This window comes from Haplochromis burtoni, unplaced genomic scaffold (genome assembly GCF_018398535.1).
Source record: "Haplochromis burtoni strain Fernald_Lab_line unplaced genomic scaffold, NCSU_Asbu1 Contig_124, whole genome shotgun sequence".
Lineage (NCBI taxonomy): Eukaryota > Metazoa > Chordata > Actinopteri > Cichliformes > Cichlidae > Haplochromis > Haplochromis burtoni.
Window position 1 is genome coordinate 997,079 of NW_024582485.1, and position 121,590 is coordinate 1,118,668.

The 121,590-nt window shown below is 37.3% G+C and overlaps 5 protein-coding genes across 7 annotated transcripts in view; 3 read left to right on the forward strand and 2 right to left on the reverse strand.

Moving 5' to 3' along the window:
- Nucleotides 1-6,275: 6,275 nt before the first annotated feature.
- ctss2.1 (cathepsin S, ortholog2, tandem duplicate 1) lies at nucleotides 6,276-16,043 on the reverse strand. The gene is made up of 8 exons (XM_005929468.2): nucleotides 15,916-16,043; nucleotides 14,220-14,335; nucleotides 13,969-14,091; nucleotides 12,060-12,212; nucleotides 10,381-10,605; nucleotides 8,748-8,913; nucleotides 8,459-8,561; nucleotides 6,276-7,794 (listed from the first exon to the last, which is right to left on the reverse strand). Exons 1-8 carry the CDS (start codon nucleotides 15,932-15,934, stop codon nucleotides 7,695-7,697), a joined length of 1,005 nt encoding a protein of 334 aa, XP_005929530.1. The 5' UTR covers nucleotides 15,935-16,043; the 3' UTR covers nucleotides 6,276-7,694.
- A 3,200-nt stretch (nucleotides 16,044-19,243) lies between these two features.
- Nucleotides 19,244-30,416, reverse strand: LOC102291643 (cathepsin K). The gene is given in 9 exon segments (XM_014335887.2): nucleotides 19,244-20,000; nucleotides 20,191-20,299; nucleotides 20,612-20,777; nucleotides 21,741-21,878; nucleotides 21,881-21,961; nucleotides 24,665-24,817; nucleotides 26,188-26,310; nucleotides 28,576-28,699; nucleotides 30,239-30,416. Coding segments are annotated over 8 exon segments (993 nt in total). The 5' UTR covers nucleotide 28,699; nucleotides 30,239-30,416; the 3' UTR covers nucleotides 19,244-19,900.
- A 13,943-nt stretch (nucleotides 30,417-44,359) lies between these two features.
- On the forward strand, nucleotides 44,360-62,128 carry lingo4b (leucine rich repeat and Ig domain containing 4b). 3 transcript variants are annotated; one of them, XM_005929484.2, is made up of 3 exons: nucleotides 44,360-44,761; nucleotides 59,134-59,239; nucleotides 59,387-62,128. In XM_005929484.2, exon 3 carries the CDS (start codon nucleotides 59,399-59,401, stop codon nucleotides 61,211-61,213), a length of 1,815 nt encoding a protein of 604 aa, XP_005929546.1. In that variant the 5' UTR covers nucleotides 44,360-44,761; nucleotides 59,134-59,239; nucleotides 59,387-59,398; the 3' UTR covers nucleotides 61,214-62,128. The 3 variants fall into 3 exon arrangements, with proteins under 3 accessions (XP_005929546.1, XP_005929547.1, XP_005929548.1); XM_005929485.2 differs by lacking the exon at nucleotides 44,360-44,761 and adding an exon at nucleotides 57,642-57,954; XM_005929486.3 differs by lacking the exon at nucleotides 44,360-44,761 and adding an exon at nucleotides 57,970-58,127.
- Nucleotides 62,129-68,021: 5,893 nt separating this feature from the next.
- si:ch211-113g11.6 (uncharacterized protein LOC559008 homolog) lies at nucleotides 68,022-110,920 on the forward strand. Its single transcript, XM_005929482.2, has 14 exons — nucleotides 68,022-68,457; nucleotides 79,553-79,692; nucleotides 82,356-82,418; nucleotides 85,826-85,921; nucleotides 86,266-86,371; nucleotides 90,342-90,449; nucleotides 90,707-90,846; nucleotides 91,596-91,774; nucleotides 95,207-95,315; nucleotides 95,497-95,707; nucleotides 102,551-102,666; nucleotides 104,336-104,508; nucleotides 104,940-104,995; nucleotides 106,361-110,920. Exons 1-14 carry the CDS (start codon nucleotides 68,379-68,381, stop codon nucleotides 106,705-106,707), a joined length of 1,923 nt encoding a protein of 640 aa, XP_005929544.1. The 5' UTR covers nucleotides 68,022-68,378; the 3' UTR covers nucleotides 106,708-110,920.
- A 4,545-nt stretch (nucleotides 110,921-115,465) lies between these two features.
- tlr18 (toll-like receptor 18) overlaps nucleotides 115,466-121,590 on the forward strand; it is a 25,833-nt gene continuing 19,708 nt past the window's right edge. The window contains exon 1 of the mRNA XM_005929488.2: nucleotides 115,466-115,607. Within this exon, the coding sequence (XP_005929550.1) occupies nucleotides 115,564-115,607 (44 nt within the window). The 5' untranslated portion in view covers nucleotides 115,466-115,563. The remainder of the gene's footprint in view (nucleotides 115,608-121,590) is intronic.

A 121,590-nucleotide genomic window follows, 5' to 3' on the forward strand; every position in this document is an offset into this window, starting at 1 on the left:
TTGAAAATGATTCAAATGCAGTAAGTATACACGTTTTTCATATAAATATAGTCTATAACTTAATTATTGTCTGTAGCCCACATAATTACACACTTTAGTTACATAAAACATGTGAGTTTTGATGTTATGTACTGTATAGCCTGTATAATAAATAAATATGTAGCCCAATAAGTATAAAATCCAGAAAGCTACACAACATGGGGCGGTTCATTTACAAACACAAGTCTAACTTAAGTTTACACTGTTTTTTGTTAGAAAACAATCACATTGTTACAGCTTAAATTACACAAAATGTCAGAAATCTGCACTGTCATGAACAAAAATTTAAACCTAATTTTTCATGATTTGTTGGATTAACCCACTGAGGTCTGAAATACAACCGGCCATTTTTGACTCCTTTTGAGTTTACGTTTGTTTCATTTTATTTTTTCCCCTTGCCTTGTTTGGTATCATTCTTTTCAGCTCAACTGAATTTAGTTGTTTTTTTCACTGACATACTGCATTAGTACTACTATTACTATTAATAGTACTATTACTGATCTGAAATCACACAAAGAACTTAAAATCCTAGTAGTATTTTTTACTGTAAAAAAAACAGACATGTTGAGTAAATTTTTATAACTTGAAATGCAAATATAAATGTACATTTTGTAAACATATACAACTATTTATCTAAAAATGCAGCCAATACACCTGCTGTTTTTTTTTTCATTTTCTACAACCATTTAAAAATATTACTAAAACTAAAATGAGAGAACAATCAGGTGTTGCAATAAGATGCCCCACAAATGATGTGTGCCAGTAAAAAAAAAGTTTGTCCACCAAAAGACAGAGAGAACGCACAGGGATAAACCTGCAGGCCTGACAACAGGAGGTGTATCACTCCGCTGGTTTTCTACTTAGTGACAGTGTTTACGTTGCAAATGTGCCTTTGTGACATTCATTAGTGCCCTCACTGACACACAAAACAAAACGACTACACAACAGAACAACTACACAAGCAACACAACACACTAAGTATACACTCCACACTAAACGTCACAAATCTCCCACATCTAAAAACTCTCTCTCTCGCTGGTGCAATTGGTGAATATATTTGTATGAATGTATTTCAACAGTGGCTACATTGTAGCTGTGGCTACAATGTAGCTTGCCATCACCAGTGTGTGAATGTGTGTGTGAATGGGTGGATGACTGAATGTGTAAAGCGCTTTGGGGTCCTTAGGAACTAGCAAAGCGCTATACAAATACAGGCCATTTACAGGCCAGATAACATAAATTAGTAAAACATAAGTTCTTTGAGGGATTGTGTGTTACGTTGTCTCCCCCTGGCGGATGTATTTGAACACACAGCCATAAACAGGATTTTTTTTTTTTTTTTAGCTCTTGCTTTGGTTCCTTTGGTTCATGAATTATGCAGCAGACTGGTTGCAGTCTCTGCATACTAACAGCTCTGCTGCTTCATCCTGAGCTCCTTTTATGATGACTGAATTGTGTTTCTGATGTTTTCTTCATTTCAGGCAAATTTCTGTTATCGCTTAGCTCAAAGCCACAAACAACCTTCAGCGATCTGATTTCAGATTTACAAAGTTTTTAATTGGGGCATCTCTAAGCAGCAGACTGACGTGGAGCATTAGAGGTGTGAAGACTCAGACATTTCAAAATGAAAGCCAAAAAAAGAAAATAATAAGCTAATAAATGTTCGTCTGATTAGGGAATGAGACGCACTTTAAAACCAAATGTATGTGGACATGTAAGTGTTTCAGAGCTATAAGCATTAATCTAGTTTATTACATCATGCACTCATTCAGGGAGGTTGTTCATAACATACGGGGAAGGGATTAGTTACACCCAACAAGAATTAACAAGAATAACCTTTTCATTTAAATTCAACATAAACGTTCATCTATATTACAGCAAGTCCCTATTTCCTGGGTGAAAGCCAAACACGATGGCGGTGTCAGTGATTCATTAGCGCTGGATGTGTCAGTCCAGACCTGTAAAAAAGACCATTTCTCACTGTTTGTCATTAACACTGTTTCAACATTACTGAACACCACAAACTGCCCAGCAGCTGATTCTATTTACAACCCAAATTCACAGCAGTTACAGAATTTTGATCAGCAAACAGAAATGGCTTTCTTTCTTTGTCAATGCGGTCACAGTCTGCCTCCCAGTGGACAGACAGGAGAAGACACAGCATTTTCTGTGATGTTGATATAATCTGTTTAAATGATTCTCTTTAATATGATCTTAATTTTATGGAAAAAAACAGGCTCTCTGCAAATGGTTTGCTTAACAAATAATACCTATCAGAACAGCTGGGTATTTATTTCCTTACAATGTGCACATTTATTCCTGTTTCCTACCAACTCTGGTCTGGTCTGGGTTTCTTACATTTCTGCTGATTATAGCTTCCATGTCGGCTTAGTTTCCTCTTACTGTTGTCAGCAACAGTCCAGTCACAGTGGTCTGTACATATCAAACTAAACCTTTTACTCACCAGTCTTTCTTTGACCCCTGACAGGGCTCCTGTGGCTCCTGCTGGGCCTTTAGCTCTGCCGGGGCCCTTGAGGGGCAGTTGGCCAAGCAGACCGGGCAGCTCGTTGTGACCTCAGTCCTCAGAACCTGGTGGACTGTGTTACAGAGAATGACGGCTGTGGAGGAGGCTACATGACCAATGCCTTCCAGTATGTGAATGAAAATGGAGGTATTGACTCTGAAGTGGCCTACCCATATGTTGGACAGGTGAGCAACCCACTCTGCCAAACACACAACTAAACTTGAAGTAGCTTATTAATCTGAGCCTTTCACTTCAGTTCATTTCATGTAGTGAGTGCCACATTCTCTATAAACTAAGCAGTTATATTTTAATATCGCTGGGTGCTTGAACACATAAAGGCAAGATGGTCCAAAGCAGTCAAGCGGGGGTTTTTAAAGTAATAAACAAGTATAATTTAGTTGGTGTTTGTTCTTTTTTAAATTATCTTCCAGTACTTCCAGTACTTAAGATAAGCTAGAAGTGTGTTCTGTGAAGGCACTCTTACAAAGAAGCTTTGCAGACTTTTCACAAAAACCTAGTTGTTATAAATAATACCCAGTAATCAGTGGTACCTTGTGACTCTTGTGACAGAAGAGTCACAAGGTACCAAAACTTGCATAGCAAGTATTTTGATTATTAATTTATACACAATTATTTATTGTTTTTTTCGGTTATCATATAACCATTGATTAATATCAGTGTTGGGCAAGTTACTTTGAAAAAGAATTAATTATAGTTACTAGTTACTTCTTCAAAAAAGTAACTGAGTTAGTAACTGAGTTACAAATTCTAAAAGTAATTAATTACTTGAAAAGTAACTATTGCGTTACTTTAAAAAAAGTTTAACCCTCTGGGGTCCAGGGTATAATTGGCCATTTTTAACTACTTTTGATGTTTCCCTCCTACATTTCACCTTTAAAAACTATTTACTTTGCCTTGTTTGGTATCATTCTTTTCAGCACAACCTCACGTGTCTGAATTTACAGTTATGTTTTCATTTTGACACTTAAACAATTGATCTAAATCAGACAAAAAACATAAAATCCGAGTAGAAAAAGTTATATTTTCTGTAACAACCAAACATGTTTATGAATCATATTTCATAACTTTAATGCAAATATAAATTGTCAATTTTAAAATCATATGCACAAGTTTTGCAAACAACAAAGTTATTTGCAGCTCATTTACCATTTTACCCTCTTTTTTATAACAATTTCAAACTATTTATATAACAATCAGGTGTTCTGCATTCAATATGTATGTACTCACTCTCTCTCGTTTTTCTGCTGTCTTTCCTCTCTCTCTCCTCTCCTCGCTCTCTAAAACTTCCTCTCCTAAACAACCAAATGTCATGTTGCCATATCATTTTTGATTGGTCGACATGGTACATTTTTCCACCAACACAAAAGGGCGTTTTTGTTTTTGTTTTGTTTTTTAATTTTTTGCTCAGAAGCATGTCCCGGCTGGAAAACAGATTACAAATAATTGAATATTAAACTGGGGAAAACTAAATATAAGGTGCACCAGGAAACACAAGGAGAACCACACACAGCATGAGGGAGATCGCAACACTAACACAGCGAAACACAGGGCTTAAATACACTGGGAAATAACGAGGGGAATGAGACACAGAAGGGGAGCACAGCTGAGAGAAATTGGACATATGGAGACCCAAAGGAAGCGAAACTCAGTACATTCACGTAGGACACAGACCTTCAAAGTAAAACAGGAAATGTAACAGACACAGACTTGACTAGGGGAGACAGCACTAAGAAACACAGAGAACAACAACAAGGAGACATGGAGGGCAGCTACTAAATACTTAGAAAACTAAAGAGAATACAAGAAAGCCAAACTAAGACACTAGACTAAAGAATAAACTGGGGCAACAAAGAGAACTAAGATAAAAATACAAAAATTTAGAGACACAAGAAACTCAAAACACTGGGTCACCGACCCAGCACCGTGACAAACAGGGGAACTGTTGTGTCCCTCCCACCTGTTCTTTTCAAAATGTTTAGTGTAGCTGAAATACTGTTCAATCCCACTGTTGTAAGTAGAAATTAATAAGATCCATACAAAAATCTTTAAACAGGTAAGAGCTGAGGGAAATATCTGACTGAGTCTAACTTTCCCCAGCTTGACTCGACCCACCATGCTTTATTGTGCCATTCTTGTCCATGTGTTAGACTTACTACAGTCCAGCTCTGAGGTCTTTACACTGCCTGCCTGTCCGTCAGAGGATAGACTTTAAAGTTCTGATGCTGGTCTATAAAGCTCTGAATGGTTTAGGACCAAAATACATCAGTGACCTCCTGACCCACTATAAACCTTCCAGATCCCTCAGGTCATCTGGATCGTTTTTTTTTATATCAGTTCCCAGAGTCAGAACCAGCCACGGAGAAGCTGCATTCAGCTTTTATGCTCCATATATCTGGAACAAACTCCCAGAAAGCCTCAGATCAGCTGAAACACTCAGTTTACTTAAATCCAGGTTGAAGACTCACCTGTTCTCAGCTGCATTTGAGTAAAAAACCAAATCCACACTTTTAAGCTTAAATTTCAAAACTTTCATTTTAACTACTGATTTCATCTGCTGTTCTGATTTTATCTACTGTTTTTTGTAAATCAATTTTAAATAATGCTTTTTAATTGTTTTTGTTTTTTAATGTCTCTGTAAACCACTTTGAATTACCTTGTTGTTGAATTGTGCTATATAAATAAACTTGCCTTGCTAATGAATGTGGCTAACCAACCAAAGGCTTTAAAAAAAGATATACAAAACTTTAAACGTCAATCATGGTGGGACATTTTGTATCAACAACCAAAGAAAATCCCTTTGAATACCTCATGTGAAAATTGTTTGTTGTGATTTTGCACTAAAAAAATTAAAAATGACTCATTTGTAACCCAACACTGCAGTCTGTTGACTTTATCCTGACCTTGTTCAAGATGTTAGCAGGACAGATATGTGGGTTTTAAGGACCAACTCCAGCACCAGTAGCTGCTCTGAAATCTGATTTATTTTTTATTTGATCCAAAAACAAGAAAACACCCTCACGAAACCAACTCTTCTTTTTAAACGTCCTTTTTGTTTAACAAAAATGCTGTATAACATGCACAATTCAGTTCTTGACCAGTTAAAACCCTCAACATCCCAGGCATATTTACATAAATACATATCCCCCCTTTTGTCAGGTCTGTGATGGCAGACTGTGTGGAGAGTGGACAGAGTGTGGACCCAAATGCAGACTAAAGACACAGTACTGGACTGCAGTCAAAAATGAAAGTGAGCTTTTTATTTTTGACTGCACAAAATACAACCAAAGCAAAAGGGAGACTAAGATTAAACCAACGAAAACTAAACTGCAAAAACTAAACACAAGGTACCTGGAACAAGGAAACCTGAGACCTGAAACATGACGGATGATGAACATGACAAGGATCTGACGAGGGACAAAGGGAGACTCACATAATAAAGATACACAAAGGCAAACGAGAGGGAACAAAAGGGAACTAACTCGAAGTAATTAAGAACCAGAAATCTAAATGATTAAACCAGGAAACTAAATAATACCAGAAAAGGACAAAGAAACATAAACCGCTACCATCGTAAGAAAACAAGGCCAGAAGTCCAAAAACATAAATGCTCAGTAACAGACCCATCACCGTAACATCTATAAATTTACATATTATAATTCCGTGTCCTTTATTTTGTGAATAAGGAACCAGATTTTTGAACAATGTTTTATTTTTATATTGAGTCAGGTTACATAATATCAGTATCAACAACAAAGCAGCAGTCAAAAAATATACAATTGTCCAGCGCTAAACATCCGGTAAAGTCACAGCTTTTTACAATAGATATAAACATATTTTTAATTAAACCTTGTAGCCTTGGGCAGACGTCTGTACTTCTGGTTACCCCCTGATTTAGTAGTTAATGATAACCACAGTATTGGAGTGTAATGGAATACATGTACCGCCGTTACGTATTTAAAATACAAAATACGAGTAACTGTATTCCGTTACAGTTACCGTTTAAAAAGGTAGTATTCAGAATACAGTTACTTTGTTGAAATGAATGGATTACACGGCGGTATTTTTCTGTTTCATATGTTAGGCTATGCCATCTCTATTTTTGGGAATTCCAAGCCGGTGGAATGTGTCTGTGAGCGCGAGGAGGGAGAAAAAGAGTTGAAAAGTACGAGATTCACCGACCAGAAAAGGGAGCTGGAAATATAATAACAACCATTGCAGCCAAAAAAAATGCCTGAGGAGCCCATTTGTAAGTACGCTATTAAGACTCGACTGTACACTGTGTTTGCGTTTTCCTCCGAAACAGTAAGTTCCATTGGAGCAGCCTTTCAACGCCTCTCTCTGTCTCTCGCTAGCAAAGTTGACCCAGACAACAAAGTAAAGCTAGTTTTCAGCTATGAGCCCGACACGGAACCCACCGTATTAGCCAGAGGACCCTTTTTTACGGTTCGGAGCCACGGACCTGTTTTATATACGCGCAGAATTGTTTTCTATACGACATACATAATGTCCATCCTACTGATACTCATTTTATATTAAAATGTAAAAATCCTGTTGGTTTTGGTATGGTGAATAACCTTCAGTAATAGTAATAAATCACTAGCAATAGTACATTCATGTAACGTATTTTGAATACGTTACAAAATACATTTTCATGTATTCTGTAATTCGTAGTGGAATACATTTTAAAAGTAACCTTCCCAACACTGGATAACCACAGTAAACATTGGGAATAAATATTTCTCACTAACTTATAAAAATGAAATCTTTTAATGAAATTGCTGAATCTTGACTTTTAAGGAGACTTTTTCGGAAAGCAGCTTGAGCTTTGAGAAGAGGGTCAGAAGAAAAAAAACATACAAAAAAGACTCTTAAACAAGCACTCACACACAGAGATAGAAACATTAGCATTTCCACAATGTCACAAGCCAAAGAAAATATAATGCTTCCTCCTTAAGATATCATTTTTCAAGAGAAGCACCAAAAGGCATTAGTTTGAAGCTGTAGTTTTTGAAGATAAAAAACTACAGCTTCGAGGTGATCATGTAAAAAAGGGTCATCATATATGATTTTTTTTTTTTTTGCAAGAATTTAATTTCAGTGCACACTGTAGTTACATGACGGGGTAGCAGGGATACAAAGCGATGCCACACTGGTTGCCTGTGTTGCGTGCCATCCGGATGTATCCCTGATCTCCGAAGGTTGTTCCCCAGCTGGAGAGTAAAATTAAAAAAAAAAAAATCATTAATGAAATAATAGCTCATCGATGAAATTTAACTGTTTTTAAAACTCCACATGTCATTCAGCAGCTGGTTGCTTTGTTTTAATCTATGAATAAACATTAACAAAGCTGTCTTTCTTCTTCTTCTTCTTCTTCTTCTTCTTCTTCTTTACATTTAACTAGGTGCAGTGCATGGTTAATTATTAATACGGATAGGAAACTTATATACATGGGTATGTTCAAACTTTTGATTGGCTGTATTCTTTTGAAGTCTTGATGTTTCCATGGAATAACTAATGTTTGATTAAACTTTAATTTAATGATGGAGGCCAACTGGTATATCACAGCCCAACAGTCTGGAGAGTTATTGCTTAAGTTTAAAAATATATATAATTTAAAGAAATCCACTTTAGTCCTGTCAGCAAAAACTGAAAGTCTGAACAGAATGTAACAATCAGTCTTTGCATGTTAATGATATGTACTTTCCTAAAAAGCGCTGACTTCTCTCTTTCATTTCCTGTTTGTCTTGTAGAGTCCTCCCAGAATGCACCACATAAGTGAACAGATCGTGGAAGACAATAGAAGCCCTGTCTATAAAATCACTTTGTATATATAACCCAGATTCCAAAGAAATCAGTGGAGTGAAAATGTCTCACCTGTTCTTTACGAGCCAGTAGTCTTGTCCATTCAGAGTACCGTAGCCCACTGCCAACACACCGTGATTCACCTCTTGTGTGCATGATGGGTCATTATACACTCCTGAAATGATAAGAAGAATTACCAATCTCATTGTAACATTCCAAAAAGCAAAAAACAATAATTTCCAATAAAGTTTTATTAATTCAAGCTTTTCCCGAAACATCTTAATTCCTCCAAACTTCTCAAAACTATTTTTCCATATTAATAGACAAGAGTACACTTGACACCTGACGAAGTGTATCTTACCACTTCTATAGAAACTAAATCTGGGCCGCCTAGCATCAATTGCCACTGAAATGGGTCCAATGGTAGCAAGACCCTGCTTCAGAGCGTTCTCGTCCCCTTCAGGCAGAAACTGGTAACTGGAGCAGTTGGCAGCACGGGTTGCTGGGTTGTAGTGGCACTGATCATCCTGAAGTTAAAGGACAAAATGTTAAAGGATCTGATGCAGTCAGGAAAAAAAAGAAAAAAAAGAAAAATCTTAAATTATTCTTGTTTATTAAAAACATACAAGGCAGGCCTTAGACAGAACTGAACAAACTGGGAGATGGGACCTCATACCACTAGAAGTGACACCAACCAGCAGAGCAGTCCTTGAGCTTGCTCTACTTGCCCATTCTAATGTGACATTTTACATATGAATGATACTTTGGCAAAGTTGTGGATTATTTTGGATTATGAGCTGCAGTTTTTTTTTAAAACCACCCCTTTAGTCACCAGACACTGGAAAACAGGCTCTCCCTTGACTGAACTGCACCTCACTCATAAAAGAGAAAGTCAGTGGTTTCATAATTTTTACTTCAGGACAAAACTAAACCTAAAGATTTTTTCAAAATACACACATATTGTCATGTCCATATTGAATATTTTTGGTCACTATGCTTATAGAATATTTAACATCAAAAAGTTGCTTTTTCAAATATCTTTTTCTAAAATTAAAAACATCGCCACCCCCGCGAGGCTGGAACAGTCTGTTGAATCGTCTCAGAACTGGCCTCCTCCACACAAACAACAGCGAACTACATAAAGCCTGGAGGACAAACATGTTGTCCGCTCCGATTAATTTATTGTTGCTCCAAAGAGACGTTAACAGCTGACCACAGTGTGAGTGTTGCTGTCTACAGCCTGAAGGATCAGACTCAACTTCTTGCTGGTTTTTATACACCCACCTAGGTGTCTCATACAGGGTTTTGTAAAGCTTGTGTTAGAGTCCTGTGTTTATTATTTTTTTGCAAAACTTTGTTCACATTGGTCAAAGGAGCTTGCAAAGAAAAGCGTCTGGACTTCTTTAAGTTGCTTGAAGACGTTTCACCTCTCATCCGAGAAGCTTCTTCAGTTCTAAGGTCAAATGGTGGAGAGTCCCAGATATAAACCTAGTGGGAGTAACCCCCCACAGAGGGACAAAAGGACCCCCTGATGATCCTCTACGGATGAGAGGTGAAACGTCTTCAAGCAACTTAAAGAAGTCCAGACGCTTTTCTTTCCAAGCTCCTTTGACTACGATGACCTGGATGACTGAGAACCTTCACAGACATTTGTTCACATTGTATGAACAACAAAAATAAAACAGAATATGATGACTGAAAATCATTTAAACACAATATTTAATTGAAAATTAGACAAAGACAACATAAACTAACATTATATAAACATATTAAAAAATAGTAACATTCCTTAGATTAAATAAAAAATAAAGTAGCTTTGCTCCTGTCTACTCAATTTTTACTGTAAATAATGAAGTCAGATGTTTTGGTTTTACCTTATGAACATTCACCTATCACTAATATTATAGCTGAAAACATCAGTTAAGTACGTAGGTATGTTCTTTTAGCACAAAAGTGTGCTTATAGGGCCACATAAAAGTTGTGTGTTTACTTACACGTCCTGTATATGGGTATGAAGCATCAGAGTCGATTCCGTGGTTGTCGATGACATACTGGAAAGCTCGGGTCATGAAGCCTCCGTTGCAGCCGTGGTTGCCATATTTGCCGGAACAATCCACCAGGTTTTGAGGACTGAGATCCACCAGCTTTCCTGTACTCTTGGCTAACTGGCCTTCCAGGGCCCCTGCAGCACTGAAGGCCCAGCAAGACCCACAAGCACCCTAAGATAAAAACAAACAAACCCATAGGATCTAAAATACAAATATGCTTATATTCTCAGTATTCCTCTAAATGTCCATCTTAATAGCACTGATGCACTTTTTTACAATACCAACTACAAAAAAAAGTCATGCAGTGATTTGCAAATCCCATATTTCGTTCAACATGTCAAATGTTGAAACTGAGACATTTTACAATTTCATGACAAATATGAATTCAATTTTGAATTTCATGGCAGCAAAAGATGTCTCAAAAATGTTGGGATGGAGGCAACGAAAGTTTTGAAAATAATTAGACTAACTAGCAAAAGGTATTTTACACAGCATCCCAACACCTTTGGAATTACGGTTGTAAAACTTTGACCCCAAATTACACATCTGACTGCACTTGTAGCTGTGACAAAATAAACAAGCTGAAACACACTGGTCTGGCAACAAAGGTGTTCTTTATATTAGTTCTGTTGCTTGAGTTTTCCTTTCTGGTCTCTTTCCACACTTCTTAGAAATCCATAAAGAAATCCATCTTGATTTTGATTTAATATATACAATTCATTGATATAATAATAAATAAAGACAGAGTGAAAAATCCCCCTTCAACAATGTTCCTGTAGCTTGTCACTACATCAGACAGAAATAGAATAAATTCCTTGTGCATCATTTCACACATTTCTGTGTTTGGCAGCTCAACAGGCGTTTGTAGAGGTGTTGGTGAAGCAAGGGTTCAGCAGGGTGTAGGAGGTTAAAGAACTCAAGTGACTATATGAGAATGTTTTTTGGTCAGTTACATTTACCGCGTTGCACAGAACAGAAGCAATGCCAAAATCAATATGTGTGTGTCTCTGGTTAAATGATATTCATCTGCACAACACAAGTTAATAATAAATTGGGCATCAAAATCTGTTTCTTTCTTTTAAAATTATTATTTTTATCTTTATGATTTTTCCCCTTAGACTCCACGCAAAGCAATTTCAGCACAGAAAGTCATATGGATTTAAAATACCCTAAAGTAATGCATATTTTAGCACTAAAAGTTTCTAGAGACAAATAAAGTGAAGCTTTGGAATGGACTATTTACATACAGAAAGAAAAGGCAGAACATTAAGACATATATTTCCTTATTTCACCTTAATTTTTGTATATTAATCATCCAAAAACTAAGATAACGAGACAGTTTTGAAAGTATCTAGGTTAAAAAAAAACCCCTGTAAGACCGTGCTACCCACCTTCTTTGCACCAAGACAAATGGATGTGACCAAATAATTGCTAAACTAGCAACTGTGGTAATGACATCCTGTGTAAACATGAACCTTTTCAAAGAATAAGGAACAGGATGAATGGGGGATATGTTGACACTACTGCCTGTGTGGCTATGAGACATCAAATGTTTTTGCTCTTCTCAGCAGCACTAATACATATACATTGATTTAAATGCCCTCTTCTTCTTTTTTTTTTTTTACCTGCATCTTGACTTTGGTGACACAACCCTTCTCTCTCCAGTCCATGGTGTCTGGTATGCCAGAACCTGATGCCCCTGCAAAGGGAGACGGCGCCCTCTGGATGTCAGTGGGAGGAGTGAGACTGGCAAAAAACTGCATGATCTCTTCTTCTGTCTATGAGAAAGAAAATGGCAATGATGAAATAAGAAACAAAAGCCAGTCACAGCTGGCAGACAGTTATCAAAGTTTTCAACTTCAATGTGCTTTATAAACTTTCTAAAAGCTTTAATTTTTCATATAAATCTCCCCTATGTAATATTTATATGTTATAATCTCCCTGACTTCATTAGAGCCATTTTAATGTTTAATTTCATAATCAAACTTTGCATCTAATCCAACTACTAACCAAGCTGCAGGCAGCTGAAGCTGTAAAAACATTGTGGTGCATCAAGTGCCGCTCCAAGCACTAACAGGATGTGTCAACAGGAAGACCAAACATGTTGCAAGACAACAAAAGGCCATGGTGGCTGTCTTTTTGATTTAAGCTACACTGTAAGAACAAGTCCTAATATAAAAGTATTTTACTTGTATTTTACAGTTTTGTTCTGTTCTTCTAGAATATCATTAAATTTACATAAAACGACTGTGATTTCACATTTCAAATGTAAATTAACGTAAAATCACTGTAATGTAATAAAACATAACTTTCTTGTTTTTTGTCTGTACAATCTAAATATGATTGTTAAAATACATTCACAAATGTATCATGATTGCACAGATATTTGTCCGTTATTTGAAGGATTGAACTGTTGAATTCAAATGTAATGCTATGGCAAAATATATAACATGATTCCTATAAATGTTGTTTACATAAAATAATTATTACTATTATTGCTACTTAGGGCCATCGTGGCTCAAGCGTTGGCAGTTCGCCTTGTAATCACAAAGTTGCTGGTTCAAGCCCCTGCTCGGACACTCTCGGTCATTGTGTCCTTGGTCAAGACTCTTCACCTACTGGTGATGGCCAGATGGTGCGATATGGCAGCCTTGCCTCTCTCAGTCTGTCCCAGGGTATGCAATCCATTATTATTTAAACCAACTGTTAACAGTATGTTTCTGTACATTTAAGTATTATTATTCATATTGCCACATTCATTGACCTTGTTTATAGGTAATTTCATTGTTTGATCACATTAAAATGTTCCTAATTTAATGTTTAAAAGCACTTGAGAAAGGCAAAATCCCATGTAAAATTAGGGCAACAAACTGTATTATCATTACTGAAAATAACTGTATTTTTATGAGAAAGTTACTTTCTCTTATTGTATGTTATTACTTTGGCGCCCCAGCTGCAGGAATATTACTGTTTTTCTTAGGATTTTTTTTTTAACAGTGTAGACTTTTCACCTCAAGAATAATTTTCCAGAGCTCCATCTCACCAGACTTAATTTTTGGGTCATAAAGCTCGAGATATTTCTTGATGTAAACTTCTAGTTTCTCATTCATTAGCTTAAACATGAGAGAAGGCAACAAGGGAAGAAAGGGTGCTTCTACAGAAGCTAAAAATGTGAGCTGCAGAAGTGTAGATGTAAACGCAGGAAGTGAAAAAAAGTATTTTGAGGGGCAGGTGGAAACTGATCATATAACTGTGGCATGAGGTTTTGAGCCAGCATCACTGTGGAGGTTTTATGTGGAAAATGATGGTCAAGTGTTTTGACATAACTCTGTTGGGCCTGAACACAAAGACTTTTGAGCCACTTGTAGCCTCAGTTTTCTGCCAGTAATCTATCATCCATCACACACCCAGCTACTCTTCAATATGGATCAGCTTTGATCCTGTTGACCTTTTCAACATCATTAATACAATCACCATTAATGAATAAAAAATATCATAAGTCAAAAACATTAATGAAGCAAGAGAGTGTCTCACCAGGTCTCCCATGTGATTCATGCCCAGTTCATAGGTGTGAAGTCCCATTGAGGCCTCCAGGTTGTGCACGGTAATCATCTTCAGGTTATTCTCCCACAGCTTGCGGCGGTGAGCATCCTCCACCTCACATAAAGAAAGAGCAGATGAGGTGAAAATGCTGTATAAGTTAATTATAAGCCTTGTGCAGAGTTTGGCCATACAAATATAACACTTTAAAAAAATATTTATTACTACTACTTTTTGTCACATACATCATTTTTGTAGCTCTTCCCATGTGTCTTCTTCCACAGCTCCCAGTGTGCATCCAGTGTGGATTCAAACATGGCTGCTGCCCCGGCACACAGGGAGATGAGCAGCAACAGCAGGCCTGCAAACACACAAACATAGACGATGACACGAGAAGACAGGATGTCACCTGACCTTTGATGAGACTGATGCTCACTAACACACTGAGAAAACAACCTGCCTGGCAAAGAGCTCAAGTTTCCAGTCAGAAACAGACCTTAGTTTCATAAAAAACCACACATAGAGACTCTGGCACGACACAGGCCAAAATATTTTCAGAGTTGTGTTACATGTTGACAAAAAGAAAACAACAAAAAGATGGAAATCAAAACAAAGAATAGGCGTTTAGTGAAATATGAGCACAACTGAACTTGTTTATGAGAGCCCCTGATATTTAATTCTTCTTATTAAAATCCAACATTTACTCTAAAAGGTTAACAGAAGCCACAACTATTTTCCTAGATTCATACATGGTAATTTTTCCCAAATTAAAAGGCCTTTTTTTTCACAATTTCACTGTCTTGATCTGCTTCTCAGTCAGAACAGGGAGAAACATGATTGTAAATATTGGTTTACGTCACTTGTTATCAGAAGGGCTGGCAACAAGCTGAAAAAGGCATACACCAATCAACAAACAGGCCTCAAAATACAAAAAGGGAGAGTGTTTGCTCAGTTTTCTTACAATGACTAAGAGCAAATATAAAAAACTAAAGACAGTGAAGTGATTCCACTGAACACTTCTGTTTGAACTGAGTGTTCAAGCATGTTACCAGATTATAATTGGTGCTGATGTTGTCTCCAGGGGTTTTATACTGAGATGGCTCAAGTCACTTTTTAAAAAACAACTTTTTGCACTGATCACTGTGTCTTTAGTGTCAGAGTCTTAAGAGAAGTCTCAAGTATAACTTCCACATATTTAAGGCTGTGCAAAATTTTCAAAATGACGCCACAGTCACAAGGCCTGAAGTGAAACTTATGAACAAGCAAGAAGTACATCCATGAATATGAAGCTCCACCTGGTACAGTTCCCAGCTGGGGAAAGGACCCTCTTCACACACAATACCCTCAGTGTAGAACCTAAATGTAATATGATATATATAATATTTTTTAACCAGAATTTATAACTCATCAGGCTTCTCATACTAATGTATGCGATTTAAGTAAGCCATCTTTTCAATTTTTACTTGGACTTTTACCCCAAAAGCACTTTGACTGGCTCTTTTTTCCACTTCGTTTTGTTGTCAGTTTCATAAATACAAATACAAAAACGAAGAATTCCGGTTTTATATTACTTTCAAATTGTTTTACTAAACAAATGCTACAGCGTAGCACAGCCTTCCTGTCAATGGTGTAATTACATAAGGATATACTAAACATATACCGAGTGTGTTTGGACGATTTCTTTTTCTGCAATTATTTAACATTATAGAAACACTTTACTTCACTGTGATGACATTATAACAAGGTTACAATATATTTCTATCGTTGAACACATCTGCAGCCTGAACAAAGAAAAGTCTTTGATTTTGACAACAAAAACGAAAGTAAAAGCAAACTGAAACATCAAGCGTTTTATGGGGCGATGTCCGCCTTTTTTGTTTTACCAGCCATTAATATTTCTACTAAAGCTATTAAAGTATTACTGGAAAGTGTTTCACTTGCCTTGATTAGTCGGACTCATCTTTGCTGCGCGGAAACTCAGTCTGACTGCGTTTCCTTGTTGCTATTATTTAAGAACAAAGTGTCACATGTTCTCTCGCAGTTCTTCCTCTTTCGAAAGTAAAAGCTACACCATTTTCCTCACAGTGCAGGAAAGGAATAGTTGAACGCACAAGACATAAAATAGAAGGTAAACAAAAACCACTTATTCAGAGGTTTTCTCAAAAACTTGAACCACAGAATTGCACATTTTCGGAAAGTATGACAAGTACACACACTCAGCATTTTATTGCACATTAAAAGTGTCTTACTTCCCACATTTAGCATTTTCATTACACTTTATGAGCAATCAAGTTTTTTAGTTTTAATTTATTAAGTTATTTATCTTTAGTTCAGTGTAGTTGGGTTTATTTCCAGATTGAGGTTTCCTCGTTATTATTTTATGTTTTAGTTTAGCTTCTTATTAGACTGAGAGTTGTGTTTCTGTTTTATATTAGTATGGCAGAGGCAAGATTAAAGTTCAGAATAAACACAACAGAAGCACATCGCTTTGTCAAAGAAGGTATCTCACAGTCATGTTTCATATGCCAGAATTCCTTTCTTGAAATTACAAATTCGACCAAGCTGACAAAGTTATTTCCTACAATATTTCCTTTGAGTTTTCATTTGATCTCAGTGACTAATATTCTAATATTCCATTATATTCTATTGCCTCAGAATGGCATAAAATCATAATTTTAGCTGTAGCTACCCATATTAACCTTGCTATAAGACTATCCTGTGTGCAAATGACAGTTTTCTCTGAGGGTTAGAAATATGGAAATGGAAACTTGGAGAATGGAAAATGATATTATGGCAATCCACTTATTAGAATTTTATATTTAATTCATTGAAACTAATCAGAAAGGTCAGGAAGGTCATTAAAAATCTTGGAAGTTAATTCTGCAGTTACAGGAATAAGTGGTTCTGGAAAGAAGTGAAGGTCAAAATAAATATTTGACCTGTCAGCTGTAAATGAAAGATCATGAGGTCAGTACGTTGTCTGCTGTTGGATGAACACAGAAAACTGAAAGAGGAACAAACCAAATCATGCATTTCAGTCATGAACATATAAGTTCAAGCAATGGTTTCATGGCACTACATGCTTTTATAGAGTAATTCAGCACCATATAAATAATAATCATTAATGCAAACTCCTTGTGGTGCCAACTATGGCCAAAAAAATACAAACGTCACTCATTTTCCTACATGAAAATAGTCATGGAGTTAGTGTTGGAGTGATGGTGTTTCTTACTTCAAAAAATATAGAAATATTGCACATTTAGTAGAATAATTAAATTATAAATATAAACACAACAGCCACTTTATATACCTGTTAAACCACTCATTAAAACAATGACTGATTGTCAACCAGTGCCATGGCAGCCACTCACTGCATTTAGGCACATAGACAGGTCAAGATAACCTGCTGTTCAAAATTTGAAAATATCCATTGATATTATAGGAAGGAAAAGTAATTCAAAAAAATCAGCAATTATAACCAAGGTGTGTGGAAAAGTCTTCCAAATCTTTGAATGCACAACATGTCAAACCTTGACGCAGCTGTTATGGCCTGTCTAGAGGTGGCCAGACCACAACGTAAGGGTGAGCCATCTTCATCAGAGCCAAGCAGCCACATCACGCAATTGGTAAAGTTTGATAATGATTTATTTACAATATATTTTCACTTACTGAATACGGGACAGACTTGACTGGGGGAAAGAAGGGGAGAAAGAAAGAGGGAAAGAGAAACAGCTGAGAAGAGGGACGGGGGAGAAGGGCAAAAGACAAAAACCAACAGAGTGAGCAGAAAAAGAAAAGAAAAAAAATGCATATATCAGTCACCTGGGTCACCTGCTGAGAAAGAAAAAAGAAAGCAAGCAGAAGAGAACAAGAGTAATAGAATAAACAACATCACAATGATATATGGGAATATGACAGTAAATACTAAATGTTAAACATTATTGTGCAGCACATAAGATCAACAGAACACAGTGTGCTTTGAGGTAGGAGCCAAAAAGGGTGTAGTTTGTGGGTGTGACCACCCGTGTGTACACCTGTGAGCATGGACGCGCTTGTTTTTTGTTTTTTAAAAGGTTCCTTCATGTAATAATCTGCTAGAGGGTGTGGGGGGGCCACAGCCCCGTCCTCCAGGGCATGAAGCAGGTATGGAGGAGATCAAGACTCCAGACATCCAGAGGCCCCCAGAACACAAGAGACCATGGAAGACCAACAGAGGGGCAGCCGCGCCACTGTCCCGGAAAGAGCTGACGAGAGTCCCAGATGAGGGCTCACTCAGCAGCCGCGGAGCAGAAGCCAGGGGGAGTTGCAGTGAGTTAACTTTAATAATTACTTCCTCCAAACCATCAACGTGTCTTTTAGACCCCATTCCTGCCATTAATTAATGCTTCAATCTTAAATATGATCAACCTATCTCTAATAATCGGCTATTTACCACAAGCCTTCAAGCTGGCTGTAGTTAAACCTTTACTTAAAAAGCCATCCCTAGACCCAGCTGCTGTCTTAGCTAATTATAGGCCAATCTCCAACTTTCCTTTCATATCAAAAATTCTTGAAAGAGTAGTTGTCAAACAGCTAACAGATCATCTGCAGAGGAATGGCTTATTTGAAGAGTTTCAGTCAGATTTCAGAGATCATCACAGCACAGAAACAGCTTTACTGAAGGTTACAAATGATCTTCTTATTAGAATATTAGCGTCAAATCACAACAACAGTTGCCTTAAGGTGCTTTATATTGTAAGGTAGACCCTACAATAATACATACAGAGAAAAAACCAACAATCACATGACCCCCTATGAGCAAGTATGTTTGCGACAGTGGGAAGGAAAAAACTCCCTTTTAACAGGAAGAAACCTCCAGCAGCACCAGGCTCAGGGAGGGGCGGCCATCTGCTTCAACCGGTTGGGGTGATAGAAGCAAAGGACATGATTTCAGTGTAAGCTGCCAGTATTATCCAACATGATCTGACAGCAGCTCATTTACAGTTTTATGGAATGTGAGGCTGTTTAGAAAATCTGTAAATGTAACACACAGGGTTTGAGCATATCATATGATTATAGTTTATGATCTTGTGGTGTATCATTGAATTATTGTACAGTTAAATCCTTTCATCTGACTTACTTAAGTGCCCACATGGAGTAGAACCATTGGAAAGTATTTTTGAGTGCATATCCTGATCCTTACATAACTTATTCCCATATTTGTTTGTGTTTTTGTAAAAATTCCATAAAATGTTTTTTACAAAAACATAAAAAAATTCCAAATGAGGCATTCAAAGTCAAAATGAACCCTTTATTCAATTTCATAGAAAACATCTGTTTACAATGTAATCATTGGAAAAGTGCAGAACAGAACGACAAGTCCTTGTGATCACAAGAGAAAATAGTTATAGGAACTCACACTACCAGCAGGAAAGGAGTAGCTCCCATTGCACAGCAATGTTTCCTGTCTTTTTTCACACAGAAAGCAAGTAAAAGTAGGGACTGAAACTATCACTGACTACCAGTCAAATACTGTAAAAAGAAAAAGTATCTTGTGCCATGTAGATATGTAGATTTAACTTGCGACTTCAGCATAAAACAAGCCTGTGTGCTGGCTTAGGTTTATTCAACAGCATGCGCTGAAGTTACAATAAACTGTATGTGTTTCTTTATTAACCAGAGCACAGCAGAGGTCTGCAGGCATGAGATAACTCCAGGGTTTAAAAGTATTTTTTGGAATCCAAGACTCAGAAACATTTAATGCCTGTTTTCAGTGAACCTGTTCGTTATCTCCAAATTCCATTTCCTGTTAGAAAAGACTGTAAACAAACATATTGTACTGTAGTGGTTGCGGATGTGTTGAAATGAACATTTACTCTGAACATTTCCAAGTGTATATTCGTCTTATAGTAGTCTAAGCAAAGCCCGTTCATTTTCCCTAATCTCTTCACAAGATGGGGTAGCTAGCGAGGTTGGTGATGCCGCAGAGGTTGCCACGGTTACGTGCCATCAGGATGTATCCCTTGTTGCCCCATTCCTCACCCCAGCTGTGAAGAAAAGACAAAAGACGGAGTTAAGATGGAACGATGGAGACAATGAAATATCGCCAGGAGTCAAACAGCATTTCAGCTTATCATTTTGACAGATGACATGAAAACAAATCAACAAACAACCAACACTTAATTTTAGTGGACATTTGAGCCACCTGATGCCATTCAGACAAGTGACATGTCCCACCTGTTCTTGACAATCCAGTACTTCTTCCCCTTGGTGTTCACTCCATAGCCTACTGCCAGTACGGCATGATTGACGTCATCTTTGTTACAGTTGGGATCGTAGTAAACACCTGGGTTCACAACAGAGAGAGAGAGAAAAAAGAGTGAGCTGCATTAGTGAACAGTGCATAAACGATGTACCTCGCACACTTTTTAATGTTGAATATAACCAGGAAGCTGTTGATGTATTATGTTTAATTGTTTTACTAGTTTTACTAGGTGTAAACTCCATGTTTAGTTTATTTAATTCATACTTAATGAAGAAATCCTGACTAAACAGGCCCTTAAAGTCTAGGATTTTATTCCACACACGTTCCTTCCCTTATATGAAGTAGGTGCAGATAATAATTTCATCTGACCAGACATATGAGAAGTTCACTGACCATGCTTGTAGAACTGGAAGCTGCTCTGTTGCGCATCGATGCCCACAGACACTGGACCAACTTTGTAGAGTGCAACAGCCAGCGCGCGCTCATTACCCACTGGGATCTCCTTGTAGCCTTTGCACTGGGCTGCCATGCCTGATGCATTGTAGCGGCAGGTCTGATCCTGCAGGCAAGACAAAGGAGGAGAAAATGCTAAAACTGTTTGTTGCCCATTTTAAAAGTGTCAATTCTTGATATTTAAGATGCTACTTTTCATGTCCTTACCTCACAGTGTAATCATATTTAGGTAGAATATCGAATTTTAATCCAATGGTTATTACTGATTAACCGACAATAAAAGAAAATTAATAATTGCTGTATAAAATCAATAGTCAAAATACTTGCTATGCAAGGTTTTAGTACCTTGTGACTCTTCTGTCACATGTTATATCACATGATGTGTTTGGTGCAATTCCAACTAGCCAAACAATAGAGAGACGGCAGATTTTTATCATTACCGAGCAGATGTACTTCCTTCTCATGTTACCAAATGACTAAAGAGGAAACTATGCTCACTCTGTGGGAGAGTTTCCACTTCATCATTTCTGCCGAATCACCTCCCTCTGGTAAGATGTTTGCAGCTACTTTACTGTCAAAATGAAATATTTTCTTCCTCGTTGCATGTTGTTGGTGAAGCGTGTGAAGGGGACAAACGTGACACCCTCACAGCCAAGTGAGAACCTCTTCACCATCTTAATTTCAATATGCATCTGCAGCTAACAGCTGATTACTGGGTATTATTTATAACAACTAGGTTAAAAGACTTTTTGTGCAAAGTTTGTTTGTAAGAGTGCGTTACCAGAACAACTTCGAGCTTATCTTAAGTACTGGAAGAGGTGGGGCAATCACTCATTTAAAAAACAACAAACACCAACTAAATTATACTTGTTTATTACTTTAAAAACCCCCGCTTGACTGCTTTGGACCATCTTGCCTTTATGTGTTCAAGCACCCAGCGATATTAAAATATAACTGCTTAGTTTATAGAGAATGTGGCACTCACTACATGAAATGAACTGAAGTGAAAGGCTCGGATCAATAAGCTACTTCAAATTTAGTTGTGTGTTTGGCAGAGTGGGTTGCTCACCTGTCCAACATATGGGTAGGCCACTTCAGAGTCAATACCTCCATTTTCATTCACATACTGGAAGGCATTGGTCATGTAGCCTCCTCCACAGCCGTCATTCTCTGTAACACAGTCCACCAGGTTCTGAGGACTGAGGTCACAACGAGCTGCCCGGTCTGCTTGGCCAACTGCCCCTCAAGGGCCCCGGCAGAGCTAAAGGCCCAGCAGGAGCCACAGGAGCCCTGTCAGGGGTCAAAGAAAGACTGGTGAGTAAAAGGTTTAGTTTGATATGTACAGACCACTGTGACTGGACTGTTGCTGACAACAGTAAGAGGAAACTAAGCCGACATGGAAGCTATAATCAGCAGAAATGTAAGAAACCCAGACCAGACCAGAGTTGGTAGGAAACAGGAATAAATGTGCACATTGTAAGGAAATAAATACCCAGCTGTTCTGATAGGTATTATTTGTTAAGCAAACCATTTGCAGAGAGCCTGTTTTTTTCCATAAAATAATCAGTCATCAAGGAATAACAGCATATTTAAACCATGTTAAAGAGAATCATTTAAACAGATTATATCAACATCACAGAAAATGCTGTGTCTTCTCCTGTCTGTCCACTGGGAGGCAGACTGTGACCGCATTGACAAAGAAAGAAAGCCATTTCTGTTTGCTGATCAAAATTCTGTAACTGCTGTGAATTTGGGTTGTAAATAGAATCAGCTGCTGGGCAGTTTGTGGTGTTCAGTAATGTTGAAACAGTGTTAATGACAAACAGTGAGAAATGGTCTTTTTTACAGGTCTGGACTGACACATCCAGCGCTAATGAATCACTGACACCGCCATCGTGTTTGGCTTTCACCCAGGAAATAGGGACTTGCTGTAATATAGATGAACGTTTATGTTGAATTTAAATGAAAAGGTTATTCTTGTTAACATGTGTTGGGTGTAACTAATGCTTCTGTGCCTGAAAAGGAACAGATCCCTTTCCCGCATGTTATGAACAACCTCCCTGGAGGAGTGCATTATGTAATAACACTAGGTTAATGCTTATAGCTCTGAAACGCTTACATGTCCACATACATTTGGCTTTAAAGTGCGTCTAGAAGTAGAACGACCCATTTCAATCTTATTCCCTATTCAGACGAACAAATAATAGCTTAGTATTTTCTTTTTTTGGCCTTCATTTTGAAATATCTGAGTCTTCACACCTCTGATGCTCCACGTCAGTCTGCTGCTTAGAGATGCCCCAATTAAAAACGTTGTAAATCTGAAATCAGATCGCTGAATGTTGTTTGTGGCTTTGAGCTAAGCGATAACAGAAATTTGCCTGAAATGAAGAAAACATCAGAAACACAATTCAGTCATCATAAAAGGAGCTCAGGATGAAGCAGCAGAGCTGTTAGTATGCAGAGACTGCAACCAGTCTGCTGCATAATTCATGAACCAAAAGAACCAAAGCAAGAGCTAAAAAAAAAAAAAAAATCCTGTTTATGGCTGTGTGTTCAAATACATCCGCCAGGGGGAGACAACGTAACACACAAGCCCTCAAATTTATGTTTTACTAATTTATATTATCTATCACAGTTACCTATTTTTGACACTCACATAACAATGATTTCTATCATAATTTGTTATCAGAATAAAGAAACTGTTGAACATTGTAAAAAATTTCCTACAAGTATATTCACCAATTCCACCAGATGAATGTTGTTTACATAAATGGTTATTTAATTTGCTCTTAATGTCCAATTACATCTAATAATGAAGGCCTTTGTTACCAAGTCAATTAACCATGAGAACAGCCTGTTACTTTTAGTGTTGATCTGAGCATTAAGTGGGACTGGTTACGTCTTTAAATGTTTAAATAAACGCTGCAAAGATTCAAGCTTTTTTTCAAGTATTTTTCTGAATCCTTTTTCTTTTTTCGAGGTTACAGTAAAAAAAAAAAAATCTTCACAAATTGTGAATTACATTCAGTCTTTTCAAGGCAACAGGCTGCTGAATGTTTTCATTTAAACTAGAGATGAATATGAAGGTGTTCACCTACACTTACATAAAACTTTTTAAAACTATTCATCTCTGATTTCAGATGGTTTCATAAACATGTATTTTGACTTTGTGTAAAACAATGTCAGATATTGCCGCTGAACACATAAAATGTGTATCTGAAATCCCAGTTGATGTCATTATTCTTGCCTCTGCCTTCAACAGTAACAGTTCCCCACAGAAATCACGGAGGTTTTGAGTTTCACTCTTAACACTTTTCCTGAAAATAGCCCTAGGAACTTTTTCTTAGTTCTCCACAAACTTTTAGACAAACAATCATATGCCAGAGCCCACAGGAATCCTAACTGTAGATTACTCTGCTAAAATCTACAAAAACTTCCTCCAATAAGAAACCTGTTGTTTCAGATTTGATTTCCAAGAACTGTGACAGAGCAGATTGTCTCTGTCCTCTGTCCTGCTTGGTCTGCCCCGTGTTGCGATATGCTACACTGTACTTGATCACGTTAAATGTTTCCATTACACAAGCTGTGCCCTTGTGCTGCTATCAATTGTGTGTTGACTGACACATTTCATTTGAATGCTATCTCTAAAACACTTGCACTGAATCTATTTATTCACACATTTCTGATTCATGCTTTTTTTTGTTAAGTGCCTATTTCTTTCTTTATTAAAAGCAGCCATACATGTTTTTTTATGCTCACTTGGTCAGTGAATTGTGGTTGTGAAAAAAAAAAGTTAAAGCCGCACTTTGACAGTTAAAGAGCTGCTTTCTGAAAACCAACATATAAGATAAGATAAGATAAGATAACCTTTATTAGTCCCACACGTGGGAAATTTGTTTTGTCACAGCAGCTAATGATACCAAACAACAACATTTCAGCTGATGATATTAATCCACACTGACAGAAACTAGTCAAATATTATTCAGTTCTCACCTGGTTCTTAACTGAAGTCACCATGCCCTTCTTGCGGTAGTCAACAGATTTGGGAATTTTGGAGGGCATGTCATCCATAGCCAGTGTGAAACTGCGCTCCTGGTTCACCGGGATTTGCAGGCCAGTTATCTTCTCAGCCACCTCCTCTGAGGTCTGCATGAACAGAAACACAGTTAATGTATTATAAATGGTGTTTCACATCGTAGGGATTTTACTGAATGAACATTTGAACAAAGTTGTAGTCGGGGTCATAGGTCATAACATCCAGGCAATGGGATTTTTGAATAATTGAATGAGAGAAAGTGTTCTTGAAAAAGAACCAGAGTGTCGGGGGGAGCTGGAATACAAAATGATTTTCAAATGTGCATATGACAAACTGCAGACTTCAAGAAACTGCAGGCAAAGGAGTAAAGGAGAGAGGGATATAAAGAGGTCAAAGGGAATTCAAATTTGTGATACATTTGTACTTTTTACTGGCTGCCACAATGGAACTTTTTGCTAAATAAAATAAAAAAAAATCCCCACTTTGTTATTGTCTGGATTCCCTGGGGGCTTTTATTACAGCTGAGTCTAAAAGTAGAAAGATCATTAATGGAAGAAATACAGGCCATCTGTTAATTTCGTTTATTTAATTTAAGTGCTTTCAATCAAAATGGAAAAGCATCCTTCATTTCCCACCACCTGTTATTTCATAAACATGAAATTGGCCATTTGTCAAGAATTCAGATGCGCTTACTTGTTCTATCACTAATAAATGAGCTTGAGCCCTGCCATGTTGTGCTTCATTTCTGGAGCAGCCTTTTAAAGCCTCTCCGTGTTGATGAAAAAAAGCCACCATCAGTCACAACCCACGCTGGCATGTCACTGACACCGGCTGATTTAAGGACACCAAACCCAGTTTCACATCAAGGGGCTGCAGCATGCATTAGTGAATAAAAAAAGCAGAGATGACAAACCGACTGCAGCTGCAAAAAGCCAAAACTGCTGAAGAAAACATGAATGTGACATGCAGGAGCTATTTTTTACTGTGAAAATTACCCAGATCTTACTCAAACAAGCAAAATATTTGCTGTTCCAGTTTCTCAAAAAGGTGGATTTGATTGTGTCTAGTGTCATACATGAAAGATGTACCAGAAGAAACAAAGTATTTAGTACTTGAGTATATTCAAATCTATGTTGGTGTGTTACACACTGCAAGTGACATGTATAAAAAATAGGGACAGATGGTCTTATAGAGATGTAATGTGCTGGGATCACATACATGTCAAAAAACAAGATGTAAAAAAAGTGAACATGGAGTCGTGATTAGGACAGAGATGTGCCAGACTGCATGTCGATCCACAACCAATAAGAGCGTCTGGTTTTTCAGAAACAGGCTTCTGGGACGAACAGTGTGAGCTATGGCATGTCCACTGACTCTTCTTTTTGTCAGGTTTTAGACAAAGTCTAAACCAGTGTCATTAATTATGATGCACTTCATGGAATAAAAAGTTTTATCTGGTATTTGACAAGATTGTACTCACCATGTCTCCCAGATGGTTCATCCCCATCTCAAAGGAGTGAATGCCCAGCGCGGCCTCCTCGTTGTGAGCCTCAATCATGCGCATATTCTTCTCCCAAATGGCCCTGCGGATCCCCTCCTCACCCTGAGGGGAACAAAAGTACACGTCACTGTACTTAAGTTAAAAAAGAGCTCCCTGTCTTACACTTACAAAACAATCCACATTTTTAGAAGCTTTAAAAGTATCACAAATAAATATTATAGCAGATGTTATAAAGAAGTCATTATCATTTCGTTGCTTCCATTATTATTAGAAACAACAGTGACCCTCCTAATATGAACAACAAGAGGACTTTTACTTTCTAGGATGATGATTCAGCCTCACTTTTGAACTGGTGTGAATGGTTTTCTTATAAAAAAATCTTTATAAAAAATAAAAGAAACACTTTTTCCAGTCTTAAAGTTTGCTTTCCTTGTTTCTACACTCATGCACGAACACCTGACAGCTGAAAGAAACTAATCTAGGCAAACAGGACAAATTTGCATTATAATTAGCAGATTAAAAAAAAAGCTTGTCTGTGTTACAGCCCCATTTCATTAATTAGGTCAATTAAACCAGTGCACATTCACACAACAATCTTCCCTACAGATTATACATATGTGGGTTAAAACATTAGTTTGTCCTTCATTCAAATTCCACCACTATGTGTCATCCACGAAAGAGTAATATTATAATATGGAAGTGAGATAGAGCCAAGTGTTTGGAATTGAGAAAATCAAATATGCTCTACTTAGTAGTCTAGGTAATCTCACCAATGATTAGCATAACTATAAGCATCATTTCCATCTTGATATTCATTCCAGTAATGGAAAATGTAAATATGGTAAGGTGACTTTGATTATATTAGATCAGTGAAGCCAATTCAAAGAAGGTTGAAAAGCTCTCCTGTGCATAAATACTGATTAAAATCACCATGAGGGGGAGAGAGAGATGTCTTTTCTGCACACTACAGAAACACATGTTATAAAAACTATATACACACATTCAGTTCATGAATCAAAGCACATGTAACTATACACACTCATGAAAACTAGACATAAACACACACACACATGCCCCAGCTGTGGAGTGCTGACCTCTAGCTTGAGGTGAAGAGCAGAGGGATAACAGATGCTCAGTGAGCATTCATGGAGTAAATCACAGTCCGCTATGGTTTAAGAGCAAACTGCAAACAACCCCTTCTTCACAGCCATGAAGAGAAACAGAGTATAGGGATTTTTTTGCCGCAGAGAAACCGAGAAAGAGGAGTGGAGGACTTTCCTCTGTTAGAAATTTCTGGCTCTGGTGATATGGCACATAAAAAGCTAATGATAAAACTAAATTACAAAATATGCTAGGATTTTTTTTCTCCTCTTGTTTCATAATATCATTAAATAATGATTTAAATACCCATAGTTGTTGAATTAGTCTTTTAAACTGAAAAGTGTTGAATTATACTAAACAAAAAAACAAAAATTTAAAGTTTAAAGGAGGATCCAAACATCTACTGGTTATGGATGAGAAAGTTGGACTGACAGAAAATTGCATGTCCTGCTTCAGGTAAGCTTCTGTCTGTTTAATTTTCAGCCAAAACAAAGAAGAAGATCAACCAGTGCTGCCATCAAGTAAGGAGGTAAAATTACCAACAGTTTAAACATAACTGATTCGATAATATAAAACAAAATGTGACTGGGGAAGAATATTTGTTCCCTGTTAATGTTGCTGATGCTTCCTTCTGTGACTCTCTGGCTTTACCTGATCTGCTGTTAGCGTTTCTGCCAAAATAACTGAAACTGGTGGAGCTTCCTTAAAAAGGGCAGCTTAGCCTGCAGACTTACAGAAGCCTGTCTTGGGCTAAGATGTGGAACATGCTGTGTATAAATAAAATATGAGTCTTTGCCACATGTGTATGCAAATGTATTAAACTATGTAAATTATAAATAACTACATGTTGCTGAGACTGGATGAGTTTTTTTTTTTTAAGTCAAACATAGCATTGTGCAGTCATGTCTATTCCTTTTCAAGGAGCAAGTTGCATCAGATAAGGAAAACCAATGATGTTTTGAAACTGTGATATGCACATTTGATGGGAAAGCACATAATGTGCATATTTTTTTATTTCATTATTTCATTTTAGAATTAATGTATTCACCAAAGGCTTCACCAATACTGCTCTCAGTTTTGTTTTCAGGTTTAGTGTTTTATTTGTAGAAGTCCTCTTTCAGGAAAATCAGATTTAAAAAGAAGCATCTGCTTTTTAAAAACAAAATCTTTATATTTCCTACCTTATATTTAAGTTTTCTTTGTGCTATTTCTATCTCTTAATTTTATCATTATTTTAACTCTAAAACAATAGTAACACACACTCACCAAGCCATTGTATTCTTTCCTATGTGTGCTCTTCCACTCTTCCCACTGGGCATCCAAAGAGTATTCATCAAAACGGCCCAGCGCAGAGGTAGCCAGCAACAGCACACACACAAGTGGCAACATCCTAAAAGAACAAAAAACACCTTCATGTTTTTATTTATACCAAACCCAAAAGTTTTTTTTATGAACAAAGTTTTATTTTTTACAATAGAGTTTTCATATTTCAAAAGTGTCACAACATTATAATTAGGGTATGTGTACGCATATAAAATATCTCAGTGTTATCTTATGGGTGTCCAAGCGAGGAGTTACAGTCAAAATTCCCATTCAGAAACAGAAACAGTTTACCATATGAACTTCCTGGAGAAGCTCAGGTTTGAATCAGGTCACTTCTTCATTTATAACCTTCCTGTCTGCACTCGACTGTCATAAGGATAAAAGCTAATATATATATATATCTATCGATATCTATATATGCTTTCCTATAATCCAGTGAGTTGGTTTCATTATCTCAATCATGCCACAGAGACAAAAACAAAATGCTAAGTTGCACTTCTTGGGAAACAAACCTCTATTCCATGTTTTGGTTTGAGACAGGAAACTCTCAGGATAATTCTTATATGATTTTCAACGAATTTCACTTTCGTTTTCAGGGTCAGACCGGACAATGCTGGATATAGTTTGACAGCAAACGTGAATGACAGCTACAGGATGAAGTCTCAAACACAACTGAACTCCACTGAGAAAATGTTTTCACTCTCGCTCTCATCAGTGATTCAAACATTTTAACTGTGGGTTTTTTAAGTCCAGGCAGTGTGAAATTTTTTCTCTGCCTTTGTTTCTTGGGCTTTCTGAGTCCATCTTGTATTTTAATACATTGTGCTTCTAATCTGCATTTGTGGGCTTTGTTTCCAGTAAAGGTCGCTGACCTTGGAGTTTCTCTTAACTAAGAGCAGAAAACAATATTTCCTTTTGTTTTGTTTTCTTTTTCTTTTTGATTCCTGCTTCCTACACTCATGGATTATACACAGCATGGCTTCACCTTTGGGTGAAAACCTATGTTTTAAATAGAGCAATCCCATGATACATGCCAGTAATTCAGCATATGTGCACAATGCTGTGTATGAGTCACAAGACTTCTCCCTGTGGTAGCTTATGTTTTGAAAATAAATTTATATTTTGCATAAAACATTAGCATTCATGACTTTTTTCACATTCCCAGATGTGTGTTTTTTTTGTTTTTTTTTTGCATTGGTATGTCAAACTTTCCAGAACTCAAACTGGCTGCCAGTAAATGTTACGTCTCCCTGCCTCCCTCTTCCAAGAATGACTCAATTAATGTGCAGTTGGGTCAAAATTGTTCTGTAATCTTTTTTAAGGCTGATCACTTTATTAGCTGCAGAAAAGCTACGCATATATTTGAACCAACATTTATGGAAAAATCTCTTTCAAGGTCTTGAAAATCAGTTCATGTAATTAAGTAAGAGCCATGTCTAAGTTCAGTTCAGCTGAGTTGTTTTTACTTAAATACTAAAATATCAGAAAGCAGCAGTTCTTTCAAACTGATTTAAAGTTTAAAACAATAAAGTTACAACATGCACAAAAGAGCAAAAAAGATTTTGTGTGTTAGGAGTGTTAGGAGATCAGCAGTAAACAAACTTACCTGAAGTCCAAAAGTCAAAAAGCTCAGGGAATTCTTCCGAGTTTGACTTGGTCTTCCTTTGCTGCTGAAGTAGGTCAGTGGGCGAGTTTATATCGGCTGAATTTTGAGGAAGTACAATGGGAGCTCCAGGCCTGGGGAGGAGTTTTCTTCTAACATGGAGGGAAATTACATCTGGTTTCACTGAATAAACCGGATGATGTCAGGTGTCAGGTTACAGAGACATGTCTGAAAACTCCACAGAGGATGTGGCACTGCTGCAGTCTGGGTTAGTGCTTGAAGAACAACAAAGGTGCTTTGAAAAAAAAAAAGACCTGGAACTTGGCCTTTCTTTACAAGTCTAACACTGATTATCTTTTATAGCAGAACATTGATTTATATACATGACCATGCTTTGTATTTTGTTCAAGAATCAAAGTGACCTTTTAGTCTGCTTTCAAGTTTACTCTAAATCATGAAGAAGAAGAAGAATGCTAGGTTAACATAGATGAATGGATGGGTCTCTGAGTGATTAATTATTGAGCAAATATATTTTTATTCCAAAAGGAAGGAAGGAAGGAAGGATGCAGCAAAAAAGGCACATGGAAAAAAACAGTATGGTACAAGTGTGTACAATGTAATAGTTGTCAGCCAATAAACTGGGTTACTCAGTTTGCACTAAAAATAATTTGACGGTGGGCACCAGCAGCGGCTGTTACAAGAAAACATGTCATCTCCTGCACTGCAAATTTAGTACTGCTATTATTTATTTAGCATTTAGTGTGGTCATTATGAGTATCACTGGAACCAAACCAACACGATAAGTCAAAATATTTGCAAAGTTTTTTTTCAGGCCTGTCGGCTGAAGATTTCCAGAGACTCTTCCAGCGCAATTTCTTTTGTTTCTTGTTATGCTGAAATTTTTCTCAGCAGAACATTTTCTCAGAACGTTCTGACACTTGGTGTGGAAAGGCTATTAAGGCTACTATATGTATTTTTTTTATGTTCATTGTGTGTAACTGGAAAACAATTTCTCTACTTGAAGAATAAAAACCAAACGTGCTTATTTTAGATTTTAGATTAATTATACAAGAACACAGCATGTGAAACTTGATCATGAGTGGCAGTTTGCTAAAAAAACATTCCCACGGCAGAATCCAAATAGGTCTTTGCCATATTTGTATTTGCTCCAATTTCTGTCTGTTTGGTGGTACTTCCTCTTGCTGTTAGTCATGTGTGTATATACATGAATGTGTCTTATGACTCCTATACTCATACTGTTGTCTAGCACATCTCTAGACAGTGAATTAAATATAGGAGCATCCCGTGCAGCTGAGATGTCCAGTGATACATGTCCATGTTGCTACAAGTTAATCAGACGTATAATCATGTCTCCATGAACAATAACACATTGTTCAATGGAGAGGCCTTGCTAACACAAGTGCTAGCACTACCATTATCACAACTGCTATTACAAGTGCAGTCTCTTCATACAGAATTATTCATAATACATTAATGATTATTCATGCATATCATTACATATCAGTCTATCATGTGTTTGTGATCTGGACAAATATATATTTATGCCACCTTGAACTTGAAACATACCAAGGTTTTGCAGGCAGCGAAACTTTAAGATGCTAACATGACATTGTGGTGCAGAGCTATGAACAATAAATGACAGGACTACCTTGTCTTGTATTTATGTAAATTTAAATCTTTATTGGCTCCTTAATTCCCTAATCAGTAGTGGCTATTTTATGCATGTCCTTGCTCAATACAAAACATTGATCCAGCACAACATGAAGTTTCAGCAATTTGAAGTAAATCAGACAAGCATGTATTATGCTTTCCTGCAGCACTGCAAGGAAACAAAGGAAATTAAGATACCAGTTTGAGTTGTTTAAATCAGACTCCTGTTGTCTCATGTTAGCTTGAGCTTAATGTGTTGCTGAAAAGAGACAATTTGTATGTAGAACCACGAGTGTGGATTTTGCTCCCCATAATTTATCTTGCCATTGCATTACTGAGGGATATCTTCAGGTGCTAAAAAAACTACGAGTGGCCATGAATCCATTTATAAGATGGACAATGACAATGATTTTTCCATCAATATCTAACTAAAACACCTTTTTAAACTCAATAGTATTAAAATCTAATCTAAACTCATTGAATACTGGAAGTAAATGAAGTTCTCTGTAATTCCGATTGCCACTGAGATGAAAACATCAAACTTGATGGCGAGTTAGGCCTGTAGAACTAATTTTATTGATAGCGGTAGATGAAGCCACAATTAAGCCACTACAAATACACAAAAATATACTAAATGGCAAAACAAGGTGGGACAATTAAAAAAATAGACATGAATTACCTTGTTATTATTATTGTTATTACTCTTGTTAAAGTTACATGTCATTGTTAGATATCTAGCTAAAAGCTGCTGATAGTGGATTGCAAGTCCACAGTGCACATTTTTTTTACATTATTTGGCCTGATTGTGATATACTTTTATATTTTAATCTTTCTTGATAGATTTAAAATATGACTTTTGGTTTAAATAAATGAATTCTCCAAGATTTTTATAAATTTCTGCGATGTTTAGCATATTTTTTCATGAGTAGGTTCAGAGCTGTATTCTGTTTTGTTTGAATTAATTATCAAGTGATATTATTCTAACCACTTATGGAAATAAGTCATTGCAAAAGCAAGTTTTGAATACATGACACCAGCATGTATTAGACAAAAAGCAAATGATCCAGAATCCTGCCTTGTGGGACTCCTAAGGTTTAAAAAAGATATTACATGAATGATTTTACCCACTGGGACAGTTTAGTTAGAGGAAAACCATGAATATCAAAAGGCAAAAATTGAAATGAGCAGAGTTTGTTCAGCAGAATCCGACGATTTACAATTTCAAAGGCTTTATGAAAAAATCAATATGCAATCGGAGACGGTATCATACAGTGCACAAATGCAGCTATTGCTCTCTCCTTTGCTGCTTCAGTTCTCCTCAAGGTCAAGAACAATCTTGGGTGCTGTGCTAAGATTCCTGTTGTGTTAAGATCTCTAGTGTGTTAAGTGCAGTGCAGGCAAGCAGCTCAAGGCAATGGCTTTCATCACTGACAGCTCACTATCTAACTGATCGATATTTTAACTGATGAAACATCTGCTCACTGGATTTCACCAGGCTGGAGAGTGCATCTTAAGCCTTTGTAAGACTCTTCCTTCCTCTTTGGCACTTTAGATAATGAGATTCATGAACGGGCGGTATTTTGATTGATCCACCATGCAGCACTCAACCCCAATCTTAGCATCAGGGAGCATACCATCATGCAGCAGGTCATAACCTGTGTGTAAATGTATGTGTTTGAGCAGCTTGATTTATACAGGTATTCCTTACTAAAATGGTTACCTAGCAGTCCGCATAGCTCTGTTTTTTCTTCTTGAGTGCTAAAACAATCTATTAATATCTCCACATGGGGCTGATGCTGAGAATGCTTTTCTGCATTTATGACTTTTTCTCATGTGACCACTTGGCAGCCATTTTTTGTTCTAGTCTGACTCTTTGTTTCGAACAGTGAAAAGTACTCTGAGGCCCAGCTCAGCAGTAAATTCCTCTTGTCTTCCGTTTTTTCTCCTCCTATTAGGTCACATCTGTTTCCCATCTCAGCACATACTCACAACCCACCACAAAACTGGAAACAGCTTACCTCCCAGAATCCTCTGCAAGTCATATGATCCTGACTCACCCCATCACGGGATAGGGTTGGGTTTTATCATTACAAAAACTGAACTGGCTCTGTAATAGCAAGAAATAGCCTTACATCACAGCGTTTAGGTACTGCAGAGTAAGATGAGTGACATCTCATTTTCTATATGCATGTATATGGCTCTCAGAGGACAGATTATATGCCCCGAATGCTGTTACTTGTTGAAATCCATTGCATTTGAGCACCATAGAAAATCAGGCTTCATTCAGATTCTTTTCCCCTGGCAATCTAGTGAGAAAGCCCAAGAGGCTTTAAATTCTCATCTGAACTGTGTGCACTTTTCATTGACCAGTTCAGAGATTAGTGCCGCAGACACCAAAGAGGTTTTAAAGGCTTGTTTTGATTCCAACAGATTAGACAGTGTTGTCTTTTTTCATTCCAAGCTCAAATTGTTTATAGCAGGGGAAAAAACCCATTACGTGTATACTGAGTTGTTGTTGTCTGAGCCATGCATGTCCTGCTTTCTCTATGAAAACACGAGTGTCTGTGTTTTACATTAAAAATGAAGAGGAGACGTTTGTCATGCCCTAAAAGCTGCCATTCAGTTTTGCTGTATAATTCTGTCTAGAAATAAGAGTAGTGGTCTGAAGCCAGGTGCATCTTTGTGTTACTGATGCTATTCTTGTCAAATTTGTCTAAGGTATTTCTGAAAATTTGTTTCTGATGGACTTTCAGTACCTAGAGTGAAGACAAGACTTCAGGAAGTTACTGCTTCTGGTCACAAAATAAAATCTTTTCATGCTTACGTTTTTAGAATTCCTCAATTAGTAAATTAGTAAATATTAAAGCTGTTTCACTACTTGTGACTGTATGAAAGCTTCCTGCTATAATAATCCCCATTTCTGTTTCTGAATTTGATTCATTTTTTTAATCTAAATAAGGCTGTTTATGTCACCAAGAACAGAGATGAGTGTGATTCTTCTGATCAGAAGAGTCACATACTGGCGACTATAATAATAATAGGAATAATTTTCCAAGAGAGTTAAATCAAATTTCCCGTATTACATGTTGCAAATGAAAGTAGCCAATATGTTTCAGTACAATCTGTATAGCTCATGCAACACACTGAAAGATAATAGCAAAGTAATAGTGGGAACAAATTAGTGCCACCTGGTGGCTTCTTGCGCCTCCTGTCAGAATTTACAGTAAATTTAACATCGTAAAGTGGTCATATAATCATATATACCAAAATGATAAATTTCATATTTTTTCAAGCTCTATTTCTTTTATCATGGCTTATGTCCAATTCAGGCAAAGCTGACACACTGGCACAGCTGATGTGTATCTGAGAGCGTGTCATGAGAGACATTTTCAATTGAATGTCAATTCAGTGTTCAAACAAAGTAAATTCATAAGGTACTTCCAAAAGCAGCACTGAGAGGGATGTGTGCAGCAATGAGCGACACATACAGTATGTGCAATAAAGCAGCCAGGAGCCACTGGGGCTTTGTGCTAATACCATATTACTCCTGAGGATATAATATCCACGATGACCTTCAGTTTCATTTGTACATTTCAGTAACTTGTCTTCATGGGAAAGCAATTATTTTTTACTGTTGAGTAGCTTTTACTATTGTTATTTGTCACTATTTCTTCTAGGATAATCCTTTTTTGTTAGTATCAACATTCAAGATGGATATTTGGCAAATTTAGAAACAAAATGACCAATAAATCAAAAAACAAAAAATCTCACAGTTTATAAAACAGAGCTCACACTCGGCCAGCAGTGATGCTGGTTCACTGATGACTGAGTTTAGCACATTTATCTGATCATTTCTGATCTGAACTCTGTTACGCCCTCTCGTCAGCTCATTTGACTGAGTTCATTTCAGAGTATAAAATAAATATTCTCTTCCATGAAATAAATCAGATCAAATTTCAACTTTTTGATTTCAGCTCAGATCGTATGTCAGAATCATTATTTAATATCTATTCTGGTAGAAAACGTTGCTCTTGTTTGCTGCAGTGTTCTAAGAGACTCTAAAATGGTTTTTGGACCTGTTTTTGTAGCTTCGTAATTATATCAAGATAAACTCAGCACTGTTGTCAGAAGAATCAACATGCAATCAGCATAGAATTTGAATAAAACTACTGCCTCTGCTGTTCAAATACAAATATGTAGTAACAACCTGTATCATCAGCAAGGTTAAAAAGGTCCCCAAAGAACTTGTGTAGAATGCAAAATGAGGTTGAGCTGACCAACATGTATTCAGTAGGTTAATTAGATGAATTGCCCTAGAGGAGCTCTAGGGGTTGTTTTGGCAGCAAAGTCAGTGTGGAAAAGAAAACAGAACAAGCAACAGAAAACAGACAAAAACACACAGCAGAACTACACGATTCACTGAATCACGGTTAGATTCCCCGGGGGTGGTTTCTGGCCATGTCTTAAAAAAATGGTCTTCATAAAACTGTTGTGAAGTTACTGTGGCTGAGGTAGAATTGTATAAACTGATGAAATCCACAACTTTGTTTCATGACAGGTGAATGGATTTAGCCAACTTTGCTCACCTGATATTGGTTAGAAAGTCACTACCACTGTTCACATGGTGCATTTCACACACACAAAAACAAACTAATTCTGCTAATACAAGAGTTTTAGTCACTACCCACTTACTGGATGCACACAAAATACATATTAATAGGTAACTATTGCAGTAAAGATGCAAGAACAAGAGCACTTTAATTGGGTCAGTGATTCCAATTAATGTGACAAGCAGGTAGCTAGCTGCTGTAGCTACCAGTTACTCAAAGCAACCAGGCAAACAGTTTATTGTGTAAGGCTTAATTTGTGCTCTAGAGTTAGGCACTTTGATATTAGAGTCTATGGGGAAGGGCTACATTGCATTCCCATTGCCTTGAAATAAGAAATTGCAGTTTTGACACTTCTAGACTAATTTTTCATGTTAATGGTTGGCATTTTAAAGCATCATCAATAAGCATAACTCAGTAAAGACTGCAAATCATGGGGCAATGTGGTGATAGGTTTGATAAATAATGGCAGCTTTATACCCGTACGGACCATTAACCCAAAAACAAAGAACAAAAGATCATGGATTTATTTCCTAATGCCATCATTTGAGCTTATAAACAACACTAAGTGGTGAAAGAGCCAATTATAATAAGAAATGTCAAGGATAACAGCTAGATTTAAGGAAAGTTACATTTTGCCAAAAGCTTATAATAAAATATAAACAAAAAGATTTCATCTTATGTCAACTTCTAGAAAACTTTGACTGTCTTAATTTATTCATTCCCCTTTTACAAAATTGAAATCCATATAAAATTCAATAAAAAAATAAATAAAATAAATTGCAGAACAGTGTTTGCTTTATTTTTAAAGCATCACCTTGCTTTGAAGCTTTCCTTTCTGCATCTTCATCATATACCCATAAGTAAATTATCAACGAATCTCACCATAAGCTGGCGGAAAAACAAAGTCATTCACGATTCCTGGCATCTAATCTCTTTACATGGCCTGGTTGCTGTGCATCTGTGCACTCCGTTGATGCACACATGTGCTCTGATGTTTAAAGGATTAGTATTTATTCTAAGCAGAGAAACCCCCCCATATCACGCACACGGAATTGAAAGCCCATTTCACAAACAACCTGCCAGCACACATTCATAATTTTTCCAATGGTTGATCTGTCACGTGCCAATCCATCTCCAAGTTCGCTCTTCAGGGATTAGCAGCCCACACGAGGCTTTAAAGTGCTGCAGTGGCTTACACTTCTGTCCTTTAATTTATATTTTTAGGGTAGGGTTAGGCAAAAATTGCTGATGTGCAGAAATTAAATGTGCTCAAAGCTTCTAGCTTAAGTGACACCCTCTTTATAGTAGTGCCAATATGTTAACCCTGAAGAATGTTTGAGCACTCAGCATTAGTCGGACTCTCAGCTGATGCCTCAACATGGATTAAAATACTAAAAGATCAATTTGTGCTTGTTTACTTTGGTCTGTGAAACAGCATAAGTGTCACCTTTGAAATCAGTTGCTAGTTCATCACAGCTTTCATTTAAAGACAGATTTAAATGAAAGGTTTAGAGAGGTTAATGAAAAAAAAAGCATCAAGACTTCAAAAAGATGCATTTTTGAAAAGGTTTCATTGAATATCAGAAAAAGGGGATTTAAAACTCCATTTAAAACCCCACCCTTTGTGAAAGACCGTCTGGAAAAATAAACAGTTTGCTTGTTGAAGGTTTTGAATGTAGATCGTGAACATGTGTAAGGGTAGTGATAAGAAATACGTTGCATTTGCCTTAGCTTTTTTCAAAAAAAGACCCATTTATTATAAAGATGACCCATTAAGGAATAAATAAATGATCCTCACATAGTATCCATGGTTATAAGATGAGACGCAGTCTGTGGATGGCAGCAGGGAGACCAGATGTCGCTGGCAGCCATTATTAAAAGGATAATCACTTGAGAAGCCTTGCTTCCTCTTCAACAACCTGATAGAGGTTCCTGTTGGCTAACTGTGCTGAGGCATTTAATTAAGCATCATATCAGCCAGTCAGCACTGTGGATGAAGCTTTAATAAGCACATGGGTCACCCTCCTAAGGATTTTTAATGTTATTAGTTACTTCATTGATCTTCCAATCCAGTGTGTACCAACAAATCAAACTGAGATGACTGCTCTCATACACAAACAAGCTCGCAACAGAAAGGAAAACAGTTATTCTCCTCACATGCAAATGGACACAATGGACGTCAGCTATTTGTTTTTGTCTGGTAAACCACATGCTGTTGAGAATCTGGTCACGTTTCTGCTTAATCATCCAGAACCTGCTCTTGACAAATTACCCTAATATAGAGGACTAGGGGTGAGAGCAAATTGGGTTTATAGGTACAATTCGGCGCCAAGGAACTGATGTACAATTTTCTGTTGATATTTATAATAACGTGCATTTGGAATTGACTGTCTAAAGAGGAATAGGTGTATCTATTGAACAGTCACATGCCTTTCTTTATCAGTGTTGCTGTTATTTGCAGGATTTCCACAGAAGTTTGCCCCGAGGGGCCAAAGGTCAGGCTTCATGATTCCTCTCTCCTAATTAGCTCTACTTTCCATTGCTCATCTCATCTGATGTCGAGCCTTCTTGGGGGTTTTATTCTAATTAAACCCCGGTGAACAGAATACCACCGCCATTCGAAAACACAGATGGATGTGTCTTCATTTGTAGAATGCGAGTTCACCTTCAAGCAACACTGTCCCTTCAATATACCATTATTGATGAGCTGTCTTCTTGGATTACGGCGTCCAAAACAATCTCTAGAATAATAGTTAGCTGAGCGCTCCGGCAATGATGCTCTCATTGTTTTGTCCACATCCTCTCTAGATTGCTTGCGTCTACAAGCTCCCTTCGATTATTTCAACAGCACATATCAAACATTCCTGTATGCTGAGTGTTGTAAGACTTCTCTTAAACCTACCTGGATATGAACTGCTGACTTGTCCATCAAGAGCAGCCACCTGTCTGGCAGATGGTCTGTCTTCTGCTGTAGGGAACTGAGGAAGGATGCCCTGCTCTAATCACTGAGCCAGAGGCCAATGGATGAGGATTAATTAAAATGGAAAGTGAGGTTAAGCCCCAGTCAGACTCCTTTTGGGAGCTAAAACTGAGATCTTCAAGCTTCCTGAAAATCTGCTTACTGTCTGAAAAAACAATTTTAGTGCTTCGAGGAAACTAAAGCACAGACTTTATTCAAAACTTTGATACAGCTGTTCTATTACTAATAATCTGCTACATAAATTGGTCATATTATTTCTTGATATGTCTTAATCAGTATGATAAAGTGTCTACACGATGACACCAAGTATACCTTAAAAGTTAAAGGCATCTGTTTCTGTATTTTTGTTTTTTTATGCTTACATAAAAGCAACGTTTATGGCACTAAATTAAAAGCCCAAAGACTATTAAATCAAACTTCAGCTGTTTGTCTTGTGTTCTTTACTGTCAACAAATGAAAGTCTACTGTTATAAATAAGAAAAAGTGTAAAATATACAGCTTATAGTGGCCTTTAAATGACTTTATAATGAAAAATCAAATAAAAGTTATATTGAGTTCATAAAGTATATGAGCTAACTGTATTTTTTTAATTTAGGTATACACACACACACACACACACACACACACACACACACACACACACACACACACACACACACACACACACACACGAGTGATTAGTTGCAGAATTACTACATTTACTACATTTCACACAAAAGTTTAACTGCCCAGATGACCTTATGGTTGCATATCATATCAGTGAAAATTAGCTCCCCACTCCCAGTTTCATTCCTGGTCAGTCTTCTCCTGGCAATGTTTACTTTAGAAAAATCGAGTGTTTCAAAGCGAAACTTTTAAAAAATGAAATCTTATATAAATTCTGTCCATTTCTGAAGACAGTCTCAGCTCTCTTGGTCTCTCTTGGATTCCATTTGCTTTTAGTGGGTTTCCTCGTCTGTTTCTATTGCTCACGAAGGGAGCTCTGACAGGCACACATGGTAAAATCCAGAGGGAAGGTCTCTTTGGATGGGTGACTTTCCATTTCAGCCTGGGATGCATTAACTGTGAAAAATTTTCTGCACCTGTTTGCAACAGCTGAATGCTTGAATAGTTTAGCAACGGCCTTTGAGAAATGTTTGCTCCCATTTGATGGGTGCTTTGAGACTGAAAACCACTGCAGCTGCGACAAACACCCAAAGAATCAGTCATGTTTGAAAACACAGTGTACCAAATGAAACTGAAACATTTAAACAGTTTTATTGTAAATTGATTTAAATGTTCAATTATTTTCTTTTTTTTTTCTTTTTTTTTTTCTTGCAAGAGGGCAAACACAAGTGTATCTATTCTGTAGAAACCACTTCAGTCTGTCAAAGTTTATGTCACACTTACAAAATCACTGAAATGTTTCCATATTTGAGCTTGACTTGGAGTTGGTACTTTAGCGTTATGAAAGAATAAAGAATAAAAAGAATTTAAAAAAATGCCTTCTGGCTATGGTTGAGTCAAAGAAATTCTCAAACACAGCATTAGATCTTTCATGTCTATCATCTGACAATGCTGTTATTTGAATAGTAAACTACACTGAGACTATGATGGACTGTAGTCATAGACTAAGAAGTTGAAATAGCCACTGCAATATCACCCACTGCTTTTTATCTCCTTTTTGAAGCCTCAGTGTTAACATTTTGTTTTCTTTCTTTTTTTTTGGAACCAGAGGAGACCGCATCTGTTGACCCGGTCTCATGGCAGTTTGTGATACAGTCATGATCTGAGTTCATGAACTGCCATGAGTCTGGCTTAGAGTTTAGTGTGCACCTGGCACAATTACACAGTGGAATAAAGCACTATGTGAGGGTGTAGCATTAAAGGCCAAAACAGCTTCATGTCACAAACAAAAACTCAGGCGTAAGACTGTTAAACAGAATCTGCAATCCAGTGATGTTCAAGTGCTGTTCACCTGCTATATGATTTTTTTAGGAACTCTTAAAACTGTGCGAAAGGATGCTACAGCTTGAAACCATCAGCCCCTGACTAGGTGCTCATGGTCAGTCTGCAACACAGCGGAGAGGTTGTTCCATGAAATACACATTTAGAATGAATGAATTTTTCATTAACTCTTAAAGAAGTTTAATTAGCTTTTCACTGTTCATTGGTAACTCGATAATAGTTAAACCCAGATCTGTCCTTTTATCTTTAGCATTTCATGTGCTATTCTTCCGTTCATCAATTCTGATCCTGGTAACATCTGGTCACATCTTTATTTAATGCTTTCTTGTTCCTGTTGTATATAGATCCTTGCAAATAAATCCATTTAGAAGAAGCTCTCAGTCCTGCATGTTCCTTTTATGCAAAGTATCACAGATACTGAAGTGACCAAAACCGTACCCCTGAGTACTCACTATAAGGGGGTGGCATATTAAGTTATCATCTAAGATTAGCAAGCTTGATTATAAAGATGTATCCATGAATTGTAGAGATATACTGTATGAGCACTGCACTGTTGCAGATACCTGCTTATGAGTACTGAGTAACATCAAAGTAAAAAACTAGAATTTCGCTGCACATTTTATCATGGCAGTATTTGGAACTGGTTTGTATTTGAAGGTTGGCCACTTGAGAAAATTCTCATCTTCATTTTTCAGCACCAAATTTCTTAATAATTATTAGGTAATTTATAGACGAAACTTAATTGAAGATGTATTTTGATAAGATTTCCAACCTACCACGTTATTATTGTGTGTTTCTCTATATCTTATAATTGAAAAAATAATTCTTGGCTTTTAATTTGACGTCTGTTTCCCAGTGGGAAATTTGTTACACATGGGAAATATGTGTGTATGTGTATGCATATGTGTGCATTTGTGGGGAGTGGGGAATCCATTAACTTTATTTTGTACAGTCCTTTTATGTTGTATCTCTTTATGACAGAAGGCTTCCATTAAGAACAGCTATAAATACTTGCTCCTTGAATTGGTTGCATACCACCAGGTCTCACAGTAAGTATAAGTGTGTGTGAGTGCATGATGTGTGTGTATGTGTTTAGAATGTGAGGTCCCTATTAAACAGGTTTTTAGCCTGCGGTATGGAGCATCTCTGTTCTGAACGGAGAGGGAAGGTCAGTCTGCCTCATGCTAATAAACAAGAACTGCACACAGTCAGTCCACTGACTTCTCTGTGTGAGCTTGAAAAATACATCTGTATAATTATGATAATCTAGGTTTTGAAAGATTATGACCTCACAGGAAAACTGAACTGAAGTGAACTGAAGTGAGAAGTTAAAAGGATGTCATTAAGGCCATTAAAACCTTTTTTTTCTCAGATTACACTTGAAAACATCATTAATAAGTGTTTATGGTGGCTGTCATGTATACTGGTGTTTGTGGGAGAGACAGTAGGGGCTTTCCTTGTCTTTAATATCCAGCTGTTTCTTTAATCTGAAGATTTAGCTGTCCCATACATATCTGCACATTTCTCCCTACAAGCTTTGATAGTAATGTACTGTCCTGGAAGCGTGCCAGGCCTCACTCAGAGTAGAGGATAAAAAAAAAGGGAGAAAAAAAATCACAAATCCCCTCAGAGCTGACAGCTTGGGGATTTTTCCACCCATATTATTATTATTTGCACATCTCTATCACGCTGGATGTGTTCTAACAGTTACTTTTGTGACAGAAAGCTGCTTTTATTCACATCAACCTGTTGTGAGTACAGCTGTGGTCTTAGTAAAGCACTGTATTGTTTTTTTCTTTTTTTAATTTCAATGAAAGTAAGAAGTCTTAAATTGTATTTCCATGTATTTTAACTGGTTAAAAGCAGAAACACCAAATAAATGAATAACTAATACTGTTGAGCTGTCAAGGTCCCAGGTTCTGATGCAAAGAGAGTCAGGCAGGTATTTTAATAGGCTCCACTCCCCACTTGAAACCCTACAGAGGATAAAGTAGGTATAACTAATTGTATGGTGCATAAAAACTTAATACACTGCAACACTGTTAGTGAAGAGCCTGACAGGACTGGAGACAAGAACTGTCAGATGATCAAATAGACCATAAAACTTTCCTTGACCACTTTTTCAAATAACTGAACCTAAACAAATCTCTTTGAAATGAAAAGTGTTTACATTAGCCAAAATTCCAAATCCAATTTGTCCTCCAAGCCAACAATAAATACAGATATAGGTTAAACTGTACAGAGAGAGGTATATGCTTATATAGGTAATGTGCATTAATATCCATGTACCATGGTAGCACTGAAATATAGATATCAGCTTTGCATTGTGTTACACCCAAATTATTTAATTAAGAAAACACTTTGAAGTAGTTCAGTATGCATGCATAGTAACTTCACTCTGCCAGGTCCTCGGGGATATTTTGTTGATTTGTCTGTAATGTTGAGACTAAAAAGGGTCTAAGTATAACCCAGCAGAACACCCTAACTTAATAAAAACATTCTGATAATCAATTTTAACCCATGACACTCTCAGAAGGCTAAAATTTCTCTATTACAGAAATGTGACTGCATTTTCTGTTTTCCTATCTTGTTTTTTATGTTCTTTTTAGCACTTCAGACTCATGACAAAACTTTGACCATGTAGATATGAGCAGGTACAAGTTTAGGGTAAATGTAGTACTCTTGGTTTCAAGACTTAACTTATTTCGTCATTACATTGAGTTTCAATCTGAATCAGATGACCTCATATACAAAATATATCATTATAGTGATATATTAATTTCTATTTATAGATGTATTTTTGAGTCATTGTTATAGACAGGGAGCAGTAGCGCACGTAAAGGTTGAGGACTAATAGACTCATTCTTCGTTACGTGCGGATTTGCAGCTCCGACGCATGGCACCGCTCCAGCCTTAAATCTGTGTGACTTTTGCTCCGTGAGCTGAGCAGAGGGATGGAGATGCGGAGAGCGCAGCATCAGTAGCACCGCGGTTTGAGCGCAGGAGCTTCTCCACAGAATCAACCACTCACAACAACACAGACAGAGACACAGCCGACCTAAATTACTTTAGTAGCGCAATTATTGGAAAACTCCCGGAGGTATTCGGCAGTTGGAAAAGGAAATTAATGAAGAAGGAGGGCGAAGTAAATTGCGCGACTCTAGCGTGACAGATGTTGGAAAAGTCTGGCTGAATGTAGACCAACCGAAAAGGGAGAGGAGGGAGAGGAAAACCGTCCTTAACAGAGATGAGTACGCCTTTCTGTGGGAGATGGGCAGTGAGAGTTTAAGCGCTGAAGGCTTTGATACGATGATTCAGGTGAGTTTCTTTATTTTCCTACAAACTACTTTGTAGGGTTCCATGAACCAGTCATAACAGAAATAGGCCACACTATATTTATTTAAAGCATGAGTTGAGCTTAGGTTTGGTCTTAGGGTAGGTTACTCTAAAACGAGCCAGTGTTTACTTTATATTTTATTTTTATGTGGAATCGCTAAAGTTCGCATTCTTACCACTAGTCGCAGTTCTGTGAGAACTTAAACAAAATTGAAAAAACAAAATGAACCAAACATTTACATTATTTATGTATTTGTAGCCTACTCCGTGTTTCTATAACATTTAGTCCAAACCAAGTCTGTAGAATTGCAAAACAGATAGTAAAAATATCATAACAGTTATAATGTGAAGAACTTTTGTGCCATTTATTGTGAGTTGTCTGGAGATTGCCAGGGCTGAGTTTAAACACTGACCTATATTCATGCTATTATTCCTTATTTTTTATGTATGCGTTTATTTGTTTTATTACTTGAAACCACAAAGATAAACACACCTTTAATGTCACTTTAATGTTCAGCCAAGTTTTTTCTAGAGGTCTGCTTGTTTCTTGTTGTTGTTGTTTGTGTTGTGGAGTTAGAGCGTCCACGGGAACAGTAATCCTCAGGATAGTTTGTTCCATAAACCTAAAAAAGGGCCACAGCAGACTTTGTTTTAACAGCGTTTAGGCAGGATTACTGACAGCTGTAACTGCAGCCTCATTTCCCCTGGGACAGTGCAAGTCCCTCCGTTTGTCTTTATATTCTATACTACTTTGTAGTATACGCCACAGTATTTTCAGTACTGTCGCTGAAAGATATGTTTGTCAGTTTGCTATTATTAAAGATATGATCATCACCTCACCTGTAGTCAGGATCCACATTTCAGTGAAGGTACAGATATGAACTCAGACCAGCAGCCAACTCTTTGTCCCCCCCTCCTGTCATAATGAGGACACACATCATATTGGTTGTGGCTCAGGAGGAGCAGATCACCATCAAGGGAGAACCAAGGATTTGACACTTGGGATTCTGCCAAATGGCAATTTAATCAGAGGGCATTTTATGCACAGGAAGTATGTCAGTCTCCTTGTTAGAAACTGATTTATCTGGACTGTTATATTGGGCAGCCACTCCAGACCTCAGTTGATTGGAGCCTTAGGCAAAGAAGTACAAGACAAGTTTTTAATTGTTTTTCACTTTTATTGCACAGCTTCAGTGGCAGATATATGCAGCTGGGTCTTGCGGTATGTTGGTTAGACAGTGAGTTTGCATGCTAATGTTGTGGTGAGTTTATACATTTATCTGTATTATTGCTTGCATGATATCATAAAGAATGAAATGTTTCTCCTTTGTTTTAATGTTAAAAAAACTTTGATGATGAATATTAAGGGCTTTTTTGTACTGTGGGAAACTCAGAACCTTTGAATTTAAGTTTCAGATCCCACTTTAGGGATTTAGTAGGTAAAATTAAGTGGAGTATAATCAGCTTTGGTCTGCTTTCTATATGCTCCCAGGTAGAATTCAGACATTCATTTTATACCTGCCAAAGAAATGATCTTGAAGAGCTTGGCCAGGTAAATAGTGTAGTTGGCTCTTTGGTGGAAAGAAATATCATCACCCCTTCAGTTATATATATATGACTCACATGAAGACTGAAATTATTATAAATTTAAATTAAAACATACTTTCTCTTCAACTGTCAACACTGTCAACCATCCCACTTGTTTTCTGAGGTAGAGATTTTAGACAAAGTTTTGCTTAATTAGAGTGTGCTGTCTACATTATTAAAAACACATGTTTAGCTGTTATTTGGCAGCTTGAACCTAAAACATTTGTGGAAATAAATATTCTGTAGAAAGAGAAAAAATCTTTACAAAGAAAAAGCAAGCTGTTGTATAATATTAGGTTTGTATTAATCCTAACACACTGTTTGGGTCAAATTTGACACATTTTGACATAGTCAAAAAATAGTCTAATTGTTTACTGTTGTATTGCTCTTATACATTTTTTCTACATTTTCCTTGTTTTTGAGCAGATTTGACCCATATCTTTTTAGATGGATTTTAGATCTATCAGTGTGGGTCAAATCGAATAAATGATGGTTTTAGGGGATCTTTGAAACTGTAACACTGTATATTTTTATGCGACATTGGTGACAGAGGACAAGAGAGACCTTTACACTGTAACAAGAGCATCACATCACCTATAGCCCTTTATTATTTCCTCACATGTCGCACAGAGACAGGCACTGACTGATCATGGGGTAATCTGAAAAACAGTGAAACAGTAAAACAACATATATAGGAACAGAAATCATACAGAGGTCAGAGGGTGAGTTGAGACATGGTGCCTTGACATGAGATCTGGAATAGATAGACAGACAGACAGACTATTTACACATTAAAACTAATCTGTAGTTCAAAAACTCTTTTACGCACGTATTATGAGGGAATCCTTGGCCTTACATACTGTAAAGGCACAGATTAAATCGGGCACTTTTGTAAATTTTGATTTGATTTATTATATAGCACAACTTTTGCTCATGTATTTATAGAACTTGTGTTTTCCTAACTTGTATGGTTAATTACAAGCAAACTTTTTTGTTCAGCATCCGTGAAGACGGCTTAAAAAGAATACTTTACAATACTTCAAAATGACACACATTTCCATATAAACCCATCACACAAGGAAAAAAAGAGACATGTAGGTGGGAGATTACTTCACTGCAGCTTTGACTTCTTTCCAACAGCAGCTTCTTAATACCAGGCTCCGCCAAAGAGCTGTCTGGGAGAAGGTATATTTTAGCCTGGAACAATGCATCCTCATTTCCCCAGCCGCAGTTTCAATCTTAACAGCTATGAGATTAACATCACAGTTCCATTTAGTACTTCTGCCCCCCCTCCTTTTTGTGCAAAAGCTAAATCTCTTAATTTTCCACATAAGGCCATGTGCGGTTTGCCTTTTCATCAGTCTTAACTTATCCTGGTTTTGGAGGGATTGCACATGAAAACGACTCGTGTACTGTATCCAGGGCAGAATCTGCACAGCACATTTGAACTCACAGTACACAACACTCACTATTCAGGCCACATAGTCATTTGAAGTCCTTTTGTAGATGAACAGAAACATCAGATGTTTACTGCCACTGGAGGAATGTAGTCAGGGCTTGAGTAAAGACTTGAAAGCCACTGGCCCATTGCTCGTGTTAGCAGCAGTCTTGTGTTGTTTGGCCATGAAAAAGAAAAAAAAATATGTAATAGAGGATTTCTTTCATGCTACATGTTTTTCTAGGTTGTGTTTCCATTTTCATGATGCATGTGTTCTTTCCGGTTTATTCTATTATTTTATTCATCTGTAAGCCATTAACCCATTTCACATGCGAAGACTAACCCAACGTCCAACAAAGAGTAAAGCATAGGCACTTCCTAAGCTTTTCTATGGTAAGCGTCCCGGATTGTTTCCTTCAGGGTAAGATATTGTGAGGGCAAGGAAAGAGAAAATCAAAAGGGGCATGTTACAGTATGTTACTCTTATTCTGTTTGTGTATTTTTATGACTCTGATGTTTTTTTGATCTACTTAATTCTACTGGTTGTCAGTCAGTGAGTGTGCTTAATTTTATCATCAAGTAGTTGTTGAGTCATACACTGGGGCCATTCAAAGCACCTCACTTCAGAAAAAATAATGTATAGTGTGGTGGTAACACAGTTGCTAGTTTAATTCCAGACAAGGACATAAATCCCCTTTGGGTGTTGCAGCAGGAAGGTCATCCAACCTAAAACTCTGCCAAATCAAACATGCAGAGCTGAAAGTTAGCATGCTTCAAACCATTATTGTGGTTACTGGAAGCTCGATATGTCATAAACAGATTGAAACCACAGTAGGTCTCAAGCTTCTCGATCAAGCTGTTTTGTTGTCATTCACGCAACTACTTTCATCAGTTTTTGTATGTATAACTGCGTGCAATTTCATGAATGTCTACAAGGACATGCTGTTCAAAAGCACTTCCTCATTTGTATTATTCATTGAATCAAGTCTACAAAGGCACACAGAAAACAGTCTGTGAAGAGATAAAGAGAATCCAGTTTGATGCAGTTAGTATAAATAAGGCTGTGACCTCAGGGCTTTTGCTCCTCCTTTTAGTGCAGACATTGTGAACACGTATAAAGGGTTTAGGCTTTAGAATTTGGGCTACATTAAACATGAACTAGTTTTTCTGAAGCAAACTCAACTTCTTAGTAACCTACCCTATCTTTATTCGCTTTATCCGCTATTGAAAATATCACTTCCTGTCCACTAGGAAGATTTTAAAAAGCAAATGTCTTCAGGCCATCAACCGGGTCCTTTTTCTGACCCCATTTAGCCATAGTCATAAAGGCTGGACAATATTTGCTCTAGGTCAAAAAATAAACAAATAGAGAACTAGATGGAGTGGCCGATCAGAAATTTTCAAAGAAATAATTAAAAGTAATTAATACAGTATTGTGAACTGGAGTAGTCAAAAGTTTATGTCCTTCTTGTCACATTCATGGCTACTGCTGGGCCTCACATTGTAGTATTTCTTTCCATCTACATGGTGTAATTGATTGCTTCTCAATGTAAAAATACAAAACTATGTATATTAGACCTAAAATTTCCCTCTTTCAGAAAAAGAAAAAGCCGTATTATTTAATGCTGTTACTCCATCAAGACGTCTTCACTGTGTTTTGGTGGAAGATCTAATGACAGAGCATGTTGTACGCTGTTCAAATCACCAAGCTCTTTAAAAGAATACTGTCTCGAATTTAGCAGTGCAGTTCTTATCAGAACTTTATCAGACAATTTGGGTCATTCTCAAATCTATGTGGGTCTTCTACTCGACCATCTCCAATTTGCATAAAAATGTTATGGTCCAAAGTTTTTTCTTCTCAGTCAATTTGTATTTTTTCTTACTTTTGTTCTCTTTGGACAGATTTAGGACAAAAATTATGCAGAAGCTGGATGGCAAAATTCTACCATGTTCATAAATATTCATTATGTCCAATTCGTCATTGACGATGACGAAGAGTCCCACTCAAGGCACTGACAATAAACCCCCATTTTATGAAATTAATAAGAAAGGGGACTTGACCAAGTTTTTTTTTCTTTCCCTTTTTTCTGGTGAGATGGGACTAAGTCACTTTCTGAATAGCATTGATTTGTTTCCGTTTGCTTTTGTGTTGCTAAGACTGTCTAGGCAGGCTTGTGGTAGTAGCCTTGGCTGCTATCAGATTAGCATTACCTTTGGGTCTTCTAAAAAAGAAAAGCTCAACCTGCATAAAAGGGAAGATTATGGAGTTGGTGGATTTCTGTGAAGTAAAAGTTCATTCTGTCTTTGGTGTTTGTAGTGATTTTATAATTTGGTTTATTTTAGATAAAAAATATTATATCAGGAAATGTGATCAGACATGTATTTTTAAGACATTTTTTAAGAACTTTTAAATTTCATTTGTTTTCTAGTTTTCAGTTCTCAATTTTCTCAATTTAGGCCTTTTAGCTATTTTACCTCTTAATTGTTTTCCTTTCCCAGATTCTTCTTGATCATTCTTTTCTCCTACTGTTACTTATTTCTACTATTTTCTCTTCCCTTGGTTCTTTTCAGTATTTCTTTATTTCATACTTTATATTTCTTCTTTTTACCTCACACATTAGTTTTCTCTTTAATGTGTAGCCTAATGTGTTAAAGCATTTTTTTTATATAATTTTCTTTGCACGTTACTTTTGCTGGTAATCTTTAATTCATTGGAATTGTGTAGGATCCAGGTAGTTCTCCTGTCTTTTGTCTTTCATCACTATAGAAACATAATCTCTCAATAAGCAGTTTAAGACCCATTCTGCTGTTCTGATTGCAGCTATATTCTGCACTCGGTATGTAATTTGTCCTGAATTATTGAGTTTTTTTTATCTATGATCTGTTGCAGGTTAAGAGCCCTCAGCTCCCTATTAATGTGTGACCTCCCATTATCTCTTTGTTGTATAATGATGGATCCAGTGCATCATATCAGTTAGCTGAGATGACCTCATTTGTCACATCACATAGGGTGCTGCGCTGAATCTAATTCCCTTCCCTCATTTATTTGTGCTATTATTAATATTGCAGACGGTGCACTTTGCATGACGTTGCACAGAGTCTTAACTCTCTCCTTGTCGGAATGAGGAATTACAGCAAAGTGCTTTACCCAACACACAGTCTGGAACAAGGCTGATGTGAGTGAATCTGTCACTGTGACCCAGTTCCACCACACATTAAATTGGTAATCACACCAATATTCAATCACACCATACTTAATGTGTCTGTTCTTTGTTCTGTCTTTTTTTCTCTTGGCAAAATCAATGATAGTGACATGCATACACCAAGAGATAATAGAAACAGAAAAAAATACACAACTCTTGAAGACAGAGGCACGGAGACACATGCTAATTATTTATAACCAAGAGCTTTTAAAATTTGGACACTGTTAGGAGTTTGTTCTTGAGAAAAATCTTTACCATGTTAAAATTAGCTTCATAAATCAATCAGTGATCTTTGGCAAACAATTTATACAGTCCTATTTGTCCCAAGCAAAAGCTTATAACCATACTGAGATACATTCTTCTTTATCTCAGTTGGACGTGTCAATTTCAAACATGCAACCAGGCAAGAACAATCCTCCTTTGCTATACTCATATATTCACAGGTCTTTGCTTTCCTCCCAGCATTTTAGAAGGTGATCAAATTAGAAATGTCTTGCATGTGCTCCACACAGTTTGTAAAATGTTGGCAATGAATGCAGAGATTGCGTAATGTAGACATGAATTATGTGAAGATTAGATTCTACCATCACAAACTGGATTACGTAACAACACCTGGCACCTGATATGTAACTGCCCATTATTGTTTCATTCATTAAAATTTGCATAACATATCTTAAGTCCCGCAAATTATGTATATATATATATATATATATATATATAGTATATATATATATTATAAGTATAGCACTGATTATATATATAGTATTTATATATATAATATATATATATATATAATGCATATATATATAGTATATTATTATATATATATATATATATATAGTAGTATATATATAGTATTATATATATAGTATAATATAGATATAGATTATTAAATGGCAGCTACATGATTGTAGTATTAATCGTAATTTTAAACCTAAAGAACTATGAGAAAATGTGAACCATATTTCATTTCGCATCTGTTATGTATATCTTTAACATTTCCGTTGGAGCTGTTTATAAACCCACGTGTTGCTCTTCGACTCTCCGATAGGCTGCTAACTGCAGCCAATAAATAATTGTGTAAGGTTTCTCCTATTTGGACAGTATTCATAAAGTTGTGCGGCCAACAGCAACTTTAGTTCCTTTAGAAGATACACAATGCTGTTGAGTTTATATACAATTTACAAAGCTACTGAGCCAAGCTTGCTAATGTTTAGCTGATGTAAAATACATCCATTGGCATATATTTTATGGCCATTATAAGCTTGTTTACGAGCATCATTATAAATACACAAAGACATTAAACAGGATTTTTTTTATGGAGCACCAAATTTAAGTCTTTTAATATCAAACATCTTTTAAGCCTTTTTATAACTTTTTGTTTTTAAGACCAAGGAGAAAAAAGTAATAAAATGAAACATGTATGTACTTGAATAATACCGTACAAATTCATAGTATAGCGTGGCCTAGATGCAAGAACTCAGAGCGTTATGCTGTGTTAACATTATGCAATTTTGTGATGTACTCGATGAATGATGACAATGTAAAAGAATAGTGTCAATATTGTGTTTGTGGCTCTGTTATACTGTAAGAAAGTTCAGTATTGGATGGCATAACTGTGTTGTACAGTACACAGTGCTTTACTTTAAATTCAGAACAGTAAGACATGCTAATCTGTTTGCCCTATTTTAAAATGCATTGTGTTTTCATGTAACCTTTAGATAAAACACAAAGTTAGTGTACCTCAGGTTGTTTCGCAAAATGTTTCACAACATGAAAAAACATAACTTCACATTATATCAGATCCAATATCAATTTTAAAAAATTAGGGCATTACATGTAAGTCCTTTGCTAAGTGTAACTGCTCTTCTTTCTCCCCATCTTGTCTTTCTTACATTTTTCTCAACGACGTTATCCTGTACTCTTTTCTGTCCTTGGAAAATGCATTAGTGTGCCTTCAGATAGCAGACACATTGTGTGACAAACTGCACACTGCACAAACAGATAGTGACATTTTTTGAGCTTATAAAAATATTGCATTTGAAATTGCCTGCCACTTAAAAAATGTTTCTGCCTTTGTGCTAGCTTCTCTTCTGTAGGTGCTGAAGTATTACAACCACAACTTATAAATATCCAAAAAACAAAATCCAAAACCACAGTTCCAGATCATCCCTCTGCATTTTAACCCCTGAGTACAGCACTATAAATGATGCACAAATTATGTTTTTGCTTCTTTCATCTCTTTGTATACAAGTGATCAATTCATATTGTCTTTTGCCTTTTATGTGTTATATATTTATTTGTTAAAAAATTCTCAGAGATTTCATTGGAGAAGAAAACTGAGTTAAATTTATACAGCACATTTAAAAGTAGAGTTTTTGTATGCTCCAGTCGTATGACAGTATGCAAACAAATAATGGAGGAACTACATTGTGCGCTGCAATTCATTTCTTATCATCCAACAGTTTGTGTGCACTAAGCTTGATGTCTGGGAGTAGTGTATGACGTCTCACAGTGTCCATTTAATTTATAGGATTGCTAAAATCTCAGAGTGTAGGTGTATTTAGAATACTAAAGAATCCTGTCACCCAGCTAAAAACCTTTTTAATTTCCTCCTTCTCACTAAGAAGCATTAAGAAAAGAACATCCGTGTTCCAGAATAGCATCCTGAAACTTTACATCACTGTGAGACACTAAACTCAGTACAGCAGGCTAATCAGCAGGTTTAAACAACTGCACAATAAGGCACACAAAGGACTTCAACAAATGTTAATGCTTTCAAACTAGGCCTTTTTACCAAATTGCCTTTTGTTATATTTTGCAGGATAGATTTTGCAAGTTTATTAATTAAAATTAGCTCATTTCAGAAGTTTAAAAAAAATAAATCTTGAGTTTTTTCACACTTGGGGCCATTTTTTTCCATCAAGTGTGCAACGTGTTTCGGATACAAGATTCTGCATTTTCTACATCTGAACACCAGATCGATAGATCTCTGCAATATTTTTAGTCCATCATACTCTTTGGCAACCTTGGGATCAAGATTTTTTATAAATTCAAATTATTTTGAATCTTTGTTTTTGTTGGTTTCAACAAGATTTCACTTATTAGCATAAGTTAGTGACCAAATGTGTGACCCTACTCTCAATGGGGTAAAACTATAGTCGGTACTTTTGCAACTGTAGCTCCTTTTGTGATTCAGTTTTTCTCTGAGCTTTTACACTTGTATTTCAGATATTTTCTTTATAGATGTGCCTCCTGACATGAGCTTGTTTACAAAGACTTCCTCAGATACACCCAAAGGGGAAAGACCAGGAGACTTGTGTTTTCTTTCTATGCACTGAACAGCTGTTCTGCCAGTAAACCCTTTAATATTTGCTGCTTGCATGCAGGAGGTCTCAGGGGCCGTCACATTGTAGCAGGTGCCAGAAACCCTTAAAAAAAATGGAAACGCACAGCTCCACCATCTCCCCCATCAAACGTGCTTTTAACAACTTGAGTGCACACACCCACACAGAGAAGACACAAATTCATGCTCTGTGATCCCTGCACTGTTGTTCTGTTCCAGTCTTTTTAATTGGGGATTTGAGCCAGGCTCTTGTCTTTCTCACTGTGACAAGCTAAAAATAGCCCTTTGACAAGTGTCAGAAAACTCAACCGGGCTCAGACTGTGCATTCTGTGTCAGATGGGGCTGCTTGGCACAGGGATTCAAGCTTGGGGCATCCAAATTCAGTGGAGTGGATACTGCCAAACTGTCATCCTGTGGCCCATGTGAGCTCATGTTCCTGTTCCATGCACCTGTTGCTAAAAGAACTTTTCTTTTCATCTCAGTAATTGGATTCTGTCTGTCACAATTCTTCACATTTTGCTTGAAGTCCTTTGGTGACAAAGCGATCGAATATTAAAGAACTCAGCTAAGGTGGAACTTTAAAGGGCTGAGTTTCAGAAAGACGTCCCTCAAAGCTAATGAAACCACAGTGCAGGCTACAAGAGAAGTTCAGGTTAATTGAGAGTCATTGCCTCTTTCTTCCTCGTGGCAGTGTTTTAGCAAAGTAATGATGCAAATTGCTTTTCAGTGAGTAAATACATGGATCATGTTAGGTTTGATGAATAAGAGGAACAGCAAAAATGTCTCATTTAAGCTGTGTTTCACATTTCTGGCATCAGCATAAACAAACAACATCCATACTCATGAAGCCATCTCAGTGACTTTAGTAGTCACAGCAATCATTAATGGTATGATACTTTTAATTTAAATCATTATAATCTTAATTCCTGCGGAAGAACACAGCAACTTCGGACAGTGAAGAAATGACTGAACCTGCAGCAACACTAGGGCAAAGAAGAAAGTCCAAATGTTAACATGGGTTGGAAACTAACCACAGACTGCTGTAAGGTGATAAGAGCCCGAGCTGAGAGGCTTGATGAGTTATGTCTGATGAAAGAACAGAGAAAGGGAAAACTGAACAGAGTATGGAAGGTGAATTATGTCGAACAATTATGCGACAGTTGGAGCCCATCCAAAATACTCTGCCAAAGAATTGTCTGATGAGATGTTACATCACTGATATTGTTTGCATTTTGGCAATGTGAGGGGTTATTAGGTAAGAGCTGGCATCTTCTTGGCTTTAGGAGAGTGGATATTTTTGACTCATGCATAAAAAGGTTTATGCAGGGTCATCAAATGGCAGCTTCATATTGGTCAATCAGAGTCTGCAGTATCTTGCCAGACTCTGGCAACATAAGCAAATCCCAGGAACTGGATGGAACAAGTTCTCACAGTGATCAAACAGCATGCTTACTAAACAGAAAACTGAAATGAACCTGAAGTGACTTCTTAGAAATGACTGCAGCGTATTTCTAAGAAAAATATATAATAAAGAAATACAAATATACATATATACGGTAATTGAATTAACCAGAAATAATAAAACACTTAGAAAAACTGAAGAGAAATACAGGAAACGGTTTTATTATTAACAACTCATTGTGATTCAAAAATGAAACAAAATATAATAAAAATAAGTTATTTGCAGAGTGTAATTTTCAATAAATGATTTTTTAAATCTATTAAAATAAGTTGGTAGCTTGTTTTGGAAAAAAATGTATCCATGAAAATAACTACAACTACATTATAGTAGGCGAGACTATTAAACCTGTTTTTGTATTCCCAAAGGTAACCACAGATTTGTATTTATTTATTTTATTAAATGGATTAATTTAACCCATAGTCTCCTCATCTTCAGTCTTCTTTTCTAATTCCCCCTGTAGGAGGTCTTCTGCAGTGTGTTGACCCTCGTTTGCCTGCATAGCTGCAAACAGTACTGTAGTAAAATATGATGATCTGCTAAACTCTTTTCATCTTCATCTCATTCAGTTAGCTGTGTAGCTTTTGGACTGTAATGACCTATTGTTTCTTAGTGGCATACTGTAAAGCCACACATGGATCAAGGTAGATTTGGAACACTACCAGAATATCCCCCCATGCATGCAGCAGCAGCTGTACTGTCAAAGAAGCCCAGTCACTGACAGGGAAAGTCATTTGCACAAAAAACAAAATTGAAAGTTGCAGCACTAAGAAATGCTAAGGTAATATTTAAAAAAAAATAGATACCTCTGTATCTATTCTAATTTTTAAAAACAGTAAAGCTTTTAGTATTTTTATTTTTTGTGTATTTGTGTTTATCTTGACAGCTTAGTGTCTTAAACCAATAAAAACCATGCTGTAGTCAATTACTGTGCATGTGTGAGCAACTACAGAGTAACACATATTTAAATGCAGGAAATACACATAGAAAGACAGATATAATGTCTGATTTATTTTCATTTGTGAAGGTTACAAAATTTAAGGGGGTCCTCAGTTCTCCATTTGTGCCAGTCTTTGACAAATGCACTGACAGCTTTTTGTGTATGTTTTTCATTCTAATGAGAAATTGTATTATTAATAGAAACAACAAGTGTTTCAGTATGATAGAAAATAGTTAAAACAATTAACACTGTAACATGACACTCATGTGACCACAATCCACACAGGGTGAGAAATAACAAATTCATTTATTTCCCACTTTCTAATTTGATGGATGGGTCAGTCCTGGGTATAACTCTGGAGTCGTGACCTTTGGCTGGACTGTATCTTTATGGTGTACAGATAGACACAGGGGAGGTGTGAAACCAATTGCTGATTGGCTGGAAGGTCTCGGCAACTGACAGGGTACAGGCCTGGGATATCTCCCAGCTGTCAGTCTCTGTCTCTCACAACTTAGCTCAAGGGAGGGGGGGTATCAGCATATTTAACTCGTGAACCCCATCAATGGACAAAGTAAACCAATGCAGTTTTGTAAAATACTATATTTACTACTCATGGTCCATTTCTTTAGGTTTTTTTTTTTTTTTTTTTTTTTTTTTTACAGTTTTTAAAGAATATAAATTTAATACCATGTTATGTATTTTTTTGCCATTTTTAATAGTTGAAGAACTTGAGCTTGAGATCACATATACTACATAAAATTAGCATAACAATTAACCTGCAGAAACAAAATAATAATAATAGTAATAATAACAATAATAATAATAGTTCACAAACACCAGAAATAAAACGTAGCATTTTACAGCCGATTTGACTTTAGCTGTGGTCAGTAAAAACTGGGAAATCACCAACTATGCCTGGCTGACGTCCAACATTTATTGGTATCTTTCTTGTGTGACTGCACTCTAATATATTGGTCTAAAAGGAGCCCTGTGAGTCTAAGAGCACAAGTGTTGGGTTTGTGAGTCAGCGCTCCCAGCCTGCCAGTATAAGAGCTGTTTGCATGAAGAACAAGGATGAGACAAAGACTGTAGAGCTCTGGGACTGTTGGCAACTCAGGCACTCAGAGGAGAGGCTGCAGCGAGGGTGGGTCCACACTCTGGAAACTGTTTGATGGTGAAGAGTAAGCTGCAGCTGCTGCAGGTCAGACACAGTTTGGCTTTGGTATTTTGAGGATTATTTTTGTATTGTATCTTTTTTTTTATATGAAAGGAAATATTCTGTGTGAGAGCAGTTCAACTTCTGGACTTGGAGGTTTTCATGCAGCTGTGGAAAAGTGTTAAGAATTAAGATTTGTTTCTTTTAACGTCTGTTAGGTAAGATTTGTTCTTCATATTTTAGCAGGTCTTAGTGGTAGTTGTTGGAGAAGGGATGCATAATTTATATTAGATTCTACATTCATCATTTTCTTAAATTCAACTGGCAAGCCAGACAGCAGCATTATGTAATTTACTGATATTTCACTTTGCAGCATTTTACAGACAGCAGGGCTCTTTTTTGACTCTGTTCCCTAAAGTTTAGAGGTTGCTTTTACTTATCACTCAGTTTTTTCACTGATTATTTTAGAATATGTTCATACAAGATTTATGCTGTTATATTTTCCTACTTAATTTGTACCAACAATGGAGGCTGCTTTATGTTATCATGTCTTCTAAACATCTATATGAAAATATGTTTATCATTATAGTGCTTTACTCTAAAGCAACACCGTAGAGCAAATTAAGGTACAATTTAAACAAAAGATATTTGTGCACAAGTCTTGATGGATTCAATAGCTCTAACACTGACTGCATTAATATTCTGTTCATAGTTGTGAGTAATTAGAACAGATTGGCTATAAAAATAGGCACTTTCTGTTGTTCACTTCCTTATGTAAAAATGCTGTTGCAATACACCTACTGACAAGCAGAATTAATTATGCAATATACTGATTGCAGGACTCAAAATTCACACAATCTTGAATTCTTGATTTCTTTCACTTTGGCAGTGATTGGTTTAACACACTGGTCAAATGGTTGTCTTCCCCTCATGTGAGGTGCACACTGGTGCCTCAGACACTATTCTGTGTGTTGCCAGATGCTACAAAATGAATCATTTAACTCACAGGACTGGGTTGCCTTCTGAGAAAGCTGTGTTTGTGGTGGTTTTTAATCCATTTGGTTTGTCCTGCTAGGAGCACTAAGCTGATTAAATGGATGGGGTTAATAGATCTTACAACTAATAAATGTTGAAACTTACTCAGCCTTACAACTCAGCCTGTTGTGGAGTTGCCATTTTTTCACTTAGTTAACCTTGGTTTTTCTGATTTTCTTTTATCCTCAGGTGACACAAAAGGGCATGTTGTTGACAGAAAATCATCAGTGGACTTAAGCTTGACTCCAACTTGACTGCCACTGGTTATGAAAATCTGCACTTCAAAACTAAAACGGTATGTTTTGATTAAAGCTTGTGAGGGCAGTGAATTCAATACAAATACATTTTGCTTACACTCTGTCTTAGAAACATTAAGCTCCTATAGAGAAAAACATCTTTATAAATGTTTTTAAAAAAGGTAATTATGTGCATCTCTTTTCAGGCCGGGCGTAAGATGTTTGTGGAGTCAGTCGTCCGATGGGGCTTGTGGAGCATTCTGCTCCAGTTTGGACTGGGCGTATCTGCAGGAGGCTGTACTCCAGGCTGTCTGTGTCGACCTGAGCCCAAAGAAGTGATCTGCTCTGGAAAACACTTAAATTCAGTGCCAGGGGCCTTGCCCAGTGATGCCAGACGTTTGGATTTATCCCGCAACAGGATTAAGACTGTGGGACGACGCCAATTTTCTGGCCTTGTGAAACTTCAAGAGTTGGACCTCAGTGATAATATAATCTCCATGATTGAGGTAGAGGCTTTCCTGGGCCTACAGAATCTCAGGACACTTCGGCTTAAGAATAACCGCCTCAAGATCATCCCAGTTGGAGTGTTTTCTGGCCTGTCCAGTCTGAATTTTCTGGATTTGAGCCAAAATGAGATTTTGGTCTTTCTGGACTATACCTTTAAAGAAATGGTAAATCTGCAGACACTGGAAGCTAGTGAAAATGACTTGGTCTTCATCTCCCAGCGTGCTTTCTTTGGTCTGCAGAATCTACAGGAGCTCAACTTAGACCGTAGCAACCTGACCTCAATTCCCACTGAGGCATTGTCCCAGCTCCAGAGCCTGACACGTCTACGAATGCTACGCCTCACCATTTCTACACTTCCCAACAATGCTTTCCGTAAACTGCAACACCTGCGCAGCCTCCTGATCACAAACTGGCCAGCACTGGACACTATAGCTGGCAACAGCCTAATTGGTCTAAATTTGACCTCGCTTGTTATCAGTAGCTGTAACCTAAGTGCAGTTCCTTATTCTGCACTTCGTCACCTGGTGTATCTGCGCTTCCTGGACCTGTCCTATAACCCCATCACTGTTATCCAAGGTAACCTGCTTGGGGATCTCTTGAGACTTCAGGAGTTACACTTAGCAGGTGGCAGCCTACTACGAATAGAGCCGGGAGCCTTCAGGGGACTAGCCTATTTTCGCATGCTTAATGTGACATCCAATCAGCTCACTACTTTGGAAGAGAGCGCCTTCCATTCTGTTGGGAACCTTCAGGTGCTGCGGTTAGATGGGAATCCCCTAGCATGTGACTGCCGGCTTCTCTGGGTGTTTCGTCGCAGAGTGCGCTTGAACTTCGATGGACATCAGCCCACTTGCTCCTCTCCTGATACAGTAAGACAGCGTGAATTCAAAGACTTCTTAGAGAAGGAACTTCCAAGGGTTTTTACCTGCCGCCCTGCTCGCATCATGCACCGTAGGCCGCAAGAGGAAAGAGTAGAGGAGGGCACTACTGTTCTCTTTTCCTGCAAGGCTGATGGGGATCCATCACCATCTATCACCTGGATCTCATCCCATAAAAATGTGATTTCTCCAATAGGAAGAATCAGAGTTTTACCAAATGGAACTTTAGAAGTGCGTTTTGCCCAAGTTCAGGATAGTGGCACGTATCAGTGCCTGGCAAGTAATGCAGCTGGCAATGACAGTCTGACTGTCAGCTTGTATGTGAAGGGGCTCCCACGCAACCGAAACATGTCTTTCATCACAGAGGAGGGCTTGGTAGAACCTTCAAATACCCAAGCTGCAAACTCCTCAGCTCAAATGGCTAAGCCATACCCATTCGATGCAAAGACCTTGATCATTGCAACCACCATGGGCTTCCTGTCATTCCTTAGCTCAGTTGCCATCTGTTTTGTCTTCATGTTTTTCTGGAGCCAGAGCAAAGGTCAAATTAAACACACTGCAACTATTGACTTTGTTCCTCGGTCTTCCATGGGTGGAGGGGGAGGGGATGGAGGTGATGGTGGTAGGTTTACCATGAAACTCATTTAAAGCTGAGTTAGAATTAAAAGGAGCGTTCATATAGAATTTGCGTCCTTCTGTATCACTGGTGATTTCCACTGAGACACTCAAAAACCAACACTACTATTTAAACACCCCCTAAGAAGGCAAATCGAAGCCAGTGTGATGCACTTGTGCCAGTCCTCTTCTAATTTTAGAGTTGAAAGTTCCATCTCAGCACCAACATGGCTGTGTTATCTAACTAATGAATATCTTATGATCCAGGGATGGGATAATGTTAGCAGATTGTAGGTGGAGCTGTCTGCTGGTTGCTGTGCATTTATTTTCAAAGACTTGTACTTGGAAAAAGCAATTCCTTTTTTTCTTTTTTGAAGCATGTATTTACTAAACAGTTATAAATCTCATAGGTTTATGTAGTGACTGAGACCACAGTTAGAATTTCACAACTATCATATTTAAAAAGTACCAGGTGCTTGTTTAATCATCTTTATTGTACTAATGTGCTAACTTTTGTTTTCTTTTGCCAACACAATATAAGCCAAGCTAATTCTGGTTAATTCTGCTTAACAATTGAGGTAAAAGACTGTCAATTCAGCATTGGTTGTAAGACTTTAACATGTACATATATAGCCATAAAGCTTTTGATACATGCAATAAATTATTGGAGTAGAGTAGCCAAGTAATTTCTTATTCTTAATTCAATTGTTACATTTTGGACATTAGAACTTTTTAGAAAGTTTCAAGGTTGCTGCTTTGGGATTGATAGCTAACCCTAATGTACATAGGAATGTATCCTTTCCCTTTTCAAACAACACATTTTTCAGGTCTGTCAGTCTTTTTACAGATGTAGTTAGCATGTGATTGCATTTGATGAATCTTTGTTCAATCAAAAATTGCATTGATTTTGCTTTTTATATAAATATATACAGCAGGAAAAAATTTAGCTTTTTATATATATATATATATATATATATTTCTTTTGTAGCCATCCCACCCCACCCTCACCCCTTAAAGACACACACACACACAAGCTAAAAAAACATGTGCCTCAGTAACATTCTCACCATTGACAGAGAGAATGCTCACCTGATCATTTTCATCTTGTAAATATTTAGGTCAAGGGCGTTTGTGTGTGCACTGTTCATTCTGTCATTTTATCTAGTTCTGCGGATTAGTGTCACTCAAATAATGCACTCTTTTTGTGTGTAAACTGAACCGTGTAGATGCACCACGCACAAAGCTTTATTATGCCATGAGAGAAGGATGTAGGTCTAAGGATGCAGCATCCACATGTTTGTCTATTATTTGATATCTTGTAAAAATGACTTTTCAGTGATATGTCATTAAAAGCCTACATTTAATTCTGGTGTGTATCCATGTACGATGATTTATTTGCAATGTTATTGAATTAGAGTGTTAAAAAAGCATCTTATCTCTGCCAGCAGATCTTTACCTGAAATTATTCTATTGTTGAAAAAATTGGCAGCTTTTAGCTTTTTTTACATAACGAAAGCGGTAAGTCTATTGTGAGAAATGGGTGTTTCAGTTTGATACAAAACGTAGCCTTGTTGCCTCACTGTAAGACCGCAAAGCTACAGCTGGCACTCAGCCACACAGATGTACATTTGTGTTTTTCTTTTCTGTGAAGTTGAAGGATTATGTGTACAGAAGAATGCTGGTATGACTGCCTTTTATTTATTTATTTATTTTACATTTTTTTTCCAGAGCCACGTGTGCCACATACAAAATTACAAATAATCTATTTAGTTAGACATTTACTGTCTTTTTCCTTCCTCCTTACCTGCATACATAATTTTTAATGCTGACTCTCTGTTCACAACACAATATTGTCCCTGAGTTAAATGTTAAATAATGAACCCTCGTTTCACCTTAGCACTCTTCAGAGACTTGCAGTAAATTCACTGGACAGAAAATAATTTTGTTTGTCTAATGCAGTTGCCCAGAATAACCCAGAAAAATGGAGGACAAAAAATGATAATCACGTGTATGAGCAGAGATTTAAACCCTTTTGGATTACCTCTGCATGTCTCAATCTGTTATATAGGTCTGTCTGGCGGGTGCTATCCTCCAGCCCAGCTTGGCCCGTCATATTATCTATTTTAATACAACTATGTGCTCCCATTGGACAGAAAGCCAAAAAGGCAGATTAAAGTGGTGTTTATAAGTCACTCCCCTCATGACTGGCATGCTCACACCACTGAGAACACCGTGGTCTTTGCTCTTAGTTCTTTTCAGACTCCTCTATTTTTAATGTAACTATGGAAACGTTTCTTTACAACATAAGGTGCATTTTAAATTTATGACGTTGGTATTTATTTGACACTACCCTTAGTGACACGGGAACAGGCTTAACACCCAGACCATCTAAACTACAACCAACTAACAAAAGTCTCAAAGCAGAGTACTGTTTTTTTTTTTATTATTGTTCTTTATTTTTATCTTCAAAGAGTGAAAAGTCAAGCTCCATTAATTTAGAAAACACTTTTATCATGATGTTTTGTTGGGGCTGATATTCTTAACTATTTCAGTCTTGATTTAAACTTGGCTTTGTAGCCTTAACTGCTGTAATTTTCTCGTTTTATCAGGTGTGACTCAGTTTCAATTGTCCTAGTGTGGACATAAACGGTCTCTGCAGCCCTTTAGATAAAAGACCCTCAGAAAAGAAAAGAAAGAGAAAGAAAGAAAAGACCTCGCTGGCAGTATTACTCTAACTAAATTGAACATGATGCTACATTTTCAAACAGAAAAAGGTGGCTTAAGACAGATAGCAGGCTTTTTTGATATGAGTGAATTTCTAATATGATTACTCCTTATGATGATTGCATACTAGAAAAAATAGTAAAACTACATTGTATAACAAAATGCTGTTACCACAACCAGATATTTTACTGCAAGATTTGCTATTTCATTAGAAAATGAACAACAAAGCTTTATATGTAATACTGACATGCTCAATATGAATATTTTTTCAGGCTTTCTACACACGTTTCTTTAAAGAACTGTTAAAACATTGAGTGAGTAGCAGTCAAAACGCAGGCATCAGCTCTGTTTATTGATGTTTTGTCCATGTAACTCATAGCTTTTTTATGCTGCTGAAGTAAATTACTGTGCTGACTGTTTAGTCACAATTACTAACTCTGTTTGATCACTAAACTCTTAGATGTTCTTTTATTTTATGTTCTATCCTGGTCTTATCCCAGCGCAACACAGTTGAAAAATGTTGGTGGCACTATGAAAATACAGTCAAGTGAGGGAATCACCAAAGCTTTCAGGCCTAATCCTCTTTAGGGCATCAAGACTTGTACCAAATCTCATCACAATCCATTCAATATTTTAGATTTCTCGCCACACTGGACTGACTGACATTACTGTGCTGTGGTGTGCAGGATTTTTATTTCACCTGCTCAAAGAACTAATGAGCAATGCTATCAGTAATAATACATTACAGAATTTTATGTCACTTTATTACTGTGATATGAAATAACCAAACAAGACTGAAAGTATTCAGTATTGCCTGTTTCCACTGTTATTCTGCAGTTACTCCTACTCCAGAATAGAATAACAAGCATACTGTTATTTACCTCACTAATCTTTAAGTGTTTCGTAACACTCTCTAAATAACCATTTTGCATCATTTAGCTTGAGAACCTTTGAACTAAACGGGAAGAATTAAATTAATTACAAAGAAGACATAGGCACATGCACATACTCACACAAGGTATTTGCTAATTTAATACTAATTTACATGAAACTTTAAGTTTTTAAAATCAAGTTTTAATATGCTTACTTTTAAAGCCCGATCATTATACCTATGTAAACAAGTGCTTAACTAGATTCATTTTAGTTCGTGAGTTTTATTTAATGGTAATAAAATATCTTTCAATAATTTTCATTTTATTTTAATTAAAAAAGATTTTAAATAATTAATAAGTTATTAAAATGTCACAGTCAGAAGTCATTGTTATTTGCCACGACTACAAACTATGTTGTTAACTGGTTGCTTCACACATTAATGGACTGGGACCCTTTGATGCAGATGACAGTGTTTGAAATATCCATGTGACAGTTTTAGGCTTGTTGTCTGTCCAACTATGGAGAAAACAAAATGAGCAAGCAAATTAATCATAATATCTGTTAAAGGTTAATTCATTATCATTAAATATCAGATTTATCTTGCTTCTGTAAATTGTGTTAACTGTAAACTGCAATTTGACAGAAAGACGGTCTTAAAACTGACAGGACAGCCTTGTTGTAATCCTTAGTTTTAAGTAATTCCCAAAAGGTTGATTCTGTTCAGCGTTTTCAATGAGAGAAACGTTTCCTCACTCTTCCAAGTGACTTCTTCAGCATTAGTTTGAATGAATGAAACCAAGACTAAAAACCCTGCTTTTGGCGCCATCTGGAGGTTGAACATTATACACCCAAATAAACGAGTACATGCATTATTTCATTGTTAAGCGAGGAGATTTGTTTAACAAACACATAAGGGTTTATTGTGTTAAATTGCTATTTGATCAATAAGGAGTGAAAGCATAAAGAGTGGGAAACCAGTTAGCTAACTGTAATCTAGATACAGTGCATTACTGATACCAAAGCGGAACGCATACCTCAAACAGACATTTTTTTTTCCCTCCATGTCATACATGAATTGAGCCTCTGGATTTGCAAATATGTCTATATTTGAATTGGTTTGTGGCATTTTCATGCAAAGCAAGATGATGTTGCCTAATTTGTATTATCTAGTTAAAGACTTCTTCCATGAATCCAGATCAAGACTGAGATCTGGATCAATTCCATAAAGTAATCACTTTGAGCTTGGGCCAAGCCCTACCTTTAGTAAATATTTCATGCAAATTTAACCTTAACTATTAACCTTAATCTTACAAAAATTGCTGGTGGATCCATTAAGGATAATAATAAGTAAACATACAGACCAAACACAGTACCGTACAATGCAAAATATGTTGCCATTTGATGGTAAGCTGTTGTGGCCTGAGTGTCCTAAGTTATGTATGTTGTGTACAGTCTATCTGAAATCTCCATATGCTTTTAATAACCATAAACATAAAAATAATAAATAAGTAACTAATCCACATATGGATCAGAATATATCCCCCATGTGCCCCTGTGTGAATTCAATAAAAAAAAAAAAGCCAATTATGAATGAGTGTGTAGTTGATCTTCCATTAACAAGTGAGGGTGACTCTCTGACTAAGCTCAAAGGCCTTGATTATAAGGGGTTACACAAGGAGACAGTAAAGGCCTTTGAAAGAAGTTAAAAATGGTAAATTGCCCCCCTAGTGGGCGGGATTTCAGAGGCTTGTTTCTTCCAGGATCCACCTGTGTGCCTCATAACGTGCTTTCTCAGTGAGGGAAACACAGGAATGCCTCTAATTTGTTTCTCAATGTGCTATCCTGCTGATTTCCCTCCAAGGAGCTCACTGCTCATAGAAATTTCTCACAGAAGCCCAGATGAAGGTTTAGATAGTGCCTACAGAGAACGATTTTATGAAAATGGAAGCATCTGTTCAGTTGCCTACACTAAGAGGCATTCACCATTAAGAGTGGTTCAGTTTTTTAAATTTGAGTCAATTAGCTTCCGTAATGCAAGCGCAGCAGAGTAAACCTGCTGATTCATTCTTATTCAGGCACTCAGGCAATTTATGGAGACATATTGATTAGATATTACAGTGAGGAAGTTGCTGAAATATCATCATTGGTTGATGGTAAAACTTGATATTTTTTCTGTTAAACTTCCAATCCCAGACATTTGGGGTCTCTCTGATGGTTGCTATGGGTTTCTGGGTATCTTGGGTAAAATATATCAATAGTGTCAAGGTTTGAGTTTTTGAGGAGGAGACAAACGACTGCATGGTCCTCAGTAGATGTCAAAATAGTGGTTTTTATTATACACATCTACATGTGGGGAAGATGAGCATCATAAACCTTTCAAAGCTGATCTCCCCCGAACAACCATGTCACAAGGCTTTTATTGCAATGATGACGTCAAATCACATGATAAGTATCGGTCAGTTCTCAGAACTCAAGAAGTTCTCCCTATATGGCCTCCAGATGTTTCCACTCAGTCCAGCACTCAGAGAAAACCAGTGTGTGCGGTGTGTATATCTATTCGTGCCGATTGTGAGTGTGTGTATGTCAAACAGGGAGCATGTCCTGAGACTCCCTCACAGTTCTCCATAAGTGTGTGCGTGTTCTACATGACTATGTAGGTGCGTGTAGTGTGGACTTAAATGTGTGTACTCTGTGTAAGTGTATTCAATTGTTGTCCAAAACCAAATATGGGGTTGTCTTTAGTCGGTCTCAGTTTTGACAGCATTACATTGGATTGTGTGGGGAGTGTGTAGTGCATGTATCTGCAGACCTCTTATTATTGCTCAGTTTAACATAGATATAAATCAAAGATTATTCTGTCAACTGATTCGACAATGCTAAATGATTGATTAATGATAGTTCTGACTATAAACTGTCACCATAAGAATACAAAATAAAATATCTCTTGTCCACACTAGGCTTTTAAAGAAAACTCAATAAGTGAAAATGCTGACTCTTTTGCAGAATTATCAACCTCAAGGAAATCCTCTGCAGACATGTAATGATCATGTTACAATGCCTATAGGTGCATAATAGACTGGAATTAAAATTAGGTTGCTTATGATTAAGGACGTTTGAATAATTTAGTTTGCCATATATTTAATTGGCATTAGAACATTTTCAAGGCTGTACGATGACACAAATGTGCATTATACCTTTAAGAGATACCGTGTACGATTCAAAATATCTATGAAAATCATTTTTTATCAGCAACAGGTATAATGTGTAATGCCTACACGCGCCAGCTGTAAAGCAAAAGCGACGTGTTTGCGCTCGTTTTTGCACTCCGAGTTTTCATTCCAGCGCCCCTGCTGAAAGGCTGCGCTCCCCCCTGTGCCTTTTGTTTCTGAGGTGGAGCCTGATACCCCGACTTTACCAAACTGAATTGCCGGCGAAACAGACGGACAAGACAGGACCGGAACCAGCAGTCGTTCTCACGGCTCTGGGACGTGGCATATCTGGGGGGTCAGGCGGCTGCAAGGAAGAAGAAGGGTTTGGGGGAGCGCTTCGTACGGTTTAGTTAATTTCACAATCGACTTCACGCTACAGAGTGACGGGAAAGATGAATTATTTCGTACTGCTGTCGCTTTTCGCCACGGTTATCGTCGGAAAGTCACCTCGGCTGAAATTTGTTCTGCGTGGTAAGTAACTGCTGTAACCTTCATATATCGTGATGTTCTAATACATGCAGCAAATTATTTTTAGGAGTCAAGAATGTTTTGTGTTCTTATTTTGTGTACGGAATGAATGAGTGAATACTTGCACTGCTGGAGAGATGGACGGATGAGTGGATGGAGGGATGAGCAGATGTGAGTTATGTCATGGGGTAATGCACCCGTTTTTCAGTACTTCCTATTATCTTTTGTTTTCCTTTAATTGGAAAAAAAAAAACCCTGCACACATAAAGCCAATAAAAACAGGGCTACCTCTGGATTAATCTCTGAAAACACCCCCTCCCCCCCGATGTCCAAGTAGTAAATTACGCGCTCCGTCGTTCAGGCCCTGCACACATGTCCCCGGGCTATAATAAGACGAGCACCAAGAAGAAAGCGATTTTTTTTCTGTATAAATCTCAGTTTTAACAACTGTTAATCTAATGTAGGCCTACTGAAATCAGTTTCTTTGTGTTACCATTTTTACAGGTTTCTCCGTGAGCACGGTCTGTCCAATCTGTATAAATTGGATATAATTTGTGCAACTCGTGCCTTTCTATCCGTCTTTTTTGCCAACTTGTGTGTTCCGTTTATCTCAGAGCATTACAAGTTAGCGGTGTGTTCGTGTCTAGTTTGCATAGACTCTTATTGTAGTGGCTGTCCCTCCATATCTTCACATCTTCCGGACGCACAGAGCGGAATAAAACCACAAGTGCTTAAAAGCAATATTTCCTCTGCCAAGAGGGGGAACATGGCGCCTTTCCCCCCCTAACGCACGTCAAGGCTGTACCCTTTAAACACCCGTCTGGCACCGCCGAAAAACATCATTACTGTGAAATATGACTCTTTGGAGGTTGGCACAGTCACTGTGCCTCCCGCGTCCTTGCGGAGCTGCAATGCGGGACACGGCAGCTGCTTCACACTGCAGAGGAAGGGTCCTATTCAGTGAAAAAGAGAACTGCTTTAGTGTAGCAGACAAAATAAATAAATATATCCTATATGTGTACACATGTACAGAAAAGCCAAGATGGGGAAAGGGAGTGTGGAGCAACGAATGGAAAATTCCAACCCGCCTCCTTGTTATCTATTCCACTCACGCCTTTTTACACCTCACACAGTCCTCTAATATATTCAACAATCAATAGAGATGGGTGCTGTGTGTCAAGGTATTGGTATCTCTAACCCTCCCCGCGGATATACAAAACGCACAAGATGACGGCCTGGACGTGCGTGTTATATCAATCAAATTCATTGTTACGCAATTTCAGGGTTAGCAATGAACGCCTATCCTTAGGACACACAAATCCAGAGACACACACAATTACACATGGAACACTGTCAGAGGAAATCCATCAAAGGCGCAGTCTGAAGCTTCAGCACCTCGGACAGCTCCGAGGTGCTCTAATGGTGAAAATGTCCTCATTTTGTAGGCGTTTGCCAAATGAGGACATTAAACAGGGTTTCATACCTTCACAGAGTTGTTTGGAGGTTATAATCTTTCTTTTTCTTTTTTTTTTAGATTAAAATAGTATTTCCTTTAGTGGTTAAGATAGGACCTGGTGCTTTTGATTACGATATTATAGAAGCAAGGGTTGGAATTACTTTGCATTCATTTGGTACAGACTACACCTTTGTCCAAGTCCATTACAATAAGTGCATTCAAGCTAAGCACAGCAAGCTTTCATCCAAACTGTAAATATCTCCCCCCCCAAATGACAAAGAGGATGCAGGTACAATACATTTGAATTTTATGGTGGTCATAATTTTAAGTTGTGGTTTTTAGAGTCTTGACCCTAATTAATTTAATTTGGCTACACATTTTCGATATCCATATCTCAGTATGAATCAAAGCAATGCTACTGCCCAATAAAATACAGCACCCAGAAGGATCTTTAGGCCGAAGAATGGTAAATAAATGGTAAATGGCCTGCATTTGTATAGCGCTTTTCTAGTCCCTAAGGACCCCAAAGCGCTTCACACTACATTCAGTCATTCACCCATTCACACACACATTCACACACTCTTAAGTAAAGTTAAGAAACACCTCTTTAGAACGGTCACTAAAATCAGTCAGTCGATATGTTCTCTTTCTCTTTATGGTGTGGATGTGTGGACTACCAAGAATGATACAGAGAATTAAACGACTAATAAATCATCATATCCAGTGCAATTATAGTATAACTTACATGTTTTTTTGCAGAGTGCTGTAAGACGTTAATATGCCAACTGTGTGAAAAATAATTGGATTGCTTTTTTACTTAAGAGTGGTCTTTCTGACTAGCTGATGATTCTAAATTGAGGAGTCACTCTATGTTTTCCTCTGTTTTTAACAACAACTACTAACAAGTTAAAATGATCAAATTAAAGGCCAGTTTAACCAAAGCAGTTGGCTGAAATATGCCAAAAAACAAAGCAGAGGGAAATTGCAGAGTAGCATGATAATGCTTTGTGAGCTGTACATAAAAACTACAGTTTATTAGGTAGACCTTGCTAGTACAGGGTTGGACACTGTTTTCTCTAAGCATAGATTCAACAAGGTGTTGGAAACATTCCTCACAGATTTAGGTCCATGTTGACATGATAACATTTTACACATGCTGCAAAATTGTCCACTTCACATCCATTATGGTAAATGGACTGATTCTTATATAGCGCTTTTCTACTCTCCTGGATTACTTAAAGCGCTGTAGACAACATGTCACATTCACACCCATTCTCACAAGCACTTTCTCTACACTGAGTGCTTTCTAACTACATTCACACACATTCACACTCTGATGGATACATCGGAGAGCAACTTGGGGTTAGTAGCTTGTCCAAGGATACTTGCCATGCACTCTGGAGTAGCCAGGGATCGAACCAACAACCTTCCGATCAGTAGGTGACCTGCTCTACCTCCTGAGCAGGTCACCTACTGCCACCTCATGCTAACTGGTCATTCCACCACAATTCCAGGTGTTCCACTAAAATGAGATCTGGTTGCTGTGGATGCTATCTGGGTACAGTGAATTCATTGTTGTGTTTAAGAAACCGCTTTTGAGAAGATTTGAGCTTTATGACATCATGTGTCATCCAGCTAGAAGCAGCAATCAAAAGATGGGCACACTGTGGTCATGAAGGGATGGACATGCAAAGGAACAATAGGAAGGCTGTTGCCTTTAAACGATTCTAAATAGATTGTAAGGGGTCCAAGGTGCACCAAGAACATATGCTCAAGAAAGTGACACCACCATCAGCAGCCTCAAATGTTAATATTAGACAGGATGATGGTGGTTGTGGTGTAATGGTACTTTTACGGTTTCATGTTGTTTATGCCAAATTCTGACCCTGTCATGGTCCTGCATCATTGCCTATTATTTTGAAATAATTTACTGTGTCATTTCTGTTTATTAATAAATATGTTCTGTTTCATTCTTAGTTTGCTTATTGTTGAAGTTTCCATCTTGTGTATTTCTTTGTTCTTTTGAGCCTCAAACCCTTATTTCCAAATTATATTAGAGTTTATTTTTTGTCCTCAGTATTTCTTGTAACATCTTGTCATCTCCCCTATGTTTGGTTATGGTTCTCACTTTCTGTTTTATTTTGGTTGTTCCTTTTTTCTAGTGTCTTTTGTTGGGTTAATTCCCCTCATGTCTCATTGTCTTTCATTATTAACACCTGCGTCTTATAACCCAGCTGTGTTCACTTTCCTTAACTGTTCTCTTTTTGCTCATTTTTTGTCTGCACTTAACCTGCACTTGTGTGCTCCCTGTAAACTCTGGATTCTATTTTCCCTTGCAGATTTTGTATTTTTTTTGGACTTTTTCAACTACCTTATCAAATGTCACTATTTGGGTCCCAATTCCACACTTCATGATAGCTGTTAGTTTAACTTCCTGTTACCTTCCTGCATTCTGACCATCCTCCTGTGACATTAAAAAGGAATCTTTGTCCAGAGAACTGCAGCTCACTGGATATTTTCTTTTTTTTTTTGGACCTTTCTCTATAAACCCTAGAGATGGTTGTGTGGGAAAGTCCAGGTAGATCAGAATTTTCTTAGATATTTAGACCAGCACATCTGGGATAAACAAAAATGCCATGTTCTTCCCAATTATGATGCTCAGCTTCAGCAGGCATCGTGGCCATGTGCATTGAATCACTGCCATGTGATTGGCTGATTGGATTATGAGCAGTGAACAGGTGTACCCACTCATTAGTGTGTAATGCACTAGTGAGTGTACAGCACATTACACATAGAGATTTAAGCCAGATATTTATGTAGAATAGTCATAACAGCAGCTTTAATATCATATCAGTAAAGCAGAAACCATCAATATTCACCCACTGTTTATATATGTTTTGTTTGCACTTTTTTGTTTAATTGGGGAAAAACTGTTCTGTTCTCCTCACTTCCTTAAGGGACTGAAACATAATAAGGATTTGGAATAAGGTTAACAATAGTTGTTGTTTTTTTTTTTAAAGCAAGCTTAAGCCATGCTTTCCTTTATATTGTGTGTACATACCTAATGAGTGACAGTCACATTTGGCAATTACATAAAATGCATATATTGGCAAAGTCGGACAAACAGAGAAATCAAGAGAGAGGAAGACAGCCAGCAGCAAAAGAGAGTGAACACAGAAAGATAATTTTAAAGAAACACCCTGAGAGAGAGGAACAGCTCCTCCTCTCAAATATAATTTGACATGTACAGCATCTTAAATATCAAACAATTTCCCAGAAGTTCAGCGATCTTTTGTGTTGACCTTTCTCTTGGAGACTTAAACACATCAATACAAAATACTCTTGAACTATGAGTCTTATGGATATTCTCTTGTCATGTTAATAATGTGAGACGTTGAGATCCACCTTTTAAAAAAAACTGAATTAAAAGCTTTTATGCAAGTAAAAACAAACAAACAAACAAAAAGCAGCAAACAGAAAAGCTTCAAAAGATCCCTTACCTTGACTCTGCTGCTATCTGTCTTGCTAATTTTAAGACGCTGTTAAATAAACAACTGTGTTCTACTCTTCTTTAATGTGCACATTTTAGTGCAAATAGAACTTAGCTTCTTTAAAAGTGACTGTGACATGAAAAAAAAAGTATTACATGCTCCTCCAAGAAGTTAAGTCTTCAGCCGCTGAGTTTAATGAAGCTTTTTTTAAGCAACCAGCTAAAAAGGTTGTTTTTCTTAGTTCCTGGAAAGCTGACCTTTTGAAAATTCACGACTTCCAACCAGTAGTAATGATTAAGTGTCTGAGTAAAGAAAAAGGAAAGATACACACTTACACAGAACAGCAGAGAACATTTAGGAGCTCAGATTACACCCAGATGTGTCTGGCTCTTTGAAAAATTCTGTGGAGACATGGAAAAAGATGCTGTTAATATGAATGCACAATATGTTCCTACGCTCTACTTTTGCTCTCGAGGCAGGCCACAGACACTCATATTCAAAAATGTTTTCTAATAAAGGATAGGTGGGGGAAGAGACTACCTGTAGTATAATTATGTTAACCCCTTAATGTCTAGTGTATCGTGTTTAATACATTAGTTTTGGTGGGCTTTTGAGACGTCTGCATCATTAGTGTAATTAAAAAAATTGTACAATACAATTTTATTCAATAAACAGAAAAAAAGAAGCTAAGTGTAGTGAATATGGTGCAAATTCATGTTCTCAATTATTATATACTTTGCATATTTGCCTTCCAAAGAACTTTTTGTGCGACAATATCTCCATCAAATGTTATAACACAACCCACGAATAAGGTGCAAGTACCCTGTACTTACATGCATTTTCCAGGCAAAAACTCAGGTTTTTGCAGGAAACAGTGAAACAATTACACTGTAAAACCTACAATAAAGGCGCAAATACCCTACTTGCATGCAATTTGCGAGCAACAAGGTGCAAGTAACCTGTACTTATGTGCAATTTGCAGGCCACAAATCAGGTTTTTGCAAGACACAATGAAACAAGTACACTGTAAGTACCCTGTTCTTTCTGGGGTGTGGGACGTGTTCGAGAGCGACTAAGGTGCATGAAATTTGCAGGCAACAAGGCGCTAGTACAACGTACTTATGTGTAATTTGCAGGCAACAATTGAGGTTTTTGCAGGATACAATTACGCTGTAAGTAACGTGCATTTTCTGGGGTTCAGGCCTTATTACAGTGTCACTTAATCTTGTCTAATTTCCAGGTATTTTACAGGGAAAGAGTGTGAGGTTGAGCATTTTTATAAATCTTACTTTATGTGCATTTTTTGTGATTTTGCCTGCAGCTTGGTTGGCACTGATGAAGCCCAAATTGGGCAGGCCGCTGTTACCGTTGCTCTTAGTTTAATTCTGCAAGTACACAGTTAGATTTCACACCTACATCTCTGAGGGCCATGCATCTTTAGACTGTCTAGATTAGGAGAAAAAAAAAGGTGAAGGTCAGATTGAGTGCAGAGATGTAGACACGTAACCAGGGTAAAAGTCATTATACAGAAATAGGAGAGGGATGTTAGTATCCCAGATGCGACCTCGTCTGACCATGGGAAGTGGAATGACAAGAGGTTGTGACCAGCCCGTCCACCAACAAGGGAAGGCCAAGTCTTAACCACGGCCTCTCCCCAAAGTTTTTACCAATTAGATGAACCCACAATTCAATATATAATCCTGTGTAATGATAAGTTAGGTTTTCACTTTCAGGAAGTCGGCTACAGCTAACTGCTTGTAGACTGTGGTTTTCTGCCAGAGGGGGAATCCATGTACATGTTTAAGTATTTATCTGCTTGAGGCAAATAAATACTTAAAGACTGAATTGAGACTACCTCCCACTTTTATCTCAGAAAAAAAAAGAATCCTCAACAAGAGACGCAAATTGTACTTTAAATTATTTTAAATATCATAGCAGCCTAAGTAACTACTGCTTAAGTAATTTTCTGCATAATTTCACTATTCAACTGACTTCATATATTACCTATAAAACAGTAATAATCACTTTTCTCCATTTACTATTGGAAATTATACTTTGTTACGTACAGTCAAACTTTGGAGTGCATAGGCATCATCTGAGCATATAAACAATACTTACACTCAGAACAACCATGGAATTCACAAGTATTTTTCTTTTCAACTTGGAAAATGTCTTTTACTTTGTGACTAAATGTCCAAATCTTTCCTCTGACTGTCAGCATATTTTTGCAGAATCTCCCCAATTAGTAGAAAAGCAGACCAAAACTTTCTCAAGTGATTCCCAACTGTACGGACAAAAACTTAAGATTAAAAATAAATCTTTTTCATTATCATTTGGAGACCCAAAAAGTACAATGTGCAAGGCTAAATCATATATTTTATTTTGGCTTTTACAAACAAGCCATTACTACTACACTTACTGGCCACTTCATTAGGTTTACCTTGCTAGTGACGGGCTGGGCCCCCTTTTTCCTTCAGAACTGCCTTAATGATTCGTAGTATAGTTTTAACATGGAAACATTCCTCAGATATTTGTTCACCATATTGACATGATGGTATTACACAATTGCTGCAGACTTGTCATCTCCACATCCATGATGCAAATATCCAATTCCACTACATCCAAAAGGTGCTTTATTGGATCAAGACTTGGTGGATGTCATTTCATTTCAATTCAATTCAATTTTATTTATACAACACAAATCACAACAACAGTCACCTCAAGGCGCTTTATATTGAAAGATAGACACTACAATAATACATACAGAGAAAAATCCACCTATTATATGACCCCCTATGAGCAAGCACTTTGGCAACAGTGGGAAGGAGAAACTCCCTTTTAACAGGAAGAAGCCTCAGGGAGGGGCGACCATCTGCTGCAACCAGTTGTGAAGAGAGAAGGAAGACAGGATAAAATACAGTGAACTGATTTGAGATAATTTAAGGTTTTAGATTTGCCAGTGTCTTCTCCCACTAGACACATCCACACCAACAATGTATTTTCACACAGAGAACTGCTGCTCATTGGATAGCTTCTCTTTTTTGGGCCATTCTCAGTAAATACTAGAGTAGGCTGTGGTAAAATTCCAGTACATCAGAACAACTGTGCCCTAAGTAATTTAAATGACCTGTCTTACAAGGGATACATGTGCAAGTGATATGAAACTGCAACAATTTTAGAAGCTGTATTACAAAATTCATGTAAAAGACCAGACTTAAATATAACACCAGAATTCTTAGCGCTTCACATAATATGAACCCAATAAGATAGTGTGGATAGTATGTGGTTTAAACTGGGACTTAAGCCTTGTTATTAGATGGAACGTAACATGTAATAATAAATATTGCATATTCTTATGATAATATTTAAAATATATATGTATATTTTTGTACATCAATCCAATACAGCAAAGAGAAGATTAACACATTCAGATCTGTGAGGGTCACTGGATTTGTGACTGGTTAAATCCATAAAACAGATCCAGCCTGTGTAAATATTATTTGTCATATGGTATTAAAAAAAAACACTTCAAAAACCTTAGAAACACTGCTCTGATGTGTTGTAATACATGATTATATATAAGGTCCAATTACTTATTTATTTTTTTAATCAAGCAAAGACATGCCCACAGTTTTAGCACTGTACTATCAGGGGAAACATTTTAGACCATTTGCTAAGGAAAACCACACTTAACTGAAAACTGATAAAGCTACTGTTCTGTTTTATGGTATATTCAGATTATGCCACGTAATAATCAGGAGGAAAACAACTCTGAGAGATTAATTATTGTTTTAGATCTTCTACACTCTTTATTTTTGTGGGGTGCAAAGTGACCTTCAACAACAACGGCTACGCTGCTAATAGGAAATGACATCATCTGACTGGTGGCTTTCATAAAAAACAAAATAAAATAATAAAATTGTTGTGCTGAGTAGAGAAAGCTGGGTTTACTGAAACAGTGTCTCAGATGTGGACCAAAGGTTCCTAATTTTACATTTTTGGAAGTCCCCATATTAGAGAAGAGGATTAGGGCCACTGCATGTGGTAAAGCTGTATTTGGGTGAACACCTTTCAATTTTATTCTGATTATTTTTTTTAAATGTTTGCTGTTGTCCAATCCAAGAAGCTTAACTGTTTTTTCCTCTTTCGAAAAAAGAGTGAAGTAACATAGCCTTAGGAACCCGTTTTGCTTCTGTTAACTGCTAAAGCAAATATTCATACAAATCTATTGTGTTTATTCAAATCTGCATGCTCTTATGTCTGCCTTAAGACTGTCACTGTGAAACTATACTCTAGTTTCTCTATAGCCCACTTCTTTGTATGTTTCTCACTTCCTTGTGAAGTACCAGGCTCATCAAGTAGATTACTGCCAATAAAAGCGGCCGCTGTTTCCATAGAAACTTGCCAGCAACCTGTATTGCTACCACTCACCACTACTGCATCCTGGTTCCTGCTATCAAACTCGATGTCTTTTTCACTTCAGGGATAAAAAGAACATCTAGTCTCTCAGAAGCATTTATGAGGGCATGATAGTTTTTGATGTAAAGCTTTCAGATGTTTTTCTGAAGTATCTTTTAAGCAAATAAAATGTTGAAATATCTCCTGGAGCAAAGACTAATCAAAATGAAAAAGGATGGCTACATGAGATGTTTTATACTCTAATATTTTGGTTCCATAGCATTCACTATCAGACACAGCTTTTAAGAACTCTGGAAAATCATTTGGTGCCATTCTTTATTTAAATTTGTCTTTTAACTAGTGGGTGCGGTTTTAATCTATTTCTAAACACAGGCACAGTTGCAGTGTAGGTAAGTGTGAGTCTGATTGGATCTGTGATTCAGAGATGCCCAAATGTACTTTTGATTCAACCAACAATCTGTGATAGGATTTGCCCACATGATTATTCTGGAGATTTCTGTGCTCCCACCAGATGCCCTTTTCCTCTGACACATAAGCAGGGTTGACTCACTGTTTAATGTAAAACCACAAAGGGCAGTACTACTGGATCAAGTGCTTTGATAAATCAAAGCATTCTTAGACAGTACTTTCTAAACTACTTTCTTGAGCTTTTGTTGCTGTTTTTGACCTTACAATAATACATTTTTCTATTGATTTCTTATGAATTGGAAACAGCTTTTAAAGTATGATTTGAAAAATCTACATCTCCTTACTTCTCTTTTTTATTCTTAATTATTTTGTAGTAGCTGTGGTATTTTAATAGTTCACAGGTAAAAAGACACACATAAGGAGGAAGGTCCAGAATTAAAAGTTGAATGTTTTCACACAAAAATCCAAGAAAAACATGAAATCAACCTTATAAGAGTTCTGCAAAGAAAACAGAAAGGGGAAGAAACTTTGAATGTGGCGTGGGTGTTTGTGCCAGATGGGTTGGTTTGACTTTTTCAGAAACTGCTGATACAGTTGAACCTTATTTCTCTAGGGGTTTACAGAGAATGGTGTGAGGGAGAAAATACCCAGTGAGCAGCAGTTTTATGGGGGAACTTTCCTTTTTCTTGTCTTGCTGTTGTCAGAGGAGAATGGTTAGACTGCTCAAAGCTGAAAGGAAGGTAACAGTAACTCAAGTAACTCAAGTAACCACTCGTTACAGCCAAGGTATACAGACGAACATAGTTAAATACACAATAAAGCAGAGTGACACTGGGTTCCCTGCTCTCAGCTAAACCCAAAAATTGAGGCAACAAATTTGACAGGCTCAGTAGAATTAGATGTTATTTCAAATTTGCCTATTACCCAACTATTGTCTATCCCTTTATGACCACAGTGTGCCCATATACGCTATGATGAATTAAGGCCTTCCTTTGAAGGTAAAAGGAAATACAACGGGCAAACAAGGGGTGCACAAAACTATACTACTGAATAATAACCAAGCATTAACCAAGCAAGAAAGGAGAGGAAATGATGGACAGCAGTAATAAGAATTCAAAAGCTTGACAAACATGTTTATAGCAGTAGGAACGGATTTTATTAAAAACTGAAATGTTTGCTGCTGTCATTGTTTTATTTTTTTAATCTATTACCACAGGGAGCATTTTAATTGTACATGTTAAAACATAAATTTTCATAACAAAAACAACAATGTACTCTGGCAAAGCTCTCATTTGTTGGCTCATCCCTTTTATTTGTCCCTCAGAGCCCTCCAGGTTCCATTTCAACAGACCAGAGAACTATATCAGCATGTACCACCAGGAAGGGAGTGACACCCTTTACGTAGGCGGCAAGGCAATGCTCTACATGTTGACGTTCACATACAGAGGGGTTCGCGACCTGCAGGTACTGTTTGCTTTTAGCTGATTTTTCTGACTTATACCCAGGTGATTAAATAAAGTGGTTCTTTTAGGATGGTGTATTATTATGTATATTTTATTTATCTATTTTATTTTAGATATGGAACTGTAAAGTAAATATAAATGATAAGACAAACTGCCACATAAATACTTCCAAACCTTGACCCTGTCCACCACCTTCATAAGCAACTTCAGCAACTGAGTTTGGACGTGATGTCCTTAAAAGTTGTATGACTCACAGCAGAATATTGATCTAAGTAGAGATTTAATTAGGGAGACTGATTCTAAATACCTCTATCCAGACCTTTAAGCCAAATGAAGAATCATTTTTTTTCCACAACCAAAAATTAGAGACATTCTGCACCAGTTAGTGGGCAGCCTCCAGGTGTGAACAGGGAAGTCAATGTTAGCACAGACCTGCCAGTCTACTCTGGATAGAATAGGAGTGAGCTATTAAAATTTGTTTAGTCACTTTGGAACATTTTCTTTACACATCTACTCTAGCAGATAGTGAGCTTAACTTTGCATAAAGACTCAAGAAGTGGAAAACAGGGGTGTCTGACCTTTTTTATGATAAATTCTTAATAGACAACTGTGTGTTTATTCTTAAAATCCCTGGTTTCAATTTTTTGGAATGAATGAAGGTCTAATTAATGAACTGCTTTACCAAAGTTGTCAAGAGGTGGACATTATTGCATGGTATTATTTTATAAGGTAGTATATGAGATTTGTTGAAGAAATCTGTTTGTGGTACTAGTAAGCATTACATGATGTGTTTATTGTGTTTCTTGGAAAATGAACTGTATTTGGCACTGGGAATTAAATGTAACCAGAATTCCTATACCTGCTGAAAATAGACACCCTGTAAATGCATTTTAATTCACAAAAGTCTCTTGCTTTTGAAAGTATGGCTAACCCTCTTACTGTTTGATATGAGCTGTGGGATGAAAACAAATATAGCTGCTATCCTGCTGTGAGGACGACACAGAGAGCCAAAGAGGGCAGAGAGAGAGAGATCACTAGTCTGCTGCTGGCCCAGTAAAGCAAATCTAGTCAAGGCCAAGGCAGTTAGGTCAGGCATACATTCATTTCTTTCTATGAGGATAGAAAACATAATTCATGGAGCTAATAAGGTGAGGATACTGTAGGCACGAGATTACACTGTGTGCACTACAGCATAAACACTGACTAGCCAAGCAAATTGAAATTGACTGTAAACTCAAATAGTTTGCTAAAAATAAATATGTCCTACTTTTTGGAATGATCGAAGGCTTATTTGGTGGTTGTGACTCAGAGAGAGGTGATGTATTTGGCAATTAGGAGATGCTTTCAAGTGAAATGGTGTGTTTTTACGTTTATTTTCACAGTAAGTGACAGTTTGACAGGATGAGTTACGTGCAGTGCAGCTTAGAGGAGTTGTCATGTCAGTGTGTGGAGAGAGACAAGAGAGGACCCAAATGCAGGCTGGTGAAGGATGCAGACGGTGTTTATTACAAACACGAGAAAAACAGAACATAAGACACTGAGTGAGTGAGTGAGTGAGTGAGTGAGTGAGTGAGTGAGTGAGTGAGTGAGTGAGTGAGTGAGTGAGTGAGATGAGCTGACCTGGAAGCACACAAGAGATTGACGATGACAAGACAATGAACAGAGGGAAACTGAGGGCTTAAATACACTGATGATAAAAAACAGGTGAGAACACAGCTGAACTAAGTCTGACTAATAACACAGGAAGCAGAAATGAACATAATGCACACAGACAAAAACCTAACACAATAAAACAGGAAACAGGGATGGAAAACTAAATGGTGACAAAGAGTATAGACAGAAGAAAATAAATGCCTAAGAGCATTATACATCAAATCTTACTATCACTGACACAGAATGAAACAGTGAGGGATTGTTTATTGAGATTCAACACTTGTAGAGTCAGACATTTGTGGTAAAAGGTCAAAAAACCCAGTTATTTACTTTGCAATGAAGAACCAAAGCTTGTTTGACAGATACAATGCACAAGCATTTTTTTCAAAAGGATAATTTTGCTATGCAACTTAACACTGCTCATTCGTGGAAGGACTGTCCCAGGTAAGAGTGGAGGAATTACACTACACAGTCGACCTCCGCACTATTCCTGGATTCTTCTGTAGAGTGTAACTCCAAATTAGTCAGGCAACAATCACCATGCATACCGGGAGTTGACTGTTGGTCATTTGTCCAATAAGGTTAGTATGACTTACAATGTACAGTAAGTGTAGCAATTGTAAATTGTTTAAATTAATGCATATAAAATATGCACTGGTATCATTTTAGATGGTCCACAACTTGCCAATTCAAAGCAGAGAATTGAGCTTCAACATTTTCATTGCTGTAAAACAGTGTATTTTACCCTGAGAATGTTCCTTTCAAATTCATGGCCATTTCTGTAGGGCTGTTGAAGGATAGTCTGTGAAAATGTGGAAGCAAGGTAAGGAAGACGAGGACTCCAAAGTGAAGCTGTCAAGTAATAAAGTGACTCTTGAAGGCACTGAAAAGCCGTAGTGTCATATAATACTGTGTGTATTGTATTTTAGAAGCTCCAGCCAGCTCAGTACATGCTGAAACAGAGAATATTGAAGTAAGTTGGCACAAACTAAACAATCACTCCTCCCACAGATCCCAGCGGTATCGGATCAGACTGCAATTGATACCTGCAAGGCAAAGGCTGCACCACTCGAGGTAGAAAGTCCTCTTCACCGTCAGCACCTCCATCACTTCAGCAACACCCCTCATCCATAATTGATATCATCCTCTTTCTTATTACCATCATCATCACACAACAGGAGATAAGATGTACCACAACGTAAGGAGTGCTCTGACACGTTGATAAATGTTTTTTTCCTTTCTCGCATGGTTTGTGTCCAATGTCAGAATGTTCACGTCTGACTTTTCAATTCAATTATTCACATAAAGCTTATGTTAAATCTTAAGAACTTAAGACACCAAATAATTCAAATGAGCATTGTAAAAACATGCAGTAACAAACAACAGCATAGAAAATGATAATCCATGCAGATGAGATAAAATTACACAGGAGACACTGTCACCTCGATAAACAAACACTGTGCAGCTGAGTGAGCAGTGGATAATTGCATTGAATAATTTGTGACTCCACAGAGAAAATGAGAGAAAAGTAGTATTAAAACAAAAAAGTGGCAAGATAAATCTTCAATTGAGAGTTTAAATACTCTGAGAATAAGACACAATACGTTCCATTAAATACTGAGGGTCAAAATCTGCATTTGTTAAGTAAAGGAAATAAGGAGATTATAAACCTTAAGTTGAATACTTACACCACCTACACCTACCAGCTTTCATTATGCAGGCAATATAAAGGTCAACGTATAGTTTTGGGACTATGATGCCACAAGAGTCCATGTGCTGTACAAAGAAATAATTCAATTCCTGCTGCATGGAAGCAATATAATAATAGAGCAGACAGAGAAAGTCTCTCAATTCAATATTTTATGGAACAATAATTAAATAAGTTGTGAATTCAGTTCAATGCAGTTGTGTTTATAAAGTATATATTCACAACACCGCTTATGAGCGACCACTTGTGAGTGGTGAGAAGTAAGCTGCCATGCAGTGGTGGCGTGCAAATGTTATGATGCTGAAAAGGAGGAATGGAAAAGAAATGCTCAGTATTCACTGGAAGTCACCAGAAGCCTGAGCCTACAGTAGCATAACTAAGGCCCCGGTCAAAGAGGTCTAGAGAGAGGCACCCACCAGCTCGGTGAAAACCCATTGCAACTGGTTGCAGGAGGTAACTGGCAGTCTCTGTGAAATCAACTGCTAAAGCCCCATTTACACAGGCCTGTAGACCAATCAGTGACCCACTTTAAGCAATCACTAGGGAAAAGAGTGTATTCCATAAGTGGTTGGTGATTGGTTGGTAGGGGTTGCTGGCAGTTGCTAGTTTAAAACTTGTCACAACGAGATATAAATTGTTGCACCAAAAATGTCCTTGCACTAGCTTTGTGCAGTAGCAGATTGCTGCAGATGCCCTTAATATAGATGGGAGAAGTGTACATGTCTGTAAACACTGCCAAATTACTCACCAGGTTCCAGTGAAACTGTGAAAAGTGTGACTCAAGCTAGAGATCTACTGGCTTCAAAAAGTTTTTGAAACGTGTTGGTTGCAGTGGCAAGGCACACTGTTAAGTTTGAAGGCAAATGTGCTCCACTTCTGATTTCTGTAGTGAAGCTGTAAGTGAAACTTAAAGAAGCTTCACTATAGCCCAGGAAATAAATGGCCAATATTTACAGATGAGTCAGTGTTTTCCATGCAAACCATTTGTGACCCCAGCAATCTGCTAACAACCAAAGAAATCACAACAAGCGCTTTGGTTCAGCACCTCTTACATTCTTTCCCTAGATGAGATAAATAGAAGGTAAATTACAAATTCTATAGTGATTACTCTGTGCAAAAATGCACTTCTGAATGTATCTGATGGTAACATTTAGTCAGCCTAGAATTCTACTATAGCAAAAAATTACCCTTCATATCACAAGGCAAAAACCGATAACAAAAAGATGTAGCTGAAGTTATGGCACAGAAGAAAGGGCAACCAGAGCTAAAGCTTGCAGAAAGTCTGATAATGACAGATGGTGGAGAATGAAATACCCTGATCCATGCAGTAAAACCTTGTCCCATGAAGGACAAGAAGCCAAATTTTCAGTAATTCACAACCACTGAGTGTGTGAAAAACAAGTGAGATGAAGGTTGAAAGTTAGCAGACTGAGTGTAATTTCACAGACTGATCGCATATCTGAGAAGGTTTTAAAGAGTCTGTCCACTTCAACATCAGTCTACAGCACAGTCATTTTACAAAAGCTATGCACAATAAATACACACAACAACAGAAACAAACCATATTGAACACAACAATAAGAAACTAAAACTCTTTTTGACACTGTTCTGAATGGGACAGCTACAAAGAAATTTTCTGCATGTTGAAATGTTCTGATTTTAAACTTGAATCTACCAAACCCAAGGACAGCCACTCATTCCATAAAGTAGTTTAATGATGTGGTTTGTGCCTCTGGAGGAGCTTTGTTAGTTCTGAAGAAATGACTCACTTCCCATCAGTTAGTATAGCATGGCTTGGGGACTCTGATATGTGAAGAATGGTTGGTATTTTACTCAAAAGTACCTCTTGCTTGCTTCTTGAGGAACAAAAACTTGCTTGTTCCTCCGCCAGATAGCTTATAGCATTTCAGGCATGTAACTTGACATTTAAACTCACTTACTTTGACTTCACTCCTGCGTTTTAGCCTGAACAACTGAAAATCACTGCCGAAAGTAGTTCTCAGAAGAATAGAAACTTGCATACGCTCAGTGAAAACCAAACATAAATGAATAAATAAATGTCAGCCCACACTATTGCCTACCCAACCACCTACATATCCACCTACTCACACTCACACAAGCTCTGGCCCCAGTCTTTGGATTTTGCGATGCACCTTCACTGTCTCCAGAGACCCATTTGAATTTGTGATAGATTGCTTACGAAAAAAAATACACATCTCATTTTTTATTAAATGCACATTCCAACAAACATCTATTAATTGTGAGGATACTAGGAATATATTTTCATCTTCCATCTAGCAGTGGATTTGGGATAGGAGTCTGTTTTTTGTGCTTAGTAAATAAGTCATGCATATGGAATATTGCAGTGATGTACTGCAGGTTTAAGCCTCCTGAGTGCTGTCTGCCAAAAATGTTTGGCGCATGAATGGCTTCCAATTTTTCTTAAATCTCTTTTGGTAATCCACTCTTTCTCTCATAATCTGCCGTGTGTTGTGCTCTTGCTTTGTCTCTCAAGCCCTCTATTCCACATTGGGCTCTTTCCCTGTTTGCTTTTTCAGTCCCTTGGTGTGTTTTTTTGTTGTCTTTCTCCCTTTGTGCTGTACCTTTCTCTCTAATCTCTTTTTCACATACTCTCCTCTGTTTTCCCTTTCTCATTTTAATCTGTAATCCCTCTACCTATCTGCACTTCTTCCCATTTTCATCTTGCTTCTGAATCATTTTCTGCCTTTGTCTATGTCTGTTTATCTCACTCATGTGCCTTTTTCTCTAACAGCTGGAGTGTGATAATTTCATCACAGTCATTCAGAAAGTAAATGACACATTCATAGTATGTGGGACAAATGCTGGAAACCCCAGGTGCTGGATGCTGGTAAGAGATTTCTTTAAGTACGTGTGCTTCCCTTTGTAGTGATGTGAGTGCTTCACTTAGAGTCTAAGTAATCCATGGATCAATTGTAATTAGAATTTATTTATCTTCTTTCTTATTTCCTTAGTTGGTTAGATAAGGGCTGAGAGTTTTTCTTTCCACAGAGGGCATTTTCACTTTGTAATGAATATGTTACCCCATGGCTAAGTTGAAATGTTCTAAACTCTGTGTTGTAGTAGAAAGATAAGTGGGTGCTGGGTGTAATACATTTAGACACAAAATGAAATGAATAGAGTTTAAAAGCTACACCTCCACTGGGCTTGATTGTCTTTGCCTTCTTTCTGCAGGTTAATGACACAGTGCTGACTGATGTACAGGGTGCTGGGCAGATATCTTCAGCCTCTCACATATCACCGCAATTCCCTTCCCATAGGGCCATCAGCTTGCCTGCAGGTAACACAAAAAAGACCTGCAGTAGTGTAAGTTCATGTGTATATGATAGAAAAGAATACTGTTTTGATACTAGCAAATGAAGGCACTGCAATAAAATATGCCTGACAAAGCAGACTCAGTAGACCCAACAGATCTCAGCTATAGGCAACATACAGCATACTGGCGTCCAATGTGGCTTAAGTGTTCAAACCAAAGGAGAGTTTGTGGTAGTTTTTGATGGTTTGATCTGAAGAGAATGACCCTCATCCACACCAGCAACAAAAAGAATATAATTTACAACTATAAGAATATTAGTATAGTGGTGGTAGCTATTAACTACACTAACAACTAAATCCACAATCCAAACTTAGCCCTCAATTAGGATTTGTTGCTTCATTTCGTTCTGTCTTTTATTTAGTTAAATCACAGTAAAGTCTTGGGATTCACTTAACACAGTTTACTATGATGAGCTTGGTTCAACTGCATCAACATAGAGAATATAGGCAAAGGCTACAGGAAGCGCAGGTGTTATATACTCCATGTGTCTTAGTATGATACTACAATCCCCACCTATATTTTAAAGAGCAAAACTACATGTGACATTTGTGAATTACTGAGCCCATAAGAGCATGTGACTTGAGAATGGTGCAAAGGTAACAAAAAAAATTTATATAGCTGTAAAATAAAATACATCTTCAAATTTTGAAGGCAGTCAATCAAATATACTGGCGTTTAGTTTAGTTATGTAAAAAAATCTATCCTGTTCAATTAATTTTACTGTCAGTATTGATGTTAGAACTGGACATCAAACTAGCATCTTATGAAAGCAATCAAAGCTTAAAATTAATTGTGCTACAGCGAAGCCTGTAATCAGAATGAGACTGAATGATGATTACAGGTGTGATGGTTACCAACAGTGAAATACAGAAAAACTCATCTGCAAGCAGCAATAAGAGGGCAGGGGGTTCAACAGGGTTCAGTCACCATGGCAACTGATGTGATCTTGTTAAACGTGTGTCTGCAAGCACGTGATAAGAAAGAAAATGCATTTTTGTGTTCATTGCAGCGCTTCCCAAGAAATCTCGAATGTCAGGGAACAGTGCTGCATCTGTGGACCAAGTTTGGTACCAACACATGAAACAGTTGCTGAAATTTGATCTCACTTTCTGTCTGGTAGTTTTGCTGCCAAATTTCATTGGCAGTAGGAAACAAATGGCTTTGAAAATCTTGAATCCATCTTATAATTTCACTGAGGGTTGGCCTAAAGATAATACAATCCAATTTTAATAAAGATCTGAAGAATAAATGTGACCTGTTAATAATTATTGACATCCGGCAGCTATTCATGAAAATTCGATATAGCTTACATCACAAGTTGACCTTGGGATTAATCATTTGGCCTTTGGGCATCTTGAGGCTTCTGGTTTTGAGAATAGAATAGAATAGAATAGAATAGAATAGAATAGAATAGCCCTTTATTGTCATTGTACATGTACAACGAGATTGTGGGTTGCTTTGGGTTTGGTTTTGTTTTTTAAAAGTAGAATAGCCTGGCTGTGGCTGTGGCTGACAACTGATTTTAGAAATGCCTTTAAAACAACCACGACCACTAAGTGCTGTACAGAAGAATAAATAAAAGATGTATTTAAAAAAAACAAAAAACAATGACATACCAGCTTGCATGAGGTATAAATTCAACTAACAAAATGAATAAAAGGCATAAAACATGAGCAGAACAGCAAAAACCATAATAAAAGGTTAAAACAACTATGGGTGCGCAACTTCACTGCTTATCCCCAGTGATCATTCTTTTGGGATAATAAAAGAAGAAACTGGTAGTAGTGATGAATTAATGTTATTGTTTTTTGTTTTTTTTCTCAAATCTCACTCGGTTCATTTTTGTAAGAGGGACTCTTACTTTCTATGGCAAAGTGACAGCTTTGCCAAAGATCTTATTTTAGAACAAAGCCACCTTCAAATCTTTATATTAACTTTGCTCATTTGCGACAGGAGCAGCAGTGTGACACTTGTGTGCCTCTGACTCCCAGGAGCCATCTGTCTCTTATTATCAACCTCTATTCATGTAATGCAAATGAGTGAATGCTTTTATCTGAAGTACCTCACAGTGTTTTAAAGAGTCAGTGCTTTACAAGACTGATGTGTTTGCAGATTTTAAAAGCCAATGTGTTACTTTTCTAGAGCACATGGTGTCTGTATTAAATCTGAGTCTTCTATTCAGTTTGCGCCATCAAAATGACGTAAATGCAAATAGGTTTGAAACTATTATTGTACTTTAAGAATGAATAATTACCATCTGGGTTAATTCCTTATTGTTCACATTTTAAATAGTTTCTTCAGCATAACACTTTTGAACAAAAATAAATCATGACTCATTTCTAATGACTCCAATCTAACAAGTACAGACCCACTTGTGCAACCACATAATGTATTATATAAAGCTTACTGTGCAATTTATCATTGTCACCATGTGCCAGTCATTAATAAAATGCTATATGTGGACAGGAGCCATAGGCCAGTATATTGGTTTTGAGGTTATAAAAGTAAAACTAATTAGCCAGCCTTAGAATATATGTCATCCATTAATTAAAGAATTAATGATAAATCAATAAAGGAAGTAATGAAAGTAATGATTTATTAATTTAATGCCTCCAGCACTTAAAGCTGTTAAATGTTTTTTTGTATGTTTTTATCCATCACAGTTGAGCAACATAAGTCATTTCAATCAATTTTATGTAGTTAAAAGTAACGCTTAGTGGAAGGCAGTTGAATGAACATGGCATTCACCACATCAATCACTTAATGAGTTTACTTACACAATAATACCTATAGCATTTAGGTGCACGTAAAAGAGGACACAAACACTAAAGCATTGATGTAAAGTGCTGCATCTGACACCCTGAAAAGCTCATGTCTTCTTGCTACCACCAACTATGCTCAAAAGGTTTCAAAATTGTTTGAAAATGGAGAGTTTAATGTGTATTCCTGTGCCTTAATAGATCATGCACATAATTAAACATCCACAGACCAGTGAGTGTCTATAATGTGAGTGAATTTATTTATTTATTGTTTTTCTCCAATTATCTCATCTCTGTTCAAAGTAGTGATGATGGATTTCTACATACCCTCTTGAGTGGCAATCCCAGTTCATATTTGGTGAAAATGCAGATCTGCTAATGAACTGTAATGCTCTTCATTTGTATTTGTCCTAAATCAAAGGCAAATTTCGGTGATATAATTCACCCGTTTCATGAGACTGATTTACAAGACCTAAATGCCCCGCTTCATTCCCCAACAAATAGAGCTCCTGGTTGTGCGGTTATTTGGGATCACATTAACATAATAGAGATGTTTCTAATTAAACTAACATTTCATTGGTCATACTGCCTGATGAGAGACGCTATTTGTTAAACCGCACTCTTCAGAGGGATTGTTTGAAGAAACACTCAAATCAGTGAGAGGCCGCACTGCAGGATGCTCTTTCAGATTGGGATCGATTGTGGAAGCAACGAGCCGGCCCTTTGCTTGAGCTGAGCAGCATTCAAATAAAGATCAATCCTAATTAAGATGTTAGTGCCATGATTTCAAATGCTCCCCTCTGCATTGCTATGGAGACGGAGCTCTAAGTGGGGTTTCTAGGAACATGGTGATTGGTAGCTGCTCATCAGTGCAGTGAGCTATTCTGGCTTGATGTCTTCTTTGCTCTGGCTTTTCTTTCTCTCCCCTGTTTTTTTTTTTTTAATTCTGTCTTTGTCCCCTGATCCTCTTTTTTTTCTCGACTCCCCTGCTTTCTGTTTAATGTTCTCTTCTCTGTATCTTTCTCAGTCACTCTTTTGCTTGTGTCACTCCAATCTCTCTTCCTCTCCCCTTGAGCCTTGTACAAATCCATCAAGCTCGCAGTATGCCTTCTATTTTTTTTTACCCACTGTTCACCCTCTATTTTCTTGTCCGTTTTTCTTCCTCGCCATCTCAGATGGGAGTCTGTATTCTGCTATGTCATCGGTAGAAGGTCATTCCGGCTCGATACGGCGTACATTTGGCTCCCAGAAACTCCTGAAGACAGAGAACGTTTGGCTGTTAAGTGAGTAGGAGGAGGGAAGTCACGCAGAAACCGTACAGGTTTAGACTAATGCATATGGAGATGGTGGGTGGTTCTGTCTGTAAATCATCTACTATTATTCCCTTGGGAAAAAACATGTAGGTGTATTCACTCTCAGAAATCTAACTACTGTGATTAACCGTTTACACAGCTACTGATTCTCCCAATTCTTTTTTTTCACTAATAAAATATGTTATTATGTAAAATAATCAAGTGTTGCTTATCTGGCTCATTATCAGATCCACAGTTTGCTGGAGCATCTATAATCCCCTCCTCAGAAAAATACAAGGAGGAAATCTACTTTTTCTTCAGTGAATTCAACAAGACAGCCAGAGTGGACGAGGAGCCATACAGGGCTCGCATAGGCCGAATATGCATGGTAAACATCCTGCTTGTTTTTGGAAATTTTCTGCTCTCCTATGTGATTCCTGACTGACTCACTCAATTGATTGTTAAATGAATTTCAAAGTAAATAATCCTTAATGAAATTATTGATTGTTAAAGAAAAACATTGAGCCATTCATTGATTACCGTTGCAATTAGGAGTTAGGAAAGTGTGTCAAACTAGAACATCATAATAAGTCCTGACCAGTCTCTCTTTACTGAGCAGAAACTTTTGAGCTCAAAGGCTTAAAGACTCCTGCCAAGTGCTCAATAATTCATAATTAAGTCATATCCTTCCACAGACAGCTTTAGAATATTGTGGAGGTGACTTTTAGGAGAGCTAGTCCACCCTTCTCCATCAGTTGGTGTGCATGTTCAGTTACAATAAACAGCATTAATGTGTTTGCTGACTGCTTGTTCAGTGGCTGTCTTGTGTCCCACTTTGCCGAATGCACATAATTCAGTTAAAAGAAATTTGTTAGAGGGCAAGTTTTAAAAAGCTAGATTTGATGTGCCCACCTGTGTACTGTGTACTATAGGTTACAGGACCATCCTGTATATTCAAGCAAAATTACTCTTTCCCAAACTGACAGAGAGAAAAGAAAAGGATTGCTGGTGGCCTGGATTAGAGGACAATATCTTTGCAGAGGACACTTTAATTTTGTTCTGGTTTCAGACCAAAATTAAAAAGGGAAAAAATCACCTTCAGGACATTGCTATGACCGTCTTTATTTATATTTCAAGGTTGATGAAGGGGGTGTCAAAAATCTGATGGCAGACTCTTGGACCACCTTCTTGAAGGCACGGGTGATGTGTGGTGCAGGAAACACTCAGCAACAGTACAACAACTTGAAGCAGGCAGTGGTGCTGACTGCTCAGGATAAAAGGGCTGGGGTTCTGTATGGCCTCTTTTCCAATGCATGGTAAGTATGAATTACCCGATCCTGCTTTTTTCTGATTCCAGATCTGGCATATCCCTCACTGTGAGGAAGAGATGGGAATTTATCTTTCACGTGCAAAGAAATATTAAGCTCAATTTTCCCATCTTATAAAATAAAATGTAACAATTGAATCCACTGTAGAATAACATCAAAGGAGATAGCAGAAGTGAAATAGTTACATAACGTGGTGTTGATAAGAACCCTATGTTAGCATATGTAACTTAAAATCTTAACTAACAAGTGTTATATCAAACCAACATCCTTCTAGCTTCTTATATAAGCTCGCTGATTGAACATAGAGTGAAAATGAAAGCGCTCTTGAGAGACAGCACTGGATCTTTTTTATTCTTGCCAGCTCACTTTGACCACAGTTTACAGTTAAGTTAAAAATAAATAAATAAATAAATAAACATACAAATAGAAGCTGCTGGTGTAGCAGCATGAAGTAATCCAAACTGCTGTCGCTCTGATGTTAGCTTATGGATCAGCTTATTGTCACCGATATTTGATCCAGCTTTTTTGGTCAGTATCGGACCAGTCATAATCATCATCAGCATCATCATCTCCTTCATCTTTGTGATTGTCTTCATCATCTTCTCCTCCTCCTCTGCCTCCTTCTCCTCACTGCTTTCTTTAGGGTTTGCCACAGCAGATCACCTGCCTCCATCTCACCCATCCCTAGCATCCTCTGTCACACCACTCCTTTGCATGTCCTCCTTTATTACATCCATACATCCATGAAAAGAGGAAAATCGTGTGATCACGTACTGATCAAGCTTTTAGGAAAATAAAAATGAAAATAAAATAAAAATGAAGGGAAAATAAAATGAAGCAGATGTATAACATAACAAAGTAACCTACATTTGTCCACCCACACAGTACACACCACATACCACACATTTGCAAGAAATGTTCTTGCCAGAGAACATTTTCTTTCCTTTTAACTTCAACAGAAAATTTGTGTTGGATTCCAAGTCCGTTAAATAGTTTTCGGTAAATGCATATTCCATTCCAGAGATATCAGTTGCCATACACAAAACAATATCATAAACCGCTGGAGGCATACATTAATTGTTGCTCATATTAAATTTAGTGAAAAGGAAATTCCAAAATAATGCACACAAGTTTGCAAACTGTAACGTATATGGATCCATATATCAGCTAAACATGAACAATATATAGTGACTGCCCTTATTTACAGTATTATAGACATTTTACAACCTTAATTATAAAAAGTGTAGTTGTATAGGCTTGCTCAGTGTAAATGTGATAAGCATTTCATCAAATCGTTAATTGACAAATGCCCTGTATTAGATTAAACACTCTAATGAAATACAAAGCTCTTTGTGAGGATTGGGCTATAATACTGAACAACCGATCTATACAGGGAGTGCAGAATTATTAGGCAAATGAGTATTTTGTCCACATCATCCTCTTCATGCATGTTGTCTTACTCCAAGCTGTATAGGCTCGAAAGCCTACTACCAATTAAGCATATTAGGTGATGTGCATCTCTGTAATGAGAAGGGGTGTGGTCTAATGACATCAACACCCTATATCAGGTGTGCATAATTATTAGGCAACGTCCTTTCCTTTGGCAAAATGGGTCAAAAGAAGGACTTGACAGGCTCAGAAAAGTCAAAAATAGTGAGATATCTTGCAGAGGGATGCAGCAGTCTCAAAATTGCAAAGCTTCTGAAGCGTGATCATCGAACAATCAAGCGTTTCATTCAAAATAGTCAACAGGGTCGCAAGAAGCGTGTGGAAAAACCAAGGCGCAAAATAACTGCCCATGAACTGAGAAAAGTCAAGCGTGCAGCTGCCAAGATGCCACTTGCCACCAGTTTGGCCATATTTCAGAGCTGCAACATCACTGGAGTGCCCAAAAGCACAAGGTGTGCAATACTCAGAGACATGGCCAAGGTAAGAAAGGCTGAAAGACGACCACCACTGAACAAGACACACAAGCTGAAACTCAAGACTGGGCCAAGAAATATCTCAAGACTGGTTTTTCTAAGGTTTTATGGACTGATGAAATGAGAGTGAGTCTTGATGGGCCAGATGGATGGGCCCGTGGCTGGATTGGTAAAGGGCAGAGAGCTCCAGTCCGACTCAGACGCCAGCAAGGTGGAGGTGGAGTACTGGTTTGGGCTGGTATCATCAAAGATGAGCTTGTGGGGCCTTTTCGGGTTGAGGATGGAGTCAAGCTCAACTCCCAGTCCTACTGCCAGTTTCTGGAAGACACCTTCTTCAAGCAGTGGTACAGGAAGAAGTCTGCATCCTTCAAGAAAAACATGATTTTCATGCAGGACAATGCTCCATCACACGCGTCCAAGTACTCCACAGCGTGGCTGGCAAGAAAGGGTATAAAAGAAGAAAAACTAATGACATGGCCTCCTTGTTCACCTGATCTGAACCCCATTGAGAACCTGTGGTCCATCATCAAATGTGAGATTTACAAGGAGGGAAAACAGTACACCTCTCTGAACAGTGTCTGGGAGGCTGTGGTTGCTGCTGCACGCAATGTTGATGGTGAACAGATCAAAACACTGACAGAATCCATGGATGGCAGGCTTTTGAGTGTCCTTGCAAAGAAAGGTGGCTATATTGGTCGCTGATTTGTTTTTGTTTTGTTTTTGAATGTCAGAAATGTATATTTGTGAATGTGGAGATGTTATATTGGTTTCACTGGTAAAAATAAATAATTGAAATGGGTATATATTTGTTTTTTGTTAAGTTGCCTAATAATTATGCACAGTAATAGTCACCTGCACACACAGATATCCCCCTAAAATAGCTAAAACTAAAAACAAACTAAAAACTACTTCCAAAAACATTCAGCTTTGATATTAATGAGTTTTTTGGGTTCATTGAGAACATGGTTGTTGTTCAATAATAAAATTATTCCTCAAAAATACAACTTGCCTAATAATTCTGCACTCCCTGTACAGCCATGAGCTAGGTGCAAACACAAATACCCTCTTTTGTTCCAGGTTTAATTACAACATCAACACAATAATTTGATAACAAACACAAACTTAAGTTTAAGCTCAACCCAAGTCTGCGCTGAATGTGTGTATATTTGTATAGCTGTGATTAAAGCTCACTTACAGCAATATTTAAAACAAAAGAGTTAGAGTTGGAAGGTATTATAGGGGAGCAGTTACTGACTATGTGGTAGTGACAAATATTATCAAATTCAGTGAATGTGGATAGACATAGACAAAGGAGAAAAGTCGGAAAACATAAACTGTAGCAATTTTAAGTCTTTGTACAATTAATATAATTACTTGAAATGTTGTATCTATAATACATTGACCTCAGACACAGACTCAAACTTCTTGTCTTCTACTTAAAAGCCATTTTCCATGCCTTTATTGTGGTTGTAATTACTCCTTCCTTGCTTTTGTTCAGGGGCAGAACAGTGATCTGTGCCTACTCCATTGAAGATACTGACCAGGCCTTCTCCACATCTAAGCTGAAGGGCTACAGCGGTCAACTCACTGGCACACGCCCTGGGACTGTAAGTAAAACCTAACAACCATCAATCCTGCTATTTTTTTAATTAAAGCCCAGTGCAAAAAATGTAATGAGTTAATTCATATTTTTAAATATAATTCAGGTGTTATTTATAAAGGAATGACTCAATACAAAATAAATTATTTGGAGTCCATCGGAATAGAGTTCGTCACTTTTTCCCTTAGTGTCTCCGCAAAACCCCCGGAGCAGCGGAGAATCAAAACAATGTGAAAACTCTTGGGGTGATGAGATACCACCCAGAAATTGAGGATGTGATCCGGCCTGTTGGTGTGGCTCCACTTGACCTGCCCTCAGATGACCAAATCACACATACAGTGGCGGACATCGTACGGGCAGTTAACGATGAACACTACAGCGTTCTTTACCTTGGAACAGGTGTGTGTCTGAGTGTGTTTTTATGTACAAGCATATGTGCTTGTGTGTTGTTATGTGTGTTGTTAGCTTACAATGTCTCTTGTCATGCTAAAGGGTTTTGTTAGCCATCTGAAAGCAACTAATGAGTAGCTATTTTCTGTTCTTTAGCTGCACTGTCCCCACATCAGTAGTATTTACATTTACCTCTGCAGTCCTTTCCTTAAGAATTGTTTTTCTTTACAATATAATATTCTGCGCTTCACTTCAAATACTGCTTCTGATGAGCAGCATTTGCATATTAGCCACTCTCTACTGTCCCGGTTCAACATGCAACACTAGATTATAAACGAAAAACAAACACAGACTAAAATATGATTTAAAAAAAATTACCGCTAAGATATTCTTAAATTCTCAATACAAGCTGTGAATATTAAATGTGAAAAACTGACAAACTGTCAAAATATTTTCTTCTCAAAGTCCAGTCAAACAATCCATAGCCTTCACAAGACTATTTCTATTTGATCAAAGCAGCAATTCTGAGCTGCTGCTGCCCATAGCAGTTACTGGGAAAAATTGTGTTGTGCCTAAGGGAGATCACTATGGCAACCATCACAAGTCATATGCTCGTGTGTGCATGAGTGTCTCACCACTCAAGTTCACCAAAGATGAGCGAGTGTCATCTTTCAAAGTGCAAATTGTGACTGCTGCAGTGTATATGTGCTTGTCATTCATAAAGCTTTTCTGGTGGTATTAAAAAAGGCAGATTGATGTCCTCTCACTATGAGCTCTACAAACTGTGCCAGTAATAGGAGGGAAAGGATGGTGAGCTATGAGCAGCAATGGGTCTCTATGGTGGCCTAAAAAGAAAGTAGAGCAGTTTGAGTCACACTGGTATCTGAGGCTGTGGGAACACATTGTACTGCTGTTTCCTACTGACAAAATATTTCCTGTTTCTTGTTTTTACTTTCAGGGACAGTAATTGGCATGCAGAACAGAGCTTGTGTTATCCATTACAACACAGGTTATATGTTACAGTTCAGCTTTTACAATTTTCAGATTCCCTTTGTGATCACTTCTGAATTGTCGTTTAAGAGCGTTCATTTTCCCTTCTGTTTAATATTGCATCACCTCCACCTCAGAGTGCTGGATAAATATTCATTCTGTGTATCCCGTCAAGCTCATCAGTCTGCATAAATTATTTCATACATGCTCTTGTATCTGTGTAAATGATGGTGAGAAGCTGCCTTCTTAAAATAATTCAGTCTTTAGTGAGTGAAGAAGACAGGCAGCTCATGCATAGTTGGGTAGTTGCATTGTTACAGTCTTAATTTAATAAAAGGGGTACAAGTGATGAGCGCATGTCCACCTCGAAACCACAGACAATGGAATCATAGAGAGGCATTTTCTTCAGACATTAGTCTTTCTTGGTAAAAACCCTGGTAAGTCTTATTTAACTTATTCTGCCTCATTTACCTTGCTTTAATTTATTTATGTGCAAAGTTCTTCTTAAATGAAAAAATCATTTAAATTAAAAATATCTTACAAAGCTGAGCTTAAAAAACAAAAAGAAAAGCAAAGCAATAATTAGTAGGCAGGACAAAAAACACCACGAGTGCTGCAATGTTCAATATAATTACTCCCAGTAAGGAGTGAGCGGAAGACCAGCTGAAGCTGGCATTTACACTTTGTTGTACACTTTGTTAGTTTGCCTTAAATCTGTTATGTTGTATTTGCTATTGTTTGGACAAATTCATTTAGTTTGATAAGAATGCTGCAATTCAAAGTCCAAAGCAGACCAAACAACCATTTTGATTCAATCTAAAATGACATGACTGAGAACCTTCACAGACATATGCTAAAGTATTTAGAAAAAGGATCGTCTGATGAAAAGTTGTTGTTTTTTGTTTTTTTAAATTATACAAAGAGAAATTGTACAGAAGCAATCAAAAGAAAACATTGCAACAACAGCAACAAAATAACAACCAGTTAGGTTGTTGGCAATAGGTCAGAAACAAAAATTAGGGTTTAAAAGACCATGGGAATTAAAGTGAAGAGAGGGAGGGATTTAGCCCACTCACACTTAAAGACTCAAGTAGAACGACAAGACTCTTGTTGCTGTTATGCAAAACACCAATTTGATGGCAGTTTCTATGGAAGTGGAAAACATCACTTACTCAACTTCCTCTCATCTAATTTCTGCACCAACCTCTTGTTTATTCTAGTCACAGCTCTTTGCCAAAGTGATGTATTTGAAGGCTAATTGAACTCCCTTTAACATGTTGACCTAGAACAAGCTGACAGGGTGGTGCCCAACTCCTAATTAGCTAAATAGTGCACTGTATATTTTGCTTTTTAAACCCATCTAACTAGTCTCAGTGGGACTACACTATAAGATATAAACTGACAAAACACAACAGTTTTTGACAGAGTGAGTTTCTTAGTCTTTTGATCTCTAGCCAACAAATATTTCAACAAAATTTATGCATATAATAACTGGCTACTTCAATAACTGTAACAGGATATTTTCTGCAAGCTGCTGCAAAACTCCTTTCATACAGCAGAGTTATTGTAGTGCTAGAGTGGTATAGATAATGTACCCAAATCTCAGCCAGGGATTGAGTTTGATAATGTACAGTAGGTGCTGGGTTTTCACAAGGAAGAAAATTACTTGGAATAGACAAAATGTTGTCTCTAGCTCCTGTGTGTGGATTTGGATGCCGTTTTAGTAGTAACCTAATTGATGGAATAATCTTTTTAAAAAATGTATCCCACAGTCTTAGCTACATGTAGAGAAGAAACCAAGAGCCAGGGCTGCATTTAAGATAAAAGTCAAAGTCTTGGCCAAGGGCAGCTGCAGCCTGATCCCAATCTGATTGAAACAAAGCTAAGGTGGCGGGAAACTGACTCTTTGAAAGTTGCTGAGGCATCAGGCGTAAAAGGAGAGATCAAATAACCCCTTCAGCAGAAAAACTGTCTCAACATAGCTGTGTGGAGAGTAAAACAGTAGACCCAGAATGCAGAATGCGGAGGAGTCAAGCAAAAGCTGTTTACTAAACTAAAAATTGTAACTTAATCTAAGACACAGAAGAACAAAATACTCAATCAATATGAAAATAGACACGAAGTCAGACAGAGAAATGTAGGAAGCGGAACTAAAACAAAACATGATAGAAAACTAACACTCTGAACCGAAAACAAGGCAAAAGAAACTAATAAAGGCATGAACACTAACACCTTAGAAGGAAACACATTAAGGCCAGAGTTTAAATGTGAAAACTGACACAAAGAAATTCTGTCGAATCCACTGTAAGATTCAATAGCACTGTTTTAAGACACACTGGGACAGTTATCACTGTCACCTCACAGCAGGAAAGTTCACAGTTCAAACTAAGCTGCCAGCTGGGATCTTTCTGTGCAGAGTTCAATGTTCTCCCTGTGCCTTTCTGGGTTCTCTCTAGGTACTCCAGCTTCCTCCCATAATCCACAGACATGCATGTAAGGTTAATTGGTGATTCTAAATTAGCTGAAGGTGTGAATGTGAGAATGAATGGTTGTCTCTCTCTCTCTCTGTGATGGACACTTCCACTTATCCAATTCAGGGTGGAAAAGAGGGCTGAAAACTATTCCAGCTCCAATAGGGCGAGAGGTAGGATACATCCTCAACAGGTTGCCAGTCTGTCACAGGGCTAACACAGAGAGATAGATCATTCCTGACCATTCACACTCATATTCACACCTATTGGGAATTTAGAATCACCAATTAATCCAAAAACACGTGGAGAGTTGGTGGTTTTGAACCCAGGACGTTCTTGCTGTGAGGCAACAACTACTGTTCCACCATGCTGCCCGAATTGCATAATTGATTCAGAAAAATGATGAATGAACACGGGTTTCACTCTCCAATCCCAGTGTTCTCTCTGTACCTTTTCTGCTCATGTAAGCAGACAATAAAAGTTAGCAGTTTTGGATGAGTTTTAAATGAGGGAATTCAAAGATGTTAATGTTTAAGAAAGACTGTAGTTATGGCAAGGGAAGCTTATGATGGATGTGATAGATTCCTATTTACCACCCCAAGAATCATTTGTTCACAAAGAACTCTCTTTGTTTTATCCTGCCTAAAAACCGTAGAGGTTTCTTCAATATGAAAAACATTCCTGAGATATTCTGATATCTATAAAGACATATAGACTCAGTGTTATTCATGTATACAAAGGGGAGAGAAGGAAAAGTGAGCTGCAATTGGCCCCTGAAGTTCAATAGCCCAAAAAAGCAACAAAGGAAAAATAGATCGCAACCTTTGAGAGGCAGTGGAAAAAGTGGAGCATTTAGCCTTTGTTACAGGGGACTACTTGAAATGGAGCAAAGATAAAGGACAGTAGTGAAAGATTTGTTTTCCTGCTTTACCTCAGTGACATAGTGAACACTACAAGATGCAGAACTGCCTGGACCATTTCAGTCATCGAGGTGATATAGCAGAAATCTCCCTTGAGGGATGGAAGAAATGTCATCTGTTTCAAGATGACTTTATGTTATTTTCTGTGAAGACAGTGGCACACGATGTGTCAGTAACTTAAAGGTAAGACACAGACCAATGAGCTATCTGACTAGAAAAACAATCTGGGGAAGTGAATGTACTGAATGTATTGTAACTTAGAGAGAAGAGAGTTCAATCTTGTTACCAAAAACAGGCCCATTTTAATTATCGTTATCATACCTGGAAAGCTTTTATATAATAGGTGCACATAACTGCAAAGTTTTAAAAGGGTACTGGGATAAGAATTTACAGTAAATGAGTATGATGTGTCAGCAAACCTCATCTGAAAAAGCTAAATATAACAAGAAAAAAACTGATTTACTCAGCAGATGCCACTGAGTTCAGCACTGTCACCCTTTCCCCCCTCAGAATATCTTGCGGCTGTCTTTGTGCTGATATACACTGTTTAGATAAAGGAGCTGAAAATAGCATTTGACAGGATTAAAGAACCACATGAGAATAAATTAGATAAAATATGGAATGTTATCTTTGACAACAGGGGATAAAAGATTTGAAGTTTATGAAAAAGAGACGAGGCAGTTTGAGGACAAAGGAAGTCCAAGCGGCAGCAAGAACCTGCCTGTCTAATTATAAATGAGAAAGAGCCTCACAGAAGGAGCATTCAGGAAATGAGGATGTGAGAAAAAAAACAAGGTATCACAGTAATCACATTTTCACAGTAGGGAGAAAAACATTGAGAGAGGAAAAAAAGATGCAACAAAAGAATAAAACAAGTTTGAACTGTTTTGTTTTCTGGCATCAACAAAGGCCCATCGAAGTGCATGTACTGCACTGAGGGTAGAACATTTACATTTCAATTTTTATGAAACAGTTTGCAGCAAAAAAAGAACTAAAAACAAGGAAAATATGCAGAAGAGATTATGAAAAACTTGGCTGTTTAGTAGTGTAACCTGATTGTACAAATCAAAGTGGCTCAAAGCTAGAATAGTGACTTGTCAGTTTTCAAACTCAAGCTGAATGCAAAGCAACATTATTAACCAACATAAATTAGCAAAGCTAAAGAACGGTGTACTAAATCCTCCAAATAGGGCTTACTTCCTTCGCTCTAAGTGACAGTTGGATCAAGTATTTACATGGACGATGTGCTGTGAACATGACTTTGCTCATTTGTGCAGCAATAAAAATCCCCTTTCCATGTTGGAAACACAAATGCAGACAATCCAAAAGAAGAGAGAGCAGCTAACAGTTAGTAGCAAGGATACAGTTAATGAAATACAAAAAACACATTCAGTGCATTTTCACTCGAGCTCTGTGTTATTGTACGCAGCAGTAATGAGAAAAACAGATGTTTAGTAGAAGTAAGTTGTTTTGCAGCAAATTCGGTGGCTCATAGTAATAGAACAATAATAAATCGAGGCTTGCAGAAGCATTTTCACACTAAAAGCTCAAATTTGAAAGTTGCTTAAAAGTATGACTTCTTGTCTCATTCTTGAACTCATTAAACTTGCAGTAATTATTATTATATATTGGAGGATTAATCTTCCGACAGCCACTGGCTGTTTTTAATCCATGTTCTTTTTGATGTTGGAATACTATCTGGCATGAGGATTGCTGAGTGGTAGTTTCATAGAGGATGAGATATGCATGATGAGATATGTAAGAGTAAAGTTGAAATAATGCAAGTCTTCAAACAAAATGTTGACATGTGGCCCTTTTAAGACCTTATTAATGCCAAATGGCATTGTGTTCTACTGATGCATGTTGATGTAATGTGTTTAATTAATAAGGACAGACCATTTGGAACCTGATTTGTGCAAACCCGGGGCAATAAATTGAGATTTACCATAAGTCTGTGTTATGGCCAAAATGTTTCAGCTCAGTTTGCAAGAAATGTACTTTTAATGCGAAACTGCATCCTTTGCTTTTGAACATTTAGTATCCAGAGGGGATACTAAATGTTCTCGGTTACTAAAAGCTGTGACATTTTTATCAAGAACAAAACAAAGTGCCTAAGTTATGAAACCGATCCAAAATTTATTCAGAATCCAAACCTCTGGGTTGATTTCCCCTGCTGCCCATAGAACTCAGACATTTAAGGTTACATCACCATTGGTAACATGACTTCCTGTATTACGTTATTTTTCCAGGTAATCATTTTGCACAGTTCAACTAAAGAAAAGCTATTTTTGAGCTGAAATTCTTATCTGCCATTTTGTATTTGGACCACCTATCTGTCATAAAACCTCAACAGAAGCATAACAGGGGCTGGAACTCAGTTTTAACAAAGAAATTGAAAAAGAAAATACCACAAAGAATGCGTGGCTTTTTCATATGTAATCGTTTCCTCTTTTCTCCTTTGTCTTATACAGAACAAGGCAAAATTCTCAAAGTTCTTCATACCAGTGAGGATGTCTTCATCATATCTCAATACTCTCTGTTTCACAATGAAGGCCCTGTTCTAAACATGGCTATTGATCCCCAAAAGGTATGAGTAATTATGTTGATTTGTGTGGTAGAATGTGATTTTTAGCTACATTTGTCATTATAAATATGCATTAGGGCTTGGGCTATGCTAGGAACGGCCACAGCCTGTGAAACATTCAAAGAAAATTAATTGTACTAGAGCTGGTTATCCTTGCCACAGCATACAAGCTACTTCATTAGGTACACCTCTCTAGTAGTAATTTAGAAATTACATGATTTACAGTCCCCAGTATGTTAAGATGGATCTAGTTTCTCTTTGAAATTGCATTTAAGGGTTTTTGTTTGTTTGTTTGTTTGTTTTTTTCAGAGAATCATGGTAAATGTGAATACTTTACACATTATGAGTAGTGGGCGGGGCATCCTGTTTGCCTTCAGAACTAACTTGATCAACAAGTAACTGAAAATATTCTTCAAAGATTTTGGTCCATATTGACATGATCACACAGCTGCTGCAGATTTGTCAGCTGCAAATGTCCTGTACTGAATTGAGATCTGGTGACTTTGGAGTCCATTTGAATACAGTGAACTCATGGTCATGTTCAATAAACCACTTTTTTAACTTTTTAAAATTGTGCATTATCCTTCTGGATATGGCCATCGGACGATGGGTACGCTATGATCATACAGGGATGAACATAGTCAGCAACAATAAACATGTAGCCTGTGGCATTCAAACAATGCAGTTAGTACTAAGGTACTCAACGTGTGCAAAGGAAATATCCAACACACCATTAAACCCCAACCAGCAGGGACCATTTTTACAAGCCAGGGTGGAAACATGCTTTCATAAAGTTTATGCCAAATTATGAGCCTGCTTTTTAAATGTTGCAGAAGAAATTGAGACTCATCAGACTAGGTAATTTTTTTCCAATCTTCTATTGACCAATTCTGGCGAGTCCATGTGAAATGTACCCTCAGTTTTCTATTCTAAGCTGGCAGGAGTGGCACCATTGTGATTGGCTAATTAGATATTTGAATTAAGAATCTGTTGAATAGATGTATCTACTGAAGTGGTCAATGAGTGTATTACACTGAGAGATTTGGGATATTATATTATCATATAAGCTTTGTGCAGCTCACAATCCTTTTTTTTATTATGTATGTAATGTATGTAATGTAGCTTGAACAATATATACAATACAATACATGTTGAACAAATTAATCATCCTTTTCTCCAAGATGATTAAAGACGCACTGGAATACATTTATATATATGTGCCACCTCATCGGCTATGCAGTGCAGAAAACTTCTAGAGATAGCAAGGACATCTTCCCACCATCAGCATTTTTATTTCCATGGGGGATATTTTTGGGTGGATATTATGCAACAAGAGCTATAATAATAACAATGAGGAATAGTTCATTTAAAATTGTTCCCTGAATAAGTTTCCCACATGTCAATTGCCTTTTTTTTTCATTTTCTAAGCATAATTAATCTACAAATACATTCTCTATTTGCTTTCTTATTGTAATTTGATATAATTGAGGCTTAAATTGTTAATATTAAATAGTCATTTGTCCTTAGTTTGTCCCATGAAATTATGTTAATTTGGGTATTAGTTTCATTGTCAATCAAGATGACTACTTGCAGTGGTTTAAGTATAAAGATAGCTCTGTCTGCTATTTATGGCTTTAATATTGATGCTACTATATTGCATCATCCTCCAAAGGGACACCTGTATGTTGCTACAGCGATGGAGGTCCAGCGACTGCCTCTGGCTGACTGCAGTCGCTATGGTGACACCTGCAGAGAGTGCATCCTTTCCCGGGATCCATACTGTGGCTGGGACAAGTCCAGGAGGAAGTGCGTCGCCATCCCACCCGCGTACAATTCCTCAACTGGGTATGATTAGATGTGATGTTACTGCTATTGTTGGTTTTTATTTGAGCAGACAACAGGCTTTCATTAGCAATCTTAACAACACAGCATCAATTCCAGCAGAAAAATCACATTTCATATATTTTGATTGACAGTAAAAATGGCTGCAAATACAAAGTAGCTTCAGTTTCGGGGGGGCATGACATGCTACTGCTACTTCCACTGTTTGACATGATTAATAAGTTTTCACTTGGTTTAATACATGTTGTTTATTTTCAGTTAGAAAAAAAATTACAAGTTAATTGTATAGAGTTTTAAACCTTTAACTCCTTTGTCCTTCCTCTGCCACATTTTGGAGTCATTTGTCTGCATGTTTTAATTTTTAACAATGCAGTGGCTCATAAACCATTTGTGGCACTAATAAGAAATTTGTCCTCTGTCTTATTTTCCAACAGGGGAATCATTCAGAATTTGGACCATTCAAACTCCTCAGTTTGCGAGGAAGCTGCTGGTGAGCCTTTATCAACTTTCTCCCACTTTCTCTCCATCTTAATTAAACCAAAATAGGAACCTTTCTGAGCAGCTACAGTAAAAAAGATGATTATCATATAATTGAGCAGATTCCAAAAACCCAAAGGGAGAGATTTTTTTTAGCATATTATAGCTTGCCCTGTTTCAGAGTTCAAATCCAGTTATGACCTCATAAAATGATTGCAGTTTGTAGTCTCTCAAGAGAAAGCGATCTACTCAAGTGATCTGACCTTAGCATTGCATTTATTCCAAGTTGTGCCACTGGTGTCAAATGACCTTCCTATAAACACAGTAAGAGGTTGATCTATTTTCTTGAAAAACAGTATACAAAGATTATGAGAAGCAAATGCCTTTAAACTCATATCAGGATTAATCCAAGAAACAGCAGTAACGCAAACCAGTGCGAAATCTCATAGCACGCTACTGCCTGCCAGGCTTTCTCGCCTCAAAGGGCATGCTGTTTACAGTGATAATATTCAAAATGCAGATCTAGTTTCTGGTCTTAAGACAAAGCAGCCTTGCTTCCTTCATCTTTATGAGTAGGTTGAAAAATTCAGATGAGGGGGTTTGTTATCATTTTCAGTGACTTCTTGGACAGTTGGTTACATTATAATTGTTTTAACTGTGAATTGTGTAGTGGAAAACAGTAAGAAATATTGAATATGGAATTATACAAGTCAACAAGAAAAAATTAGAAAATAGTGAATATTGAAATCTGATAACCACCAGAGGCTGGATGATGTTATGTGAGTAATGTGAGTTCTATATTTGGTATTTTCCAGTACTTATTGGTCTTGAATATGATGTGTATTTCAAGATCTTTTGATTTTTACTTCTGTTGAACCAGTCGCATTTTATTCTGCTTACTGTAACTGAACTCTTGCAAAGTTATTATTAGATGAACTCACCAGAGGCCTCAGCCCAAAAATGATCTGTGGGTCCATTTTGAATACTTGAAGAGACAGGAAATAATATAGAATTAGCCTTGGGCTCCTAAATTATAATAATATTGTGCTGTGTAAATGTTCCCAATCAAATTTGCACTTGATTTTAAATAATTATAAACAAACAGGAGGCATAATGAATATGCAGACTTCAGATTTTTGGGTGCCTGAACATTTGACAATTGTCAGATCTTTTTTACTGTTGTTGCTTTTTTATTCTGCCTCAGCAACAATTTATAAAACAATGCTAAAGGTTCAGAGCTGGAAATATGAAAGATGAAAAAGCGTTACGTGGGTTCGGTTACCAGGTGTCCACGGAGAGATCTTCACTCAGCATTTACAGCTGTAATGTTAAATTGTGAATTTCAGGTATAAAATTCCTTATCTCTCTTCCTTGACAGCTCTGAAGCTGCGTCGAACTTCCCCTAGAGAAGTATTCGTGCAGTCTAACACATCAGTCTTTCTCCCTTGCCCTGTGCACTCCTTCCATGCCACTTATCGCTGGGAAAAGGACAACTGCATTAAGAACTACCCCTGCATTTTTTCTGGAGACTTCTGTGTCCTGGGGCCAGTTGTTGACACACCCCTAAAGGAAGGTGTCTTTCGCTGCATGGCTACCGAAGACGGATTCAAGGTGGAGGTCATTTCCTTCAGGCTGGTAAACGATGGGAGGCTTCTGGCTGCCTCCCTTGCCTTCACCTTGGGGCCATCACTCCTGCTCGCCATGGCTACCCTGTGGCTTCATTAACTGCAGCTAAAACTAATGCTAACTCCTCATCCTTACTAGCTCCCAATGACAGGAAAGACAAGGAGCCATTGCTCAGAGATGAGGTTCGCAGAGCATTAAAGTGCACAGTTGCGTTGTACAGCGGCAATTTGCCTTTTTCTATTTCAGTTTTTAGAGAGGGTCCAGAAAATATCAGTGAATACGGGGTTTATTCTATATTTTTTAGAATAAAACAAAATAGCCGCAGCTTTAGCTGTCTTAATCAGATCAAAAATAGAAGACGGATACAATGCCATTTAAAATAAAGTGATTAGGAGTTAGTGTCCATGAACTCACATGTTTTGCAAGTTTAAACGTAATTCAACCATAAAGTGCTTTGCGAACCTTTCCTCTCTGACAAATAAAGATAAACATATCTTATAAGTTTGGCAAAAACCACCAATACCAGGCCACTTCTTTCTACCATTTATCTACTCATTTTGAAATTGATTGATTGTGCTTATTTGTGAATGTGTAAACCTTTAATACTGCTCTTGCATCTAATCATTCATCTTGTTATACTTGTAATGAGCTATACATTGGTATAGCTCATTAGTACTTAGAAAAATGTCTGGTATTGAGATTTCAAAAGCCTTAACACTTCTGGGACATAAACTCCTAAGCACAATTTTGCAGTTGAGGCAGAATACTGCAGACTCAGTTGGACTTGGCGCTATAATTAGTGCAGCTGAGTCTAACAGCATTGCTGGGAGGAAGTGTCAGCTTTTTGACAGGAAGTAGGCGGGTGAGCACGAGCTCACCCTCGAACATCACTGTGTCTCTGCACCTCCTCTTCTGACAAAGCAGTTCTTGCATCTTTTAAGAAGATTTTATCAGACATTATTACGCCTTGTTCACAGCTTTGTCCATTTTTTGGTTTGTTTTCTTTTGATGCCCTAAACATCAGAATGTGAGAAGTATCACAACATTGTTTCTAGCATACAAGGGTTACTTTGTGAGAACTGCGAAGCAAACTGCAATTTACAAGCTTTTAACCGAAAAATCTTAAATCTTAAATATAAGTATTCGGTAAAGACATTAATCTCTGCAAAGCTGCATAAATAACTAAAAGCTGTGTGAAAGTTATGTTAACAATCATCATTGAGCTGGTTTTGGGTATGCTGTCTGGAGGTCATTAGTCTCCTGTGTCCATTAGGTTTTTGGAAACAGAGCTATTTCTTCTAAAATCAAGCTAATGTGCTGCACATTAAATACAACATCTTCCAGCCTGGCAATGTGTAAAGATGTGAACAAGGTGTTACAGTATTGCAACTTTAAGAATGACATACTTACATTATCATAGGGGCAGATGAAGCTAAAAGGAAAGCATAACAGAGTTGCATTCAGTTGTTTTTCAGCAGAAATAAAGGCTTGTACTTAGATGTGAGATATATGTTCTATATTTTATTGTTCTGCAAATGCTGATTTCTACCATTGCTGCCTACATATGTGATGATTTGTCTTGATGGTTTGGGTTTTTATACCATAGTTAGAATGTGAAATGTGACCATTGATTGCTTTACCTCTTTCCAAGGGACATCAGAGCAAACAGACAAGACAACTGTTATTTTTCCACACTTGTATGCTGTGAAACAAAAGGCTTATTGGACATATTCCAAAAATATTCTTTACTAATGTACAGCAGCAACCACTACCAGGGGTGAGAACAATGGGCTTAGAACAAAACGTCTCACTTGAAATGCACCTAGTGCATCGTCTTTTAATTTTTTCTGATAACATTGGGGTGAAATTATAAGGAAAACAAATTAAAGCCAAATGCAAAATGAATGATTTGTCAATGTAGCTGCAGTTGAGCGGTACTGAAGTGCCCAAAACTATGCCCAACCTTATGAATACTGATCAGCTGACTAAAGAAGTAGACTTGTGTGGTAATGAATTATGCAGTGGATTAGCATGTCCTCCAGAGCTTTGAGAATTATCATTCACTAATGGTACATAAATCTAGCCATGCCGAGCTTTCCACAGTGGCAGAAATGTCATTAATAGCTAATTAGACAATAGAGCTGGCTTGTCATGTCCTGTATTAAAGAACTCATTTTATATCATGAAGGATAGGGCCAGCAGACATGTTCCCAAATGTGAAAATTGTGAGACAGACTTACATTTCTCACTTTTCTTGGTTGTGTGTTGCTGCTCAGGGATCTGCTTATTTTATGCCTTGCACTGATGCAGCCTATTGACTGTGCTAAAAAGGAAAAAAAACAATTGAAAAAAAACAAAGCTGTGTTGAGCCTCATCCGCCTGGCACTTACCGCTTCCTCTTATGCTTATTTGTGAAGTCCCGTGCTCCATACCATGCATAATGTTTCCTGTCAGACAAACCCTGAGCACATGTACAACATCGGTCTTCCTCTCAGCCAAACAACATACACAGATATACTGCAGGTCTAACATGCATATTAGTTGCGTCTCTGTGTTAACACCAGGTTTGGAATATAACACCAGCCACCAGCCTGGTAAACTGTTAGTAGAGGCTGTTAACAACTTTTATCTTGCCAGAGAATTTTGGCATCAAACTAACTCGGCATACAAAGATGTGTTAAAATAATTTCCTCCATAACCTTATCTATATTTCAACTAATAAGTACTGTATGGGTCGATGTAATTTCATCCAGATAGTTGTTTTGCAGGATACTTTAAAAGAAGAATTGCCTATTCTGTCCAGTTCTAACAAGCCAAATGATCCTGATATCTTAAGCTTCATCACTGCGCCCCTTGTCCATACAATCTACTTACTGAAAGCAACAGATAAAGAAAAGCTTTAGTCATTTGTTCTGATGCTTAAGAATCAGTTTATATTCTCAAATTTACCTTACCTTATGGATTATTGCTTTCCTTTACAAGTAGCATAGATGGACGTAGCATGACATTGCTACTAGAGCATGGCATGTGGTTCATGTCACTGTGAGAGTGAAGAAGTGGTTAATTTTAAGATGAATGTGAAGATCTAAGGTGGCAGATATCATTTTCCGAGGAAGTTGTGGATGAAAAGTGTCAAATTAAACTTCTGAAAAATCGTTATGAGAATGAAAATTGTTTAATCTTCTTAGTGAAGACTGGTTTATGTGTAACTGCTAGCTCTTTTACTGTTAAAAACTACTTTGTTAAATGTATTCTTCTTTTATTCGTATTGTTGTAGTCAGGTGCAAACCTTGTATACAAGCTTTTGATCCTGCAGTGATATTTTTCCTCTTAGTTTGCTAGGTAAATTGTAACAACAGTTTCTAAATGAGCATAATAACTCAAAAATAAATACAGTACTGCAGTAGATGCATTCACAATAGTTACTTACCTAACCAATGACTTCTTCTGATAGACTGGTGACTACAATTGTGACTACATAGGAATTCAGTATATTTAATCATTGCATCTGAGAATAGGATAAAAAGAAAAAAGTCAAGAGATTGTTGACCACACTTTTATGTTCAAGTCTGAGAGGTTGTTAAGTCTCTCATTCTCAGCCTTTAGTTTTTCTAGAGTATACTAGACTGCTCACAACTTTGCTTTTGTATGGATTTGGGACACAGGGGTCACTTACCTAGCAGGAGTGATTACCTTGTTACGCTGTGTTAAATATGGTTAGTGATTTGTTGTTCAATGGAGCTGATTCCCCCTCTTCAGGCTTCCTTTATTCAAATATCCACAATGAAGGTAGTACAGCATTTAAACCCAAATAGCATCTTGAAACGACATCTGCAGTTTATTTTAGGTCTTGCTTTAATATGGATGCTCATACAAATGCTGAAATTAGGTTATTTCACACTCATAACTGTCATTGGAGCCAGTTTGATCAAGGCTAATATCCTTCAAATCAAGCACTTGATTTGCGTCAGGAAACCATTTTTGGTTAGATCATGCTGTTTGCTGTAAATGAGCGAGGCGGGTCGCTGTTTTGTCTGCTCTGGGGTTTTGAGTACACTGTACTGTACATGATGTGTGCCCATGATTCTGTGTCTTAATATATCTAATTTTAAAAGTAACATGCCAAACTCTATTATATAAAAAAGAGATTTATATTGGTGCCATGCCAGTCTACATAACGTCATCTCATAACATGTATTTTTAAATAAATGACATCTATAGTACAATAGATATTCATGTAACAAATCCATATTTGACATGTGTTTCCCTGAACATGTGTGGTGAACATTAATAAAATATAAGTATAAATAAATGATGTATTGTTTTTATTCGAAAGCAACAAGTATAAATATAAATAATTGATGTAGGAAGCATAATAATTATTTTTACATATATTTTATACATTTCTTTTACAAAGGTCTTAATTGTTTTATGCTACCATTACTATTTATTTGATAGATTTTTACATTTTGTTCAAGTTCATTCAAAATCTACTTGTTGTTTACACCACATTTTACAGTTCACAAGAGGTTGCCACTCATTTGGATTTGCCTGTCAAGACAAGCAGGTTTTGTCATCTGTTGCCCAATATTTGGCATATTGACAAGAGTATTACAAAGGCTTTACAGCCCTAAAGGATTCATAAAACCAGTCTATAGTATTTATTTCCTTCTTTGTTTTTTGTTTCCATGCCGTTTAACTTTATTAGGTTGCTTCCATGTACCTTCAAAGCATTCAGCTAAAATCCTTAAATCAACAAAACAATAATCTGCAGGTCAAACCTGACTTCAGCAGTAATCAGCAATGAAACAGGTCATTTCTCCCATAAAAACCTCAAGTGCTTCATTGTTTGTGTGGGCTGGTATTTAGGTGAGTCAGGAAGTAAAGTATTTGACGGAAAAGAGCACAGAGGCTTTGTTTTGATTTCTCATAACTTCATTTCCTCATCACAGTGGGCCATTATGTAAACAAACAATGAACAGTGAGGCGATGTTGCGCTGCATTAACACCTTGGCATGTGCATGATAGGCACACATAAATAATGACGTTTCATTGTTAATTTTCAAGACCTCTGAGTCTGACTTATGAAAAATAAATGTACATGTAATTATATATAACTTTTACATTACTATACAGCTTTAAACTCCATATTTGAACTACTACAAATATTAGAGGGGAAAGGGGATAAAAAAATTAATGTCTAGTGCTGAAAGATGAAAATAAAATGTTCACCGAAGGTTTCTCACTGAAGGCCACCGATGAATTGTCTCCAACGCTGCATTCTCTAATAGACTGCAATCATTAACGAACAGTAAGTCTAACTAAAGCATGTACATAAAGGCAAAAATTAAGGTTTTTATAAGCAGTAAACTCCCTCCCATGGCCAAAACTAACTATAAAACAAAAATTAGGTCAGTAGAGAAGCTGAGCTTTCCATTACAAACAAATCCAGATTACTTTTGGAATGTGCATCATCACAGACTTCAAACCATTAAACTCACAAAAGGCTCAGAAAACCTGTGACTAAGCACAGACTCAGTGAGCTGAACAGGCAGACAGTACTACAGTTGGTAGTGTATGATGAGAGCAAAAGCAGGGCTGAATCAGTCTCACTGAAACCTCTGTAAAATGTCTGCAATGTCTGAGTCATACCATAAAACAGAAGGTATTACAATGAAAGCAAATGAGTCAGCATACAGCAGTGACCTTGTAAAAGGAGAGGAAGCACAGTAAATGAACAAAGCTAGTAAAAAAGCATAATAAATGGCATCTACTGGAAATACCTTTAAAGTAGCTTTAATACCAAACACAATACTGTCAAACCAGCTGTGCCACATTAAGTCACACCTGCAGCAGAATGGCTCAAGAAGGACTCATCATCAATCAGCTGATCAATCAGCTCATTATTGTAATCCAGAGAGAAATAATGTTGGATGGACTGCAATAAAATTGTGTACAGACATTTATCTTCCACGGAGGAATTATGGTGTTGACTTTGATTATCTAACTTTCCACTGTGGCATTTCCTTTGTGAATTTCAGCAATTACTGGATGGATTGCCATCAAATTTAGTAGGAATTCCCTGGTGAATTCTTTGTAATAATGTCTGGAGTAAAGCTTTGCAGAACCCCCTTTGACCTGAAGTTATTTTTCTTGCTTAGCTATGTGAAATAATAAAAGATAATGGGCCTAAGTGTGCAGTAAAATGAGCATATGTCTCCTCAACCGAAGACCCTTTAAGGCAGCCTTAAGGGCACACCTTTGATTTTAGCAATAATTTGGCTCATGCTTCGGTCTTCTTTTTAAAATGAATATAAACCACTTGAGATCTTCCACAGCTAAAAGGGGACTTTTTTTTCCCACAGGTCAATTTTTTTTCAACTTGCCACTTGAGAACAAAGAGACACTATCATCAAGAATCATGAATTGCTGTCTTATTCCAGAAACTCGCTATGCAAATCTTTCTCCATCGACAACCTATTTTCATAAAACGCTCTAATTTCATAAAACAAGGAAAACCAATAGTCATTAATAGCCACAAATAGCCATTAAATAAAACATAAGTCTGCCATGGTCTGCAGTCCTTCTGAGGTCCACCTTTTTCTCTCTTTTCCTTCTCTATTCTTCCTGTTCTTTCCACTGATTTTTAGTAAGCAGGTTCTTACCACCTTCCTAGATCCCTGGAAGGTGTGGCTGCATACTTGTGTGGCTGTTAGAAACAAGGTTTCTAACAGGTGCAGGTGCACCTGCTACCCAGCTCACTAGTTTGCAGCGTATTTAAGGATTTGTCATAGCATCCATTTTTCACCACTGCTGCCATATTTGTGGTAAAAATCTTCCATGCTTAGTGATTGAGTTAGCATTTGTTTTATTATTACTCATTGTGTTAGTCAGTCGGTCTCTGCCCAGCTATCTCTTACCATCTCTGGATCGTTTACCACTGGAAAAGAAAATAACAACCCCACTCTTCCTCCTCTCAGGTGACATTGCCAGCCTGCTCACTTGCTCAATCCTCACTGTTCCTTCTTCACTGCCTGGATTCCTCCTTTAACTGACAGCGTGCTCAGTGAATACCTCAGGCAGCAGAAACCCAAGAAAGTGGAGGAAGGCAAGGAACCATCATGGAAGGACAGGCCCCTGCACGGTATGTACCACCGGCAGATAGAGGAGGTGGCTGATATCCAGAAATCCTACCAGTGGCTGGACAAAGCTGGACTGAAAGACAGCACAGAGGCACTAATCATGGCAGCACAAGAACAAGCTCTGAGTACAAGATCCATAGAGGCTGGGGTCTATCACACCAGGCAAGACCCCAGGTGCAGGCTGTGTAAAGATGCCCCAGAGACAATCCAGCACATAACAGCAGGGTGCAAGATGCTAGCAGGCAGGGCATACGTGGAACGCCATAACCAAGTGGCCAGCATGGTATTCAGAAACATCTGTGCCGAATATGGCCTGGAAGTGCCGAGGTCAAAATGGGAGATGCCCCCAAGGGTGGTGGAGAATGACCGAGCTAAGATCCTGTGGGACTTCCAGATACAGACGGACAAAATGGTGGTGGCTAACCAACCGGACATAGTGATGGTAGACAAACATGAGAAGACAGGTGTAGTGATCGATGTAGCGGTTCCGAATGACAGCAACATCAGGAAGAAGGAACACGAGAAGCTTGAGAAATACCAAGGGCTCAGAGAAGAGCTCGAGAAGATGTGGAGGGTGAAGGTGACGGTGGTCCCTATGGTAATCGGAGCACTAGGTGCAGTGACTCCCAAGCTAGGCGAGTGGCTCCAGCAGATCCCGGGAACAACATCGGAGATCTCTGTCCAGAAGAGCGCAGTCCTGGGAACAGCTAAGATACTGTGGAGGACCCTCAAGCTCCCAGGCCTCTGGTAGAGGACCCGAGCTTGAAGGATTGACCGTCCACAGGGGCGAGTAGGGAATTTTATATATATATATATATACATACCGTATATATGTGTGTGTGTGTGTGTGTGTGTGTATGTGTGTGTGTGTGTGTGTGTATTCATTCTTAGGAATTTTAAGCAACTTTTTTCACTGTCATTATGGGGTATTATGTGTAGAATTTTGAGGTGAAAAAAATCATTCATTCCATTCTGGAACAAGGCTTTAACATGATGTGGAATAAGTGATGTGCTATGAATACTTTCTGGACACGCTCTAATTTCCTATATTTCTCAGTTTGTTGATGTATTTAGAGACAAAACCTCACTCATAGTTTTATAGGGATGTAAACCCACAGAGGAAATGACATAATAACTAATAAAATATACAAATGAATAAGACAACCAAACTGTGAAAATGGCCCGAGGGCAGAGATGAACTGAAATTCCTCCACCCAACAGATTATCTTCATGGGCCTGTCTAATTACACAGGCAGTTTTTGGCAGAGGTGTTCACTGAAACTTGGAACAGCGTGGACATGCTTCTTCTTTTTTCAGCAGTTGTTATTTTTAACTTTTTTGTTTTTGCTATCAAAATAGTCTTAGCACATACTCAACCTTTATTTTTAAGTGGGTTTTATTGGGTTAGATAAAAAAAACAACAACAATATCTCAAGGTTTTAACAAAATAAAATCAAATGTATGTGCATGACCAGAGTAATGGCTATGATGAAACTGATATTTCCCAACAGTTCTGGCTCATATGTTTGTGTTACAGAATAGCAAACATGATTAAAAATATGTGGAGCCTCTGAGGCAAAAAAAACTACTTTCCACATTCCTGAGCGACACACACACACACACACACACACACACACACACACATGTGCTCACGCACAAAGACTGAAGAGTGAGTGAGAGAGAAAAAGAATCAGACAGAGAGGGAGGGCCAAAACACAGACTAGCAGAGCTAACAGAGTGCCCATAAGCTTACTGATCCAGTGGTGAGTCACTTCTCACTAAGCACTGACAACAGAACAGGTTAGAATGTGTTATGAAAAGTCCAGCTAAGGAAGACCTGAGCCTGTCCAACATGAGGTGAGTGTAAACATATTGTTTTCATGTCTATTTCAAGCTTGTTTTGTCTCTTAACATTTAAAACAATCTACCTGGATCACTTGTAGTTCCAATCTTTCAGCACATTCTAAATGTTGAATAACAATTCTAATTGTTATATTTGAATTAGAATATATTAGAATGGTAGCATGGCTCAAGATCCTAAAGAGATGTAGTTTATTGTGGAGGCACATAAAATTCACTAGTTGATCTAAGGGGTGGAAAATGTTAACTTGATGGACTTCCTCTACTTGATAGTAATTCTAATTCAATACAGTGTTCCAGCCAAAATAGCGTCCCATACTTATCATTTAACAGTACACCAGTTAGACAGGAAGTGGGAAAAGTGGCAGATTTCAATGCCCAGTAGTAACATTTTGTAGGTCGTTTGACATATTGACTCTATCTTGGCTTAAATATTTGAGCCCAGACACAGCTGTAGTTGTCCACTACAAAAAAGAAATAAATAAATCAAACAAAAATAACTAACTAACAAAAACAATCTCTTCCAGTGGTCATGCAGTAGCTTCCCTGGATAAATGGGGGTTAAAGAGGAAATGAAACACTACACCACACCTCAAAAACTGACATAGATGTAACACTGTCTGTGAATTTTTTAAACACGTTTAAACAAGTTTTTAAACATGTTTAGTGCCATCTTCTGTCAGTATGTTTATGTTTGCTAGCTAGTGACAGAATGGATAACTCTGAGGAAAATCAGGACACTAAAACCAAAAACCAGTCTAAAGGGATCACTTTTGGGCTGCCCCTGGCTGCAACAATAAGTTTTATGTCAAGCAATAATTGGCTCTAATGTTTGATGGCTAGCTGCATTCAAACAGGAAAATCCATGTGTTTGCTGTAATGTTCATTGTTTTAAACCACATTATGAATAAGATAAGTGTGGAAGAGACTGTTTAAGTCATGTGACAGGTTGTTCACCCAGACCGACATGCTGGAGTTGGAAACTGAGTTTTCTTTCCTTTTTAAAGGTTGCATTGCTTAAGGTTTCCTTAGTATAGGAAAGCAGGAAGGTGTGCATTTTTCACTTCCTCTATTGTTTTTATGTACAGCCTCACACAGCTGGTAGCATAGCTAAAGATCCTAACAAGATGTATTTATACAGTTATTCACTGAGCATAGAAAAATACTGAAAATCCCTCTTTCCAATACCTCAGCTGTGTTATAAAGGAATGAAAAAGGTATTTCAGTGCTATGAAAGGTGTATAAGCTCTTGTGTTAGGAAGGAAGTGATATAACACAGAGCATCTTGTTTTGTAACAAATAGGATATTTAAATCACAAAATAGCATTAAAATATGACTTTCTTGGGTGGAACAATTGTTCATCACAATGAAAATTAAGTTTTTGAGACATCTGGAGTATATTGGCCTGGAGGCATTCACTATTTCAGCTTTCACTACACAGGCTACAGGTAAGATGGCTTGGAGTATCTCTGCTTATATCCGGTTTTCATCTTTTAATGAGTTGTGTTGATAATTATTAAAAGATAAAGATTTCAGGTTTACTGTATGCTTAGAGACACTCCTAAGGCAAGCAGCCTCCTTAATTGCTGGCACCTGTGAAGCCCCAGTGGTAAATAAGCTAACATTGGGGAGATTTGAACAGCTGCTGGTGTCTATGTTGCCTGCCTGATGGTGTATGTAAAGTCTTCTTTAAAGATCTGAGCGGCTTAGTCATTTTGAGATTACAGGTTTTAAGGTATATTTAGAGAAAGTAGAAGGAGTGTCCAGGATGTGGTGATTATTCAGGGATTTGTTTGTATACTGAACTCACTGGATGTCTCCTGCTGCTCTGCCCTCTTAAATGTTTTTTAAACAGTTTTACTTTTCCCTGTGTGATTTATTTTAGTTCTTTAATGCTTCAACTTATGTTGAACCTTCGGTTATTATTTAACTGTAATGCTGAATGCTCAGAAGCCAACCCAGTTAATCTTCTTATCTTTTAACTGAGAAGATGTCCAGAGAAGCTCATCCTGAGCAGATATAATAGTTGATGCAGTAGTGGACCTGTGCCCACTGATACTGCAGAGGCTTAGAGACGATGAATGCAGTACATGTGAGTGCTGCAGCTCTGCCCTACTGCAGCTGCCTCCCTTTTCCCACTGTATCTAATTAGTTTTTCATTGTAATCAGATTTTATCTCTATGGGGGAAAGTAAAATTATCACATAGCTACTATTTTATCTTTATAATTAATGTCAATTTTCATGGCAATATCTAAAATGTTATTGCATATTTTATGACTTATATAAAGATATGATCAAGATGTTTGACAAGAACACAATTATCATGTTTCTCAACAGGGAACATTTACTACAAAGCAGCCTTCTGTGCTTGTGTGTTGTTGTCACACACATACATATACACACATTTATGGCTTTAGAAAGCAACAATGGAGGCTGCTCAATGAACTAAAGTGAACCCCTGAATCCCCAGAGTGCTGGATCACTCTAGGGCTACTTCAGTTAAAAGGAAGCTTCTTTAGTAAATAATAAGATTTTCATCAGTCCTTTACTAGTTAGTGACATTACTTTGATATTTTTTTCATATGTTTCATGTCATATTCAGTGCCTGGTTTTAGTCAGTCACTGAATATGACCATTCATTGATTACTCATTCTCTGGCAGCATTAATAGGACACAAAACAAGGGCTTATAGGTGGAGTCAAGTGCCACTGAGACAGCACACATTTCTCTTTGCTGAGTAGTTTTTCCTTTTGGGTTTTGCAATAAGACAGAATTCATTTTAAATCCCTCTTGCTCTTTGTTTGTAAACTCCTCCTTAAAATGCCTGAAACCAAAGCACTTAAACAAAACACAAATCTACCCACACTATCCTGTTTAATAGAACTTTTACGTGGTGGATGCTTTGATTTGTTGGGTGTGACTAATAACATCTGCAATTGTTATGTTCCACTTGAATGTAGTATTTTACCACAACATTGAGCGAGCATGTGCAACTGGAAAGCACTAGCAGTGAAACACGGAAGCAGAATTTAAAGTTCGTATTGTTTTCTTTAATGCTTTCCTGACCAGAGTATTGATTTGAACAGAGCAGACTGTAATGATTTAGAAATTATTCAAGACTCTCTAGAATACTTTTGTTCTGTTTTGCTCTAACGCCCCAATATAGTATCACACTCTTTCTTTTCTTTACTTGTCGTGTGGTAATAGAAAGAATTTGTCTCATCAAGCACAGGTGTTACTTCTATCAAATTGTGACTATCAAATATTTAACATTTACTAGAATGCTTTTTCTGTTCTTCTAAATCTAAATGTCTGTTGTAACAAAGCTGTATTAAGTTTGAATAATTGTTGTTATTACTTTTCTTTTCCTAGTTTGAGGGATGCTGATGAGAATATACAAAGGCTTTGTGATTTAACTTGACATTTCCCTTCTGAAAGAGTCATTCCTGCCATTTTTATACCCAGTCATCTGTTAATGGATTGGATGTTTTTCACTGTTTGTATAATTTATGATTTAGTTCTTCAGCTCACCCTTCTTTGGCATTTCTCCCTCTAGAAGTGTCTAGTTAGTAAGCTGTTTTTGCTGGTATTTGTTCAAGTTTTCCTATCTGTCTCCCTTATGGTAGAAAGCTTTTATTGGAAATTCTTAAAGGAAAGTCGTGATTCTTGAAAACAACTTTCACAGCAAGCGGTTTCTTTAAAAAAGTAACTGTCAGAGTCAAAGCGAGAAGACGATAAGCAAGTGCTTTTGAGGATAGTTTAGATAACAGCAGCTTAATTTCATTTACTGTATTTATCTTACTGCTCTTTGTCTATACAGCAACAGTGCTGGTAAAGAACTTTTGATATATGATAGAAAAACAACCTGTGCGCATAAACATGTGTAGCATCTGTCCCTGCGGAGGATGAACATGATAACTTAAACAGAATCATCAACCAAGTGCAGCTGTGTTTGTGCATAGCATGTAAACAGCCTCATTAAACCAGAGTAAAGAACACTCATCAGTGAAAAAAGTCTGCTGCCAGATACATTTGTCATATCAGGGCAGTGGGCCCAGCACTGCCAACACATGTCAATGAAAGAACTGTTTGCCACCAACTATTGACTGCTGGGTAAATATCAGATGCAGTAATAGATCTTTACACTTACTGGATGACGCTTTCCATGCATATCAGAGAGATATCGCGACTTAATGAATGATACAACTGTTTGCTGTGTCTTTCACAACCTGGTTACTAATTTAGTGCATAGCTACCCTTGTCAAAAACTTACATTGTATTGTAGAAATCATATATTACCAGGAGAAGACTGGCTTGTGATCATGTAAATGTACATTTCAAGTATATATATATATATATATATATATATATATATATATTTTATATATATATAAATAATATAATATATATTATATATATATATATATATTATATATATATATATGTATATATAGATACTAATATATATATATATATGTACCCTGCCTCTCGCCCTATGACAGCTGGGATAGGCTCCATATACATGTCTTTTACACTTCAGTGTAAAAGACATGTATATGTACATATATATATCATATCTACTTCTCAGCCTTAATAATCAGAAATTTATTTACCCCACTGAAGCAACCATCTGATGTGAGGCCCTCTATATCATCGATCAAGTCCTAAATAGAGTTGTTTGGTGTGTTGTGAGCACATCTTTGTGTATTTTCTGTTGGTTTTATTCTTCCAGGAGTTTTGTACTAACCTCATTTCTCCTTTCAATTACTGTACACAATTAGAGCCTAGTCTTTAAAGTATTTCCAAAAGATCTTTTAAAAAGTAGACCATTCATTTCTTGTAACAACAAATGGAAACCTTGTCCTTGTTATGCTCTTATCTGTTGTTACCTGTTTTAGATACCGGATGAGCCAGTGCAGATACATGGTGTCCTCTATCAGCAATTATGGAGCAAAAGCAAAGAAAAAAAAAGAAAAAAGCATTCACTCATCTTATTTCTTATTTGGTTATCCATGATAATTTGAGCACTTCCACTTGGTCATAGTTAGAATGCAAACAGTGTCATAGTTATAAAATTTAAACGTGACACAAACGGTGATAACAAATTATCTTTCTTTTTTTTTCTCACATGCTTGGGGAGATTTCAGCTTGTCTTATATGAATTTGGCAGTGAGCCAGCCTGGGGAGAATAATTAACTCTGAAAAGATTTTGTACACTGTATTGTGTACACAAAAGAGATTATGTGTAGGTGTTTTGACTGCACTACGTACAACTCTATTTTGACACACCACATGACTTTGTTAAACAAATGAAAATAATACTAAAAATTTGAACAGAGAAGTCTGCAGCTTTGCCAACATGTTTGTGCAGATTCCTTTCACGGATAAGACTGCACACCGCAGAACAAAAAACATTTCTCTTGTGGGAATTGTACATTCATGAGAACCACAAAAAATTCAGCAACAGGTCACACAGAACAAAAGTACGGTTCATAAGAGGAGTTAAACACATAACTCATAACCTGCTGGTTAATATAAAATCTGATAGACATAACTTAAAAGCTCTCAGTGTTTGCAGGAATGTGGCAATTTGGCTTATCTCTGTTGGAAACATTAATGAGGAATTTGCCTAAAAAGTTTTAGTTTTCTGTGGTGGCCCTGAGAGATCAAATGCAGTGGAACTTGAGGAAACACTAACAAAAAGAAAAATGCTGCAAAGGCACACAAAATGTAATAGATGTTGAATAAAAAGCAAAGGTTGCTGAATAAAACACAACAGCAGTAGAAAAAAATAAAACTTTACAAAACAGAAGTGTTCTGTAGGAGACAGCAGAATAGCTACGGAAGTGACAGAAACCAAAAGAAAATGCCTAAAAGAAGCAGTGAATTTATTCAATTCAATTCAATTCAATTTTATTTATATAGCGCCAAATCACAACATAAGTCGCCTCAAGGCGCTTCATAGATACAGAGAAAAA

Bases quoted from the DNA above. Each gene is read 5' to 3' on its own strand.
- lingo4b (XM_005929484.2), top strand. From the start codon at position 59,399: ATGTTTGTGGAGTCAGTCGTCCGATGGGGCTTGTGGAGCATTCTGCTC.
- ctss2.1 (XM_005929468.2), bottom strand. The intron at 12,213-13,968 runs GTGAGACACTCT...TCTTTCTCATAG, and splicing joins TGAATCACATGGGAGACCTG to ACAGAAGAAGAGATCATGCA. The intron at 10,606-12,059 runs GTAAAAAAAAAA...TTTTTATCTTAG, and splicing joins TCACCAAAGTCAAGATGCAG to GGTGCTTGTGGGTCTTGCTG.
- si:ch211-113g11.6 (XM_005929482.2), top strand. From the start codon at position 68,379: ATGAATTATTTCGTACTGCTGTCGCTTTTCGCCACGGTTATCGTCGGA. The intron at 79,693-82,355 runs GTACTGTTTGCT...CTCCTCCCACAG, and splicing joins GAGGGGTTCGCGACCTGCAG to ATCCCAGCGGTATCGGATCA. The intron at 82,419-85,825 runs GTAGAAAGTCCT...TTTCTCTAACAG, and splicing joins CAAAGGCTGCACCACTCGAG to CTGGAGTGTGATAATTTCAT.